General features: G+C 37.3%; 10 protein-coding genes across 14 annotated transcripts; 7 read left to right on the top strand and 3 right to left on the bottom strand.

The window, feature by feature from the left end:
* Nucleotides 1-658: 658 nt before the first annotated feature.
* LOC137966401 (uncharacterized) lies at nucleotides 659-7,193 on the bottom strand. Its single transcript, XM_068812995.1, has 4 exons — nucleotides 6,747-7,193; nucleotides 2,683-3,445; nucleotides 1,484-1,933; nucleotides 659-1,363 (listed from the first exon to the last, which is right to left on the bottom strand). The coding sequence occupies exons 2-4, from the start codon at nucleotides 3,383-3,385 to the stop codon at nucleotides 1,185-1,187; spliced, it is 1,332 nt and encodes a 443-aa protein (XP_068669096.1). The 5' UTR covers nucleotides 3,386-3,445; nucleotides 6,747-7,193; the 3' UTR covers nucleotides 659-1,184.
* Nucleotides 7,194-11,655: 4,462 nt separating this feature from the next.
* Nucleotides 11,656-13,684, top strand: LOC137966126 (root phototropism protein 2-like). Its single transcript, XM_068812642.1, has 3 exons — nucleotides 11,656-11,704; nucleotides 11,815-12,973; nucleotides 13,070-13,684. The coding sequence occupies exons 1-3, from the start codon at nucleotides 11,685-11,687 to the stop codon at nucleotides 13,544-13,546; spliced, it is 1,656 nt and encodes a 551-aa protein (XP_068668743.1). The 5' UTR covers nucleotides 11,656-11,684; the 3' UTR covers nucleotides 13,547-13,684.
* A 3,702-nt stretch (nucleotides 13,685-17,386) lies between these two features.
* LOC137965831 (uncharacterized) lies at nucleotides 17,387-45,216 on the bottom strand. Its single transcript, XM_068812193.1, has 29 exons — nucleotides 44,978-45,216; nucleotides 44,083-44,331; nucleotides 43,894-43,988; nucleotides 42,790-42,889; nucleotides 42,305-42,409; nucleotides 41,994-42,156; nucleotides 41,627-41,747; nucleotides 41,440-41,502; nucleotides 41,211-41,291; nucleotides 40,991-41,085; nucleotides 40,740-40,890; nucleotides 39,082-39,168; nucleotides 33,328-33,447; nucleotides 33,126-33,257; nucleotides 32,953-33,050; nucleotides 32,730-32,853; nucleotides 32,527-32,634; nucleotides 32,144-32,285; nucleotides 31,526-31,636; nucleotides 31,367-31,442; nucleotides 31,194-31,278; nucleotides 21,954-22,136; nucleotides 21,764-21,874; nucleotides 21,368-21,535; nucleotides 21,130-21,288; nucleotides 20,378-20,611; nucleotides 20,029-20,199; nucleotides 18,435-18,556; nucleotides 17,387-18,326 (listed from the first exon to the last, which is right to left on the bottom strand). Exons 2-29 carry the CDS (start codon nucleotides 44,240-44,242, stop codon nucleotides 17,771-17,773), a joined length of 3,921 nt encoding a protein of 1,306 aa, XP_068668294.1. The 5' UTR covers nucleotides 44,243-44,331; nucleotides 44,978-45,216; the 3' UTR covers nucleotides 17,387-17,770.
* Nucleotides 45,217-45,515: 299 nt separating this feature from the next.
* LOC137965849 (transmembrane emp24 domain-containing protein p24delta9-like) lies at nucleotides 45,516-49,097 on the top strand. The gene is made up of 5 exons (XM_068812217.1): nucleotides 45,516-45,707; nucleotides 46,678-46,943; nucleotides 47,274-47,483; nucleotides 48,541-48,617; nucleotides 48,720-49,097. Exons 2-5 carry the CDS (start codon nucleotides 46,734-46,736, stop codon nucleotides 48,862-48,864), a joined length of 642 nt encoding a protein of 213 aa, XP_068668318.1. The 5' UTR covers nucleotides 45,516-45,707; nucleotides 46,678-46,733; the 3' UTR covers nucleotides 48,865-49,097.
* Nucleotides 49,098-49,767: 670 nt separating this feature from the next.
* On the top strand, nucleotides 49,768-58,895 carry LOC137965531 (phospholipid-transporting ATPase 1-like). Of its 2 annotated transcripts, none has more exons than XR_011116090.1 (8): nucleotides 49,768-52,815; nucleotides 53,170-53,509; nucleotides 53,624-54,443; nucleotides 54,950-55,073; nucleotides 55,330-55,549; nucleotides 55,724-56,182; nucleotides 56,270-56,586; nucleotides 58,390-58,895. XR_011116090.1 is itself a non-coding variant. In XM_068811794.1 (8 exons), exons 1-7 carry the CDS (start codon nucleotides 51,075-51,077, stop codon nucleotides 56,472-56,474), a joined length of 3,909 nt encoding a protein of 1,302 aa, XP_068667895.1. In that variant the 5' UTR covers nucleotides 49,768-51,074; the 3' UTR covers nucleotides 56,475-56,477; nucleotides 58,390-58,895. The 2 variants fall into 2 exon arrangements, 1 of the variants encoding a protein (XP_068667895.1); XM_068811794.1 differs by having other exon boundaries at nucleotides 56,270-56,477.
* A 4,957-nt stretch (nucleotides 58,896-63,852) lies between these two features.
* LOC137966543 (uncharacterized) lies at nucleotides 63,853-68,568 on the bottom strand. The gene is made up of 5 exons (XM_068813205.1): nucleotides 67,979-68,568; nucleotides 66,450-67,383; nucleotides 65,674-65,769; nucleotides 65,202-65,338; nucleotides 63,853-64,531 (listed from the first exon to the last, which is right to left on the bottom strand). Exons 1-5 carry the CDS (start codon nucleotides 68,215-68,217, stop codon nucleotides 64,363-64,365), a joined length of 1,575 nt encoding a protein of 524 aa, XP_068669306.1. The 5' UTR covers nucleotides 68,218-68,568; the 3' UTR covers nucleotides 63,853-64,362.
* An 8,645-nt stretch (nucleotides 68,569-77,213) lies between these two features.
* Nucleotides 77,214-79,543, top strand: LOC137965537 (protein neprosin-like). Of its 2 annotated transcripts, none has more exons than XM_068811802.1 (8): nucleotides 77,214-77,311; nucleotides 77,501-77,672; nucleotides 77,761-77,847; nucleotides 77,948-78,163; nucleotides 78,252-78,419; nucleotides 78,516-78,569; nucleotides 78,659-78,799; nucleotides 78,889-79,543. In XM_068811802.1, exons 2-8 carry the CDS (start codon nucleotides 77,532-77,534, stop codon nucleotides 79,309-79,311), a joined length of 1,230 nt encoding a protein of 409 aa, XP_068667903.1. In that variant the 5' UTR covers nucleotides 77,214-77,311; nucleotides 77,501-77,531; the 3' UTR covers nucleotides 79,312-79,543. The 2 variants fall into 2 exon arrangements, with proteins under 2 accessions (XP_068667903.1, XP_068667902.1); XM_068811801.1 differs by having other exon boundaries at nucleotides 77,298-77,346.
* A 10,503-nt stretch (nucleotides 79,544-90,046) lies between these two features.
* Nucleotides 90,047-92,391, top strand: LOC137965564 (protein neprosin-like). 2 transcript variants are annotated; one of them, XM_068811831.1, is made up of 8 exons: nucleotides 90,047-90,147; nucleotides 90,350-90,521; nucleotides 90,610-90,696; nucleotides 90,796-91,011; nucleotides 91,100-91,267; nucleotides 91,364-91,417; nucleotides 91,507-91,647; nucleotides 91,737-92,391. In XM_068811831.1, exons 2-8 carry the CDS (start codon nucleotides 90,381-90,383, stop codon nucleotides 92,157-92,159), a joined length of 1,230 nt encoding a protein of 409 aa, XP_068667932.1. In that variant the 5' UTR covers nucleotides 90,047-90,147; nucleotides 90,350-90,380; the 3' UTR covers nucleotides 92,160-92,391. The 2 variants fall into 2 exon arrangements, with proteins under 2 accessions (XP_068667932.1, XP_068667931.1); XM_068811830.1 differs by having other exon boundaries at nucleotides 90,145-90,182.
* Nucleotides 92,392-110,042: 17,651 nt separating this feature from the next.
* Nucleotides 110,043-112,316, top strand: LOC137965643 (protein neprosin-like). Of its 2 annotated transcripts, none has more exons than XM_068811923.1 (8): nucleotides 110,043-110,142; nucleotides 110,345-110,516; nucleotides 110,605-110,691; nucleotides 110,791-111,006; nucleotides 111,095-111,262; nucleotides 111,359-111,412; nucleotides 111,502-111,642; nucleotides 111,732-112,316. In XM_068811923.1, exons 2-8 carry the CDS (start codon nucleotides 110,376-110,378, stop codon nucleotides 112,152-112,154), a joined length of 1,230 nt encoding a protein of 409 aa, XP_068668024.1. In that variant the 5' UTR covers nucleotides 110,043-110,142; nucleotides 110,345-110,375; the 3' UTR covers nucleotides 112,155-112,316. The 2 variants fall into 2 exon arrangements, with proteins under 2 accessions (XP_068668024.1, XP_068668023.1); XM_068811922.1 differs by lacking the exon at nucleotides 110,043-110,142 and adding an exon at nucleotides 110,143-110,177.
* Nucleotides 112,317-113,866: 1,550 nt separating this feature from the next.
* LOC137966268 (uncharacterized mitochondrial protein AtMg00810-like) lies at nucleotides 113,867-114,340 on the top strand. The gene has a single exon (XM_068812844.1). It carries the CDS (start codon nucleotides 113,867-113,869, stop codon nucleotides 114,338-114,340), a length of 474 nt encoding a protein of 157 aa, XP_068668945.1.
* Nucleotides 114,341-121,190: the final 6,850 nt, after the last annotated feature.

The following is a 121,190-nucleotide window of genomic DNA, read 5'->3' as shown; positions in this document are numbered from 1 at the left end:
GGGCCTGCATAGGAGAAGAGGAGGTCACCCTTTTCATTGTGGATAACACCATCGAACCCTACTGGACTAGGTAAGCCGAGAGCACTTCCATCAAAATTGAGCTTTAAATGCCCGAGAGGAGGAGGGACTCATATAGCCATAGTTGGGGGGCAAGGGAGCAGAGATAGCCTAGTGATAGATTGCCAGTTACCCCTGAAGTTTGAACCACTGAGATTTCTGAATTTTTTTTTATTCAAGTGCCAGACAGAGACTTGGCTAGAGATTTGCTCAGTCATAACCTCAATAGAGGAGGTTTTGAATTTGAATTTTCCCTTATTACGTTCTATCCAGAGAGCCCAGATTATATGACCAATACAGTAAGATATAATTATTTTACCTAGCTTTGGGAGAATTGAGTTGATGAGTGAGAGTTTTACCTAGCTTTGGGAGTCCTGATCTGACTTTGTTAATTATATTTGAAAATTTTGGAAGCGCTAATAATAATCCAGGTAAATGGATCAAGCTGCCAACCCTTCTTTGAAAGGAGGTTGTACAAAAACGTGTATACCTTCTCTTGTTTAAATGTAGTCCAACATAATTAACATTCTCCCCTTTTCTTGTTTTTAAAGTTTAACTCGTATACGAGAAATACTAGCAGAATTACAGAAAAAGTGAGCTCTGAAAAAACTGAAATGAGATTCCCACTTTGCTCAAATGTAGTCTCCATTATAGATTACAAAGTCCAAGGACTCGGAAGAACAAAACTTCCCCATTCCAAACACCTGTTTGCAGTTGAATCCAACTCTATTGTGAAGACCAACATTTACAACAGTCATATTGAATCTTAAAAGAAACGTTCATAAAGATTTGAAAGAGTAGATCTGGGTATTCAACCAGATTCCCACTTCCAAGTATGGAGAACTGTAATCAGTAACTTTGAAGAAACAGTGTCAAGCTCATTAAACTAACAGCTCTTGGAGTTGGGCTGTGCTGACATAAGAAGAAATGAGCAAAGATTATTAACAACAAGAAACAGATTTTATGGTAATCTTCGAATGGCACATTCTAATTATAGGCTGTGAATGAAGAGCACAGTGGTTTACTTCAGCAGCTTTAGCTCCTAATGCCCCTATTTTCCTGTGATGAGTGATACAGGGTGTTGTTAATAGGCATACAGGTTCCTTTATTCTATCACAGGTCAGAAGCTATTTGTTTGAAGCATCATCGTTGCTCTCAGGGAGGACTAGGGCATCACTCTCTGTGCTATTTGATGGTAGATATGACCACACAAGAGCTGAGGAGCCTAGTGCAATTGTCAGGCCAATTGCACTCCACAGCCACATTCGCCTTCTTTTCCTTTTATGCCTTTGCCTCCTTGCAATCTCTGGTAAGTGGCCGAAGTAAAAGGAGGAATTAGATTTATAAAAACAAAAGGCTCAATGCACTGTTCTATATCTATTGGAAGACAATAAAGAAACAGAAAACAGATGTGACATAATCTCACCAACAGCTTCTTGGTTTCTCTGAGACATCTCACGATTCACAGCTTCGTAATAGCGTAACCGGTCTGACAAACGATTTATCTCAAAGTTCTTGGAAGTAATTTGAGAATCCATCTCAAGTTCAACCTCAGCCCGAGAAGATGCCCTCCCAACAGAGTTGGCCACCCACCGTGCAACGACAACTTGTTGGGACAGGTCTTCTGCCGGATTAATAGTACCAGACTCTTCTTCAGCTTTTACTCCAGAGACAATGGTTTCAGCAGGAGGCAACGTTAGCCCAATATGTGACAAGTGCTGGCCAATCTTCTGCCACTGCCTCTTCAGGTTAATGAGTGCTTCTTCAGCTTCCTTACGCTTCTCAATTTCCATCATCAGATTAATCCTTATATCATGCAGTTCAGATTGAGCAGCATTGCATCGAGCCGAGTAAAAAGCACCTCCCTTTGAGAGTCCTACAGTAAAAGGTAAGAATTTACAAAACACTGAGACTTGTAGATAGATTCTTTCAATCAAACAAATTGACAGAACTCCAGCACAGGAATAATATGGAAAAGCAAGAAGGGCACTTCTATTCAACATCTGTAGCACCAGGTGAAGAGACATCTTGTGCAGGTCAGCACCTGTTAGTAAGCAAATGCGAGTTATCTAGGTGTCTGATAAAAATTTTACACCTTATGGAAAATTCCAAGATATAGCTCCCCATAGGTACAAGAGTGGACCCATTACTCACTAGTTCTGCAAGTACTATCTGCCCTAATAATCTAGGTCATGCTAACTTAGTGTCCATGGCTGCTTCAGGCAATTAATGCTGCAAAAACTGAATCAGTGCTAATAGTCAGCAGCCTGGTCAATTCTTGTAATGTAGGATTATTGACACAACACTCTAAAACAAACATGGTTTCTTGCCTCGGATTTTGGAAGCCAATTCACACTATCTACGACTATGACAAAAATATATAAATAAATAAATCATATAACACCTAATCTTTTCTACTTGGGTGCTTTGTTCAAGTTGCAATGTTTGTTATCAGTGTTGCATTTTTACGTCAAACTTTTGCAAAACGAGCATGCACAAGTTAATGCTTATTGAAGATTATTTTCTGGCTAAATACACATACAAATAATCTATGAGTAAGAACAGCTCCTAATAGATAGAGAACATAAAAAGGAAATTTGTAGCAATCAATGACAATGGAAATACCTTCATAGGCATCACCATGTTCCCCAGAAAGCATAAGGTGCTTCCATGAGTGTTCAATACCACCATTGTCCTCTGTATCTGCGTTGCTATGAACACTTATCGACTCCTGAGTGTCAAAGAAATCTTCACATTCAAATTCTTTATCAGAATCAACAGTCAATGGCTTTGCAGAGCTGTCAGCAACAAATATCTCGTCCAAACCATTGCTTTCAAGTTTTCTATCCACTAAACCATTTAGAGAAAGGTCATCATGCAGGCTGGATACTGAGGCAGTGCCAGGGACATCTTCAACCACATCTTGAAGAATGTCATCTCCCCCAACTACAATGTCCAAAATCTTCTTTTCTTCCTGACATTGAGATGGGACAACCTCATCCTTAACTCCATTGTCCAAAACCTTCCTTTCTTCATGAGATTGAGATGGGGCAAAATCATTCAGAGAAGCACTTCGAAGAAGACGTGGCCCACGCCTCTTATGATCAATAATATATGGTGATGGAGGGAATGATGTTGGAGAATCAGGAAGTGGGGTTACCTCAGGAGTTGTATACAGTTTTGGTGATATATAACCATGTCGAGGTTTCCTTTCATCTGATGATCTTACTTGCTCCAGCTTTGGAGTTGGGACGAGGGGTTTCATGGAGCTTTTCTGACCCCCCGGTTCCAATAATCTGTCGAATGAAATAGCTGTAAATGTTGGCATTCTTTTATGTTAGAGGTTGAACTCCCAGCTCATATAGCATCCATTTGTACCAGCAAATACCTGGAACAACGATCAGAGTTTTGTAAAAGGTGCAAAAATTTAAATCTCAAAAACAACTAAATGTAGCTAAAGCAAACCATACAATCAATTTTTCCAGGAAAAACAAACTCCAAGACAACAAATAGAAGTCTAAGAAAAGGTCTTTGTTGAATTTTTTTGCTTAGGTCTTTAGCACAAAATTCTGGCTCAACAAAGATGAGTTAACTTAAAACCTCATTTTCTGTCTATTACTTGAAAGTTAATAACAGCCAAACAAAATTAGGAGCTCAACATCTACTAAATCCAAGGGATAGGAACCACAACTAACCAGACTGATTACAAACCATTCAGAACTTCCTCTTTGAAAACTAAGATTATCCAAATAAAAACCTCACAAAGTCATAGATACCCAAAAAGTGAATGCAAAAAATAGACTGGGGATTCATTGTTCGTATGATAAAAAGGAACAAGACATGAAACTCTGCACGAAAATTCCATGTTTAGGGTCATAGTATTTTCCTATTTTATGCATTTTTCTTTTGTTCTTTCATGCATGCATTTCCAAGTTGTAAGGGGAAAGTGAAGTAGGGGAAACGGATCATTGTGGGTTAAGTCGATGCAAGGGGAGAATGGCATCTATGTAAGGGGGTTTTATATCATTCAACCTCTTTTTATTTGGCAAATAAAAAGAGCACGAGCTCTAGAGGAGGCAGCAAATTTCCAGCAACTCAAAGTTTTGTTTCAGAAATAGGGAGACATGTGCCTTCTCAATGTAGCACAGCAATCCTTTTCACTCTCTCATGTTCTCTTATTTTTCCACTTTTCCTCTCTTCCTCTTTAATTTTCTGAGCATGTATCATTTGGTGTCAAAGCCAATGACGTTCCCTGGGCGTGCCAGTAGAATTTTTGCATGGGAAACAGAGGTGCCTATCACCTGTTCAAAGAAAACCAATAAGACTTAAGCATGGGCAAACTCCGGTGTTAGCGGCTAATATGGTAATCACACTTAAATTCAAAGATCAATGATTTGAATCAGTCTCTAGAAGTGAAGCTTACAGATTTACAATTTTTATTTAAGGAGCTAGTCTCAAGGCATGGGACGGAGTCTCATGGGTCTCCGTCAATCGGCCAGATCTAAATCGTAGCCCTCCATTGGAAGTAGTACCCGAATTATGAGGTTAGATTGTCCCAAGTATGTGGATTATGATGAATAGACTGCTTGGGTGAAAAACGCTGAGCAATTCTTCCATTACCACAATATAAGGGAGAGTCAGAAAGTGAATTTGGCAATTTTCTACTTGGAGCAAGATTTTTATAGTGGTATTATAGCCATAAGGAAGAGAACAGAGAGGCAAATTGAGCTGAGTTTATGGGGGCTTTCTATGCATGTTTTAGTCCCAAAAAGCACAAAAATTTGCATTGTGTTGCATAAGGATATTCGTGTAGGTCAGCTTTTTTGACCCCAAAACAATGGTGAAGATCACCTGGTTGGATAATGTGCAGAAAGAGAAGCTCAAGATTCTCTAGAGTTTGGGTCAGACTTCCAAGCAAACACGACTACTGGCGACAACTCCAAACACAAGGAGGCATCCCCAATGATAGCACCATGCTCAAACAGAAAAAGCAGGGACTAAACCTTTCCAAAAACTCACTCGAGAAAAAATGGACAGCTGGTATACCTGAGGTTTATGCTTCAATTGTGACGAGAAATTCGCACCAAGGCATCGGTGTAAGCAATTTCAGTTGCTTCTTTTTGAAGAACCCAACAAGACCATAAGTGGGGATGAGATAAGAGGACCATGCCAAACTGTCGGAAGCATTCTCTTGGCTCCATTAACACAATGGCTGGACATTTTAATCCATGCACCATGAAGTTAAAGGGGGCCATTATAAACAATAAAGTCATGGCTTTGCTAGACAACTGTAGCACCCATGATCTCCTCAGCAGCAAAGAGGCCAAATGACTTGACTTTTTTCAAACAAAGGTTTCTACTTTTCGTACTATAATTGGCAATGGGAAATATCTCTAATGTTTGTCCAAGTGCAGGGAAGTACCTATTTCTGTCCAGGGTACTGATTGGGTGGAATTTTACAAACTCCTTCAAGTTTGACAAAGACAACCAGGTTGTTCAGTGGAAGATTGCAGGGGTGCCTGAAACTGGGTCTAATCAAGTCACTTTCTAGAGGTTCCATTTCAGAGGGGGGACTTCCCCCTCTCCCAGTTTCTAGTCATGTTGTATGAGTTGACAGATGCACCCACTACTTTCCAAAGTATGATGAATTCTGTTTTCCAGCCTTACAACAATTTGCTCTTGTGTTTTAGGTTGACATTCTTCTTTACAATAAAAATATGAACCTTCCGAAGATCTCTATGTGATACTGAAGGTTTTATGGCAGCATCACCTTTTCTTGAACAGATCCAAATGCACCTTCAATTCTACTGAAGTGGCGTACTTAGGGCTTATTACCGATGCCCAGACGAGTTTTGGCAAATCCACAAAAGCCAGCTGCCATGTCATCTTGACCTATTCCATCCACTATTAATTAGTTGTTCTAGGGGTGACAGCCTATTATAGGTGGTTTATCAAATATTATGGGTAGATCAAGGCCACTCATAGATTTCCTTAAATCAGCAAAAAATATCTCTAAATATTAAATCTTAAATAAAATCCATGCCTCAAATCAGCACTCTATACATGCGTTGACAAGAAAATAAATTAGTTTTGAAAAATTAAGGCAGAGAAACAAAACATGAACTTAAAAGCTGTCTCTTATCTTTTTTCCTTTCCATACCACCTCTGAATGCATCATCTAGTTTTTGTTTTCTTGGAATCATCCAGTTCGATGCAATAAAAGGTCATCACATGCTACAAGACCTCAATAAATTGAAAACCCCCGACCCTTGATCAATTCCCAGAGGCTATAAACCTCCTAAGCTGTTGAAGTTGAATAAGTCCAATACCATAGAAGACCAAAAGCAAACATAGCAATTCCATGAACTGATAGTTTATCTAAATAACAAATACGAAGAGGTGAAATTGCCTATTCCAGAAGAAATCCCAGAATCAAAGATCCCAGAGAACCCTCTTGCAATAAATATTCCAAAGGTAAAGGTTTTCTATAAGGATCCCAGAACGCGAGAGACCAAATGAACACATGTTCGATAACTTGTGACCTTGTTCACAGAAAAGTTTCCTGTCTGTTTCCGGATAATCAAAGTCGACCCCAAGCGTCCTTTATTACAGAGATTTTGCAGCAGATGGAAAAGTCCAAACAAATATCAACCAAAACCAAATGAAAAACGGAGCAAACAAATATTTACCTCCTTTAGAGATCCCTAGCTCTGCAAGAAGGAAGAGTATTGAAAACTTAAGAAATTCCTCCCCCTCAGTCAAGCCTTCTGGGTTTGATTACCGCATCCATGACGAGAAAACAGAGCTTGAGAGCAAAGCTTAACGAACAGCCGAGGTTGTTTGTCTGTATTCAACGGCTTTTCTGGGCCGCAGTTTCCGTGTCCATGGAGCTAGAAATAATAAAATAAAATAAACTTGCCAGGCTTACGTGCGGAGAAGAAGCACTCGTTTGTCGTTCCGAAGCCTTCCACTATTCCACCCTTGTATTATTCAGATTCCGGGGAAGAAATTAAAAAAAAAAAACTCAGATAGTAAGACTGCAAAGAAATAAATAACAAACTAGATGAGAAAAAGTGGGGGAAAGAGGGGAGAGATGATTAAACAAAAAAAAATGTTGAAATAGGGAGAAACAGAGATTTGTCCACGGAAACAACTGTGATGGGGAGCTTCTTCTCGGTTTCCCTTTCGTATGTTCCTATTTTGTTCTTGCAAATTGGGAAATGAACGCACAATTTTTTTAAATTCCATCTACACCCTCTCATCTCTTTTTTTTTATATTTAAAATAATGTTTGTTATGTAATTTTCTTATAATATAAGGGTATTCATGTAATATTAATTAATAAACTTTTAACCGGTTGGATTTTAAGGTTAACCACCTCCCTAAACCAACATGAACCCAATTCACTACCAACCCTCTCTTTCTTTTCCATTTTTTAGCAAAGTTCCTAGATCTCCATTTAAAATAAAAAAATAAAGAAAAAAATAAAAAATATATACGCGAAATTCATCGTACTATAGTATTTTAGGTAATCGGATAATCAGATATAGAATAAGTTTTATCCATTTATGTTATGTTTAACAAAAGGTAAACGGATTGTCACATAATTTTACTCAAATACGTATACGTGTAAGATGTTTTATTTCATATCAATTTATAAACGGATGGATAAATTGATAGAACGAATAATCGAGTAAAATTGAAATCCAATATGGCTGTGAACAGATAAGAATGGGTGAATTTTGCTATGTTACCCTTCATTTTTACATATCATATACCTAAAAATCTGATACATATTAGGTCATACTGGGAGACAGATTAGGTATCGAAAGGATGGTTACATTTTTATATTGGGTATTTTTTTTAACCCAGAAAATTATTAAAATAATTAAATAATTAATAAATTAATAAAAAATATTTTTCACCATTTTATACTAAAGTGTTATTATAAAAATCTTTTTATCATTTGATTTTTATATCATATACATAAAGTATATGAAATAGTATTTTTCTATTGATAGAAACATGTTAAACTATTGGGTCCAAAAGAGGGTTGGATCAAGTAATGGTGTGGAACTCACCTTATATTTTCTTAGGAGTCTCTCAACTTGCCTTAAGTAGAACTTTTGAACTTAAGAAAACCGACTTAAACTCCGATAACTCTGACCTAAATTTCACCAAAACTGAGTCAAATCCTGAATCCCAGTCACTTGACCATGCTTAAATATTTTTAAAATCAAGATTAAAAAATAAATATTCTCTTATGATAAGAGAGAGAGAGAAAAAACAATGGAAGCATCCTTCTGCAATCGTTTTAGCAAGGGAGAAGGAGAGAGTGGCAGTTTCCTTCTTCAATCGTTTTAAACAGAAGGAAATGCAATTTCATTGACGTGGAGACGATGGATGGATCTCGTTGCTGGGATTTTTTCGTCCACTCGTTTTGACTTGTATATTCCCAGACAGACATGACAGATACCAGAGAGCATTCATGGCAAGACGTTTGCTCACCTCCTTGTCTCCCCTTGTCTCGACTCAGTCACTCTCTCTCATACTCTCATCAAGTTCTTTCTGGCAATGAAAAGGTTACAGAGAATCAAATTCAAGGTCCTGTCCATTCATCTGGATTTGACCATCGTTTCACACCCATGGATTAGAGGAGTTTTCCGGTAGAGATGTTTTCGCAGAGAATCTTCAAAGAAACTTATATCATTCTGGTTGATTTTCAGGGAGGAGATGGAAGTTCATACCTCACATCCCGTGTTGCACGTCCGACATGGATGTGGAAGACGACATTTCTTCCAGTTGTATTCTTTCTGGAACTGAAAACGTTTTGTCTGAAAAGCTTTCAGAGCTCGTGGGCAGTGACAAGACTGGTACAGTCCAAGGTTTCTGAATAGCTGGTACAGAGAAGAAAGTCTGAAATGATGGCAGCAACCGGGCTTGCCCACCAGAGACGGTGCCTGCTCCGGGATTGTCTCGCCTGAGAACACCGGCTGTGATCAATCTTAAACAATTTCTTCAACTAGCAAATGTACCATAAATTCACTGAGAAAATACTTCTTATAATAAATACTCGATTTTCCTATTGTTAATTAGGAAGAAGGTGACCCAACTACACCATCAAAGTTGTTCCTCTAGTGGAGCCCTCAGTTTTTAATCAAGATAGTGGTCCTTCCTCTATCCATTGAATCCGATAATTAGGGTGAATTAATGTTTGTTTGACAACTTCGATTAACCCCTCAATGTGGCCATCCGATTAACCTAACATGAAGACCAATTCGATAAACCCCTGTTCGATTAACCTAACATGAAGACCAATTCGATAAACCCCTCGTTCGATTAACCTAACATGAAGGCCAATTCGATAAACCCCTCGATGTGGCCACTGAGCCAATTGCATATATGGTATTTTGATTATTTAAATTATTTTTCATTTGGTAAAATTATGTCACATAAAATGGTAACATATATGAGCTTATATTCAATATATTTAACATAAAGTTTAGCTTATACAACTAATAAAATTGAATCTCACTTGCGTCTCATGTTACCACCGTTCCTCACTTTACAATAACATTATTTAATAGGACGGCGTATCTTTGTAAGACTCCACGTGTAATAAAATGATTGGAAAATATTTAAAATAGCGGGCCCATTCACGTTATCCTATCATCAGGAGCGTTGTCGGAGAGATCTAAAGGCGTGACATTTCATAGATGACGCGGCGCGGCATCCACCAATATCCGAGTTACGTGGCATTTCCAGCCACATGTTTTTCTAGGAATAAATAAACGGTCAAGATTTTTTTAACGTCACGTCGGTTGGCCTATTTTGGAGTCGGTCCAAGCCGAGTCGGAGTGGGACAGCCGGCTCGATTATTCAAAAGATATAATTTTAAATAGAAGCATCCACTTCTCATTCAAGAAAACCTCATAAAATAATAAATAATTTTTATGTAAATTTATTATAAAAATTTTGAATTAAGTATATTCAATTTTTTTAATTATTTTTAAAATAGAAAAAACTTTATTAAATTGACATAAATCCGATAGAGTCGGTTTTTTTATTGAACTAATCCTCCAATTTATCATCTAATTATCATTAAAAAAACCCTTCAAGAGAACTCAATATTTTTTATTTTTTTTATTTTTCTTGTTTTCTTCAAGTTTTGTGATCTTGTATTATCCACAATGAAACTGATAAAATTCAATTATATAAATCTCTCCTATAAAGAAACAATAGAGAAGCTTCACAAAATTTAAGAGGCTAGGGTAGAAAGGAAAAAAAGGAATTTTTTTTGTGGAAGGAGGGTTTTTGGTTTTTTTATAAAATTGGCATAGTCTCTCTATCTCTATCTCTATCTGATTTGATTGATTCTTGGAACATTAAATATATTGTCTCTTCTTGGAACATTAAATACATTTGCCCCCTCCCACATCTGATTTCATAAAAAATTTATATTCATAGAACCATTGTCTTAGTCCAAGTTAAAAGTTGAAGCCTTAGAAGAAGATTTGTGCTAAACAAATTCAATCATAGTAAAAAAAATATATATGTTTAACAATTATTTTTTTATTCGATTAGTTGTTAGATCAGATATAACACTTTTCGAATTTTAGAGTGTTTATAAACGTTTGAAATTTTTTTTTTAAAGTTTCGATTGTTCAAGAACTGGATATTTGATTATGATGCTATAAGATAAATATCGAAATTTTGATAGCGTCTAAACTTAAGGGTGTGTTTATGCCAATAAGAAATATAGAAAAAAAATGTCACTGAAAAATTATTCATCGACTAGGCCATTTGTTGAAATTGAAAATTTTTCATTTGATTCTTTTGACCTTTAAGAAATGTTAAAAAATATAGGAAAATGAGTTTTCTATTGCTCTAATCGGAGACTATAGCAAAAATTAAACTGAGAAGCCCTAAATTAATTTATAAAAAAAATAATTATTCCAATATATTTATAAACACCATAACTAATTTAATTTATATTATTTCCTATGGTAGCACAAATACAAGAAAACGAGTCAAAGAGAATTATTTTTTTCCAATAAAAAAATTCAATAAGAGAATTAGTCAAAGAGAAAATAATTTTTCTGTCATTTTGTTTCCCTATGACAACGTAAATGGTCGAATAGGGTATTGAAAAAAATTAAAATTAAATTAATTTTTTTTTTAAAATTTAAGAGTCCAATAGAGGAAAAGTATAAGGTATTTTAACGGTAGAATTATTTTTTAAGCTCATTCTGATCGGATTAGCGAAGTGCATCGATTTATTCAAATTTTATTATTTTATATCATATTAATATTTTTGTCACATATGAAAGCAAAAATTTATATGGTCATATTTAAAATTACTAAATGACCTTAATAATATTTTAAAAATAAAAAATAAAAAGTCTTCAGTCCATGTCCCAAAGTCGAGTGCTCTAATGGAGCTAGCCGGGGAGAGCGCGAGCGCGCCAACCTTGGAAACCAATTTATACAGATCGGGTAAATAACGAACGGTGCATCGTATTATTTCTTTAAATGGTTAAAAAATAGTTTCTATTTAAGTAGAAACTAACGTTCCAGTGATCTGAAAGTCTCTTCTCAATGACGCCCAGCAGCAGAATCACCGCCGCCATGGGGAGAACCGGCCAGTGGTACTACTACACCCCTCCTTAATTCCCTCTTCTCCTTCTTCTCCACAATTCCCATCTTTTTGTTTTTTTGTTTTTTGACTGACATGGTGGTGTTGGGTGTTACATTGCAGGGTGTTCTCGAACGAGATCCCGACAGACGTGGTGGTCGAGGTGGGGGAGGCGAACTTCTCCCTCCACAAGTTTATGCTGATAGCCAAAAGTGGGTATGTCAGGAAGCTCGCCATGGAATCTGATGTCAACAGGATTTGTCTGTCGGAGATCCACGGCGGGCCCGAGGCGTTCGAGAAGGCGGCCAAGTTCTGCTACGGCGTCAACTTCGAGATCACCGTCCATAACGTGGCGCCGCTCCGGTGCGCTGCCGAGTACTTGGAGATGACCGAGGATTACTGCGAGGGTAATTTGGCGGAGCGTGCGGAGGATTTTTTTACCTGCGCGGCGCTGACGAACTTCTCCGGCGCGCTCGCGGTGCTGAAGTCGTGCGAGGGGCTTGGGGGGGTGGCGGAGGAGTTGAAGATCGTGCAGCGGTGCGTCGACGTTCTGGGGCTTAAAATATGCAATGAGGCGAATTTTCCGAGCCGGTCGCCGGTGGACTGGTGGGCGGCGGAGCTATGCGTGCTGCAGATCTCGGCGTTTCACAAGATCATTACAGCGATGAAACTCAGAGGGGCGAAGACGCAGACGATCGCCTCCGCGGTGATCACCTACGCAGAAAAGTCGTTGCCGGACCTCGTCCGGGACCAGTCCGGCAGGGGCGTCGTCACCTCGTCCTCCCCTGCCGACGGAGCCGTCCGCAAAGCTCAACGCAACCTCCTCGAGTCCATCGTCTCCCTCCTCCCGGCCGAAAAGGCCGCCCTCCCCATCGGCTTCCTCTGCTGCCTCCTCCGCGCCGCCATCTTCCTCAACGCCTCCGTGGCCTGCAAGAACGATCTGGAGAAAAGGGTGGCCGCCATTCTCGAGCACGTCATGGTGGGCGACCTCCTGGTCCTCTCTTTCACCTACGACGGCGAACGGCTGTTCGACCTCGACAGCGTGAGGAGGATCATCGCGGGGTTCGTGGAGAGGGAAAAGAACGCTGGAGTCTTCGGCGTCACCAACACGGCTTCCCTAGCCTTGCAAAGGGTCGCCAAAACCGTCGACGCCTACCTGGCCGAGATCGCCACCGACGGCGACCTCAGCATCTCCAAGTTCACCGGGATCGCCAACCTGGTCCCCAAAGCCGCCAGGAAAGTGGAAGACGATCTCTACCGGGCCATAGATATCTACCTCAAGGTAAAAAAATCTTACGGATCTTAACTGTGCTTATTACTTCGTCAAGAAGAACTTCCAATACTGAAACAGTTTGTATTTCCTGGGATTAAACGACAGGCACACACAGGACTGGACGAGATCGAGAGGGAGAAGGTCTGCAGCGTCATGGACCCGTTGAAGCTCTCGCACGAAGCCCGCCTCCACGCCTCCCAGAACAAGCGGCTCCCCGTTCAGATCGTCCTCCACGCCCTCTACTACGACCAGCTGAACCTCCGCAGCGGCGGTGCTGGCGACGACCAGCTCGACTCTTCGAAGGCCATCATAACCCGGCATCAAAACCAGCCAGACTCGTCCCTGATCAAGGAGAACGAAAATCTGAGGTTAGAGTTGACCAGAATGAAGCTGTTCATATCTGATCTTAAGAGAAACCAAGGACCCTCCACGAAGGCCCCCAAGAGATCCACCTTCCTCTCCTCCATGTCCAAGACACTGGGGAAGCTCAATCCCTTCCGCCATGGCTCCAAGGACACGTCGAACATTGAAGAATCTGTGGAGGTGGCCAAGCCAAGGAGGAGGAGGTTCTCCATTTCTTAGGAACTGTAGAAAGGATTTGTGAATACTGAATAGTTTTCTTCCATAGGAGGGAATGCTGGAGTGAGGGATTTGTATCATTTTGAAGTAGATTGGTGTGAACAAATTTTTATTTTTGATGTGTGAAATTTTGTTATTTCTTGTTCATGTGTTCTTATATATGTATTAAGCAAAAATCAATCAAATTTAAACTAATTTTCAATAATAGTTTTCCAAATCAAGCAAGTCGGTTTAGATTTTTGACTAGGCGAGTTGAATCGTAGGAAGTGACTTGACTCTTCTATTTCGACCAAATCTCTTCTTTCTCATTCTCCCTCTAATTATCGAACTGGCGAATCTTGATTCGACTCAAATTAATTGGCAATATAAGTTTCCAAGTTGGTTTAGATTTTCGACTTGGTGAGTTGAGTTGAGTTGAAGGAATTGACTCAACTCTTCTATTTCGACCAAATCGCTTTCGACTCACTTTGCGTCTAACTATCGAATTAGCGAATCTTGATTAGAATCAAATTAATTGGCAATATAAGTATCCAAGTCAGTTTAGATTTTCAAATGGGTGAGTCGAGTTATAGGAAATGACTCAACTCTTCTATTTCAAGCAATTCTCTTCCGAGTCACTCTGCATCTAACTATCGAACTGGTGAATCTTGATTCGACTCAAATTAATTGGCAATACAAGTATCCAACTTCTCAACCATCAAAATTGACTATTTTTATGTTTTTTTTTTCAGCTTTTTTTATGCTTGGATGTGGTGGATTGAGTGGGACATGTAATGAAAAGAGCCAATTTTTGTTTTGGTGAAGTTGTGGTACAAGACAAATGAGTTAGTAGTCTTTAGGATATGGATATTGGAATGTTTCATGTTTGGGATAAGGTTTAGGATATTGGAATGTTTAAGATAATGTAGAAATCAAAACAATTCATATCAAGGGAAAAATAATACTCTCTTAAATTGTAAACCCTCTTATTCAATACCCAGAAACGATTTGATTTTAATTAATTGCTATTTGTGTTTAATGCATGGGATGTTACATTGATTAGAGTCCAAAAAGCAAATATCCTTTGTCCATAGGATTTCTCATCATTGAAGACTGTTTTTGGAGTCAATTAGGATTTCGTCTTGCTCTTTTGCTGTGGGCATCCTTCTCTACAGCTTCAGTTATTGGAGTGGGTGTCAAATTTCCCAAAACTTGAACCCATCCTCGAACTCTAACCCTAAAACCGAACCTTAAAAACCTGAAAAAATTTTGAAATATCAAACCCAAACTCAATCACCATCCCTATAAACCCAATTTAAACCCAACCCATCCCGGCCTGACCCACTTAAACCCGACCCATCTTCGTTTCATCTCCGTAAATCCAACCTATCCTTACCCCATTTTATAAGCTCATCTCATCCCTACAGTAGGGGTGGCTTCGAACCGAGCCAGCTCGGGAGCGGCTCGAGTTTGGCTTGGTTTCGGTTTGGTTCGATTCATTATCTTTCGAACTCGAGCCGAGCTCGACCGAAGCCAAGTTCGGTTCATCGGCTCACGAGCTGGCTTGAGGTGAGTCGGGATCGGTATCGGGAGCAGAAGCGTGAGCGAGAGTGAGGGGGGGAAATTTTTTCCTCCCCTCGTCACCGCCGAGCCCCTCCCATTGGCTGTTGTCGTCGCCTCTATCGCCGTCGACAACTACTCGCCGCCTCTATCGCTGTCGACAACTACTCGCCGGCCGCCTTTGTGGCTGTCCGTTCGATTTCTTCCTCTCCTCGTCGTCGCCTCTGTTTCCATCACTGCCGCTTCCGTCGCAGCCAGTCGTCATCCCCGACGACATGTCCTCCCCGGCGCCGTAACCCCCTTCCCTCCGCATCGTCTCGGTAGAAAACTAGAACCAGTAAGTTCAAGGGAGAAATTAGGGGAGAAATTATCTTCCCCCTCCCTCGCGCGAAGATGATTTCGCACGTGCGAGATCATAAAGTAAAAAAAAAGAAAAAACTTTTTCCTTTAAACTCTCATTCGTCATACCTTTTGAACAAATTAAAAGTACATTTTATAGAAATAAGTTTCGATGAGCTATTAGTATCTCATGTTTTTTTTAAATATTTTTTTAATTGAAAATTCTTATTAAAAAATCATAGATCTAAGTAAGATTTTCTTGCCAAGATGAGGCAAAAAACTGTATAGAATTTTTGAATAAGTATTTAACAGTTGATGCTGTTATACTTTTAACATGAAGCAATTTTCATTGTAATTTTGTGTTTGACATTTTATTTGATTAAAAATGTATTGATAAGTATAATAATATATTAGATTGATTATTAGTTTTTATTTATTTCCCTAGAAGAGGCAATAAGAGGTCCATTTAACTTTCCTAAGAAAATTTAAAATATTTCTTGTAATTTTCTAATAAGTCACTAATAGTAATAGGATTTTATTTAAAGGATTTATAGTTTTTACTTGGGTGATTGTAAATCGATATTGATATTTCATTTAATTGTGTTGTATTTGATTATTATATGGAGTTTATTCATAATGTTATGCAGTGTATGGAGTGTTTAGACATTTTTATGGAGTGTATGGAGTGTATAAACAATTTCATGGAGTGTTTATGGAATGTATGGACAATTTTATGGAGTGTTTATGCAGGTATTATATATATAAATTATGCCCAATTTTAAGTAGAGGTTATGCCGAATTTTATATAGGTATTATAAACATAGATTATGCTCAATTTTAAGTAGAGGTCATGCCCAATCTTATACATGTATTATATATATAGGTTATGCCCAATTTTATGTAGAGGTCAAACCCAATTTTATGTAAAATGTATACATAATTTTATATACAATTTATTTTATATATATTTTTTGAAAAATTTTAAATGTATGTTGAAGTTTGAGCTCTGCTCGAACTTGATTAAAATTTTTGGGCTCGAGTTCGATAACAATTTTAGGCTCGAGATGAGGTTCGGCTCGAAGCTCAGCTCGAAATATTATATCAAACTCAACTTGAACATAGGCAGGTTCAGGCTCGGCCCAACTCGATGTCACCCCTACCTACAGGTCATCTTTGGAGAAGACCGTTCTTGATCTAAAACCCAAACTCGAAATCGGAACCCAAAAATTTTTAGTAAGTAAGCTCAGGTTCCCCATGAAACCCATTCGAAATTAGTTACTATCTTATATAATTAAGAATAAAGTAAAATTATTTATAATTAAATATATAAATTAAAATGATTACTTTTATAATATCCAAATAGTTAATCAAAATATTATTTTTGAAATATCTAAATTTTCGCTCTTAAATTTAAATTTAATTATAATATTAAAAACCTTAAATTATATAAATAAAACATTATTTTATTAATAAAATTACTCTAATAGATTCAACTTTTATAAGATATTTTTATTTAACTTTTCTATTAATAATCCAAGACAGATTTTGACTTGTCTTAATTAATAAATAATTTAAAATAAATTCAGATGATTTATTAATTAAATATAAAAATAAAATGATGAAATAAATACTTACTTTTATAATATCCAAATGATTAACCAAAGTTGTTACTTTTGCAATATCTAAATTCTTACTCTTAAATTAGTAACTAAATATAATATTAAAATTATAAATTTATATAAATAAAAATTTATTTTGTTATATAAATTAACTCTGATAGATTTAAATTTTATAAGATAATCTCTTTTAAATTTTCTATTAATAAACCAAGATAATTTTATTTAAATATTCTTTTAATAAACTAAAAAGTTAAATCCATCAGTCATGCCATGACCATGCCCTTAACCTCTTTACAATTGACATAAAACAAGAACAAGACCAATTACCACAAGAAAAATCCATAAATAAGATCTTTCATATAACATGCAATCTCTGCTTCATCGATCTCATAATGTAGTTTTCAAAAATTCCTGGCTTTTGTGTCTCTGAGCTCTCTGTAATTAGGTCACAACAGTAACAAAGAAGACATGCATGAGAATAAATAGAATTACACACAAGGAACTAGAACAGGTTGACCCGCTTGGCATCAAACCTAGAAAAATCAATGGCCCCAATGTCTCTAAACAATAGTTTAAAAATTAAAATTTCTGACAAGATAGAAAAATATGCTTAGGGGCAGAACCTACATGAACAGGAATCAACTTTACAAATCTAATTAGCACAAAATAACACTCACAGCAGCTGAAGAAAATCAGTAATTCATAACAATATATGTTCAAGAAAATAGGGTCAATGAGATTGAAGTACAGTAAGATAGAAAGGGTGCCCTGTACACGTCCCTGAGGACTGCCAGATCGAGTTTTCAGCAGATACTCGGTCCTCAGGGAGTTGAAGACTCCAGCTCAAATTATAACTGGATAGATCGTAAGTCCCAGCAGAGAACACAATGATCTGAAGAGGGACCTTTATGTCAGAAAAGGAGCTCAAAGTAAGCTTGGTCGAACTTGAAGCACACCACATGAAAGGAGAAACTGTTTTGGGTAAAGGTGGAGCTGTTTTGGCTGATCGTGTCCCTTGTGAAGCAGAGACGATCTTTGAGTCATTCTCTAAAGATATATCATGCCACCCTACCGTTTGGGTTGCTCCTGAGGAAGAAGATTCATTTAATGCTTGACCCAAATTGTCAGGCCAGTCATCCGTAGTGTTGATCTTGACAGTGGCAACCATGTCTGAGCAATTTTGAATGGTTATATAAAGTTTGACCTCACAGAAAGAAGAAAAGAAGTTGTGATGAAGAATCTGGGGTCCATCCACTTGCCACCATATTGGGCTAGAGGTAGCAATGCTGGAGAGTATAACAAAACCATAAAAGAACATCAGAATAAGTTGAAGAAAATTAAAGCCCATAAATAACCATGAAGCAAAATGAAGAACTGTCTTTTATAAGACTTGCCTGCAATGGCATGCATGATGAGAAAACAATCGCCTCAAATAAGGTACATCCCTTGTGTCACTGCTAGATTTATTTTCCAGTAGCTCCGAAATTAAGATAAAATCAACTGTTCTGTTGTGATCCTGAGTCATATGCACGGACAGAAGCTTGATTTGAAGCTCTTCAATACAGTTTAAAATCAAACAGAAAATGGAGAGAGAACATTTACAACAAGTCTTAATTTCTAAAAATAGCAGATCAGTTTGTCTTTTTTCTTTTTCTGAAATGTTGATTACACACATACACTACATCCCATAACCCAATACCTCACACTGGAATCCCACCATGTGTCCATTGAACCAAAGTAGCAGGATTTCTTTTTTCTTTTTTGAAACAGAGTAGCACGTTCTGTTCAATATAATATAAATAAAAAATGAGCTCTGTGGAATAGGATAATTTTATCAGTGATCATACCCAAAAAAGTCTGGCCAAATTCTGTACTCGCTTTCAATATTAGTTTAAGATTTGACTTAACGCAGAAAGTAGAGAATGATAAGCTCTTTGTTAGTGAAAACAATAGGATAATTGCATATCATCTATACATGCCACTTAGCGAAAAGGTTGAATCAAGTAAAATCATTCTGTTTCCCGTCACGGTAGCATTCGATCTTTTCGGCAACTTCACTACGACCTTAGTGAATAAAAAGTAGCGAACATATCTAAGGAAAACCATTTTCAATAACTAACTCCTAATAAAGTTGCCAAAACAGATCAAGTTCTTAGAAATGGCCAGTAAAATGGACTCCTGTAAATATCTCAAAGCCCACTATTGAACAATTGCAGAATCATCTTTAAATCCAAAACCTGCAACCAGATTCGTTTGCTGCTTTCCAGAATGTGAGGAGAAGAGAGAAAAAACTTGCTAATAACTGAAATGAGATAAAATGACATAAACTAATCTACTCTCACATTTTTTTGTTAAAGAGTAGGTATGAAAGAGTCTTACTTGACCCCCACAACAAGAACTCTCATAAGAACCAGAATTAATATGGTGGAGTCTAAGAACAATCTCATGGGAAGGAGGTCTCACAGAAGAGGTTCAGTTAAAGATGTTTGAGTTATACTAGTATTTTATTCATGTTCAGTTATTTAGTTACTTTAGGACTTATATTTCAGAGTTATATTTTGGGTGTAACTGAGACATGGGTAGTTTAATTGTAGTTTGATTCTACTTCTTTCTTCCACAACAAATAGACATTCATTGTACTCAGTTACAATCAAGTCAATGAATTCTTTCTCTTCTCCAGAAATTCAACATCTTTATTTGAAGTATTTTACTTTCTTTCCCTGTCTTTTTGTCTTCATGTTGGGCTCTCACTTTTTCACTCTCTCTTCCTTTCTTTTCTCCCTTTCTTTTTCTGTTTCTGTTTAACCATACACCAAACTTCCATGATAACCATAATATATGTTCCAGTACTTAAACAACATCTGTAAGTCCCATTATTTGTGAACGTTACAGAATTCATATAAACCCACCTGGTCAGTCTTCAGTGGTCATAAACAGCATCTAAAAGATTAGTCACTAGCGGAAAATTAGTGATTCAAATTAACCCACCTGATCATTCTTCAGTTGCAATCGTTCATGATGGTGAAAATCCAACAAAGGTGAAGCAAATACATCAAGCAATGGATCGTGGCTTTCCTCAAAACCCAGATTTACATCACTTCCTAGGAGGTTACCAGAGGAAGTCGTCTTGCCTTCCAAACTCGAGAACTTCCTAGAATCCTGATATAAGATTACAGAAGCAAACAAAAAAGGTTTCTCATTGTTTTTATTGCAGAATAAATGATAAATAAAGCAAAATACATACAGAATAAAACTCTTTGTTCCGGCTTCAGACCCATATGTGCATTCATAATCTGCTTTCTGTTCAATAATGGGGACCAAGGAGTCAGTTACATACCATAAGCTTAAAGAAGCAGGATAATCCTTGACCAGCTAGCAGCAATTTTGATGGACAGACAGAAATATATGGTGGCAACAACGAGATCTTCCAATCATGCCCAACAGCAGACAACTGACGAAGTGAGAAACTCTCCGAAGTGGTCCTATTGATAATATCCATGCGCACAAGGAACTCCTGCAACCTTGACTGACAAGGAGAGATATGGAAAGACACCTCTAATGATGGCAATACCTAGAAACAAAGACAGATCCTCATCAGCCTAAAAATAGCATCTCTGATGTATTGGTAGATATAAAAATACTAACCAATCTAAAAGAATCATTTTTATCAGCACAAATAGCCAACCACATTTCCAACAACAACAACCAATTGAAAAATGTGACAAAAATTGGTGAGCAGGCAATGAAACTCACAAGATATATGCTCTCAAGAGGTTATATTGAATAACAAAACCATACCATAGAATCAAACAAAGTTCGTAGATTCTGGATGATTACGGCAGGCATGAACACATTTAACCATGTGACAAGAGAAGCCCTCAGGATTAGCTACCATCTGAAGATTTTGACTCATAATGAACATGATAAAGATATACAAGCAGAAAAATGGGATCTGGGTAGAAGGGTTAGAGAGGCTTTTAGTTTACATAGTGGAGTACTTGCCTGGTATACTTTTCGATAACCCTAAGTTCTAACAAATCCCCCTAAGCATAGGCTACATAAATACTGTCACCATATTTGTAGCTTTACCTCAAATTCATAGGACATGCGCAGTGTACGATAGTTCATTTCATTGGAACAGTTCTCTACTTCATAATATACTGAGATGTACAACGAAATCCTTCCAGACACTCCAGAATGCATCCAAAGAGGCCACGAAAAAGTAGTTCCCCCTTGAATTACGGTACTCTGAGGAAAAAAAAAAACCATTGAAACATCCAAATAAACAGTATCTCTAATTAACTTCCTCCAAATGATCCCAACCAACCTCCGGAAACACAACTAAAGATCCACTAGACTTTTTCACATCAGTAGTCTGCACATCACTGTGTTCATGATTTATCTGCTTTTCAAGACAGCCAGGAAAATCCACATCCATGTCTTCAAGACTGCCTGGAATTAAAATTGCTGGATGGCTCACTTTCATTTTCAGATTCTGCAAGAATGTCAAACTATTCAAATAAACACTCTGTTTTGCAGATAAACTGTCAAAATTGACAGAATGCTTCCTCTAAAAAGGACGTGGATAAAGATTTAAAACACAAAAACCAGAAGAAAAAAAATTCTGATAAGTAGATTATTTCACTATCCACTATTTAGACAAAATCATGTGCAAACATAAAAGTTTATCTCAGTAGAGAATTTTAGAACTCCATGTTAGTACCTTTATAGGAGACTCTGATGGGTTTCGTAACTCCAAAACCAACCGGCACAAATTCCCAGCATAAGCTTTCACAGGTAGCTGATGGATGCAACCCTCTAGCTTGGGTAATGTCTGAACATGTTAACAAGATGTATGATTATTTACACACAAACTACGGAAGTAAAAATGACAAGCAAGGCTGTCTAAACACCTTAATCACAACAAACTTCAGGTTCTGTTTTGAAGAAAGCTTTGACTTCCTTCTTTTCACTAGCTTTTTCTTAGGTATATCAGCATCAAAGTTACGGTAACCAATAATGTGACCAGCCAGTGTCCACCTGACACCAACTATTTTTAGAAAACCTTCAACTTTTGGGGTAACACTTAACTGTACCTGAAAAGCAGAAAGGTCACAAAGAAATTTTATACAACTGATAAATCAGATGTTTAGCTGACAATAAAGGAGTAACTTTAGTGACCCATACACAGTCCAAATATACATTTTAAGAAAAATCAAATATACATATAAAATAAGAAAACACAAAAAAAAAACAAAAAAATCATCCAGTGATTCAATCATGAATAGGAAGGAATTTAACAGATTAACAAGTATATATTTCCCCACATGAAGTTAAAAGTAGAGATCCAATCACTAGAACCAAAATAAGGTGTTGGAACCTCACCCCAATTCAAGAACAGAAGATACTGCCTTCCCACTCACAAGCTTTATTTAGAGCTAACAATAGACAAAAAATAAGCAGTAAAAGAATGTCAAAATCAGCTTCTACAACATCCTCGAGGTCCAAAGAATTCCCAGACCACCAAATCATCTCTTTACTCACCATAATCTATTTAACAGATACACATAATACAAAGAGAAAGTGTGTAAGGAGAAAGAGGCAATAGAAAATTGATGCGAGAGCCTAAGAGATGGGAAGACATTATTTATCATCCATTCAACCCCAAATACAAATACAACACCCACCAAGTCATTGTCTACCAACATTTACACAACATGTTACAAAAAAATTCCCTACTGATCTGCTTTACAATATCACAGAATTTGAAAGTGATAGCTTCTGAAGGTACTCCAATTTCTAGGATGTTCTACCTAGTTCTATGCACTTCCCCATGGCTTGCCGTGTATTCTAATCCAAAGTGGAGCTTTTGCAGTTTAATCAATGCTGGCGGACTCTTCCTACTTTTCTAGACTCTGGATTGTCCACAAGCAGGGAACTCAAAACTTGTCACCACTGATAGTTCACTCAGTTACTTGAAATCTCATATATGAACAGATTACAAACCCCAAAAGATAAATGATTTTGTGGAGTTGTTCATCATATAGCTGCACAACACAGGAAACTTCATAATGGTGATTAATTTGGACAAGAAATTCCCACTTAAAGGTCACATCCATCAGAACATCAAGCAAGTAACAAATTACTGACACTATGTCGCTGAATAAGAAGTTCTGGGGTTGTAGCCCTAGCCTCACTCAGAGCTTTTAACTGTATACCTCTTCCTTGACTAACTTGTAGTATTTCAATGCAGATGGTGACAACTTTTTTACAAAGGCTGATATTTTATGCTGCACGCCTTATAATTCTAAACAGCCTTATCATTCCTAAACAGCCTTATCATTCCTGGATCTATTGTGCTCTTCCTTAAAAAGGAAATCAGTTGGGCCAAAACTGGCAGCCAGTTTCATGCTGCTCAAGGAAATAACATTTCTTAAGGCTTGAAATCAATCCTCTAGTCAAAAGAGTGTTCTTTCCTGCTCCATTGAGAAATGGGATGTATTCTTTTATAGCTATAGTAAAGAATTTCCACCAAAGCACAAGTGCTTATTGTGGAGTGAAGCTAGAGTTCAATAAATTATGATAGACTTCCCTAGGCTAACATACGAAAGCAGCGGATTTAAAAATAACCATCTCAAATGACAAAGGTACATCCAAATTATCATACTGTTGTTAAAACAGTGAGAATTATATTAACAGAGATGAAATATAGGGAGCTCAGAGAACAAAGAAAAGAATACATCTAAAGCTCAAAGAAAAAGAAATGGAAAAAGTTCCCCACAGCAAGGTACTGCTGAGAGACCATATTCCTACACCAGGAATCAACTAAACAATTTTATTTTTTATGAAATGAGATTTTATTAAGAGAACAAAAAGGAGTTAACTCCTAACAACAAGAGATTGCAAGGAGGCACCTTACTTGGCTAAAACATCAGCTACAAAATTTGCTGAACTCGGAATGAGAAACTAAAAACAGTCAAATAAATTGACAATATCCAAAATTTCAAAAAAGGCGTCCCAATGGCGCCACAGAGGCGCAAAGGAATTCTCACACCAACCAATCACCACCTTGGAGTTTCCCTCAATCAAGATGGGCCATGAGCAATGATCGCGGAAAACACGAAGCCCATTAAGTAGGCTTTGAAGCTCGACTGTCGTGGAGTCTGCAATACCGAGAGGGCCAGAGAAGGAGACGATCTGGTTCCCAAGAGAATCATGAATCACGCCGCCAAAACCCGTTAAGCCAAGGTTACCGAAAGAAGATCCGTCAAAGTTCAACTTAAGGACACCAACAGGCGGTGGGGTCCACTCAGAAATAACTGGAGGCTTCGAAGAAGTGTGGAGCTGAGCAAGATACCTCAAATTATTTTTTATGGAAGATCCCGAGAAGGGGGCAAAAGCCTTTCGAGAGTGAAGCCAAGTAGCAATATTGCCTGAGATGGTTTCAATGACTCTATCTTGAGTGCTGAACTTGGCATTGAATTCTCTTGTTATTAATTTTATTCTTTCAGTTTTTTCTTTAGGACTTATCAGTTTCTTTAATAATTAGGACCTATCTTGGTGAGTTGGGTAAAGAATTATGCATGTTTTCTAGGTATGACTGTTGAGCTTTCCATGGGCTGCAAATTTCTGTGTCTATTTATGAAATAGAACCACTTTAGCTTATAATTTAGTGGCTCCCAAGTTTTCTGTTACGTGCTTGTAGTTGTCTCTCTAGGAGTTTTTTTGAGATGGCCTATAATAACAGCATATTTACACTTTTAAATGTGCGAAACAATGCAAGCAAAGGTATGAAAAAATGAGAAACTCATAAAAGTAGATGATTAAGTATCATGCAATGGTAATACTGAAAGGAATAAAGAATGGTGATTAAATATCATGCAATGGTACTATTGGAAAGAATAACGAATGATGACTAAATATCACAACATGGTACTGTTGAGAGGGACAAAAAACTCTGGGTAGCCAAAGGTTACATTGAGACGTATGGAGTAGATGTATTTGATGCCAAGTTCAGCACTCAAGATAGAGTCATTCTTTTCAATAGTACCATTAACATGATATTTAGTCATATATACCCATCTTTTGGCAACTATAGCAACCACAGAAGGTGGATCACAAATGTCCGAGTCCCTCCTGTAACAAATGCTTCATTTCCTTGACCATTGGTTGTTTCCATTTTGGGGTTTCGGGAAGGAGGGAAAGAATCAACTAAACAATTAGCCTTCCAAGGGTGTAAATCCCAGAGATCTTCAAGGATTATGTAAGTCCTCAATCAGCTAAAAGTTCAGAAGGAAGCACCTGGGAGGAGCCATCTTCCCTGATATCCAGATGAACATAACTGCCAAGTCGTTATCCCCAGTCCCTTACCGCCAGAAGGGGCTAAAAGAAAGCCCAAAGTTCTGCCTCCATGGCCACACTGACCAAAATGGACAGCGTCTAACCTATCTTACTTGAAAGAAGCAACTATAATTAAAGCCTTATGAAAAGGTAAAAAATGTAATTATCTTGGATCTAGCCATCCTACCAGCAAAGGTGACTCAACAAATATTGCAGGAAAGTTTACAATGTTCTTGATCCTTGGAAACTCTCAGATAGTGGAAGCAATAACTATCCATAAGCCTTCGACCATTTCTCTCATTTTTGTCAAGTTTTTTAAAGCAGGAAGCAGATAGAAAACAAGTGGAAGAATTATAAACTAACTGGTCAGCAGTTTCTATCTACTCTAATTTTCTTATACTTTTTTCTTCTTACATTATCTTCTCTCTCTCTCCAAGAAAATGTTTAGATCGTTCAGAAAAGAGAAGTGATTTTGACAGTGAAAACAAAATTATAACAGAGGATTAAAGTTTCCATATTGCCAAACGGTCCAAGCATGCACTGGAGCAAGTTTGACAATGCTAAGACCTAACAAAGCTTACCTGCTATGGTATCTAGGCAGGAATTATCCTGTCTCAGATACCTATGTACAGGTTAAGTAACACCCAGAACACATATGAGAATGATAGGATTTTCTTTTTTTTATTATTTTTTCCTACTTTAATTAAGATGAAAGCACTATATTAATGTTACAACCTCATATTACCACACACATAAAGTTGCTAACATTTCCTACTAGGAATAAATTACGCCCAAGGTAACCCTGAAGTTTAACAAAATAAATATAAAAAAGTGTCAAAATATCAGTTCAGGGTATTTTGGTCATTTCTTATATTATGTTTTTAATTACATAATGTCTGTTAGCTAGGCAATGTCTTCATATGCCTATGGTATTCTAGGAGATATGCAAGTTTTATGTCTTGAGGGGCATTTTTGTCTTTTATGTAAAAATACTTAAACCCAGATTAAAAGAAGAGAGGCATCCTTTTCCAGGCATGCCTTTCAAGGCAGCTGCTGCTGCTTCTCTCCAAGGCTTTCTTCTCCTTATTTCTCATATTTTCACATCCAAATCTCTAATTTTTCATGGTATCAGAGTAGTAAAGCATTTCTTGGAAAAATTTCTTCCAGTTTTTTGTAGTTCTTCTCTTCATCTTCAGCAAACCCTTCGGAGGATCTTCCCAGATTTCTGGACTAGTTAGGTAAAAACTTCATTTTTCCCTTGTTTTGCTTGTCATAGCCTCTTGGCTCATGGCTACTATTGAAAGATTATTGAGGTTTAGAGTCATTTAATGATCCCAATTTGAGGAATTTCTTCGATACTGTCTGTGCGCACCCTCTTCCTTGCTTGTGTCATCATCAATTTTGCATGTGTCACCCAAATTTCATACAATTGAGTTGTTTATTTTTCAATTCATGGTCTTGATTGCTGAGATTGAATGTTATATATGGAAATTGTTTGGGACTACTGTTGGATTGCCCTAATTAATTCCACTGTGGGGCCCATTTGATTGTGCAAGCATAGAATTTTGGGGAAAAGTTTCTAATTGATTAGTTGATGCATTGATACACTGAATTGTGGTAGTTTGTGCTGTTTAATGGCTGAATCCAGCACACAAGTTGTTATTTAGAGGACTAATGAGGGCTCGAATGTGAAATTTTCTCAGCCTATTCAGATAGCTACGATCCGGTTGAATGGAATGAATTATGTCAGTTGGTCATGATCAATATTGAGGTATTTGAGGGCTAGAAGGATGGCCAAATACATAACAGATGATCCCCATATACCTATTAATGAGGATTGGGTGGCAATTTAGTGATGACCTGGTTGGTCAACAATATGGAATCACGATTTAGTGATCAAATTATGAGTTGTAGTACTGCTAAGGCCATGTAGACTGCAATAATATCTATTCTGTCTTAGGAAAGTAACTTGTCAATAATCTATGAGTTGTATGTGAGATACTTTAACATGAAACATGGTTGTAGATCAGTGACAGATTACTTCACTGAGATGAGAGGTGTCCTTCAGGAAATCAATACATTCCACCTGTTCATTGTGAATGTTGAAGACCTCCGTAAAATGGAAAATCAGATTCAAGTGGCCTAGTTTTTAGATGGTTTGGGCTTTGAATATGATGTCATTCGAGTTCAGTTGTTGGCCAATGAGGATATGACCACCTCTAGAGCAGGCTTTTAATATGGTTCTACGGGCTGAAGGTGCAGTAGTGAGTAAAAATGACTCAAGTGAAAATATTTCAGATGCCGCTACCCTTAACCTCCAACCTTTTACAAGAAGACTTGATGGTTAGTTTCATGGTGATAATGATAGAGGTAGAAGTCGCTCCTTCTCCACCTATGGCCGTGGCCGGAATGAAAGGGGGGATCGAAAATGTGTTCATTGTGGTAGGTCAAACCATATTTCTAAAAAATGTTGGAAGAAATTTGATAAACCTACCTGGGCCAACTCTATAGTCACAAAAAAAGATGACTCTTCTCACACTGGCTCTTATGAAAAAATTCAACAATTAATACAACGACTAGTTAGTTTATTGCATCATCTACTACTTCTCCTACTGTAGACACTCATCTTTCATCCTCGGCCAATGATACAAGGGCGAGTACAAGTATGACTGTATTGAATGTGTCCCACTCTTCGTCCTGAATAATTGATTCAGAAACCTCTACCCACATGTCAGGTATGTCTTCCTTGTTTCAGTCCATTAATCCGTCTTCTTCATATCATAGAGTTACTTTGGCTGAGGGATTCACCTCTCCCATTCAGAGGGAGGGTACTATTCACACTACCCTACAAATATCTTAGACTTTGTTCTCTTTGTTCGCAAGTATCCAATTAATCTCTTGTTTGTAAGTCACATTATTAAATATTTAAATTGTTTCGTAACTTTTTATCCTACTACCTATGTTTTCAAAAACTTGCAAACAAGGAAGACGATTGGTTCCATACATGAGAAGGGAGGACTCTACAAATTGGATGATGTATCTGTTTCTCAAGCTTCTACTGTAGATTCATCCTACTTATGGCATCTAAGCTTGGGACATTTGTCATCAGTTAAGTTGTGTCAGTTTTTTCCTTCATTTCCAGCAGATATCTCCTTTAATTACGAGTCTTGTCAGCTGGTAAAGCATCATTGGTCCAATTTACTGGTTAGTTCTAGTCGTAGCTCAATCCATTTGGTTCAAGTATTTTGGGTCGTTTATTGATGATTTTAGTCGAGTAACTTGGGTATATCTCTTACGGGAGAAATCCAAAGTCAATGATGTATGCCTGAATATTTTTAGTAAAATAAAAAATCAATTTGGTGCTTGTGTTTATGTGATTCATACTGATAATGGGTTGAAATATCTTAATCATAAGTTTTCAACTTTTTGTCTCCCATGGTATTACCCTTCAGACATCTTGTCTTTATACCCCTCAATAAAATGGGGTGGTTGAACGTAAAAACAGACATCTTCTTGAGGTTACTCGGATATTGTTATTACACGAACTTTCCTAAGTTGTTGTGGGGGATGTTGTTTTAACTTCTTGTTTCTTAATTAATCACATGCTCTCCTCTGTTTTGAATGGTCAAGTTCCTTTTTCATTTTTTTTAAAACCGCATTGTAAACTATTTGATGTGGTACCTCGTGTGTTTGGTTGTACTTGCTTTGTTCACATATTTAAAGTTTCAGTTCAAAAGTTGTCACCTTGGTCAGTCAAATGTGCCTTTCTAGGGTACAAATGCTATGACTATGTTCGGCAGAAGACATATGTGTTAGTTGATGTGATCTACTTTGAGCATACTCCGTATTTTGATTTCTCTAGTGAGATTCCGATTTCTTTTGCACTTTCTTCAGATAGTCCAATTCCAGTTGTTGTTTGGATGTTCCAGCTCCATCAGGTTCCTCTCCGCCTCTTCGTGTCTACAGCCATCGCTCTCGTGATCTTACAGTGCCTCCAACAGATAACCCTACAGAGCTACCTTCTCATGCTCAACAATCTTCTCTTTGCCTATAGGTTCTGTTCTGTCAAATTTGGACTTGCCTATGAGTCTGTGTATAGGTAAAGGTCTTTCACTTCCCATCCTATTTCTAAATATGTTTCTCTTGACTTTTTGTCCCTTTCCTTTAAATCATTTGCTATGTCCTTGTCTACTTCTACTATACCCAGTTCAGGGCAGGATGCTTTGTGGTTTCTAGAGTGAAAACGAGCTATGGATGATGACATGAGTGTTTTGATGTCTTGGAGAATTTGGTGTCTACGTGATCCTTCAGTAGGGACCACTATTGTGGGGCGTCATTGGGTTTATACCATAAAATATAATGTTGATAGATCTATTGAATGACACAAGGACCAACGGGTAACAAAGGGGTACACACAAACTTTTAGTAGTGATGTGTTTGAAACATTCTCTCCTATGGGCCGACTTACATCGGTACATATCTTAGTCTCAGTAACAGTTAAAAAAGGTCGGCCTCTTTTTCAATTTGATGTGAAAAATCCACTCTTATATGGAGATTTACATGAAGAAGTTTTTATGGAACAACCTCCCGGGTATGTTGCTTAGGGGGAGACAGGAAATGTATGTAAGCTACAGAAGGCCATTTATGGACTTAAACAGAGTCCCTAGTGTGGTTTGAGAAATTTAACATTGTAATAATGCAATGTGGGTTCTACGGAGCCATGTGATCATTCTATGTTCATACTCGAGAGGAAGATTGTTGTAGTTATTTTGGTGGTTTATGTAGATGATTTTGTATTGTCTAGGGATGATCTTAAAGGCATTACCGAAGTTAAACAATACTTGGCCACACCTGGAAAAGGTTTGTTGTATACTCATAATGGATAGATTGATGTATTTGGATATTCTGATGCTGATTATGCTGAGTATAAGATGGACAAACGGTCTACATCAGACTACTTTTGTTTTGTTGGAGGTAACCTGGTAAGTTGGAAAAGTAAAAAATAGATGGTTGTGACTAGATCTAATTCAAAGGCTGAATATCGCACAATTGTTCATACAGTTAGTGAGTTTATGTGGATTAAGTTTGTTCTTTTTTAGTTTGGTTTCCAATTACTAGGTCCTATGGTCATGAAATGAAGTGTGATAATCAAGCTGCCATCTTTATTGCAAGCAACCTTGTATTCCACAAGAGAACTAAACATATAGAGGTTAATTGTCATTTTATTAGAGATACAGTTTTGCAAGGAAAGGTGGTAACTCCATATGTGAAATCTTCAGACCAATTGGGAGATGTGTTTACCAAGCCATTAGAAAGACGTGAACATGTATCTTTCTGTGACAAGCTAGGGTTATTTGATATATACTCTCTAGCTTGACGGGGAGTGTCAAAATATCAGTTTTGGGATATTTTGGTTATTTCCTATATGATTTTTTATCTTATATGATGCAGGTTAGGTAGGCAATGTCTTCATATGCCTATGGTTCAAGTTTAATTCATTTTAGAGAAGTGTTCCAGGAGATATGTAAGTTTGTCTTGAGAGGCATTTTTATCTTTTATGTAAAACTCACTTAAATCCAAATTAAAAGAAGAGGGGAAGTCTTTTTTAGGCACACACTCCAAGGCAGCTGCTGCTGCTTCTCTCCAAGGCTTTCTTCTCCTTATTTCTCATCTTTTCTCATCTAAATCTCTGATTTTTCAAAAAAAAAAACTGAAATAAGTTTTAAAAAATTTTTTAGAACCACATCCAAGCATCAGCAACCAAGTGTGGAAGCATAATAACTTTCAATAAGTTCATTCATTGGAAGACTTACCACACGAGTCTCGCCATCTTGTAGTGTGAAATTCAACTCTGATAGAACAAACGAAGAAACATTACTGTCTAGCTCCCTCCTTTCACTAGAGATTGTTGGTACAAGCACTTTAGAAGGTCAGTCAAACAAAATATACTAAAAAAACACATTGGTTAAAGTAATAAGTTTAATACCTATTGTTGAGTTTCAAAATGTCATTAAAGCTAGATTCCAATGCATGTTCCTCTGTAGAATTGGTGGGCCAGTCATCTGACAGAACAGGACATCATAATTGAAACTATTAGATGTTCTAAAAGAAAAGAAATAGGAAGTCTGAAAATTATGGAGTTTACCATATCCTGCTTCCTCAGATCTTGGAGACAGCTCACACACAAGAGAAACACCAGAGATAGAAATCGAGGTTTGAAGAGGGTTTCTCATTTCAATATTAACTTTAATAGCTTCTGAAGGATACAAGAAGAAAAACTTTAGATACAGCTTCGAACATTAACATAACAATTGATCTTTCCACAAAGTAACTTAAGGTATAGAAATCAGATCACGAAGTTCACGTGATAACATGATGAAGTTCAAATGATGGAGTGATATGTAACACCTTTTCTATTACATTCACTCCCAGTAAAATCTTTGTTATGTTTCACAGGTAACATTTCTTTGTCCACTCTACAGCCCCTTCCACAATAAATTCCTCCTCTCCTTTCACTATTTCCCTCTTCAAAAATAAACTTCAAGTATCCCAGATTTTCATATTTTTAAATATTTTAAAGGTTTTTATACTAAATTGAGCGCAGGTATCACAAGCAGTTGAATAAAATGACTCAGGAACTGGCCAAAAAGAATGCATTATCAAATGGTAGGCTAGGTAGCTCATTCACATGAACATCATATCATAAGAGCTGAAGCCAAGATGTGATATCAACTCATTATATGAATAGTTTCTGAAAATGTACCTCCTGCTACACAAATAGAGAAATCCTTAAATTTCTTCAGAGACGGCCTTGACTGTGATTCCAGCCAGTTAGTCCGGATGATTGATATGGATGGAAGCATTTCATCCTCCAATGACTGCCACAAGCTTTCTTTCACATGAACCTGACTTCAAAAAAAGTGACATCATATCTGAATGCAAGGCAATCCAAAACAACAAACCTAAATGGACCCATCTTTTAAAGAATTTATTGGACTCTGTAAAAATTATGCAATGATTTGCGTGAGGAATCCATGTACAGCAAACCCCTCAATAAGTAGAAATATAGTGAAAATGATTTATTTCGATAAAAAAAAGGGGAAATATAGTGAAAACAGATAGCACATCAGAGATTATCAAACTTACAGAAGCAGATGATGCATATGTTCGATGATCTTCAAATATGACATTTATGGAACGCATAGCGATGACAGGCAACTGAAGTCTGAATACCTCATAATTTTTCCCCAGATTCTGCACTTATCCATAAAAAGTTAAACAGCTTGTCAAAAGACTAAAATGGCTCAATAAAATGAGTAAATATGCAAGAGCATTCAAGTTAACATTACCTGAACAACATGCAGAAAGTTCCCAAGGAACAGTTCTTGTGTAGAGAGTGGCTGATGAGAACAAGATAAAATTTCCAGCATATGTTGCATAGCAACTTCAAATAGTCCAAGAAGAGAAAACCACCTGAATCCAATTAATAATAGATTGAAATAATTAGAAGAGCTGGAAGTACAAGCAAACAAGATTAAGCAACCTTAGAAGGTTACTTTTATGGTAACTCACTTTCCAATATTAAAATGAACATGGTCATTGATATAGCTCCAAAAACTTCCTCTGTACACAGAAAGGGCACCTCTGTATGTCCGTATAGCGTGCATTCTCTGCAAAACAGAATAGACAATTCAGTGTTGGTAATGATATCAATTTATCTCTCCCATTTGAGTTAAGAAAAGTACCTGCTCAGATATTTCATAACGATTACCCGCTAGAACAAGATGAAATCCATATTTTCGCAACATCGGTGGATTGGCATACAAGTAGCAATACGATGACTGCTCAAGCATTACAGCAGCATGTAGTGGAGGTTCCTGAGGAAAGAGAAAATGTCAAAAGATAAACACAACTATTACTTTCTTTTACGTTCACTCTAGAGCATACCTCATTGGAAATGCGGAAATAAACACCAGCAGCGTCTTTAAATTGGCCCCAAGCCTTGAGCATTTCAACCCACCAAAGACCACATTTAGTAGCATTTCTTTGACCAGAGAGTCCAATTCTCTGCACAAGTTTCCAAATGTTATGACTTAATTTTTACCTTTCAAATTTATATACCATCTAAACTGGCAAAACTTTCAGAGCCTGTAATCTTGTACCAATGAGGCACCACCATGGTTCACTGTATAACTGATATGAAGCACATGTGTGGCAACACATCAGATTTTAAAAAAATGAACAGCCCATACCAACCAACCAAGGACACTTCACAGCATGATACAGCACTGCAGCAGCCACCCATTTCAAGCAATTTTCTTTCTTTTTTTTTGGGAAAGACAACGCTTATTAAAGACAGAGAAATAGTAGAAAGCCCCCAAAAGAGAGAAAACCAAGGCTATAGGAGCCAAATCTAACTCAACAGGTACACATTAACAGCAAGGCATTGATGAGAATTGGCCACTTTAGCAATCTGATCAGCAGAAGGAAGTTTGCCAAAAGAGCATTGGAGACCAAGAGATAGAAAGCAAGGCCACATGTCAGGAATCTGCATGAGAGGTTGATCAGATCTCCAAGGGGAGCAGGAATCGCCTTTTGTCCGAGAAATAATCACCAAAAATTCTCCTTCAGAAAATAGAGGTATACAAAACTTTTACTTCTAAAGAATGAGACCATGAAGGGGATGGTGACCTTCCGCAGAAATGGAATCTGCTTCACCCAAAGAACCAGAATATGACAGGAGGATTCAGCTATCATGATGAATGACGCCAAACCCGGCCATCCAGGGTTGCCATGAGTGCTACCACAAAATTTCAGCTTTAAGGAACCATGGGGAGGGGAGGTCCTGGCAATCGCTTCACAGGCTAGAGAGAATGACCAGCGGCAATAGATCATCAATTCTCACAGATGATTGATCAGCTTGGTAAACTGGCAAAGCTCAAAACAAGAAGAGCCCAAAGGAAGATCAAGTCCATAGTTTTCTCAAATACACCACCAAAGAGCAAGATTTATTTACCTAAGGCTGTGTGGTCTGATGGTATTCTCTTTACAACCAGGAGCGTCAGGTCGCGACTTCGAATCACGCCACGCCCTCTCAAAAAAAAAGAGCAAGATTTACGGTGATTTAGGCCTTTGGCTCAATGGTCACATTGGGGGATTTCTAGTCTGAGGTCTTGGGTTCAAGTCTCACCAAGGGTATGCGTGTGTAACTGATATTCAAAAAAAAAAAGTGAGAGAGCAGATTTGGGTGAAAAAGAGCTCAATTCTTTCACGCCAAAGGCTCAACGGAATGGCCACCAAAGTGATCCAATCAAGCTTGGGGATCAGCAAGGAAAATCTGCCAGGAGCAGATAAAAAAGAGTAACCAGATCTCTTGGATCATCTTGGGGTGCAAGATCCTTTTCAAAGCTAGACCTCCAGGATAAGCTTTTCTGCCCCTTCCCTTATTCAGCAGATTGGTGTCACTTCCCGCTAAAGGCAGAGAGAGATGGGAACCCTCATCCCTGGATTCCTCCCACTCAAAGACAGGATCACAGCCCAACTCCGGCCAGAAGCTCAACCCAAACCAACCAAGAAAGAAGCTCCAGACAGCAAAAACAAAGGAGCAAAGGAGAAGACAGTAGTCAGTTGTCTTCTCCTCAATCATGAAGGACAGGGGATGACAAGCGTATTGGACTGCAGATCGTCCCTGTAAGTGTTACATGCAGCGCTCCTCAAAGCTCCAGAAAATATTTCTCCTCTTCATCCCTAGTTTGGAAATTCATTAGCATTTATAGGGTAAAGCTATTCACTTGGAGGGTGTTCAAGGGGAGGGATCTTACCCGTGATCAGTTATAAAAAAGGGGGTTCAGGCCTGGTAATCACATGTACGAGTTCAGAAATGATGCCAAGCAAACAAATTTTACCTTGAAAATCATGGAAGTAAAGGCCATCAAGAGAAAAGGTAAGGTTGCTGGCACAACTTATCTTCTAAGGTTTCTGCTTAAATGCAAAAATAAATAAATTCAAGTTCCAACCAGTCACTGAGCAGTCCACATCTACAGGGAGTCTAGATAGATCAGGGAATGAATCAGCAATGGTGCAGTCCCTCACCAACAATCCTTCCATAAGTTTACCTTGGAACCATAACCTTTTCAGAAACAACTACCTTCAATGAAGTTAGATTTGAGCTTGTAAATACTTTTTCAAAGAGGGAAAGCTCTATAAAGAGAAGATGATCATAAGACCACCAAGAATCATTCTCCAAAACATATTTGCTTGTGCTGATTGTGTGCTCTTAAGCCAAAGTAACTTACTGCACTTGTAGACTGCTTTTCTCCCCCAATGGGCATGGGTGGATAAAAGCAAAGTCACAGTTTCCCACCTCAGAAATGGGTTGGCTTTCTATGGGGTTATAACCATGGTTTTCCAACACACTGAATCAACCCAGATTTTTTAAAGGGAGCGGGTCAGGTCAGGTAAACAGACTCGGCCTTTCTGTTTTGGGCAAGTTCCCCCCCCCCCCCCCCCCCCCCCCTAATTTGTGGACTCAGGACAAGCCAACATGTCCTAGGTTTATAAAAACCCACCAATAGTAGGTAGTTATTTTGAGATAGAAGTCGGCCCAACTCAACATGTTATGATAGTAGAATTGATGGGCCTCCACCAATAGTTGTGCTTCCACTAAAAAAATATTCACAGTTTAGGAGCCACAAAGGGGGGGTTAGTCCACAATGAAGTGGAATGAATTCCCTCCGCATTACCTAGGTCATCACAAATAAGGCGTTAGTGTAAAAAGACTTGAATTGAAGTAAGATTACACCATTTCATCTGCCCAGGCAAAAACGGAGGAAAGTTGATTCCTACCTTTTTTCCGAATCATTCACTTACCATGAGCGACGGCGTCGTTTCTTCCCCCCACCCCCCCCCACCCCCCCCCCGAAACGAAAAAATCCCTCTCATTTCCTCTTCTCCTCTCCTCTCGCTCGGTCTTCGTCTCCCGACCATTTTTTTTCGCCCCATTTCTTCCACTCGTCTTCGCTCTCTCTGCTTTCTTCGTTCGTCCCAACTTCATTCATCTCGTCTCTCTCGCTGTGCAATACCTAGGGTTTTTGCCATCGACATCAGCGATTTGCGGGATTTTAGGGTTCTTACCGAGTCTATGATGCTTCGGAGAACGAATTGGGACATGAACCTCGTCGGCGCAGAGCAACGGAGGGACATTTGTTGCCGTGAGGTCAATCTTCACGCTGTAACAAAATTTTGCGGCGATTTCGAAGGTCTCGGAGCCGCCGGGAAATCCAAAATCGAAGGTGTCGGAGTCGCAGGGCTCTTTGACGATGACGACGATGACTTATTTTTTTTCACTTTTTTAAATTTTATTCTAATAACACGTAATTAGTATATTGATTTATAATAAACTTTAATCATGAATTAGTTTAATTATAATAAACTTTAAACCACTGGATTTACATTTTGTGTTAATATATTATTAATTAATAATACGTAAATAAATATATTATGTTATTGATAACTTAATATATTTATTTATTTATTATGTATTTTTTATTTTTTATTAAAATAGTGGGTTTTAATGTTAAAAAATATCTTATGTCATTAAAAAATAATTTATTTATTTATTATATTCGTTTATGTTATTTTTAAAATTTTATTTATTTTAAATAATTTATTCTAGTCACACATAATTAGTATATTAATTTATAATAAACTGTAATCATTAATTGGTTTAATTATCCAAATTTTTATAATTAATTAAACCATTAGGTTTATTTATTATATTATCTTATGTTATTTTTTAATTTTTTATTAATTTTATATAATCTATTCTAGTCACACGTAATTATTATTTTAATTTATAATAAATTATAATCATTAAGTAATATAATAGAATTTTTCATTAATTAAGATATTAATATATTGTAGACTACACGTAAAATCACTTATAAGTGTAGTAATCACGTTTATTTTGGTTAATTATATGTTTAGGTATATGTTCTATTTAGTATATTATAAAAGGTTACTAATTCTCTTCTTTATATCATACTTTTCATTTGGGGGCACTAACACTGGAATTTGTTTTCCAGCCACTTGAACTCGTCTATACTAACACCCAAACATGAGTTGAAGTGGAAACAATCTATCTCACTTCAATTCAATTTTCCACTTCATTTCTACTTCATTGTGGACTAACCCCCCCAAAGAGGACCCACACATGAGGAGGTGTTGAGAATAGTCCCATATTGATAGAACAATAAGTCACAACCTTGCATAAAAACTTGGCTTGGCTTCCTCACTCTAGGCTTAAGCTTTAAGCTTTTGATTTAGATGTGTTTATTCATGATATTGGAGCTAGGTTCAAACATAGTTTGTGTCCCATCTATATGATTTTGTGTATTAGGCCCATCTATCTTGTTGGGTGTTGGCTTGAGCCTAATTCCATCTCAAATGACTAACCAAGTTAGGAAGTCTATTTCCCTTTAACACTCCCCTTCACATGTAGGCCTTCTTGTGTGGCTCTACATGCGGACAATTTGGGTGGAGGCACATGTATGAGCACCTGCTCTAGTACCATGTGAAGTTAGGTCCAGAGCTCATCCCAAAATGACTAGTGACTTTGGACGCCTATTGTTCAACCTCATAATTCATTAACTTTTCTTTTTCATTTTTCAATGTAGGATTTTTTCCAACTCAACACTCCCCCTCGCGTCCAGGTTTTACACATAGCGAAAATAAGATATGGACACAAACCCTGAATGGAGCGCACAGACTCCAACTTCATGGAGTCCACAACACAATACGAATAACTTGACGAGCACAAATTGGGCCTCGGCCCACACGCACAACCTGCTCTAATACCACTGTTGGGTGTTGGATTGAGCCAGGTTCGATCTCAAAACGACTAGCCAAGTTAGGAAGTCTATTTCCTTTTAACATATCTATCTATTCTATCACACCTAAATAAAAGCGGGGTATTAGCATAAGTAAAGTCTCAAATTTAAAATTGGTATTCTATTGAATTATAAGTCTGGGAAATTATGCCTCCTAAGTGACTAGTTACTTTAGGATGGAACCAGGCCCAACTTACCATCACTCACATAAACTCTTAGGCAAACATCAACTTGCATTTGACAAGGTGAACACTAAAGCAATCCAACATCCCTTTCCAAAGGAATATCCTCTCAAGGGCCTCAATTTTTGCAGCTGCACTAGTCAATCATTGATGGAAAGTGAAGAAGTTAATAAGACGGTCGAGATGGCAATCACTATTAAACTAAGGACTGTAATACAACCTGCCATGAAGCTTGGCTCTCCAAGGGAGACCTTTTTCTGAAGTCTTTCAAAATATGGGGTTCAAATAGCTTTATTTGGCAGCTAAATAAGGAAGGCCTGAGTAGGAAGATGGAAGTTGGGAAGTGGTGTAACTAAGAACTTCAGCTATTTTGGAAAGAGCATCATCAACGAGATTTAAGTCAAAGACGGATTATTTTTTCTTTACCAGAAATGATTTCATAGAATCTTAAAAAAAAATTAAGCCATTATTTAGATTTTGAACAAGATGCCACTACCAAGAAGCAGAACTTACAAAGCACATGGAATATGATTCTGTAGAATTTGACCAATAATGGTTTCATAGAATTTGAACAAAAATTGTTGTTTAAAGTAGAACTTGAATGACCTTGCTAGTAAGAAGCAGGAACTTACCAAGTATGTAGAGAAGGCATTTTCCATAGAATACTCAGCATCCTTTCTTGACTGGTCCAACATAAAGTAACAAAGCCCAATCATTTCCTGCATATAAAGAAAATGTATCATCGATAGAGTACAAAAGATAAACAAATTATGCATTTCTGTATGTGGATAGCATGTTCTCATTATAGTACAGAATCTATGGAAGCACATGAAAACCATTTTATAGCAGTTGTCATGAAGCAAAACTAGAATACCTAAGTGAAAGGACAATATTTTTTGCATTAACTTTCAGAAAATTTTATCAACAGAATAATTTCCCTACAAAAAGGAAGGTGCAAAACCCTTGAACTAAGAATCAAGTTCAGAATATATATCAATTCTAGCTTTTTTGGCCTGAAACAATTCATGCAGTAGCATTTCACACAACGCAATTTGCATCACATCTGCTCACTCTTCCAACATACAACAAACTAGAGCATAGGAAAAAAAGAAGAAGAAGACTGAAAGCTGTTTCTGACCTCAGAAGTTCAATAAATATATGTCCAACCCTCATAAGAGGGATTAGCTGCGTGGCCAGAAAAAGTGAAGGGGCATAAAGATTGTTTATATGTTTTTTCTCCTGTTATTTTCTGTTCAAGTGTATTGAAGAGTCTCTCCAAGTTTTGCCACAATCCCTCTTAATATTGTCATCTTCACCAGCCTCAAAATGCAATTTATTATTTTTTCATATTCAAATAAATAATAAATGTTTTATTTTCACTCCCGACATTAACTAATGCATTCATGTCTCATGACCTTAAGAAGTAGATTAGTCACTTCAAGTGAGAAAGTCAGGCGCCAAATGTCTTTCTTGTGGTTCTGCCATTGAGATCACTTAGGATAGATGCTGTCAAACCCCAAGTCAAAGGGTCAAACTTAAAAAATATATTCAGCTCACAACTTTTCGAAAAAATATATATTCAGCTCATAATTGTGAGAAAATGATTCTGGACATTGTATGGTCAATCACAGCCAAATATATTTTAAGGTGAAAAAAATCCAACAAAAGGTTTAGAAACCCTGACTAAGAAACCGAGATGGATCACTTTTTCCAAGTCCAGAGGCTGGACTCAAGGCGAATTGAGGAGGACTCATAGGAAATAAAAAGGATTAGTCCAACATCCTGATTCGACTTGCCCCCCTCCTAAATTCAGGTCAACCAGGCGAGTTGCTTAGCATGTCCTGAGATGAAAACATTGAACCTCCCCCCAACCCACCCAACCATCACCACCACAACTACAACAACAACAAAAGAACCCATAATGTGTTTTTTAAAGGGTTATTTGTATTATATTTGCAGTACAATTAAGAAATTTCTATGATATAACTAGACCTCAAGGCACAAAAAAATTAAGACACTAGCTTTATTAAAAAACTACTGCCTTAAGCATTCTATAAACATAACCTAGAATATAAAACATTGTTAGAAACCAAGCAAATATGACCAAGTAACAGGCTGAGGATAAATGGAACATGAAGTTAAAGAACTACTATATGAATTAAAAATATGAATAAAACCCAGAGGAAATTTTATAAGGGAGTGGCATTCTGCCATGAGGAAGTTTTACACCATAATGCTAAGAAGACCCAACAACAATGGAAATATGATTAGACTGAGAAATGTGGGCGACCTGTACACCTGCATAATGCTTCCAAGCTTTGTCAAGTTTGTAATCGGTAGAAAGCAATCTATAATTTGACAATGCAAGCTCATAATCCCGTAACATGAAAGCATAATCACCCAAAACTCTTATCTGTGACTCAATGGAGCTAAAAGTGTACCTTCAAATACGAACAACTAATTAGATGCAAAAAATAACAATAATAAAAGAACAGTATTGAAATAACATTCAAATGAGATAAAGTTCAAAGACCAATTTACATAGGTCCATTAGGAGCATCTGGAGTATCTTCTTTCCCTTTTCTCCACCACAAGTTTTTTATTTGATTTCTAAAGCCCTTCCTTGTTGCAGAAACCTAAGAAGTCAACATGTGCATTTTTTAAAATGAGAGCAAAAGACACAGAGTAATGAACTTGAGCTTTGAAAGTATTACTAATCAGAGCCCAAACACCAAACCAATTAACAAGTTCAAACATTTACCTGCTGATTGAGCATCCTTACTTTTTGCTCCATGTAAGGAATAACATGTTTGGAAGCTAGATCTTGCATGAGATCCTTTAACTATTTCACAAAAGTATATTTTGGTTAATTATCCGAATATTTTAAGGAAAGTGACAAGGGAAATTTTCAGGTGAAAGGAAAAAAAGAGGACTTGTGCTAAAAAATGAAGTACAAAGATCTGAAACTGACAAGGTCTTAAAGTCATTACCTCATTGAGATCGTTAATATCAAGAAAATGACCAACATTTGGACCTAATGAAGCATCAGATATCTGCGACAAGAGAAAACAAATTTGGATGCATAGATGTAACTCAATCGCTTCATCTCTATACTAAAACATGTGAAAAGAGGTATAACTCTCTTCATAAATATTTGTGCCCTGACAATCAACTTACATAGGGAAGCCAAGGATTGCTCTCTCTTTCGTTGACCCCACCTTCAGCAGAGTTAAAGCACAATAATCTACAGTCACTAGACCCAAATGTATTCCTCATTTCCATAAAAATATCATTGGCCCTTCAAACAAACAGATGAAGTTCAAATAATAATGACTACAAGGTTCAACAGTAATTACAGAATTAGAAATTAAAAATAGGAAAGAAATATATAAATAAACAAATAAAGACGAACACATATGAGTGTTTGAATAATCCACGGGCATATATGATAACTTTGTTGACGTATATGTGTAATCATCATACCTACCACAATTATGAAAAGTTTTAGTCTGAAGTTTGTTATGTAGAAGGATAGAAATAATACTTCTCTGATGGGCCATCTTGATTGTCATGCACAAGCAAATAATACTTTAGAATCTTTGGATCCATTGCACCATCATTCAGAAGAGAGGGTAGCTGGTTTGTGTTAAAGAGATCAACAAATTTGTTTAGAGGTTGCACATCCTTTGATGATACCACAAGTAGACCTGCCACACCAACCAGACACTATGAAATGACAAATAGCACCACATGCAGATATACTAACATCACAATTCCTACAACAACTAACAAAGTAGTCATGAAATATCCACAAAAAAAGTCAATTAATATACATAAAAAAGAAGTTACTCTTACATGCAATGGGATGATCAAAGGTTTCATGTTCTGAAAAGGATATGGTATGTATCAACTCTTTATTGAAGATCTGAAACCATGATGGAAAAGATCGAGATTCAGCCACTGCATTAAAGAAAAAAAAGACAAATAGATATCATTTATCAGTCTATGGGCAATTAAAATAGTTCATGGGACTTGCTCAGTTGCATCCACCAGCATAGGTTCAAACTTCTAAATGCAATGGACAGTATTGTTGAACCTCAAAAAACATAGGCATGCTAAAATAGAGGTGCAACTGAAAGCAGGTATATAAGATAGAAACAGCTGAGGGCCTATAAATTTTTTGCCACTATAGCACCCTTGGATCAGTAAAAAATCCTGAACACTAATCTGCCTTTTAAAAAAAATTATATGATTGTTTGAATATCAAGTGGCTGTTGGCATACAATCATTTAAGCACAAAGATAAGCCAAAGCACATAAGAATATCAGAGCAGATCTTACTCTTAAGTACTATTTCGAGTTCAGGTGCACCAGAACAAAGTTCAGTAAGAGGCTCCTCATTTGCACGACTAACCACTTGCTTCAAATGTTCTTCAGCAACCTGAAACAAAAAAAAACAAAGAGATCCGATAGAATGACAACCAAAAGCAGACAGAAACAAGAAAAAACATGATTAAAGAAAATACTCACATCAAGGAGAAGTTACGACAGAATTATACATCAGAACTGATGATAAAACCAGGTTCTAGTTGCATTGAGAACTCCAACATGGAATACTCTCTAAGAATTGGGTAAAAGGAAATATAACACACCAAAAGCAAATGAAACAAGAAAGAGCAATGATCAAAGCAAATATTCACATCAGGGAGAAGTTATGGGACAAATATATATCAGAACTGACAAAAAAACCAGGTTCCAGTGTTATTGCATTGAGAAATTTCCAAAATGGAACACTCTCTAGGACTAGGGTAAAAGGAAAAAACAATGAAGGAAGCACATTGCGCTAGCTAAAGCAGATAATTGACTCAACAAAATGTGCAGCAACTGAAATTTAAAATTGCATGTTCAATCTCATCTTACCCCCCACAAATTTAATAGCAGTACCATAAGTATCTCACCGTTAGCTTCGGTCCAATGGCCACATTGAGGTCACATTGAGGTGTTTCTACAGTTGCAGAGGTCACATAACGTGAGAAGTGCTAATGGGTTGGCAGATGCTCTTGCCAGGATGGGTGTTACCCTTTCTGGCCTAGTGGAGAGTTCTACCTATCCAATTGACACTGGATGATATTTGGTTGCATTTTATAAGCTATGGCTTCAATTTTGATATTCTTTTGGTTTTGACCTTCTTCTTAATGGCCATTTCACCATTGACCATTCTGTAACACATATTCTCTCTTCCTTTCTCTTTCAATGAAATTCTCATTATTTTTTTGAAGAAACAAAAAAGTGTTTCTTATCATGAACTCTTGGATTCAAGTTTCACAGGTATCCGGTGTATCTACAGGATGTATACGTAATGGTCTTTTTGAATAAGGATGTATATGTAATGTAACTATTTTTCAAAAAGATAAAAAATAAAAAATAAATGCTTAAAAAGTGTACCTCCGCATTTGGCTGTCGTATGTCCGAAGCATAGGAAAGCCGTAATTTAAACATCTGCAGCCTGTAAGGTTGATCACTTGCTGTTCGAACAGGAACTGAACAAGAAAAAGGGAAAACAGATAAACTCAAGCTGCTCAAATAAAACTGATAATTTAAAAAAAAAAAACTACAGTAGAAGAAAATTGTCACCATCAATCCTGTTAAAGAGGCAAAATGGTTGCAGCATCTGGACAAAGCTTAGACCATTCTTTTGGCAAGCTTCTTCCACGAGTGATGTTCGGAGCACCATGATCACAGGGGTTATTTCTTCTAACAATGTCCTCCCCAGGAAGGTTTTAGCTGGATCCATCTTATTTAGACACCAAAATCAATTGCTTCGTTTAGTTAGCAGCACCTCTATTAAGTGCTGATCATGGTCAATGTATCTAGCCACTAAACCTGACAAAACAAAAAGAACAGTTCAGACTATTATCAGTATGATACGACTAAAAGAGGAACCATTTTAAATGTGTTAGTGTAATCAAATCTGTGTGCACATATCAGGCAAATGCGTGCATCAAACTCGAACTCTTAATCAGTGGGTTACCTGTTAGATGGGTAACAAGCGAAAATAGCCACAATTATGCAATTTACACTCATCCGTAAGAAGATTTATCTGCTAAACCTACTCCGAACTCCCTATGTCCTCCATATTCAGTTCTACGACAAGATTAGAAGCAGCTGACACGGATAACAATTTTGTGATAAATGAGACAGATGACAATGCTGGTATTTTATATTAAAGCCAAAGAAAGCTTCAAGAGGAAAATATCGGCTTACAAAAACAAATTCATCATGAGACAGACCTTGATCATCCTAGTCTTCAATATAGTCCGCCATTTCTAAACCATCAGGGTTTTCATCTTAATTCAAATCAAAGTAATGCATATATCACAAAAAATCCCTTACCAGAAAATCTTATAAGACCAGTGACTTCATTGGCAGATCTGACAACCGCCCGACAATTTGTAAAAATAAATAAAAGACAAACTTTAAAAAAAATAAAAAAACAACAACAACAACAACATTGGGAGAGGGAGAAGACCTGGATCCGCACGATTCTTCTTCTTTTCTTTATCTCACGCTGCTCTGATTCCACCTCGGTCTTGCAAGCAGGTCCTTTTTCGTACTTCTTCAAATAAACCCGCCCCAAAGTATATTTCCTGGACACGTACTAAGCCTCGGGTGAGCAGCACTTCACCTCTGCGCGCCGGTTCGGCTTGGATAGATGTACCAGACGACTTGCCGCAGAATCAGAATCCTCGGAATCTCATTACTGGAATTGGTAATTTCTTTCAATTACTCCTCCCACGGCTGCAAGCATGTGAGTGAAAGCCATCCAATCCAAAATTAATAAGTGCAAGGGTTCAAACAAAATTACCCTTAAAAAGTGGTATTCTAAACCTTACCAACATTATGGCCTTACAATAGGGTTTAACCAAATGCTCCAAACCTAGACACCCCTGTTCTTATAACATTGCCCACTACCTGGATAACCAAATTACAAAACAAACCCTACCTCGAATCAGAAGAGAAGATGAGGTCAGTTTAGTCATTTAACCATGGCTTCCGAGTCTCTGACTTCTCTTAGAAACGAAAGAGAATGACTTCGTGCAATTGCGCTCGAGGCCTATCAGAAGTCGAAAGTCGGAACCCCACTCTGCAGATTTGCTTACCCCCGCCGGTTGTTGAGCTAGCATTGCGTACTCCCTCTACCCTTATCCCTGAAAATAATCGGGGATTTCTGAGGACTTCTATAGATCGATTTATCGCAGGTTGGTATCTATATACCGAGGGCTTGTGTTGTGAAAAACCAGTATTTGGAGTTGTTATTTGATCTGTTTTTCTCTAGATGTTCTATAATCTTGCGGCGATCTATTGAATCTGGGGATCATGTAATTTAAATTTTCCTGGTCTTGACTAATTATCAAATGGAGAGGAAGTTCGTGTGAGAAATTTGCTATTTGGTTTCGAATTCAAAAGAGTTCTGTTTTTTTGGTTGTGGCGATAGTGAAATACCTGGTGTAATCTTACAATGTTTTGGTGGTGTATGGTGTTTTTTTTTTTTGTTGAATCTGTTTTATTGTTATATGACCTATTTTCTCTTCCATATGACCAATTCAGATAACTTAATCTGGATCTGCATGAGGTTTTCTCTAATCAGAACTATAGGTCGCGTTGGCTACTATTCGGTTATATATTTTATTGCTCTCTCGTAATTCGACTTGCTCAGCTTCAGTGAAAATTGGTCCTCGATGTCCGGAGAGTCAAAACCTATTTTTTCTGCTCTATTGCTGTTATGGGTAAAATTATTCTTAAAACCTTGCAATGTTCTTATTGTTTTAGATAGGTGCGCGAGAGCTGGTAATGGGCACCAATGTAAAGGAAAGCCGGAAAAGAGAAATTTAAAATAATGAAACTGAAGGCCTATGAGGACGCATTAACGGTTTACCAAGTAAAGGCTAGTGTTTGCTTGTATATTCGAAATATTCTGCTCTTAGTGTTACGTTATTTGTTTAGGGACGACATTTAGCAATTTGAATAGTCTCTGTAGGAGAAAGATGTTGGTGCTAAGAACATTTACAGCATTTTTCCCCTGCATTTCACTTCACTTCATCAAACAAATCTGATTAAATGTAGTTCTCCCATAAACCTTGGATGGTAGGTTGTACAATACCTTCTGAATGACATATCTTTGGAAGTTATTGTTTATCTTCTAATGTCCAACTTTCTTTTGTCTTGCAGATCCTATAATTAAAAGAAGAAGTTAATGAAAAGCAAGTTTTCATCCCAAAATTCTGATGATGGGTAGTTCTGCGTTTAGTACTGGCTTTGTGATTCTGTGTCTTCTATCAACATCTGTACTTTCCCTCCGATTTGATCTTCAATCAGGGCACACCAAATGTATCGCAGAAGACATAAAGATTAATTCGATGTCGGTCGGGAAATATAATGTTGTTGTTCCCTCTGAGGGGCATCCTCCTCCTGATTCTCACCAAATCACATCTCGTGTAAGATGACTCTCATACACTTATCCCTGTTTGATGTAAATGATGTGTTTCTTTCTGACACTGTTTTCTTCCACTGTTTATTGAATGTTTTTCTTTGTCACTCTCAAAGTTTTGCCTATGTCTAAAAAATTAGCCTTATTAAATTGTTAAGTGAGACAGCATTATTGAAGTGATAGTTATTTTTTTGAAATGCGGTGTATAAACTATTAAAAGAGAGAGTGTGCATTATTGAGGTGATAGTAAGACTGCCTTAGATTACTTTTATTTCTTTATGCTTCTGTCATTGTAAATTCACGGATCACCTATGGGATTTTGCACATGGGATTTCAGGTTACATCGCCATATGGGAACAGCATCCATTATGCTGATAATGTTGAGTCGGGGAATTTTGCTTTTACTTCAACGGAGGCTGGTGACTACCTGGCTTGTTTCTGGGCACCTGAGCACAAGCCAGTAGCAACAATAACGGTGGAATTTGATTGGAAGACTGGAGTTGCTGCGAAAGATTGGTCAAATGTTGCCAAGAAAGGGCAAGTTGATGTAAGTGGTTTTACCTTGATTTATTATTTCCTTTTTTTTTTTGGCCATCTTGATGCTCTTATTTGCTTGGTACATGCGCAAATCCTATGTATTACTTCCCTTTCTATCCCTGCCTCAAGTGTAAGAATAAAAGACAAAATGTAGGTCTTTTGGATGTATTGTATGGCCATTTATTGAATGGATGACATTAGTTATAAAACTGTAAAGATTGAAAGACACCTGTTTGGGCAAACACAAGAAAAAATGTTAAATGTGGTTCCCTTAGAGTTGGTTATGCTAGAGTGAAATGAAGATCTCTCCAATGTTTTCTGAGCTTGCATATTAGTCTTGCATTTACTGAACTTGCTCTGTATGCTCTTCACTTCATAGGTATTGCTAGTGTTAAATATCAGTGTCATTGTGCAGGCAAATCAAAACTTTGATTATTCCTTTACTTTCATGCATGTTATTTACTGAAGATGCTGAAGCTTCTGTTTGAGGCATAATCTTCCATGTAACCCATGATTGAGTTCTATTTTGTGAGTTTAATTTTAGGAAGGTTTTGACAGATTTGTGGAAACTGATGGTACAAGCCTTAATCAGGCGTTTCCATTTACAACCATAGCTGTAGGTTTGTGGGTCAGGTGTTTGTCTTGATGGCGACATGGGGGGTTTTCTAGTATGAGGTCTTGGGTTCTAGCCCTCACCAGGGGTATTGGATGTATGAAGTGTGATGTCAACATTTAAAAAAAAAGGCTGAAAGGTTTCAATCCCTTTTCTAAAGTAAAAGATATTGCTATCTAGTTTCTAGTTACGACATCTGCTGCAACCAGGCGATATATACTGAGTGTGAGGCGGTGTTATGTTTTATGTTGGGTGATATATGAACTAAATTTTTTGGACTTGCTCTCATATTTAGAAGATCGATGGCATATATTTCTTGCCTGTTATTTTGTGTTAAATATGTAACACTGAAATTTCCTGAGTTTTATGGATGTCAGTGGTGCTTGCTTGTGGTATTCATTGTTATTACCAGCCAGTTCTAAGTCATGATCTGTTCATGTTGATCCTCCTCTAGGTAATGGAGCTGGAGCTCAGAAAGCTAGAAGACACTATTAAATCTATCCACGAAGAGATGTTTTATCTTCGCGAGAGGTACGCTTTATGAAATCTTTTCATCTCCCAAGTTGCACCAACTAACTTGGTCATAATATGATAAACTAACTGTCATATTTATGTTTGTTTGATCTATTTCAGGGAGGAGGAAATGCAGGATCTGAACAGAACCACTAATACTAGAATGGCTGTTTTAACCGGTCTTTCGTTCTTTATCTGCTTGTCGGTAGCAGGCTTGCAGCTATGGCACTTGAAGACCTTTTTTGAGAGGAAAAAGATTCTGTAACTTCAGTTGTGTTTATGTGAGATACAGTAGCCCATTTCCTCTATTGTAGTTTTGAAAACTAACATACATATACTCTCTTAAATTATTCTGCATTGAGGGGATGTTTCCATAGATTGGCAGGGACAGTGAAACCAGGTTTTGCCAAGATGGGGCATGTGGGGTTAATACTGTTTAGGTGCATAAACTTGTAGTCGAGCCTGACATTAACAGATAAAATAATTTTCTTCCAGGAAGGTTTGACATACTTCATGCACAAATGCTAGACATATCTGCTCTCAAAACAATGTTAATGGAAGTAAATATATTTTATTCCAATGTGGGATCAATAGGCTCATATTTTTTTGGCTTCAATAGAGAGGATAAGCCATTGGACATGATAATTCATTATACTTCTATGTCAATATCCACGGATTTCACTCTATGATGATAGCTATTTTCATGTTCAGTGACTTCTCTTTGGCATGTAATTATTTTGGTGACTCCACTTAAGATTAGGTCACTCTTTTCTTAGTTAATCGTCTCTTGGGAATCAAATTTGAGAGAGTGTTTGCTCTGGTATTGTTTTAATTATATTAAAACATAAAAAAGGGATGAATAAAAGGAAAAAAAGACAAAAAATGTGTCATATTCTAAGCAAATGAGACTTAACCCTAATACCTTTGATTAGGTTTCATTAGCATATAACAGTGATGATCTAAACAGGTAATAATCAAATAAGTAAGAGCTATTTGTTACTCATTTAAATTAGATCTAAGGCAACGACCTAGGACTAAGTAATAGTTATAGCTGTCTAAACCCCGTGGGGCCCTGCTGTGGGCCCACCTCCTCCGTACGTACTCGTACACTGAAAAGTGAGTAGAAAACCACTACAAAAAACGGAGCCGATAACGGAGCCACCGGCCAGCCTCAAACAAGGCAACAAGATTCGTGTTCCGCCACTCGAAAAGTGACGTCCCCTCCCTCCCTCTCCTTTGCGGTGCTCTCTGTCTCATCTCTCAGAAGGAAGTGCAAAACACCCAACCCATTTTTTTTTTAGTTCTTTCTTTACTTTCTTCCTTTCTTAATCGCCCGAAACTCCCGATCCGTGTCCCGTCAGCTGCTGATTTCTGACGGAAGTCACAGGTGTTTGTCAGATCTCTTCTGGGGATACCTTCATTGGGTAAGTCATTAGATCTGTTGTGCTCAAGGGGTTCGAGAATTGTGGACGAGGGTCTCTTCTTTGCGCTTTAATTTCCGTGTTTGGTGCGTTGAAGGACATTGAAAGTAATATCGGAATTCGGGCAAATGTGGGGGAGATTTGTCTGTTTATGTAGCTTGCTGTAGAGGGTTTCTGAGATCGGCGGAATAGCTGTACTTCGTGTGGGGAAGAATTGGGGGAAGGTGTTTGATTGGCGTTCTTTTTTGCTGTTTTTTGTGTTGTTTTTCTGTAGAGCTTTATCAGGGAGAGGAGCGGCAGAAAAGGGGTGTTTTACATAGTTTTCTTGGCTGTTTTATGTTGAATTGAAGAGAGCAGCCTGTGGACGGATTATCATCCAGAAATTGGAGCTGTGAATTTGGCGATCACTGTCGGCATTGGTGGAAGATCTCTGATTAACGTTGGGAATCTGGTGTTTCTTGCTTTGCCTTTTTTGGGTTTACTCAGCATCCTAAGTTTATTGTCAAGAGGATGACGAGAAGTGGTGTAAATGTGCTGCTTGAGCTGGTTGGTGACTTCTGATATTTTTCAGTCTTTATGGTTATTTAAATTCAATCCGGCAAGATAATGCATCCGGGAGACAATATTTTGGCTTTAATTGGTTGAATTTTGGTGATTTTGGCCCCGATAAGTCGCTGAAATTTTCAGATCCAGGGTCTCGGCTTCTGTAACTTAATTTTTTGCATTTTATCTAGCGAAGTTTATAGGCTCTTGCCAGTGTATAATCAAAGTTACCCGTTTCCTTACCTTTCTTAGCAAAGGTTTGTACCCTAAAAGATGTGCCAAATGGAAAGATGTTTTTGAGTGAAATAGCTGTAAGTGGAATCCTGGTATCCAAATGGACTGCTTCATCATTTCTCACGTGACGAAGCTTGAGTTCCTCCGGCTGATTTGTTTTGGTCGGGAACAGGAAGAGAAGAAACTTTACAGTGGATTTCCAATTTCTGGGACAGGCTTATAGGAGTGTTTGACGTTTCTACCTGTTCTTTGACATGTGTTGGTTCAAAGACTATTTATGACTTCCGACCGACCACTGCTGAGCTCATCAGACCCTCCATCTCTCACGCCACAGACGAACTTGGGCTCCTTTAATTGTCTCTGTGCAACAGCATCCTTTGACTCTTCTAATTTTGAGGATGCTCAGAGTCATACTGCAGAGTTACAGGAGGATGATACAGTGTCAGATGCAAATAATGATCTGGATACTGTAGAAGATTCTGGCTCTGTCTCCACCAAAGGAGTTTACTCGTCCGAATCCCAGTCGATTCAAAAGTTTCTGCTGGGATGCCCACCACAAGATGGGAGACAACTTGTGTCCTGGGGTCTAATGGAGCTACAGGAGAATTCAACAACGTTTCAAATGCCTGGCCTCAATTCAGTGGGGCTAGAGAAGGTCAACAAGTCTCAACGGGTCCGTCACAGAAGTGTTCAATTTGAAGATGTTTTTTCTCATGGTGATAATCCTAGATTGATCTATGTCAATGACCCAAAGCGTACCAATGACAAGTACGAGTTCTCCGGGAATGAGATCCGTACCAGCAAATACACCTTGATTACATTCCTGCCCAAGAATCTTTTCATCCAATTCCATCGAGTTGCTTACTTGTACTTCTTAGCCATTGCAGCTCTTAACCAGCTCCCACCACTTGCAGTCTTTGGAAGAACTGTTTCTCTTTTTCCGCTCCTTTTTGTGCTTTTTGTCACAGCAATTAAGGATGGATATGAAGATTGGCGCAGGCACAGATCAGACAGAAACGAGAACAACCGTGAGGCTCTGGTGTTTCAGTCAGGTCAATTCCTGCGGAAGAGGTGGAAAAAAATTCAGGTTGGTGAGGTTTTGAAGATCTGTAGCAATGAAACAATTCCATGTGACATGGTTTTGTTGGGAACAAGTGATCCAAGTGGGATATCTTATATTCAGACGATGAATTTGGATGGTGAATCCAATCTGAAGACGAGATACGCTCGGCAGGAAACGGCATCCACAGTTTTCAAAGGCGGGAATATTTCTGGTCTTATAAGGTGTGAGCAACCAAATAGAAATATATATGAATTTACTGCTAACATGGAGTTTAATGGTCATAAGGTTCCTCTTAGCCAATCAAACATCATTCTTCGAGGATGCCAGCTAAAGAACACAGAGTGGGTTGTTGGAGTGGTTGTTTATGCAGGCCAGGAAACAAAAGCCATGTTGAATAGTGCTGTCTCCCCAGCCAAAAGAAGCAGATTGGAAGGCTACATGAATCGAGAAACCCTTTGGTTGTCGGTCTTTCTACTTGTCATGTGTGCAGTGGTGGCCCTTGGGATGGGGTTATGGCTTCATCGGCATATGAATAAGCTTGATACCTTGCCATATTACCGGAGGCGGTACTTCTCAGATGGGCCCGATAATGGGAAGACCTACAAGTACTATGGGTTTGTGATGGAGATTTTTTTCTCATTTCTGAGTTCCATAATTGTTTTCCAGATCATGATACCCATATCGTTATATATTACCATGGAATTAGTTCGATTGGGACAGTCATACTTCATGATTGAGGATTCAGAAATGTATGACAGTAGTTCTGACTCAAGGTTTCAGTGCAGATCCTTGAATATCAATGAGGATTTAGGTCAGATACGGTATATATTTTCAGATAAGACAGGAACACTTACTGAGAACAAGATGGAGTTTCGCACAGCCAGTGTATATGGGAAGAACTACAGAGGTTCGGCACAATCAGGAGGCCATCCACTGCAGGAGATACAAATTGCAGGCAAGGCCATTTTTATTTGTTTTTTGGTTTTTGTTTCAAGCATACTGATGTTGTATGTCAGCCCAATCGGGCACCTTTTAGTTTGACAAAGTTAGATTCTCTTTAAATCTGAAAATAATGTTTTTGATTTACTTGAAGAGAATACAGACAAAAATTAAGGAATTTTCAGAATACCTTAAATTGAGGGCCAAAAGGTATTCACAAACCATTCATCATGCAATTTCCTATATGATTTCTTTTCTGTCATTAACAGGGATGAGTGGATTCTGTAGATCTAACAATTGTATGGTCCCAGATATCAATATATTTGATATTTTCATTTTTCAAAAATAAATCTTTGACCTTTTCCTGTAGGTTTGGCTGAAAATCTAAGAAAGAAATCCAGGTCAGAAATTAATGTTGACCCCGAGCTTTTGCATTTGCTGCATAAAGATTTAGCTGGTGGTGAGAGACTGGCAGCTCACGATTTTTTTCTCACTTTAGCGGCATGTAACACTGTAATCCCAATAGTTACACATTGCCAATCTTTTAGTTCTATGGGCTATGAGTTGCATGAGAATGTAGAAGCAATTGATTATCAGGGGGAATCTCCTGATGAGCAGGCCTTGGTCGCTGCTGCTTCTGCTTATGGGTACACTCTTATTGAGCGTACATCTGGGCATATTGTGGTTGATGTCCATGGTGAGAAAATAAGGTAACTTTTAACTCCTGGTACAATTTCTTATTCTTCTTTTTCTTCTTAAAATCAAACCCCTTCCTGAACTTTAATGTTGTTGACTTCATAACTTGATTGGTCATTTACTTGCAGGTTGGATTTGATGGGTTTACATGAGTTTGATAGTGTGCGCAAGAGAATGTCTGTTGTAATTAGATTTCCCGATAATTCTGTAAAGGTTTTGGTTAAGGGTGCTGATAGTTCTATGCTCAGTATTTTGTCAAAAACATCTGATGCCCTTGGCATCCCAGAGTGTCCCTTCAATCTAAGACATGTGACTGAGAACCATTTGACAGAATACTCTTCTGAAGGTTTACGAACTCTTGTTCTTGCAGCAAAGAACCTTACTGATGAAGAACTTGAAGAGTGGCAGATCACATATGAAGAAGCGAGCACCTCATTATCTGAGAGGTCGGCAAAGCTCCGTCAGACTGCAGCTCTTATTGAGTCTAACTTAAATCTCCTTGGGGCTACTGGAATTGAGGATAAATTGCAAGATGGTGTGCCTGAAACCATTGAATCTCTCCGGCAGGCAGGAATTAAGGTGTGGGTCCTCACTGGAGATAAGCAAGAGACTGCCATCTCAATAGGCCTCTCATGCAAACTGCTGACGCCTAATATGCAGCAGATTGTTATAAATGGTAACTCGGAGGATGAGTGCAGAAATCTTTTGGCTAATGCTAAGACCAAGTATGGAAAAACATCAGTTGACACAAAATTGAAGAAGAATCTTGATAAGGATTATTCCGAGGGCCACAGTTCCTTGAAGGTTTCCAATGGGTTGGGACCTGAAATTGGTTTGCAAGACATAAATTTTTTAAAAGGAAAAGCATATGCAGCAAATGTTCCACTTGCACTTATTATTGATGGCAATAGTCTCGTCTACATCTTGGAGAAAGACCTGGAGCAAGAGGCATGTATTTGGTGATTACCTAGGATTCACAATGTCTTAAAAAATTTATCCCCAGTCTCAATTCTGATATTCTGCCCTGTTTTGGTTGTTGTGTTAACTTGGTGGATCTTGGTAAAAAAATGTTTGATACTGTTATTTGGCTATCACGACAACTGCTCAGCAATAATGCAGGGCAAAATACTCACATTTGTATATATGGGCTGAGTTTTAAATCCTCACCTGAGGAAATAATAGTTTCAATAGCTTATGCTGTTTTTGTGATGACATGTTACTGTCCATATCTCATACCATTTTTAAAAAATCATATTACTTGCCTATTATTGTTATTTAAATTACCAATACAATGAAGGCGGACTTTGGTACTTTATATTGCAGCAATATTGGTTTGGCTGCTGTATCGAATTTTTTGGGATGCATGAATTCTGTAACTTGCATAGGCTCTGGCTCTGATGCATATTTAATTAGATTTTAAGTTTCACTAATGTAAAATTTTGTGCTGTTTTCAGCTTTTTGATTTGGCTACCTCCTGTATGGTTGTTCTCTGTTGTCGTGTTGCTCCTCTTCAAAAAGCTGGTATTGTTGATCTTATTAAGAGCAGGATAAATGATATGACACTAGCAATTGGTGATGGTAAGCTGCTTGACAGTTTCTTTGCTCTGCATTTATTCACATGTTGTTTATGAGCCTGGTGTTTTGTTATTTTCTTATTGCAATTTGAGCCTAATAACTCTATTTTTAATTGGATGCTTCCCAAATACTGTTTGTTGGAAAGGATGTTATAAAAATTCCATGTCAATCCATTGTTTCTTTGCATTTATGTGTGGATGCTTTATGCTTCTCTTATTCTTCTTTGGGTTCCATATGGTTAATATTTTTCTTTTGACAGGGGCAAATGATGTTTCAATGATCCAAATGGCGGATGTTGGTGTTGGTATATGTGGTCAGGAGGGTCGCCAAGCTGTAATGGCTTCAGATTTTGCTATGGGGCAGTTTCGGTTCTTGAAAAAGTTACTTCTTGTGCATGGTCACTGGAACTATCGGCGTATAGGCTATTTGGTTTTGTATAATTTCTACAGGAATGCAGTATTTGTTTTGATGCTATTCTGGTAACAATCTCCTGTCTTGCTCTTGTTTATGCAACTCTTTATTACAATTTTTACACTTTTTTAATTCTTTTCATGTAGAGAGGCTGCAACTGTATTAAAATTTAAATTAGAATCTGAGGAATATTTTTCGTAGTTTACTTGATTTAGTTTATTCTCTCTCTTCTTCTCTTGCAGGTACATATTATGCACAGCTTTTTCCACAACCTCTGCTTTGACAGATTGGAGCAGTGTGCTGTATTCTGTTATTTACACTTCTGTCCCTACGGTTGTGGTGGGTGTAATGGATAAGGATTTGAGCCACAGGACACTCCTCCAGTACCCAAAGCTTTATGGTGCGGGGCATAGACAAGAGAGTTACAACTTCAATCTATTCTGGATTACAATGATTGATACTCTCTGGCAAAGTCTTGTCCTCTTCTATATACCTCTTTTCACTTACCAAGAAAGTGAAATTGACATCTGGAGTATGGGTAGTCTGTGGACAATTTCTGTTGTGATACTTGTGAATTTTCACCTGGCCATGGATGTCCAGCAGTGGGTGTTGATCACTCATCTTGCAACATGGGGGTCAATTCTCATCACGTACATCTGTATGGTGGCTTTAGATTCCATACAAATCTTTCCCAATTACTGGTTAGTTTCTTTGTTTACATTTTATTTTTACTGACATTACGCACATGTTTTGCAGTATTTTATTTCTTTTATTTTCTTCATTGGCAGGACAATTTATCATATGGTTGTCTCAGAGACCTATTGGTTGACCATTGCACTTATAATGGTTGTGGCACTGCTTCCTCGCTTTCTTTTCAAAATTGTACAACAAATATTTTGGCCCTCAGATGTTCAGATAGCAAGAGAAGCTGAAATACTACTGAAGTTTCCAGAGCATTTGGAGTTAACGCCTGATCAAAATTCTTCCGGTTAACATGTATATTGCTTTCCTGTAGAGAAACCCATTTTTTATTTGGTTTTTCAGGAGTCATCTCTCCACTACTCACATAACGCATCTTTGAAGCTTTGATGGTTGCACATCCAAGGTAAGTTTATTGTTCCTTTTCTATCAATCCTACTTTCAGTGGGATCTAAGTAACATAATTTCCCATTAATAAATATTTAGAAGGATTTTACTCTAACAATAGGCAATTAGAGGTGGCATAGGCCTTTGACTCAGTGGTCACATCAGGGGGGGGGTTGGGTTTGAAGTGTGAGGTCTTGACTTCTCATGGGCATAAGGGGTCTGTGTGTATTGAACGTTGAAAAAGAAAAGGCAATTATAGTCGTAAGGTTTATTTTTTCTAACCATTCAGTTGAACTTTTTGGAGAAGCCTGTGACTACTAAGGCCTAGGCGCATATTTTGGAGGAGATCCAGCTACATTTCTTACTGTGCAATTCATAGCAAGTGCACTGCAGATTAAATTTGCATGTAATATGGTGGTCCGTTCTACTGCACATTACACCCTGGTTGGTTAGGTTAAACCAATGTCGTATTAACTGCATTAATTTGCTAGGTCATCAAGAGTCTAACTGGTACCAGGCTGCAACCTGACTGGTTGGGTTATCACACTGTCTAGTTTAAGAACTGTGGTCAGTTGTTTTTGAACTAGTCTTGGTTTTGCTAGGTCATCAAGAGTCTCACCTGGTACAGGCTGGCCATCAACTCAAGTCTTCATGGACCTCGTTATTTATCTTTGGACATAAAAGAAAGCTTCTTGTTTGAATGAAACATAAAAAGTACATAGTTACACTTTCTCTTTGTTGAAATATTAACTTATGTTGTACTTGGTTTATGTCTTAAGTCTCTTCCTTTAGCTCATGAAAACAGTGAAAAAATAGAAGAATGATATGTAGGTGGAAAGTAGCTTTTATTATTTTTATTTTTTTGGGTGAAACCTAATTCATGTTAATCAAGGTGTGGTTGTTGGTCCCTGGTAGGTTGTGCTGGTTGTTTTATGCTTAATTTCAATAGCAGACTAGCATTGGAGCAACATTTCACACTTAATTCTTGTATTTTTGAATTGGATTTTCAGGTCCTCTTTCCTGTTGTTTCCTTCATCTAGGTACTAATTGAGCCCTGGGTATTCCTTCATACCAAGGAAATCTTAAATTCTATATTTTGGATGGTTGTGTCTTAGCGAATAGTGTAAAAGGTGTAGATGGTACCCTCTTGTCTATAGTAACCAGTGCTGAAGTTACAACCAGAATCTATTGGCTGTATGACTAAGTGTGAGCAAGTCTTATCATTTGCATTTGGTTGTTGTTTACTGTCTATTTGTCTCCCATTCGCGCTCAATACAGAATTACATAGTTTGACCTGTCATACCCTTAATCTACAGCACTAATCCATTCGTTCATTTACAGACACACGATCATGCCCTTTTGACTTCCAGTCTCTCAATGTCTCACCTTTTTGTCTCATCCCAGTTGCAGTAGTTTCTGCCTTCTGTTACTCTTTCATGTGTGTTTTTACCTTATAGCCTCAGACTTTCTGCAAGTGATTTTTTGGGTTCTCAGCAGATCCCTTGTTGATAGGAATAACTCAATATATGAATTCTTTCCCCAGAAAAGAAGACTTACAGAGTATCACTCAAACAGGAAACTGGTGTTTAGTTGGATGCCTTTTAGATTTATAATCAAAGTATTTTTCTATTGCTCATAAGGGTTGATGAGGGTTAACCAATGGTGGTTTAAAATGTTTTAATTTTGTTTTTGCTCTCTACTTCTCCCATTCTTGAGGAAATAATAGCTGCCAAAATAAAATGCATAATTTTTAACTGGGACAATTGGTTGTCAGCTCAGGTTTTATTTACTAAAATCTGATAAAGTTTTCTTTATTCATCAGGTGAGTCACGCTTGCATCAAGTTGCATGGTGCGATGCAACCAGTGGCACTGAAGAAGACAAAATAGTTGATGCATACAATTGCAACATCTTCTCGAGGGGAGTAAACAGCATACAAGCCAAAGCATAGTGCAGGATTGTCATGGAGCAGATAGACATCAAGCTTGATTGCTAAGGCTGTATAGTTAGAATGAATGTAATTGTCCTATAAACATATTGTAACACGACAGTTTTACACTAAGTTTAGCAAGAGGAACATATGAGAAAAATAACAAAACCGGGGAAAAGGAAAACGAAGAGAAAGAAAAAAAAAAAAGGAAAATACTAGTTTGTGCAAAGTCCCACAGCTTCAATGCTTTCCTTGTTTTTCGATTGAGCACTTGAGCGAGAGAAAATGTACAGCTTCTCTTGGCAGGATCTTTGATGCTTGAGTGAGCTGGTGGAGTCGATACCATTATGCAGACTTTCATAGACAACACAGGCATTGTTGTCTTTTAGTTGGTAAGTGTCTTATCTCAGGAATTACTGAATTTTCCGATATCAAATATTTCTTCCCCCAGTGCTTGTGCTCCTGGACCATGCATGTGGGGGTGGCAGCAGAGAACAATCTTTTGGTCTAGTTGGTTGTACATTATAAGGTTGCTGCAGGGACAATTACCCAGAGGGGAATGCTAGAGGAACTCATAGGGCTTTTCTGGACAACTAGTCAGTAACCTGCTCGTGAGCCTGTGTTCTAGAAACTGAATCAACCCGTCAACCCATTCACTTGTCTAATATGATCTCATTGCCACATTCGGACTAGCAGTTAAGTGTGTGGTTAATTAGTTTACTGGACTGATTAGGAGAGAATGAATTTTCAGTTGAATCTTGACCGAGACAGCTGGGTTTCTATGAAAAAATTGTTTTGACTAGTAGAGCTATCTTACGGTTCGACTCTATTGGATGACCTGTCTAGAGCATGGAGTTGTGAAATCGAGGTTGGATTGGTTTTCCCAAGCCTAGAAGCTGAAATCAGGGGACTGTAGAAAATACAAAGAGAGTCTCACTCGACCCTCTTTGCCCCTTACAAATCTAGGTTGACCCGTCTGAGAATTAGGTTGATCACCTTACCATGGTGATGGAAACTGGAATACCGAAGGCTTACCTGTGATGTTGCCCAGAACCAGTTGAACTTCGAGGGTCTAGCACATCTAATTCTCCTATTGTCCCCTTCTCTCCCGCTTCTCCTTCAGTCTCTCTCCTTTATTTCCATTCAACCTGTTGTTTTTTTTTTTTTTTTTTTGAGGGAAGTGTGTGAATTTTTTTTCAAATAGAGAAGAGATACAACCTAGCGAGATGAGTCATCGTTTATAATAAGGTGTTAGAGGGAAGAACCCCTTTTTGCATGATAGTCCTCCAAATGATTGGTAGATTTGGGGGTGTAGGTCCATATATAATTTTGACAAAAAGTTATATTACATATTTCAAAATAAGTATCCCAGTGTTATCACGGTGGGCAAATTTTCTTCACACACCAATCAATGACAACCTTAGAGACCATGCTTCATTTGTTGGGTGGTGAGGTTTTCTTTGGGGGGGGGAGTTGAGGCCGTGACGAATAATCCTTTGAGACAATGGGTCCAAATGAGGGTGTCCAAAATGTGATCTTGAATTTTAACCTTTGCGAAGTAAAGTGAGTAGGTTGGAGACCAATAGGGCTTTTGAGTTTGCAAGGGCTTTGGGAAGATTGAGGTTCCATTCTCCAGAGTCAGACCATACGTTCGAGATGGGGCCAAAACTTTTGTCTAGAGGCTTATCACCCAACCACTAGTCTAACCAAAATTTTGTGAGATGTACATTCCCTGGATAGCATTTGACTGTCCTACAACAAGTAAGGAGCATGAGGAAAATTTTCCTCCAAATAAGAGACATGCGATAGCGCTGGCCGTTATCGGTCCACCATCCATTCAATATATTAGCTTTGGCAGTAACAAGGGCCCTCTAGATCAAGTTTGGTGATGTGTTGAATAGCCAAATCCACTTCATGAGGTAGGTTGAGTTGGTCTTGGCAGTGTCTTTGATACCGAGTCTGTCGTATAGCATAGGTTGACACACATCGGCCCACTTGACAAGGTGATATTTTCTCTCCCCTTTGACCCCACCCCAAAGAAATCTCCTTTCGAGGGTACGGATGAGGCAGGCCAGGGTACAGGCGGGAAAGTTGAGGATATAGGCATGATCATCGAGGGAGATTTGAATTTTGAAATGAGACTTGGGACATGTGGTTGGGTGGACTTTGTCTGGAGGGTGACCTGGCTAGGGGGTCCGTAATGAACGAGAGGTCGATTTTGTCAGAGTTAGGTGGTTTCGATCCACCTGGGTTAAGTTCCGTCCACCCCTGGTCCACTGATGGGTTAGGTACTTGGCTTTTCGCACTTAACATACCGGTCTTTTGGGTTGTATTGACTAGGCGTTTGACATGGTATCAGAGCTAGGCACGCCACGTTCCGCCTTCGAATCCCGTGAGAGGCGGTAGAGAATGGGCGGGGTGGGTGTCAGAGTAGTTTCGTCCACTCTTGTGAGCGGTGACTTTCCGCACTTAACAGACTAGTCTTTTAGGTTGTATTGGCCAACCTCTTGACATGGTATCAGAGTTGGACACCACGTTCTGCGTTCGAATCCCGACAGAAGCGATAGGGAATGGGAATGGTGGGTGTCAGAGCTAGGTGGTTCCGAACCACCTGGGTTAGGTTCTGTCCACCCCTGGTCCACTGATGGGTTAGGTACTTGGCTTTGCTGCACTTAACAGACCGATCTTTTGGGTTGTATTGGTTAAGCGTTTGACAGATTTGACTCAGCAAGAGCTGAGGTAGGATTGGGGGCCTGAGTTGGGGTCGACTCAAAGTGAGCCAGGAGTAGGTCATTGCAATTGTTTCTGAGTTGGAACTGTTGATCCTCAGTTCAGAGGATGTCGTCGAAGACGCTAGTAATGCTGATCGTGGTATGTCGGCACCGTAGTTCAGTGGGAATACCCCGAGCGACCACCCACCCACTGAGAAGTTCGTGAGTTCAAGGGACCAATCAACCATCCGCTCGAAAGGGGACCCTATTTCGTTCCAATATGACATTCTGTTAATAAGAAATCATGTAGTTAGAACTGTATCACCCCATCATCTGAAGAAACATTGTGTGTGAAACTTCCAAAAGATAACGATTTTTTTTTTCAGCTACCCCATTTTATTGGGAAGTGAATACACATGAAGACTATGAATAATTCCATAATTTTGGTAGAAACCAATCAAACTTGTGGTTTATAAACTCTCAGTCGTTGTTAGTATAAAGAACTCGAAAAGATGCATTAGAATAGGGTCTTTATGTCATATTGAAAAATTTTTTGGAATACATCAAATATTTCAGACCTTACCCATAGGAGATACATTCAAGTATATCTATGTAAAGGAAATAAATTACTTGTGAACAAAGAACAAAGATACTAAACACAAGAAATGATCCCCACTCATATAAGTGGACAATTCTGGATAAACTTGTGCTTCTTATTTTGCTCAAGGGAAATATAGTCTGATGATGCTTGTCTAGTTGGCATGAGTTACATTGAAAAGATAATTTGGAAGCAAAATGGAGAAATAGCTGAATTAACTTTGTTGGAGATGAATGTCCTAACCTTAATTGCCTCTGGAGTGGTGAGGCTATAGTATAAAGAACATGTAATGAAGGTTGTGAATGTCCCTCTAGATGATATAGCCCGCCTCTCTAATGCATGAAACCAATCACATGTACGGAACCGATCATCTTCTTCATTGTGAGATCCTAAAATACACAACAAGATAGATAAAATGTTATGAAACAATTTATATACTTAGTGAATTGACTTATTGGTAACTAGTTAAGTGGAAATTTAGGAACAAATAACATTGACAGTGGTGACAAAAAAAGAAGCTAGAACAAGTGTAGCCATTCCATGAACTGATGACATTGGCCCATTAACAAGAGTGACATACTTAACATCAAATGATTCCTTTCAGTTAGAAAAAAAGGGGAGGTGTACCTGATAGGCTCCTGAGTCTAGAACCCAGGTAAACACACATGTAGAGCTAACGTACCTGAAATGGCTAAAGTGACAGTGGGAGGTGGAGGCTAAGCTACGAATGTTGTAATAGGAGTAATAACTAGTTGTGCCATGTGTTGAACTAGATGTTGCATCTCATTAGGTGTACGTGACACAAAATTCACAACGGGTCTAATTGTTGTTTCAACATTTTCATGGACAAGAGAATTTGCCCAGGCTGGCTTTCCAAACTTTCTCCAACATTTGTCAGAGAAATGATTTGACCAGCCGCAATGAATGCACTTCCTTACAGGTCCACTGTCACCCCAATCTTTGCCTCTGCCTATACTAAATCCACCATGTCCTCTGACTTACTTTGAGTTGCCTAAGATATGAAGGGCAGATATATCAACATGTTTAGTCTTTCTATTCCCTCTAGATATAAGTGTATTTTCAGCTCGCATGATTCTATTAAACGTAGTAAATAGTGATGGATATCATTCGAGGCCAGTAACTATGCTCTAACTGCATCAAAGTCCTGTCCCAAACCATCTAGGAATTTTACTACGTGTAGCTGTCCCTTTTGTTTTCTCAACTCCCTTTCATCAGTAATAAAGGGGTGGAAAATGCTTATCTCTTGCATGACTCCAAGCAGCTCACTATAGTAGTCAGTAACTGATCGATCACCCTACTTGAGACTAAAAAATCTAGCATACAACTCATATACGCGAGATAAATTGCTCTCATGAGCATACAACCCTTCTAGAGATACCTACATTGAGGGTTATTTTGATTCCGTAATTTGGAATTATTACTGTTAATTAGTTAGGTCATGACCTGATTGTTATCTGGTTCTCAGTTATCATTTAGGGGAATTGGAGGGTCATCTCCAATGAATTTTGACTTTCTTTTGGCCTTGAGGTAAATCCAAATGAACTTTGACCAACTAAGGTTGTTCTTTCCATTTAACTTCTCTCTGAAGTAATCAAAGATTGAATATTGTCCCTTTGAGGTTCCATGTTCCTTGAGGGGGTGATAACTTCACGAGAATTAGCCATATAAACCAAGAGTATCAATTATAGACAACCACGATTTAACACAAATCAATAGCCTGCGTAGGCACTATGGCCCCTACTTCTTAGAAAAATTAAGGTTTGCACAACTTAAGTACCTATTTACCCAAAATCCTCAAAACCCTCAAGTTTGATGGCAATACTACAGAAATTCCACAAAAAATCTCAAGAACAAGGCTGACATCACCGAACCCAGTTATGTTGTAGGCAAGCCGAACCTTGTAATGGGTTGTGCACGGGGCATATGGAAAAGATCCCAAAACAATAACCCCTCCATGCATTAACTACTCATTAGACTGTTCTAGTATCAAGGAGGTATAGATAGGGTAAAAACTACCAAACTACCTTTCACATTATTTTTTAACATTAATAAAATACAAATCTTTCAGACAAGGAAAAAACAAGAGTGAGATGCAACAGTTACTGAGTGTTCCTTCCACTAGACAACAAAGCACATAGCTTTGGGACATACATTTTGGGATCTACAGAGTCTACAACAAATTCATATCTGCATGATGAATAACCAGCAGGCTTTACGGTTCAGAAATTACATTTATGTCAGTGAAATGACATGTGAGAAATCTTTCAAGTCTAACAGCAAAGTGAACAGGCAATGGGGTAACTACACCTTGCACATCATTGTGGATGTGTTACAATTTACAGAGCTATGAGACTTCATGGAGATTTTGATTCTTTCCTGCCAAGCAAATCGGGAAAAAACGTCTTGCAGAATGCAGGTATGGAGGACTAGAAGTTGGTTTTCCTCATCTTGCCTGCTCTGTAGTTTCTTTCCTTCATTAAGTTCCTTAGTTGGACGAGATGTCATAGATCCTGGTAATCCAGATGAGTTCATCTATTCACTCTCGCTTGTCCTCCTCCAGGTCTTCTCCAAGTCCAAACACATGATCTGCCTTCCTTTCCTTCCTTTCCAACTTGCTCACCATATCAGTTGGCTTTGTGACACTGGTGGTCAATGCGACGGCCTCTTCATCAAAGTCATCTCCTGTTTCTTCAGAATAGGCATACCTGCAGGGACAAGCGAGCCATCACAGTTATCGACTATAACTTAGAGAAGCTTGGAAGGCTCTTTGGGGACTATCGTCGTGATCCACAACAGGACTGCACTGAATGGAGACAGGCAAGCCATTATAACTACTAAGAGTAATTGGCTCTTGAAGGAGGCAGTGTGTGGCAACCTTTATTATTCAAGATCAACTGAAATGTGCAGTTACTGGGCAACTCAGTTCTGAAATTGTGGTCACCATTTCAAGTGGCAAGGAAAGAAAATATAGCAGAATTTTTACATGATAGAAACTACTCAACCAGCCAGGGCAGGATGGAATTTCTTGGTCAAATCCAGTGAGTGAGAACCAGGAAGAGCTCATGATACATAAGATATGTTCAAATATATAAAGAAAAAGTAAGCCTATAGTTTTGCTGAGGTCTTCCTTCCCACGTCCAATATTTTGCTAAATTATCATTTTTTGTTCTCTATAGATGTTCACTATTCAAAATACTTAAGAAACTATGATTAATCACCAATTGCTGGCACATTAGACTCCAATATCATACTGTTATTTAGCTATGACCTTCACTAGGCTGAAAACCAGTAACCTGTTACACAATGCAACAGCAGCAATAGCAAAAATAAAGACTATTGATCAATAAGCAAAGAACCAAACATTCCACAACATACCTGGTTGGATTTTGGGATGGGGCCCAGAAGACGCAGATCACTACAAGCAGCAAGTATGCAAGCACAGACCAGAAGGCTGAAATAATCCATGCTCTTTGCCACATCTCACTCAAGGGGTCGGATGCGTTGAAGTATAACTGCATTGTCACACACTCATGAAGCTTAAATCAAAATCATCCAGTACATATTGAATTATAAATATAAAAATTCTTTCTCAAGTTTTACTTTTAAGCTGATAACAATATAAAGGTTTTCTGTTTAAGCTTCATTCAACTCCTTCTCTCAACTTGAAATTTAACCATTGCAAAGATGATTTCAACAGTTAGTTCACATTCCCCAGTTGGAGTTAAAGAGGAACAATTTGCATTAACAGAGTATGCATTTATATAATTTTGGTTTAGAATTTTCAAAGAGAAAAATAGGCCATCGGAGCCAATCAAATAAATGATACAGCAAGGATGAAAAAGAGAACCTCATAACCAATCCAAGCAACAGATAACAGTACAGATACTGCTAGGGCATTGGTGAATTTCCGGTATAGCTCAAGTTTGGCCATGGCTTTTCTCAACTGAACAAAAGTGCACAGAATCATATCAGTGATATAGGTTCAAACAAACAATATGTGAGTGGATAAAATAAATCTAATTAGATAAACTGCAGCTTAACATTCTGTGACAAAAAAATCTTTAAGTACAATAAACTACATATTCTTAATTTCTTTGCATTATGAGAAGAAAGGCAACAAATGCAATCACAGAGTAAGAAATGTCATAACATAAGCCTTCGAGGTAAAATGGTAACAGGAAGTCTAGGAAACCTGTCCCCACCTTGTCCCTGTTATGGGGTTTTCACATACAGCCTGTCCCCTGGCCAGCAATAAGCAATGGACTTCCAGGAAGGTTCCTCTTTAACCTTCCCTGGTTCTATCCCCACTGACATAGATATTGAGGATAGTGAGGAAACAATTGTTTTTCAGTAATAAATTGCCTACTCAAATGCTTAATAAGCTTAATGCACAACTATTCCAATAAAGTACAATGTTAAACCGGAAGGATTACTACTATGATAGACAACATTTTACACCATAAGAACTTTCCAAGCATGTTGCCAGCTAGACGTTTTTTTTTTTGAATGTTGGTTGTCCCGGAGAATAATTGGAGATTTCAAAAACTAATTCACTGAAACAATCTGAAAAAAAATTAAGAAAATATTAAAGCAAGAAGGGAAAAACTGAAGTAGATACCATACCTGCAACTTCTCAAGTGTCTTTGATAGTGATGAAACTATCCAGAGTATAAAACATGCATCCAAAATAGCAACAGCAAGCACCAGAAAGAGCTTTGATTTCCCAGAAAAGTCATTGATATTACCCAAATGTTCGACAAGCTCCAAAGCTTCTAAAGCGATGAAATATACAAGGCCAAGAAGGGCTACTTTAGAAGTCAAACCACCCAATGTGGGTCTCACTACTCCATATCCCATTGAAGCCACCAATAGGAGAAGACGGGAGACAGTCTTCTTGACAGCAGTGAAAGTTACAGCGCATATGGTAATGCCCATGGGTCTACTTCCAGTTGAATTGAAATTGGCATATTCATAATACCAAAAAGCCATTTCACACATCCCTAATGCAATTACCGTTGTAATGTGATAGTGCAGCTGCAGTATGTCTTTCCAAAACCGCACAAACTGCAGAAACCATCCAAGCCCAAGTATAAGATATGCAAAAGACATGAAGCCATAGAATGTCATTAAGGGGGTCATCTTCCCAGGCAGATAACCTTCTGGGTTTCTCCAAACAGTTCTTCCAGTGATAATTGTATCCTTGAGTTGTGGGTCACAAAACATGAAGTACAGGTAGTACATTCCAGTACGATTTATTTCAACATTTTGAGGTATCATCTTCACTACTTCATCTGTTCCCTCAAAAAAAGTCTGTATGCGTTTTGGTGAATCATTGTTGTCTGGATTAGAACGAATAATTACCTCCCCCACCTTACAGGACCCTGCTTTTGCAAGTTCTGGAGTGCAGCATATATCGTCAGAATTAAAATAATTACCACCAATCTTATCCCTGTCTTTAATTTCAACTATTATGGCTTCCACTAATCCAGTCCTCTGTTGCATGAGATGGTGCTTAGAGCCCGACTCATTTGTCCTCCGGAAGGTAACGGATTCAAACCTGAAGCAGTGTTTAGAGGCTCCATTTGGAACTCAGATATCCAGAGAAACCAGTAAAACTTCAAAAACGAGACCTCACCTTGCAATTCTTAATAAATTGAGCATGATATTGAAAAATTCAATCTATAAATATAAAAATCAACTTTTTCTGCTTATTATCTTTACATAATTCTTGTGAGATGAAGGAATCAACCACTAGCACCCATTATAACAGATTACCATACTTGTGTTAAAAATGGCTTCCCTTTCAGAAAAATACCGTAAATAACATTTTTCAGTGTCACTGGAAAATCATTCATTACCACTAACAAAGTAACCAATGCAGCTTATCTCAGAAACCAACACTATTTGTTCTTGCCATCATTTCATCCAAATCGTGCCCACAAAGCTAAAAATCTAACAAAAACAAAGTTCTTTAAAATTTTTAATACTAGCCACCTAGCGGAACCTAGAATCGATTTCCATAGGGAATTCTCTCAAAACATCAGAGTAAACAGCAAATTCGATTCTTCGTCTTCAATCCACCAAAAGAAAAAAAAAAGTTAGGAAAACAGAATCCGAAACAGGCAGTAAGACACCAAGCATTGAAATCTCACCAAATATAAGACTTCCCATTATCAAACTTCCCGTCCGTAGGCTTGATCTCGTGGTTCTTGGACGCATACAGACCTTCACTGCCGCCATGGAAGAAGAACGAGTTGACCTTGGGGATGAAAGCTTCGTTCCTGTACTCGTGGATCGATGCATCCACATGGGTACACGGATTGCAGAGCAGAAAAACAAACCCCAACAGGATGAGATCTGACGGAAGTCTTAGAAGATATTTGCAGCGCATATTTTTGTTCACCCCCTTTTTGCTCGTCTTTTTCCTTTCTCTTGAATTATTTTTCTGAGGTAGCGAATTAGGAAGGAGAAATAAGCACCTGCCTACGGAGGGGCGATTCAATGACGTAACTGGCAAGCTCCAACCACAGTCTCCGATCTCGCAAACAGAACTGTCAAAGGCTGGGGTTACGCATCGGATTCAATCCAGACATTGAAATTTTAGATTTTTTTAATCTATTTTGGGATCTCAGATATGCTCTGTGAAGATCATCTTTATGCATCTATACTATTTTTCATTGAGATCTTCACTACTCTACAAAGGGTGAATGTCAAATTCTAATTTAGTGTTGGTTGGCAACTCAATTACTCTTATTGTCCAAAGTAAGGCTAATGAGAGTGTAAACCTGGTTTGCCTATATGAGAGTGTAACCCTAAGCATCTACAAATCTAAGATTTCATATTTAATCTAAAACTTTCTCTAATTATCTTCTAATCCATTCCTCTAATATTAGAGTAGTCCCAATCCATTCCTATTGCACTAGGCATATTTAATCTCAAACTTCTCAAACTGCAAGGGTTTAAATTTTTTATTTCAATTGAGGCCAGAGATGAATAACATTCAAGATTCAATTATTTGACATTTAACCTAAATCCTTGGATAGTGATAACCTTGCTTTATTTCACATGTCGTAGCACATTCTAAATCAATCTAATTTATTTAGGCTAAGTGGTGAAAATAAACAAATATCTTGGATAAAAAATATCAGATTGATTTGTACCAAAGTAACAAACCATGAATCCTTGGGTAACTAATTTGACTCACGGAGAGTCACCCAAGGCTATTTTTATCGGATTGATTATAAGAATTCCTAATTAAAGACCACATTCAATCACTAATATAATAAGGTAGGCAATATTTAATATCCAAGAGTGACTTGCTATGCTCTCTAAACACTCCAAAAGATAAGATGCATAATCCTTTCTTAAATTTGAATTATCATTTGAAGCAATGAGAAAGTAGGGAATGCATCAACATATGAACATGGAAAGATACTCAGGAATTCATATCTATGTCTTACTGAGTAGGCCTTATCCCCTTGAGGGTACTTGTTCTAGTTATGCATAAGTGGATTCATATGAATCTTATGTAGTGATTAAGATAGACATTAATTTCTAAATATGAATTTCAAATGTCTATATTGATAAAAGTCAACTACTTGAGCTATGACCACTCAATTCACAAGAAGTATGGATCAAGGCTAATCACATTACTACGTGATATGCACAACCTTACTTAAGAGCAACTAATTTTATTTCAACATATATTAAATAGATTTAGATTGGGTTGGGAAGTACTATAATCTTTAATTGAAATGTCATTGGTTAATGATTTAAGCCAATCGTCACTAACGTTCTAGTTTATATAGGATATTGATTTTCATAGAAACTTCAGGTCTACATAATATAGTTAAGGATCGGTATACGAGGTTAAATGATGAAATTGTCATTGAATCAATCTTCAAAACCAAGTCTCATCTAAAAATCTTTGAATGAACATGAATATCAATTATAGACTTCTATTTGCATAATTCATGTCCAACAATCTACTAAGATGATTTTAATTTTGTATATCGGTTAGTTTAGAGATGGCACTCCTTGCTTGAAGATCAAGTGACCTTAGGTACCCAAATTTATTTGGGTCTCATTGTCTCAATATTTGAAGACAAATTTAGGCTTCCATTGGGAATCCAAATTTACTTCATCCTATTTGGCTTTTATATTCTAGCTAAACACTCAAATGCATAATGGCCAATGGTTCCACATTTGTAACACACATCATTAGGTTACTTTGTAACCTTTATCACATTTATCCTATGAAAACTACTATATTTTCTTTCCATTATAGTCTCATGAACCTTAGCTCTAAGTCATGCTTTTCTCACATTAATCCAAAGGAGTGACTTTTTTCTGAAGTTAATGTCTCTAAAGCAAATGATAAGGCGAAGGTTTTTCTTTCAACTGCCTATTTGTTAGATTTCAGTAATTGGTTTTCTCCTTGAAGCTCTAAAACCTTGGCACACAGGATGCCACTCTCATTTCTCAACTCATGAATATTTCTTGAATGAAATTCATGTTTTTCACATTTTGAGGTGAGTATTTCATTTTATTTTTTAAGCTCTTCTAGCTTGCATGAATAATCAACTTTCAAGGATTCTGTTTCTTTTCAAATTTTCAAAAGATACCTTCTTAACTCCTTATTTTTTGTTTTTTCCTTCAAAGTGAGGATATGGATTCATCTAGTTGTCTCGTAAGTTCTTCCTTGCTCAATTCCTCGTAACAATCACTCTTTGAAGTATCATATTTATCTGAAATGATGTTTTCAACTAGGCACAACTGCTTATAATCTTCAATGCCTATAATATCTCTATGTGTAGTGTAATTGGAATGTGAAGAGCCACATTCAATATTCCTAGAAAAATTAGATTCTAGATCATCCCATAAATCCTTAATTGATTTACAAGATGAAAAGAATCTAGCATTTCATCACTTAAGGAACTAGGTATAAGTTCTATAGCCTTAGCATTGCCATCAACTTTGCAATATCTAAGTCATCCCAATCACATACTTGTTTAGGAATAGACTTTTCTTTTATGTTTTGGGATGGGATAACAAGAATGATTGTTTCCCATAACTCAAATTCAATGGATTGTAAGAAAAATTCCATTTTAATTTTTTACAATTGGTATTGTGAACTATCAAGCATGGATATAGAAAAGGGGTTATGATCCTAGTGGAAAAGAGTTAAAATTTTATGTTCGTTCTACTAAAATTACATAATAAAAATAACCAAATATTATAAAATAAATATTAGAAAATAATATCCTAAATATTAAAATGTTAGTTCTGGCACCTTGATAAAATAATTAAATTAAAAGTAGAAGGCTAAAACAACCAAAACAATTTAACAAGGTCTTTGTATGGACCCCTGTAGCCACAAATGAGAGAGAGAGAGAGAGAGAGAGAGAGGAGGGGTGTTGAATTTTACACTAAATTGTGAACTTTGAATTCAAATCCAAAATGTGGGATCAAATTTCATTAATTTTGGTTGTTAAAGCCAATCAATTTCTTGATTGGTATTTAATTGCAAAATTTACTTATTAATTATGTTGTATTCTCCTTACTCAACTATGGTTGGGTAGGTATATTTTTATTACCACATTTTTTTAGTGTTGTTGATGGTAGTGCAAATTGTTAGTAGTGATTGTGGTTATGACATTGATTATCATACTATTTCGGTAGTTTATTTTATAAAATATGCTTATTGCACACAACATTGTGTAATAATTCTAACTTCTATAGGTTAGTCTCAAGCAAAATTTCATCTTGATTGATCACTAGATGATGAACCTCTTATTGATGGATTTGGCATGACCTTTTTTATTAAACATCCTATTCCATGAGCGGGGCAATGTCATCATCATCTACTATAAGATAGTCAATGATGTTACGTTCGATAAATCTACCAATTTAATTTTAGATGATCTTTCAATCTTGAGGAAAAGGATATTTACTTGAACTTAATTTGGGTTTCCCTTGATTGAAACATGTTTCTATCGCCAACTATAAGGTTGTCTTCAAAGTTATAAAGCTTCTAATTTAAATTGTATATCATGATTACAATCTAAAGGAATAAGGTAGTCTCCTATGGGAATGTTGATGTAATCTTTATAATAGTTACTATGAGAAGATCTTTTGTGCCTTCTCATGGTTCACTTAATATGGTGCTATGGTGTTAGTAACAAAATAGATCCTCAGTGAAAAAAGAGAGACACCATTTTGTTATTAGTTACATCAAGTTACACCAACCACAAAGCAACATGTAGGTGTCCTTGATGATTGGTACAATAGGTAGTCGGGGGCATGGGAATCTCATTCCAAGTAAAAGCTTTGCATTGTCCAACATTAATAGTACTAAGAGTCCCCTTCCTAGTAAAAGATTTACAATATGTCCAACGTTAATGGCGCAATAGGATGTAATTACTTGGGAAGGTATTTATTTTGTCGATTATACTTTACTACACCAACCAAGAGGGAGAAAAATTATCTTGGGGCATTTGTACCGTCATGGTTATTGTAATATGTTGCTATTGAGATAGAAGTTTGAATAAGCACAAAATTCATTGAGTATCGTCAAATATCTAGATGAATTGGTTAAATTTCTAAGTTTCATTGTAAATCGACCACATTAGTCAATAAACTTAAGTAGTTGAGTTTGGGGCCACCTCTTTGTTTCGATGCTTCATACCTTTATTAGAGTATGGACAATCTGTTTTCTTCAAAATGTTCTTATCATAATGGTCATGTCATTTGTCCCGGATGATTGACCTGTATATCTTTTAGACATGTGACTAAAATCTATTTATGATATAAAGATCAAGTAGTCCTACCATGCTGAAGTTTAGTATTTATTAGGGGTGGCTTCAAACGAGCCAGCTCACAAGCGGCTCGAGTTCGGCTCGGTTTGATTCAGTATACCCGAATCTTTAGCCGAGTTTGAGATTTTGGTTGGTTCGTTCACATAATCTTGAGAGGTACAAGTCATAAATACTATTAGATAATCTTGAGAGGTACAAGTCATAAATACTATTAGATTTTACTTTCACTTAATAATTTACTGAAGATACATTTTCTTACTTCAATAACATATAGTAGTGGAACTTATAGTTTTTCTTTTGAGGGTCTTATCTTTCATATGTGATTTAAGTAGTTGAGTTTGGGGCCACCTCTTTGTTTCGATGCTTCATACCTTTATTAGAGTATGGACAATCTGTTTTCTTCAAAATGTTCTTATCATAATGGTCATGTCATTTGTCCCGGATAATTGACCTGTATATCTTTTAGACATGTAACTAAAATCTATTTATGATATAAAGATCAAGTAGTCCTACCATGCTGAAGTTTAGTATTTATTAGTGGTGGCTTCGAACCGAGCCGACTCACAAGCGGCTCGAGTTCGGCTCTGTTCGATTCAGTATACCCGAATCTTTAGCCGAGTTTGAGATTTGGGTCGGTTCGTTCACACAATCTTGAGAGGTACAAGTCATAACGACTATTAGATTTGACTTTCACTTAATAATTTATTGAAGATACATTTTCTTACTTCAATAACATATAATAGTGGAACTTATAGTTTTTCTTTTGAGGGTCTTATCTTTCATGTGTGATTTAAATAGTTGAGTTTGGGGCCACCTCTTTGTTTCGATGCTTCATACCTTTATTACAGTATAGACAATCTGTTTTCTTCAAAATGTTCTTATCATAATGGTCATGTCATTTGTTCCGGATAATTGACCTGTATATCTTTTAGACATGTGACTAAAATCTATTTATGATATAAAGATCAAGTAGTCCTACTAAGCTGAAATTTAGTATTTATTAGGGGTGGCTTCGAACCGAGCCGGCTCACAAGCAGTTCGAGTTCGGCTCGTTTCGATTCAGTATACCCGAATCTTTAGCCGAGTTTGAGATTTGGGTTGGTTCGTTCACACAATCTTGAGAGGTACAAGTCATAAAGACTATTAGATTTTACTTTCACTTAATAATTTACTGAAGATGCATTTTCTTACTTCAATAACATATAGTAGTGGAACTTATAGTTTTTCTTTTGAGGGTCTTATCTTTAATATTTGATTTAAGTAGTTGAGTTTGGGGCCACCTCTTTGTTTCAATGCTTCATACCTTTATTAGAGTATGGACAATCTGTTTTCTTCAAAATGTTCTTATCATAATGGTCATGTCATTTGTCCCAGATGATTGACCTGTATATCTTTTAGACATGTGACTAAAATCTATTTATGATATAAAGATCAAGTAGTCCTACCATGCTAAAGTTTAGTATTTATTAGGGGTGGCTTCGAACCGAGCCGACTCACAAGCGGCTGGAGTTCGGCTCGGTTCGATTCAGTATACCTGAATCTTTAGTCGAGTTTGAGATTTGGGTCGGTTCGTTTAAATTAACGAGCCGAGCTTGATCGAATCAAGGTTCGGCTCAACAGCTCGGCAGTCGACTCATTAATTTAACGAGCGGCATGGGATTCAGGACCAGGGAGTGGGATCGGAGCGCCGAGCGGAGCGGGAGTGAGAGCGAGGGGGGAAAATTTCTTCCTCCCCTTGTCACCGCCGAGCCCCTCTGACCGCTGCTGTGGCTGTCGACAACTGCCTCGCCGATTCTACCTTTCTGTCGCCGCTGATTCTGCCCCCCCCCCCCCCCCCCCCCCCCCCCTGTGCGAAAGGTTTATTTCTCCCCCGTGCGAAGATGATTATTTGGCACGTGCGGCTTTTGCTCGTGCGATTTCGCATGTGTGAGATCATAAAGTGAAATAAAAAACTTTTTCTTAAACTCTCCTTATGGCTCTTGAAGAAATTGAAAAATACATTTTAGTAAAAATAAGTTTCTAGGGACTATTAGTGTCTCATGTTTTTTGTAAGCATTTTTTTAATTGAAAATTCTTATTAAAAAATCATATAATTTTTCAAGTAAGATTTTCCTGCCAAGTTGAGCTAGAAAACTATATAGAAATTTTTTGAATAAGTATTTGTCATTTGGTGTTGTAATACTTTTAGCATGAGGTAATTTTCATAGCAATTTTGTGTTTGAAAATTTATTTGATTAAAAAATTATCGATATATATAGTAATATATTAGATTGATTATTAATTTTTATTTATTTCCCTAAAATTTAACTTTCCTAAGAAAGTTTTAAAATATTTCTTGTAATTTTCTAATAAGTCACTAATAGTAATAGGATTTTATTTAAAGGTTTTTTTTTTGGAAATATGTATCATAGAAAAAACATTTATAGTTTTTCCTATAATATAAATTTTCAACTAGGGATACTAAGGAGGCCATAGTAAATTTATGGCCAGATTCAAAAATTAGAAAACAAGTTAAACAACATTTGGAGTAAAAAAAATTAATATTGGCGCTTTCTAATCCATTATTGAAATTCAATCCTGAACCTCCCCTATCATTCTTTTTTTTAAACTGTATGCATAATTTTATATATAATTTATGTGACATATATTTTATATAGAGTATTAAATGTAGGTTAAGTTCAAACTCAACTAGAGCTCGAGCTTGAACTCGGTTAAAATTATTAGGCTTGAGTTCGATTACAATTTTAGGTTCGAGCCTAGGGTTGGCCGAGCTCGAGTTCAAAATATTTAAATGAAGCTCGACTTGAACAAGGTTCAGACTCAGCTGGATTCGATGTCACCGTTATGCCCAATTTTAAGTAGAAGCCATTCCCAATTTTATGTATAAAATGTATGTATAATTTTATATTCAATTTATTTGACATGTATTTTTTGAAAAATTTTAAATGAATGTTGATGCTCGAGCTCGGCTTGAACTCAGTTAAAATTATAGGCTCGAGCTTGATAAAAATTTTAGGCTTGAACCTACGCTCGGCTCGAACATAGGTAGGTTCGGGCTCGGCTCGGTTTGATGCCACCCCTACTCGTAGCTCTTAAAGAAATTGAAAATACATTTTAGTAGAAATAAGTTTCTAGGGACTATTAGTGTCTCATTTTTTTGTCAACATTTTTCTAATTAAAAAATCTTATTAAAAAAATCTTATAATTTTCTAAGTAAGATTTTCTTGCCAAGATGGGCTAGAAAACTGTATAAATTTTTTTGAATAAGTATTTGACAGTTGATACTGTAATACTTTTAGCATGTGGCAATTTTCATAGCAATTTTGTGTTTGACATTTTATTTGATTAAAAATTTATCGATATATATATATATATATATATATATATAGTAATATATTAGATTGATTATTAATTTTTATTTATTTCCCTAAAAGAGGCAATAAGAAGGTCCATTTAACTTTCCTAAGAAAATTTTAAAATATTTCTTGTAATTTTCTAATAAGTCACTAATAGTAAGTTTTTTTTGGAAATATATATCATAGGAAAAACATTTCTAGTTTTCCCTAGAATATAAATTTTCAACTAGGGGCACTAAGGAGGCCATAATAAAATTATGGCCAGATTCAAAAATTACAAAATAAGTTAGACAACATTTGGAGTAAAAAAGATTAATATTGGTGCGTTCTAATCTATTATTGAAATTCAATCCCGAACCTCCCCTATCATTCTTTTTTTAAAATGTATGCATAATTTTATATATAATTTATTTGACATATATTTTATATAGAGTATTAAATGTAGGTTAAGCTCGAACTCAGCTAGAGCTCGAGCTCGAGCTCGGTTAAAATTATTAGGCTCGAGTTCGATTACAATTTTAGGTTCGAGGTTAGGGTCGGTTGAGCTCGAGTTCAAAATATTTAAATCAAACTCGGCTTGAACAAGGTTCAGACTCAGTTGGAGTCATTGTCACTCTTATGCCCAATTTTAAGTAGATTCCCAATTTTATGTAAAATGTATGCATAATTTTCTATACAATTTATTTGACATATATTTTTTAAAAAGTTTTAAATGAATGTTGAAGCTTCGGTTCGGCTCGAACTCGGTTAAAATTATTAGGCTCAAGCTCGATAACAATTTTAGGCTCGAGCTTGAGCTCCTGTTCGAAATATTTAGATAAAGCTACCGGGGACCACCCAGCTCCCTAGATGGTTCGAATAGATACTAAACTGTACAAGCCAAAGTTTTTTTTTTTTTTTTTTACAGTCCATGAATTTTCTCTGCTTCTTTGCATCGAGTTAAATCTTGCATCAATTATTGGGAAAGAGAAAGCCACCTAACTCCATTCTTGGTGAAGGTACAATAATGTTGGGATCATTCAAATTTTTTTAGCCACGTCTCATGGTTATCAATTCCTGTGGGAAAGGTGAGTAGATGGCTCATACTCCATTCTTGGTGAAGCTCTACAGAGTAACAAAGTGTCACGTTGCCTCAATTATTTCAGTCACAGTCATAAGGCTATCTTTTGTATGTGGAGTGGATACAATGTCAAAATGCTATTTTTCATTTTTTTACAGAACAAAAGTTGATAATATCAGCTTGGATCCCCTATAAATAGACCACTCAACGAGTTGAAACCATGTAGAAGAAACCCATTCGGGTGAGTTTCAGGTGGTCTTCTCCTCTATGTTGCTTTTGTTTCTCAGGTTTCTTTAGTTAGATTTCCTTTACATGTTTTTGTTTTCAGGAAGCAAACTCAATAGAACTGCCTCTCTTTGGACTTGTGCTGGTTTCTTTTGTTGGATTTAGACTTCAATCTCTAGCTGATAAATGAATTTATGTATGTTGCTCAAATTATAGGGAAAGAACTCCATTTGAGGTATTGACAAACATGGCAACTTCGATGTTACTTTTGCTCATTGCTTCAATCATCTTTTGCTGTGAGGCCAGAGTGCTTCCATCTTCAGAAGAATACCTAGAGATGAAGAGGTACCTCTCCTTCATAAACAGGCCAGGTCTTAAAACTATTAAGGTACAACTTTTAAGAATTCTATGATAATACTTTTGCAAAGATCAGTTGAAATTAAGGTGTTAAAGGATGTCATCTATCCTGAAAATAGAATGAGCATGGCGAAGTGTTCGATTGCGTCGAGATCTTCAAGCAACCGGCATTTGATCATACTTTGTTGTGGAATCACACAATCCAGGTAGGTCCATTTCCATCTTTCTATTGACATATTCAATTTGGGATATAGCTGATATTCTCTCCTATATTTGAGAGATTTGAAAATGGGAGTTATGGTGCAGATGGTGCCTAGTTTTGTGCAAAACAAAGAAAAGAGAGACCCATCCTACATTGCAATGGAGACTGGGTTCCGTGATGGAGGTTGCCCTCTTGGAACAGTGCCTCTCAGAAGGTTCCAAATGGAGGATTTATTAAGAGCTGGCTCTGTCTCTAATTTCATTAAAAAGCAGCAACAGTGGGGCGAAGATAACAGACTTTCAGTGTCTGCATTTCATGAGGTAAAAGATGGTGAAACAACTAGGTTTCTATGCCTTTTATTTCTGTTCTCTCCTGTTTTGACATCTAAGCAACTACTATTTGTTTCAGTATGCTGTGACAAGAATGACAGGAGGTACATATTACGGGACATCAGTGACTCTCAATGTTTGGAATCCACGAGTGAATACACTAAACAAAGAGGTTTTCAGTCTTGCCCAGTTGTGGGTAACAAGCGGGCCTTACACGGATATAAACACCATTGAAGTTGGATGGCAGGTAATTCCTCGCCATCAGGATTTATGAAAATCTTTGTGATGTTAAATTTGTTTTTCCTCCACCAAGCTAAACGGACTCATTTGATGAACTAATTAGGTTTACCCAGTTCTGTATGGGAATTCTGCTACTCGCTTGTTCATTTACTGGACGGTAAGTTTTGAGAAAATAAACATTTGCTTTCATCTTTTGGAATGACCCAAATTTCTTTAGATAGTCATGCTTGTTTCTGAAAATGTCAGAATGATGGTTATAAAACGGGATGCTACAATTTGAGATGCTCTGGATTTGTTCAAGTGGACACAACCTATACGCCTGAAATGACCCTACCAACATCTATTACCAACGGCACCCAAGTAGAAATAAAACTCAAAGTGACTAAGGTAAGACCAGATTCTTCATGGTTTAAGCGCTCAATGATGTGCTTGATTCTTAAGTTCTAACCTTTGTGATGCTGTCCACTTACTCTCAGGATGATAGCACTGGATACTGGTGGTTGAGTTATGAACAGGGTTCTTCTGGTGAAGTATGGATTGGATACTGGCCTGGTTCTCTCTTCACCCATTTAGCTAAAAGTGCAGATAGGATCGATTGGGGAGGGGAGACAGCAGGCACACCAGGTTACTCCTACCCACCAATGGGTAGTGGCAAATTACCTAGTGCTGGATATAAGTTTGCAGCTTATGCAAGAAATATTCAGTATTTTAACGACCAAAACGCGATTGAGGATGTGCCAAGCCAACTTACAACAGATGAAACTAAGAAATCTTGCTACCAGCTTGAAGATGGTGGGAATGATGTAGGCAACTTTGGCAGACACTTCTACTTTGGGGGGCCTGGTGGCAGTGTATGCAATGCAATTGTTACGGACTCCACTCGGGCATTCGATATCTAATGCGTGAAATAGGTTAATGCATAGCTTGCATAGCTTGATGCAGTTAGAAACTACGGTTTAGTGTTGTTCTGTATTGTTAGTGGGTTGCACTTGCTTGTGGGTACTGGTGTCTGTCTATGGTCTCCTGTAGGATAAGTCACGTCCAGTATTTTCAAATGGTGATCTCTCCTTGTACTAAACACAGGTGTTGAAATAAATGGGGGGCTTGTTCCTATCGTTTTTCGTTTCATAACATGTGCCATGGTTTTTCGTTTCATAGCTACGGTAGATGCAGGAAGTACATTATTTACTAATGAATAGATTCAAAATGATGCATAGAGGTGACATCGTTTATTGATAGGGAATTTGATTAAAATAACTAATTTAAATAAAATATTTATGAAAATAATCAACTCTCAAACTTAATTTTAAAAATACTCAACTTTGACGGGTCAACAGCCCAAGTGCAAAGTCCAACACGACATGTCAATATTGATCGCTATGTGTCGCCATGTCATCATGCCATTCCGCCAACTAATGAAACTTCGACCACGTCATCTGCCACCCCATCAAATTGCCATGTCATCATCCACATAGTCTAACATGTCATCATTTGGGCCATGTCAGCCCTCTCTTGACCCTCTGATTTCACTTTCACTCGCTCTCTCTTGATGCTCCTCTCGACGACGCTTGCTTCCATTTCGATACTTCCGAGCTCCGATGCCTTTTCACATATATAATTATTTGCTTTACGTACCTTCATATATGTTTTGCTGGGTTATGCATGTACTGGCATATTTAATTTGATTACATATTTCAACACATTTATAGACCATTAATAATTTTTAATTTTATTCACCTAAATAATATTTTCAAATAGTTAAATATCTTATATCGGTAAAACCAATTTACGAGTAAATTGTGAAGACACAAGCTCACCGGCCACCTTAAGACAAAGAAATAATTCTTTACCATGTAAGATAATTTACAAGAAATACCACCTAGAAGATTTCGTACAAGGGACCTATTACGAGTTATGCTGAGTTGCTGAAGTTTAGTTGCGTTGAGTTGTTGAGTTATCGAGTTGCTAAATTGTATTGCTGAGTTGTAATGAGTTACTGTTGACTTGTATTGTGAGTTATGTTAGCGAGTTAGCCATGCACCGACTCATTAAATATTTGTTGTATATAAGACTTATAGTAGCTTCTGTAAGTCATTCTGTTTTTTCTGTAAATCAAACTCTGTTTTCCACAATAACAGAGGAGCTTGGTCTCCCAATTTGATATAAAAAATCCAGAGCAATTTTATCATGGTATCAGAGCTAGACGAGATCTCGTATTCTGTTCGTCAAATGGATTCTTCGAATCCGTACTATCTTCATCACGACGGCAATCCGGGGAATGTTCTCGTTACTCAACTTCTCACCGGCGAAAATTTCAACACCTGGCGTCGCTCGATGATAATGGCATTAACTGCCAAGAACAAAGTATGTTTCGTTGACGGATCTCTTCTGTCTCCATCTGAAACATCCTCTATGTTTCATTTTTGGACTTGTTGCAACAATATGATGCCCATGTGGATTTTGAATTCACTTTCACGGGAGATAGCTGCCAACGTCATTTACGCTGATTCAGCTCATGCGATGTGGTCCGAACTCAATGAGGGATTTTCTCAAGACCTCACATTTATCAATTGCAGAAGTCCATTGCATCTCTCCTTCAAGATGATCTTTCCGTAAGTTCTTATTTTACAAAAATGAAAGGTCTTTGGGATGAATTGATGAATTACCGTCCATTACCTATTTGTTCCCTTGGCGCATTGAGGTTGTTGATGGAAATGCAACAACAAGACTATGTCATGCGATTTTTAATGGGACTAAATGAATCATTTTCGCACATTAGAGGTCAGATCCTTCTTAATGATCCATTGCCTTCCATTAACAAAGTATATTCTCTGATTATTCAAGAATAACGTCAACGGGAAATTGGAACTGTAATGTTACCTGCTATACCTGCTACTGCTGTTGTTGCTGCTACTGCTGCTGCTGCAACTGTTGATGCTCAACCTGTTCATCAGAACAAGTCTAACAATCGTAAACCTATCTGCTCTCATTGTTCCATACCAGGACATATAGTGGAGAAATGTTTTAAATTGCATGGATATCCTCCAGGATATAAGTATAAAGGCAGGTCTTCCAATTCTTCTAACTCTTCCAATTTTTCTGCTAATCATTTTGTGTCTGCTAACAATGTTGCAGCAGAATCATCATCTAGTCCTTCATTACCTCTAACTCCAGAGCAATGTCAACAATTGTTGGCTTTGCTCAATACTCAATGCTCAAATTCTTCGTCACACAATGCTAATATGGTAACATCTCCACTTGAGTATTTATCTGGTAAGTTTGATTCTGCATCTTCACAATCTGTTTTTTTGTTTTACACTGTTAAATCTAGGTTAACTCATAGTGATGAATGGATCATTGACACTGGTGCCATGGATCATATGGTTCATTCTACATCTTTTTTTTGATTCATATAAGCTTATTCATAATTCATTTGTCAAATTGCCAAATGGTTTATCTGCACCAGTTACACATATTGGATCCATTCATTTGTTTCTTCAACTCACATTATACAATGTCTTGTGTGTTCCTTCCTTCAACTTTAATCTAATTTCTTTTAGCAAGCTTACTCATTCTTCATCATGTTGTATCACATTCTTTCATGATTTTTGTTTTCTTCAGGACCTCATCCAATGGAGTATGATTGGGAAGGGTAAAACTTGTGTAGGACTTTATATACTGCAAAAACCAGATCCACCTGTGACCTCTCATAAAATTGTGGTTTTCTAATTCTGTTTCTGGTTTTAATTCCAGATTTTCTGTTTTTGACATTTGGCATAAGAGATTGGGTCATCCATCTCCATCTCGAATGAAATTGTTATCATCTTTTGTTCCACAAATTGTTGTTTCTAATTCAATGGTTTGTGATATATGTCCTCTTGCTAAACACAAGAGATTACCTTTTCTTTTACAAAGTCAAACAAAAACCTGTTGTCCTTTTGAACTCATACATTGTGATATATGGGGACCATTTCAATCTTCTTCCTTGGATAGTTTTAAATACTTTTTAACAATAGTTGATGATTATACTCGTAGTACTTGGGTTTACTTGTTGAAATCAAAATCTGATGCTCGGGTTCTTCTACAACATTTCATAGTTCTGGTTGACACTCAATTTATACTAAAATCAAGTCTGTGAGAACTGATAATTGTAGTGAATTTTCCATGCCTTCGTTCTTTGCTAGCAAAGGTATAATTCATCAACTCTCTTGTGTAGCAAATCCTCAACAAAATTCAGTTGTAGAAAGGAAACATCAGCACATTTTAAATGTGGCTCAAGCTCTCATGTTTCAATCTCATTTACCATTGCATTTTTGGTCTGATTTAATTCTTACTGCTATTGATTTGATAAATAGAATTCCTTCTCCATATTTGCAACGTAAAATTCCTCATGAGTTGATTTTAATTAAGCCTCATGTTTATGATCATTTGAAGGTTTTTGGATCCTTGTGTTATGCTTCAACTTTATCACATAACAGATCCAAGTTTGCTCCTAAAGCTCGTAGATGTATATTTCTTGGATATACTCTTGCCATTAAGGGTTACAAATTATATGATCTTGATGATCATATTTCTTTCGTTTCCCGAGATGTAACATTTCATGAACATGTCTTTCCTTTTAAATCACTATCTCAGAATTTGAATTCATCTACTCCAGTTGTTCTTCCTAAACCATTGGTTGATTTTTTTTCTCAGCATTCTGATATTGCATCTCCTTCAATTGATCATTCATCTCATATAACTCTTGAATCTTAACCTTATTCTCAAAATCAGCATTCACATATGATTTCTGACACATATCACACATTACCTGTTTCTAACCCCTCTTAGAAGATCTTCTTAGGCTCACAAGTTACCTGGATATCTGCTTGATTTTCATTGTCATATGGCTTCTTCAACAACTTTACCTCCAACATCCTCTAATACGATGGCTGGTTCTAAAATAGGTACTTTGTATCCTCTTTCCAATGTTGTTTTTTATTCTCGTCTTACATCTAAACACACAACATTTGTTGTTGCCCTTTCAACCATTTTTTAGCCTAAAACATTCACTCAAGCTGTCAAAATTCCTCATTGGAGGACTGCCATGGCTAAAGAAATTACAGCCTTGGAAACAAACAAAACATGGGTTTTAATAACTCTTCCACATGATAAGGCTACAATTGGTTGCAAATGGGTATATATGGTGAAAATTCGTTCTGATGGGACACTTGAAAGGTATAAGGCTCGGTTAGTTGCTAAGGGGTTTACACAAAAAGAAGGTATTGATTATTTTGATACATTTTGTCCTGTTGCTAAGATGGTGACCGTTAAATGTATTCTTTCCATTGCTGCTATTAAAGGTTGGCATGTAATTCAATTAGATGTCAACAATGTCTTTCTTCATGGGGATTTGCTTGAGGTAGTGTATATGGATTTAACTCCAATTATACCAAATCGAAGCTTTCAATGAGACGAATCCAACTCCACCAAAATAATCCCAATCGGACGTTCGACGAGCTGCCACTAGCAACCAAAATGTTGCTGCTAGGAATTGAGTCAACTCACCGAGTTGAGCCAAACCAGGCGAGTTGGAACCGGGTCGAGTGAAAATCGGATGAGTATGATGGTGGGAATCTGTCGTTTACTAAATTTTGACAGATCCAAAAGTAAGTAATTGGGACATGGGTCGAGAGCAACCCGAAAATCCAGTCGTGGAGAAAAGTGTCTTCTCTCTGGTTTTTCAGAACCAGAAACCACCGCTACAGGAAAACGAATTTATCTTCCACCGATTCTATTGAAGAGAAGCCAATGGAAGCGTCGTTTGACAGAAGAAAAGCTCTAATACCACTGTGTTGAAAAAATGATCACTCCACTCTCTCTTATTTGTCTCTCTCTATCCCTCTATCCTTGTCTTCTCTCTGTATTTTCTCACGCAGAAATGGGAAGAAGAAGAACAACTACTTAACTTATATCTCTCTGTATTCTTTTCTTTCTTCTTATTGTTTTACATAGCTTACAGAGGTATTTATAGATATCAAGGGTGCATAATCACCACATAAACCTCTCATACTTGGCAAATTAATTGCCACACACGTTGTTGTTTCTCCAAAGTTTTTGCCAACACAACAAGCTTATCTCTTTTTTATCAAGAAACCTTCTTGAGTTGCCAACTCATCTCTTGATCAAAAAGGTTTATTTAGTTGGGCTTGGTTTAGATTTTTATGGATCAAGTTTATAATCCAACAAAGAATTCCCATACAGAACTGGGTAAACCTAAATAGTTCAACAAATGAGTATGTTTAGCTTGGTGGAGGAAAAACAAATTTAACATCACAAAGATTTTCATAAATCCTAATGGCGAGGAATTACCTGCCATCCAACTTCAATGGTGTTTATTTCATTATAAGACCCGCTTGTAATCCACAACTGGGCAAGACTGAAAACCTCTCAATGTAGTGTATTAGGTTGTGGATTCAAAACATTGAGAGTCACTGATGTCCCATAGTATGTACCACCTCTCATTCTTGCCACAACATACTGAAATAAATAGTAGTTGCTTAGATGTCAGAATAGGAGATAACAGAAAGAAAAAGGCCTAGAAACCTAGTTGTTTCACCATCTTTGACCTCATGAAATGAAAACTGTGAAAGTCTGTTATCCTCGCCCCATTGTTGCTGTTTTTTAATGAAATTAGAGACAGAGCCAGCTCTTAATAAATCCTCCATTTGGAACCTTCAGAGTGGCACTGTTCCAAGAGGGTAACCTCCATCACAATACCCAGTCTTCATTGCAATGTAGGATGGGTCTCTCTTCTCTTTGTTTTTCACAAAACTAGACTCCATCTGCACCATAACGCCAATTTTCAGATCTCTCAAATATAGGAGAGAGTAGTAGCTATATCCCAAATTGAATATGTCAATAGAAAAATGGAAATGCACCTACTTGGATTGTGTGATTCTGCAACAAACAATAATCAAATGTCGATTGCTTGAAGATCTCGACGCAATCGAACACTTCGCCATGCTCATTCTATTTTTAGGATAGATGACATCACTTGGCCTGTTTATGAAGGCGAGACGCCTCTTCATCTTTAGATATTCTTCTGAAGATGGAAGCACTCTGGCCTCACAACAAAAGATGATTGAAGCAATGAGCAAAAGTAACATTGAAGTTTCCATGTGTGTCAATACCTCAAATGGAGTTCTTTCCCTATAATTTGGGCAACATTTATAAGGCATTTATCAGCTAGAGATTGAAGTCTAAATCCAACAAAATAAACCATCACAACTTCAAAGAGAGGCAGTTCTATTGAGTTTGCTTCCTGAAAACAAAAACATGTACAGGAAGTCTAACTAAAGAAACCTGAGAACCAAAAGCAACAAATAGGAGAAGATCACCCGAATGGGTTTCTTCTTCATGGTTTCAACTAGTTGAGTGGTCTGTTTATAGGGGATCCAAGCAGGTACTATCACTAGTGCTTCTCTACTATTGAATTGTAAAAAACTTGGATCAATTTAAGAAAGTTTCATTTCTCAAAATACCCCCAAGTATTCCAATTCCTATTGTCACCATTGGGTGGCATATTTCTTATATATATTGGAGGTAAAGGAGAACGAGTGCTTCTAGATGAGGGGCAAGTTCAACGAAGTGATGTGAGCCCTTCAATGAGGATGATAGTGATCAGACAACCATACAGTGAAGATGATTGTGATTAGAATTTCTTTTTTTTTTTGTTTTTTTGTTTTTTGTTGGAGGGTTACAAAGCCCACTTCTAGGAGGAATTTGATATCTTACAAGCAATGCCTAATAAGGGTCTTGTAGGTTTATATGAGAGAGGTAAAGTTACTACTAGGGTTTGCTAGTCATTTTGAGGTTTTTTAACCTCATCACAGATTTAATTTGGAAATGTAATTAAAATCTATCAAGACTTTTGTTCTTGTCCGGTTACATTAGCTTTGTTTTTTCCCCTATTTCAATGTAAATACTGAACTTCAGGTCGATCATAAATAGATGTTAGTCACATGTCTAAGAAATATACAGGTCAATCATCCAGGACATGACCATTATGATAAGAGCAATTTGAAGACAACAGGTTGTCCATACTCTAATAAAGGTGTGAAGCATCGAGAGAAAGAGGTGGCCACAAACTTGACTACATTGATGAAAATATGTCATTTGTCGGGATATATAAAATAAAGTTCTTGGTACTTTCGAAAAGTAAGGGAGTAAAAAAAGAATGATTCTAACTCTGTTTGAACTAATTGATCAAGTAAACTAACATGTCAAGAATTTATATCATTTCACCTACTTTTGTCCTTAGCATCTAATCCCTTAGTTTAGGAGTGTAATTAAAATTTTAAATTAAAAAAATAAAAATATTATATATTATGGGAGGAGTGCACTTTTGGTTCAAGTTCAAGTCCATATGATTATATGGTTCATTCACTTGGACCCATTAGTGTTGTACCTTTCACCGGGTTCAAGTGAATGAACCAAATTATTCACTTGAACGGGCTCAAGAGTAAAGCGGGTTCCAAAAACATTTCTCCCAATGCTCCTCATTCTCCCAAAATTTCTCATCCCTATCGATATTGTCTCCCTTCTCCCTCTCCTACTCCCTTCTCCCTCTTGCACTCGGTCTCCCTCTTCCTTCTCCCTCTCGCTCTCGGCCTCCGATCTCACTCTCTGATATCCCTCTCACACAGTAATTTTTTTCCAATTAAGCTTTTGGACTTTACGAATTCATGGCATCCATATCTTGACATTCTTTTACTATTTAAAGCACCTCTTGCACTATTTATCTCTGAGCTTTTTGCTTTGTTGTGTTACTTGTTATATATGTTAATAATATACAAGGAGACCTAACTGTATTTAAACTATATATTCTTGTGTCTATCTCTATCTTATTATTGAGTTCAATTGGTCAAGATGTACATAACTTTGTCTACTCCAGGGGTCTTTGGCATATTAGGTTCATGTGACATTGTTTGCCCTTATAAGTGTGATTAATAATATGATCTCTTGATTTTTCCCCCCTCAAAACTTGTGTATTTTATGTGAGGCCTTCTTTTCTTTATTTTGATCAGTATGATATTTTTATTATTTTCTTAAGGACATCTGAGCAATAATATCCTGATGGATAAGAAACATGTCATGATTGAGGTCTTAGGGTTTGTGGCTGAACTGATTCTTTCTTGACTTGAGATAAGCTGATTATCTTCTATTTTTTAAAGGCAACTACTTTTTAGTGTCCAGAAATTTTGAAATGTCTACAATGACAATGGACTTTATCACCTTGTCGTAAACATTAATTATATCACCTTCATTGATTAAGGGGCAAACCCTTTCTTTTGCTTTTGGCATAATAGTATAATTAGAGTATCCAAAGAATAAGACTAATGTAAAGTTTTGCCACTCCACATGCCCCATGAACTAGAACCTCCTTTTTGATTTGTTGCTTTGGAGCCTCACTTGTTCTCCTCTTCTTTATTAGTAAAATTTCTCGGTATTAAAAAAAAAGACATATGGGGGTTGGAAGTGGAATCTTTACCACCCTTTTTGTGCGAGAATGATCAAAATCTGTTTAGGCCTTTTAAAAAATAAAAAATTGAAAAAAAAACCTGTTCAGATCAATTTTATCTAAACATCAAGGTTATGGATTCAACCACCTCTTTGAAGCCTTCTTGTTCTTTCTAGCTAGATAACATATGATAAAATATGTTCAGATCAATTTTATCAATAAAAAAATATATTTATTTATTAATTTATTAAATTAGTTATTTAAGAGTAGTAATTAAATTATTGTTAAGTTACCATTTGATCAATTATTTTTGTTTAATTATTCCATTTTTATAATTAATTAAACAAATAATTTTTTAATTTTATGAAAATATATTATTTATCAATACTACATAAAAATCTATCATGTGTTATTAATAAAATAATATATTATATTCATTTTTATTACCGTATTAAATTAGTGATTTAAGAGTGGTAGTTAAAATATTGTTAAAGTAAGCATTTGATCACTTTTTTTTTGTTAATTATTTCACTTTTATGTTAAAATATATCTTATGTTATTAATAAAGTAGTGTATTTATTTATTATATTCATTTATGATATTTTGTACTTGAGAGGTACAAGTCATAAAGACTATTAGATTTTACTTTCACTTAATAATTTACTAAAAATACATTTTCTTACTTCAATAACATATAGTAGTGGAGGTTATAATTTTTCTCTTATTTTTCATATGTGATTTAAGTAGTTGAGTTTGGGGCCACCTCTTTGTTTCGATGCTTCGTACCTTTATTGGAGTATGGACAATTTGTTGTCTTCAAAATGTTCTTATCATAATGGTCATGTCCTTTGTCCTAGATGATTGACCTGTATATCTTTTAGACATGTGACTAAAATTTATTTATGATATAAAGATCAAGTAGCCCTACCATGCTGAAGTTCAGTATTTATATTTAAATAGGGAAAAAAGATAGTTGTTGTCAATGGACAAGAACAGAAGTCTTGATAGATTTAATTGCATTTCAAAATTAAATCTGTGAATAAATTCTAGATTTTGAGTGATGAGGTTAAAAAAATTCAAAATGACTAGCACACCCTAGTAGTACCTTTACCTCCCTCAATAAATCTACGAGACCTTTATTAGGCATAGCTTGTGAGATATCAAGCAACAATGGTAATTCCTCCTAGAAGTGGGTTTTGTAACCCCCCCCCCCCCCCCCCCCCCCCCCCCCTCCCTCCAACAAAAAAGAAAAAGAAAAGAAAATCCAATCACTATCATCTTCTCTGGAGGGCTGTCTGATCACTATCGTCTTCACTGGACGTGACAACAGGAACTGGAACACGTGGGCATTTTGAGAAATGAAACCGTCTTAAACTGGTCCAAGTTTTTTTACAATTGTCCAAGGCTCAACTTGACGGCAGTTGTTCTAGTTGAATTTAATATTTTGTCGCTTCAGACATTATTAGTTTTTGTAGATATGCGGATAACCTTCTGTAAGTGATCTAGAACCTGGTATTTTCATGTAAAAATGCTGATTGCCAGCCTTGTTAATGGACGTGTAGATCACTATCATACAGATAAGCAGATTTTGTGGTGTCAGAAATGGAATCCTTGGTTACTTCATACCCTGTAAAAATCACAGTTACTTTGTAATCCTGCAGGAGTCTTGCGCCGGGGTGAGTTTCAGACTTAGAGAAACCAAATGGAAAGGAACATGCCGTGCTTGTCTTTTTATTATCATAAAGAAATATGTTGGGTGAAGCCAGTGCAAGTCATATTCAGTACCAGGGAGGCAGGGACCACCCAGCTCCCTTGATGGTTCGAACAGATACTGAACTGTACAAGCCAAAGCTTTTTTTTTTTTTACAGCCCATGAATTTTCTCTGCTTCTTTACATCGAGTTAAATCTTGCATCAATTATTGGGAAAGAGAAAGCCACCTAACTATTATGAATGAGAAAGTACAATAATGTTGGGATCACTCAAATTTTTTTAGCCACGTCTCATGGTGAAGCTGCAGCACTCTGCAGTGTAACAAGGTGTCACGTTGTCTCAATTATTTCTGTCACAGTCATAAGCCTATCTTTTGAGTATGGAGTAGATACAATGTCAAAATGCTTGTATTTTTCATTTTTTACAGAACAAAAGTTGATAGTATCAGCTTGGATCCCCTATAAATAGACCACTCAACGAGTTGAAACCATGTAGAAGAAACCCATTCGGGTGAGCTTCAGGTGGTCTTCTCCTCTATGTTGCTTTTGTTTCTCAGGTTTCTTTAGTTAGATTTCCTTTACATGTTTTTGTTTTCAGGAAGCAAACTCAATAGAACTGCCTCTCTTTGGAGTTGTGCTGGTTTATTTTGTTGAATTTTGTTGGATTTTGCTGGCTTCAATCTCTAGCTGATAAATGGATTTATGAATGTTGCTCAAATTATAGGGAAAGAACTCCATTTGAGGTATTGACAAACATGGCAACTTCGATGTTACTTTTGCTCATTGCTTCAATCATCTTTTGCTGTGAGGCCAGAGTGCTTCCATCTTCAGAAGAATACCTAGAGATGAAGAGGTACCTCGCCTTCATAAACAGGCCAGGTCTTAAAACTATTAAGGTACAACTTTTAAGAATTCTACGATAATACTTTTGCAAAGATCAGTTGAAATTAAGGTGCTAAAGGATGTCATCTATCCTGAAAATAGAATGAGCATGGCGAAGTGTTCGATTGCGTCGAGATCTTCAAGCAACCGGCATTTGATCATACTTTGTTGTGGAATCACACAATCCAGGTAGGTCCATTTCCATCTTTCTATTGACATATACGATTTGGAATATAGCCGCTATTCTCTCCTATATTTGAGAGATTTGAAATGGGAGTCATGGTGCAGATGGAGCCTAGTTTTGTGCTAAACAAAGAAAAGAGAGACCCATCCTACATTGCAATGGAGACTGGGTTCCGTGATGGAGGCTGCCCTCTTGGAACAGTACCTCTCAGAAGGTTCCAAATGGAGGATTTATTAAGAGCTGGCTCTGTCTCTAATTTCATTAAAAAGCAGCAACAGTGGGGCGAAGATAACAGACTTTCAGTGTCTGCATTTCATGAGGTAAAAGATGGTGAAACAACTAGGTTTCTATGCCTTTTCTTTCTGTTCTCTCCTGTTTTGACATCTAAGCAACTACTATTTGTTTCAGTATGCTGTGACAAGAATGACAGGAGGTACATACTACGGGACATCAGTGACTCTCAATGTTTGGAATCCACGAGTGAATACACTAAACAAAGAGGTTTTCAGTCTTGCCCAGTTGTGGGTAACAAGCGGGCCTTATACGGATGTAAACACCATTGAAGTTGGATGGCAGGTAATTCCTCGCCATCAGGATTTATGAAAATCTTTGTGATGTTAAATTTGTTTTTCCTCCACCAAGCTAAACGGACTCATTTGATGAACTAATTAGGTTTACCCAGTTCTGTATGGGAATTCTGCTACTCGCTTGTTCATTTACTGGACGGTAAGTTTTGAGAAAATAAACATTTGCTTTCATCTTTTGGATTGACCCAAATTTCTTTAGATAGTCATGCTTGTTTCTAAAAATGTCAGAATAATGGTTATAAAACGGGATGCTACAATTTGAGATGCTCTGGATTTGTTCAAGTGGACACAACCTATACGCCTGAAATGACCCTACCAACATCTATTACCAACGGCAACCAAGTAGAAATAAAACTCAAAGTGACTAAGGTAAGACCAGATTCTTCATGGTTTAAGCGCTCAATGATGTGCTTGATTCATAAGTTCTAACCTTTGTGATGCTGTCCATTTACACTCAGGATGATAGCACTGGAAACTGGTGGTTGAGTTATGAACAGGGTTCTTCTGGTGAAGTATGGGTTGGATACTGGCCTGGTTCTCTCTTCACCCATTTAGCTAAAAGTGCAGATACGATCGTGTGGGGAGGAGAGACAGCAGGCATACCAGGTTACTCCTACCCACCAATGGGTAGTGGCAAATTACCAAGTGCTGGATATAAGTTTGCAGCTTATGCAAGAAATATTCAGTATTTTAACGACCAAAACGCGATTGAGGATGTGCCAAGCCAACTTATAAAGCAAGAAACTAAGAAATCTTGCTACCTGCTAGAAGATGGTGGGAATGATGTAGGCAACTTTGGCAGACACTTCTACTTTGGGGGGCCTGGCGGCAGTGTATGCAATGCAATTGTTACGGACTCCACTCGGGCATTCGATATCTAATGCGTGAAATAGGTTAATGCATAGCTTGCATAGCTTGATGCAGTTAGAAACTACGGTTTAGTGTTGTTCTGTATTGTGAGTGGGTTGCACTTGCTTGTGGGTACTGGTGTCTGTCTATGGTCTCCTGTAGGATAAGTGACGTCCAGTATTTTCAAATGGTGATCTCTCCTTGTACTAAACACAGGTTTTGAAATAAATGGGGGGCTTGTTCCTATCGTTTTTCGTTTCATAACATGTGCCATGGTTTTTCGTTTCATAGCTAAGGTAGATGCAGGAAGTACATTATTTACTAATGAATAGATTCAAAATGATGCATAGAGGTGACATCGTTTATTGATAGGGAATTTGATTAAAATAACTAATTTAAATAAAATATTTAAGAAAATAATCAACTCTCAAACTTAATTTTAAAAATACTCAACTTTGACGGGTCAACAGCCCAAGTGCAAAGTCCAACACGACATGTCAATATTGATCGCTATGTGTCGCCATGTCATCATGCCATTCCGCCAACTAATGAAACTTCGACCACGTCATCTGCCACCCCATCAAATTGCCATGTCATCATCCACATAGTCTAACATGTCATCATTTGGGCCATGTCAGCCCTCTCTTGACCCTCTGATTTCACTTTCACTCGCTCTCTCTTGATGCTCCTCTCTCGACGCTTGCTTCCCTTTCGATACTTCCGAGCTTCGATGCCTTTTAACATATATAATTATTTGCTTTACGTACCTTCATATATGTTTTGCTGGATTATGCATGTACTGGCATATTTAATTTGATTACATATTTCAACACATTTATAGACCCTTAATTATTTTTAATTTTATTCACCTAAATAATATTTTCAAATAGTTAAATATCTTATATCGGTAAAACCAATTTACGAGTAAATTGTGAAGACACAAGCTCACCGGCCACCTTAAGACAAAGAAAGAATTCTTTACCATGCAGGATAATTTACAAAAAATACCACCTAGAAGATTTCGTACAAGGGACCTATTACGAGTTATGCTGAGTTGCTGAAGTTTAGTTGCGTTGAGTTGTTGAGTTACTGAGTTGCTAAATTGTATTGCTGAGTTGTAATGAGTTACTGCTGACTTGTATTGTGTGTTAAGTTAGCGAGTTAGCCATGCACCGACTCATTTAATATTTGTTGTATATAAGACTTATATTTGTAAGTCATTCTGTTTTTTCTGTAAATCAAACTCTGTTTTCCACAATAACAGAGGAGCTTGGTCTCCCAATTTGATATAAAAATTCCAGAGCTATTTTATCATGGTATCAGAGCTAGACGAGATCTCGTCTTCCGTTCGTCAAATGGATTCTTCAAATCCATATTATCTTCATCACGACGACAATCCGGGGAATGTTCTCGTTACTCAACTTCTCACCGGCGAAAATTTCAACACCTGGCGTCGCTCGATGATAATGGCGTTAACTGCCAAGAACAAAGTATGTTTCGTTGACGGATCTCTTCTGTCTCCATCTGAAACATCCTCTATGTTTCATTTTTGGACTTGTTGCAACAATATGATGCTCTTGTGGATTTTGAATTCACTTTCACGGGAGATAGCTGCCAGCGTCATTTACGCTGATTCAGCTCATGCGATGTGGTCCGAACTCAATGAGAGATTTTCTCAAGACCTCACATTTATCAATTGCAGAAGTCCATTGCATCTCTCCTTCAAGATGATCTTTCCGTAAGTTCTTATTTTACAAAAATGAAAGGTCTTTGGGATGAATTGATGAATTACCGTCCATTACCTGTTTGTTCCCTTGGCACATTGAGGTCGTTGATGGAAATGCAACAACGAGACTATGTCATGCGATTTTTAATGGGACTAAATGAATCATTTTCGCACATTAGAGGTCAGATCCTTCTTAATGATCCATTGCCTTCCATTAACGAAGTATATTCTCTGATTATTTAAGAATAACGTCAACGGGAAATTGGAACTGTAATGTTACCTGCTATACCTGCTGCTGTTGCTGCTGCTGCAACTGTTGATGCTCAACCTGTTCGTCAGAACAAGTCTAACAATCGTAAACCTATCTGCTCTCATTGTTCCATACCAGGACATATAGTGGAGAAATGTTTTAAATTGCATGGATATCCTCCAGGATATAAGTATAAAGGCAGGTCTTCCAATTCTTCTAACTCTTCCAATTTTTCTGCTAATCATTCTGCGTCTACAAACAATGTTGCAGCAGAATCATCATCTAGTCCTTCATTACCTCTAACTCCAGAGCAATATCAACAATTGTTGGCTTTGCTCAATACTCAATCCTCAAATTCTTCGTCACACAATGCTAATATGGTAACATCTCCACTTGAACATTTATCTGGTAAGTTTGATTCTGCATCTTCACAGTCTGTTTTTTCATTTAACACTGTTAAATCTAGGTTAACTCATAGTGATGAATGGATCATTGACACTGGTGCCACAGATCATATGGTTCATTCTATATCTTTTTTTTATTCATATAAGCCTATTCATAATTCATTTGTCAAATTGCCAAATGGTTTCTCTGCACCAGTTACACATATTGGATCCATTCATTTGTTTCTTCAACTCACATTATACAATGTTTTGTGTTTTCCTTCCTTCAACTTTAATCTAATTTCTTTTAGCAAGCTTACTCAATCTTCATCATGTTGTATCACATTCTTTCATGATTTTTGTTTTCTTCATGACCTCATCCAATGGAGTATGATTGGGATGGGTAAAACTTGTGTAAATTTTATATACTGCAAAAACCAGATCCACCTGTGACCTCTCATAAAATTGTGGTTTCTAATTCTGTTTTTGGTTTTAATTCCAGATTTTCTGTTTTTGACATTTGGCATAAGAGATTGGGTCATCCATCTCCATCTCGAATGAAATTGTTATCATCTTTTGTTCCACAAATTGTTGTTTCTAATTCAAATGTTTGTGATATATGTCCTCTTGCTAAACACAAGAGATTACCTTTTCTTTTACAAAGTCAAACAAAAACCTGCTGTCCTTTTGAACTCATACATTGTGATATATGGGGACCATTTCAATCTTCTTCCTTGGATGGTTTTAAATACTTTTTAACAATATTTGATGATTATACTCGTAGTACTTGGGTTTACTTGTTGAAATCAAAATCTGATGCTCGGGTTCTTCTATAACATTTCATAGTTCTAGTTGAAACTCAATTTATACTAAAATCAAGTCTGTGAGAACTGATAATGGTAATGAATTTGCCATGCCTTCGTTCTTTGCTAGCAAAGGTATAATTCATCAACTCTCTTGTGTAGCAAATCCTCAACAAAATTCAGTTGTAGAAAGGAAACATCAGCACATTTTAAATGTGGCTCGAGCACTCATGTTTCAATCTCATTTACCATTGCATTTTTGGTCTGATTTAATTCTTACTGCTGCTGATTTGATAAATAGAATTCCTTCTCCATATTTGCAACGTAAAAGTCCTCATGAGTTGAATTTCAATAAACCTCTTGTTTATGATCATTTGAAGGTTTTTGGATCTTTGTGTTATGCTTCAACTTTATCACATAACAGATCCAAGTTTGCTCCTAGAGCTCGTAGATGTATATTTCTTGGATATCCTCTTGCCATTAAGGGTTACAAATTATATGATCTTGATGATCATATTTCTTTCGTTTCCCGAGATGTAACATTTCATGAACATGTCTTTCCTTTTAAATCACTATCTTAGAATTTGAATTCATCTACTCCAGTTGTTCTTCCTAAACCATTGGTTGATTTTTTTCTCAACATTCTAATATTGCATCTCCTTCAATTGATCATTCATCTCATATAACTCTTGAATCTTAACCTTATTCTCAAAATCAGCATTCACATATGATTTCTGACACATATCACACATTACCTGTTTCTAACCCCTCTTAGAAGATCTTCTCGGGCTCACAAGTTACCTGGATATCTGCATGATTTTCATTGTCATATGGCTTCTTCAACAACTTTACTTCCAACATCCTCTAATACGATGGCTGGTTCTAAAATAGGTACTTTGTATCATCTTTCCAATGTTGTTTCTTATTCTCGTCTTACATCTAAACACACAACCTTTGTTGTTGCCCTTTCAACCATTTTTGAGCCTAAAACAGTCACTCAAGCTGTCAAAATTCCTCATTGGAGGATTGCCATGGCTGAAGAAATTACAGCCTTGGAAACAAACAAAACGTGGGTTTTAACAACTCTTCCACATAATAAGGCTACAATTGGTTGCAAATGGGTATATAAGGTGAAACTTCGTTCTGATGGGACACTTGAAAGGTATACGGCTCGGTTAGCTACTAAGGGGTTTACACAAAAGGAAGATATTGATTATTTTGATACATTTTGTCCTGTTGCTAAGATGGTGACCGTTAAATGTCTTCTTTCCATTGCTGCTATTAAAGGTTGGCATGTAATTCAATTAGATGTCAACAATGTCTTTCTTCATGGGGATTTGCTTGAGGAAGTGTATATGGATTTACTCCGGGTTTCGGTGATAAAGGTGATAAAAGAGTATGTCGGTTAACTTAGTCTTTGTATGTCTTAAAGCAAGCTTCACGCCAATGGTTTGAAAATTTTTCTTTAACCATAGTTTCTCTCGGTGTTCAACATTCTAAAGTTCATTATTCTCTTTTTACCAAAATTCAAGGATCCAGTTTCATGGTTTTATTAATATATGTTGATGATATATTGATAGCCAACAATGATATGGCATTTGTAGACACCTTCAAAGTTTTTCTTCATCAGCAGTTCAAGCTTAAAGATCTTGGACCCTTGAAGTATTTTTTGGGCCTTGAAGTGGCACGTAATCAATTTGGTATATCCCTCTTCTAGCAAAAATATGCCTTGGATCTTTTGTCTAACACTGGTTTTCTAGCTTCTAAACCTGCCAAAACACCTATGGAACAACATCTTAAGCTTTCAAAATCTGAAGGTACTCTTCATGAGAATCCTAAGCTTTATTGACGATTAGTTGGGAGGTTGCTTTATTTGACTATTACTAGACCAGATTTAACTTTTGTTGTGCATCAACTAAGTCAATTCATGGTTGCTCCTCGGATGCCTCATCTCCAAGCAGCTCATCGAGTGTTGCAGTATATTAAGAATTCCCCTAGACAAGGTCTTCATTTTTCGTCTTCCTCCACACTTAACTTGACTACCTTTACAGATTCTGATTGGGCTGGTTGTCCGGATACTCGGCGGCCTATCACTGGTTTTTGTATATTTCTTGGCAGCTCGCTTATTTCCTGAAAACCAAATAAGCAAACTGTGGTTTCTAGATCCTCGCTTGAGGCTGAATATCGGGCTCTTGAAAACACTGTTGCTGAATTGCTTTAGCTCATTTCCTTGCTAAAGGATTTTCATATTTCTCATACTCATCTTGTGGCTGTTTATTGTGATAACAAATCTACTGTTCACATTGCCACTAATCCAGTGTTTCAAGAGCATATAAAACACATTGAGATTGATTGTCATTTTGTGCTTGACTGAGTTCAAGATGGGTCTATTAAGCTCTTCAACATCAACGCTTCTCGTCAATTTGCTGATTTTTTTACTAAACCACTTGGCTTGCCATTGTTCTTTGCTTTTATTTCCAAGCTTGGCAATCTTGACATTCATGCACCAAATTGAGGAGGGGGTATTACGAGTTATGCTGAGTTGCTGAAGTTCAGTTAAGTTGAGTTGTTGAGTTACCGAGTTGCTAAATTGTATTGCTGAGTTGTAATGAGTTACTGCTGAGTTGCATTGTGTGTTAAGTTAGAGAGTTAGCCGTGCGCCGACTCATTTAATATTTGTTCCTGTATATAAGACTTACAGTAGCTTCTGTAATTCATTCTATTTTTTCTGTAAAACAAACTCTGTTTTCCGCAATAATAGAGGAGCATGGTCTCTCAATTTGATATACAAATTCCAGAGCAATTTTATCGCATCAAGACTTCTCATGAAACCTATAGCTGGCTAGGTAATAAAAACTCATTCATCATTTGATATCAGTCCTATTCTGGTTAGTTCATATTTATTTTTCATATAGATGTCTCTTGGAGAGTCTGAGAGACTGATTTGAGTGACTCGTAGCAAGAGGAAAGCAAATCCCCGGAAATCCATTAGCTCCAAGGTTTTCCCCTCCTTACTTTTTCTTGGTTCTTAGGTTCATAAGCTTCTCCAGTAATCCAGAATGTTTGCTCTCGGCCATGGGAAGCAATCTGAATTAACCTAAAAAACAGCTATATAGCTTAGTTTCTTCTTCTCTGTCTCTCTCTGGTTTATATTTACTTAGCGCAGGGACAAGCAAATTTGAACTCGGTGCATGCAGTTAGAACCTGACGTGGGAGGAGCAGAAGCGAGAAGAGAGCTACAATCTGACACATCCACGAAGACAGGAAATCCAGATAGAGTCTGCCCTTCGGTTACAGTTCCACTTAGAAGGATCCAAATGCAAGATCTGTTAAGAACATAAATAGAAGAAACCCTCCTCCCTTGTTTTATTTTCCTTTTGTTTCCAAGAAATCATCACACAGACTCTTGCGTGTGGTTTACTAAATTTCAGAACAATAGCCATGTCCGCAGATGCCACAATACGGAATGCCCAGGTTTTGTGGTCACAGGCAAAAGGATAAAGCCTGGGATGGCTCTAGCTTTCTCAGATTATATTGGAGTCCAAGCAAACATAAGGCTCTCGGTTTATTGGGTACTTACGCCTTCTATTGCTTCTTCGTCTTCTTCATCACCCATCTCTCATCTCATCACTACTGTTCCAACTAACAAGCAGTTTCATTTTGTTGCTTACAACACAGAAATTGACAACTCTAGATTGGATCTTGACTTATGAGGACAAACCAGGCCGTCTCTTTATCCGCTTAAAAAAATTCAAAGTGGATTGAGTGGGGAGGAGAGGTTACAGGCAGGGGTAGCGGCCATTTCCCAAGTGCAGTATATGGAAGATAGGCTTATGTGAAGAACATCGTATATAATGACAGTACCTTCCATGAACATGATATCCCATCCAATGGCTCAACAAAATTTAAACTTACTCAAAGGCATCCAAACTGTTTCTGGGTTATGAATGGAGGGAACCAAAGTGGAGGATTTTTGATGCATGAATCCTCTCAAGCCTTGGACGGATTTTCTTGTTGTAGCCTATGTACGTTGCAACAGTTCTTCTAGTTGCAGTCTGTAATCAGTCTTGCTTGAAGTACTCGATCGCTTCCTAGTTATTCTAATAAAATTCCCTATCAATAAACTAGATATCACTTCTCTGCATCATTTTGAATCTATTCATCAGTAAATAATGTACTTCCTGCATCTATCATAGCTATGAAACGAAAAACCATGGCACTTGTACAAGGAGAGATCACCTTTTGAAAGCACTGGACGTGACTTATCCTACAGAAGACCATAGACAGAGAACATGCAAGGTATGTATTAACCTATTTCACGCATTCGATATCGAATGCCCGAGGGGAGTCCGTAACAATTGCATTGCAAACACTGCCACCAGGCCCCCCAAAGTAGAAGTATCTGCCAAAGTTGCCTACATCATTCCCACCATCTCCAAGCTGGTATCAAGATTTCTTACTTTCATATTTTATAAGTTTGCTTGGCACATCCACATTCGCGTTTTTGTTGTTAAAATACTGAAGATGTCTTGCGTAAGCTGCAAACTTATATCCAACACTTGGTAATTTGCCACTACCCATTGATGGGTAGGATAAACCTGGTGTGCCTGTTGTCTCTCCTCCCCACTAGATCCTGTCCCCCTCCTAAACTTGATCTTGTGACTCCAAGTAGGTTCCTTAATTTTGTGAAGTCTTCGCTTGTTAGTGGCTTGGTAAAAATATTGGCAATTTGATCTTGTGACTTCACATATTCAACTTACACATCCTTTCTGAGTCAAATTGCATGACAAACGCATGAGGTAGCCGCAACATATTCTGTTTCACAAGTGGACAATGTGACAATCGTTGTTTCTTTAACATCCACGTGAAGGTAGTATCTCCCATGAAAAATATGAATCCAGTAGTACTCCTACGATTATCTATGTCTCCACCCAAATTTTTATCACTATATCCAATAAGCTTGTAATTATTAAAAACTGAATAGAACAAGCCTAAGTTAATAGTACCTTTCAGATAGCGAAGAATTCTCTTTGCGCTTTGAAATGGGTGGTTGTTGGAGATTCCTTGTAGTGGCTGACCAATCCAACTGCATAAAGGATATCAGGCCTTGTGTAGGTTAAGTAGTGTAGACTTCCTACTAAGCTTTTGAAGAATGTTGGATCTACGTGTTCACCTTCTTCTTGGTTGGACATCTTGACCCCGTATTCCATTGGTGTGTTTGTTGGCTTGCAATTCTCCAACTTAAACTTTTTTTGGATCTTTTGCATAGCCTTCGTATGAATTGAAAAATTCCATCTTCTTGTTGCTTAACTTTGATGCCAAGATAGTATGCCATGAACAAAAATATCTGTCATCTTTGAATTCTTTGGCCATTGCCTTCTTGAAGTCACTAAACAAGTTTGGATTATTACCTGTAAAGATCAAGTCATCCACTTATAGACACACGATCAAAACATCTTCCTTTTTTATCTTAATATAGAAGGCGTGTTCGTATGGACATTTGGTAAAGCTGTTCTCTTGGAAGTACTTGTCAATCCAGCTGTTCCATGCCCTTGGTGCTTGTTTTAACCCATAAAGAACCTTCTTTAGCTTCAAGACTTTCTCTTCATTTTCCTTCTCTTTATAACCTAAAGGTTGCTCGATGTACACTTCTTCTTTGAGGACTCCATTTAGGAATGCAAACTTTACATCCATTTGATGAACTTTCCATTTGTTTTGAGCTGCAAGAGAAATTATTTGTCTTATAGTTTCTAAACGGACAATAGGAGTAAATACCTCAACATAGTCAATGCTCTTTGGCTGTATCCTTTTGCAACTAGTCTTGCCTTGTGTTTTTTGATCTCTCCCTTGACATTTCTCTTTGTCTTGTACACCCATTTGACACCAATGGCTACGTGCCTTTTTGGAAGTGAAACAAGTTCCCAAGTGTTATTCTTCTCAATGACCTCGATTTCTTCATCCATTGCATCTCTCCACTTCTTCTCTTGTGCAGCTTCTTTAAAATTTACTAGTTCACAATAAGCAAAGAGGCAAAAAAGTGTGAGATTACTTGATTACTCGGTTTGTTCATATATTTCTTGGAGACTTCGTGTCCGTGGCGCAACTCTTTCTGTTTGATTCCCACTTGAATATGATGAAGGTGACTCATCTCTGTGGGTAGTTGATGTTGGCGAAGTAGGTGGCTGTTGTTGAGTTTCTCCATGTTGTTCAATTGATGTTGGCTCATCATCAAATGGAGGGCAGAAATTGAAGTCATCTATATGAGATTCATAATCCCATAGTCCTTCTTCTTACTGTTCGGATTGTATAACTTGTAACCTTTCGAATTTGCGTTATAGCCAATGAAGATAAAACTCGCGCTTTTATTATCAAACTTGGTTCTTCTTTCTTCCGGTACATGAGCATGGGCTATGCTTCCAAAGACTCTCAAGTGGGAGATGCCAGGGTTTCTTCCACTCCATGCTTCTTGTGGTGTTTTTTTCCAAACACTTCTTGTTGGAGATCAGTTGGACAAATATACCGTACACGCCACTGCCTCGGCCCAAAACTCGGATAATTTATTTTTTTAAAGCATACTCCGAGCTATATTGAGGATAGTTTAGTTCTTTCTTTTTGCCACTTCGTTTTGCTGGGGGGATCTAGGAACTGTCATTGGTCGATGCATTCCATTTGCTTCGCAGAACTCTTGAAATTCCCTGGAAGTAAATTCTCCTCAGTCAGATCTCATGCCTTTGATCTTTCTATCACTTTCTTTTTCCAATGCAGTTTTAAATTTCTTGAAGAATTCAAAGACTTTTGATTTCTGTTTCAAGAAATATACCCATGTTTTCCTAGAAAAATCATCAATGAAGAGAAGGAAATAGTTGTTTTTTCCTAGAGAGCTTGACTTGATTGGGCTGCATATATCGGTATGGATTAGTTCAAGTGGCTTCTTGGCTCTTGAATCTGACCTTTTTGGAAAACTTTTTTTCTGAATTGTTTCCCTAGTAAACATCATTCGTATAGTTGGTTAGGGTGATTGATGCAAGGTAAGCCTTTCACCATTTCTTTCTTGGACAATAGCTTCAATCCTTCAAAATTGAGATGCCCAAATCGAAGATGCCATAGCCACGATGCGTCTTTATAACAAGCCTGTAAACGATTTGCAACATCGTTTTAAATATTCAAAGGAAATATTCAATTATTTGACATTTTCACCTTGGCAATTAAATCTCCTTTGTCATCTCTTATAAAAATCCTATAATTTTTCGTGTGAATATCATAGCCTTTTTCTAAGAGTTGACCCAAACTCAAGATATTGTTTTTAATATTAGGCACATAGTAGACATTTGAATTAATTAATGATTACCATCTTTTGCATGAATAAGAATGTTACCTTTTTCTTGAACTGCCATTGTGGAATCATTTTCCAAAGAGACATTGCCACTTACTGATTCATTGAGTTCTACCAATAGGCTTCTTCTTCGATACATATGGTTGTTTGCACCTGTGTCAAGATACCCGGTATTCTCTTGGCCTTCATTACTATTTCTATAAGCTTTCTTTTTCCTCATTCTTTGTTTCAGCATAATTGGTCTTTTCATTGATCTTGTTCTTGGGAGTTCTACATTCTAAAGTATAATGGCCAAACTTCTGACAATTATAACATTGAACATGAGATTTTTCGTACGTGGAGTTCATGTTTCCTTTTCCACGACCCCTTGTTGAGCTTTCCCTTTTCACGTAGCTGATATTGGAATTGTTATTGTAATTCCAACCTCATCCATGATCGCGACCTCTACCTTGACCACGTTGGTTTCTTGCATAGCCTTGTTCTTCTTCCTTTTCTTTGATTTGCGTTTTGAGAAGTTGTTCGGAGATATCTTGCTTCTTTTTGTGTTTTTCTTCATAGGCTTGCAATGATCCTTAGAGTTGCTCGATCGTCATTTCTTCCAAGTCTTTATTTTCTTCAATAATCACGATGATGTGCTCAAATTTAGGATCCAATGAATGGAGTATCTTCTCTATTATTCTCACATCTTCTAACTTTTCACCATTTCTTTTCAATTGGTTAGAAACAACTGCTACTCTTGAGAAATAATCTGAAATAGACTCAGATGCTTTCATATGTAATGATTCAAATTAACCTCTTAATGTTTGGAGACGTACCTTCTTTTCCTTTTCAACTCCTTTGTAAGAGGTTTGCAACGTCTCCCATGCTTCTCTGGCAGAGGTTGCACTCAAAATCTTTTCAAAGCCATCATCATCTAATGCTTGATAGATGAGGTAGAGAACGTTCTTGTCTCTCTTTCTTGAATCCTTTAAAATTATCTTTTGATCTTGTGTAAGAACATCTTCTCTTTTTGGCTCGCTAAAGACTTTTTCAATGATATCCCAAACATTGTGTGCTCCAAGAAGAGCCTTCATCTTGATACTCCAGTTGTCGTAATTATTGTTGTTGAGTGTCGAAACTTGGAAGGATGCCACACTATTTGCCATATTACTCAATATAGAAAACTTTTGGAAATTTGTTTCGAAGTTAATACTATACCAAATCGAAGCTTTCAATGAGACAAATCCAACTCCACCAAAATAATCCCAATCGGACGTTCGACGAGCTGCCACTAGCAACCAAAATATTGCTGCTAGGAATTGAGTCAACTCACCGAGTTGAGCCAAACCAGGCGAGTTGGAACCCGGTCGAATGAAAATCGGATGAGTATGATGGTGGGAATCTGTCGTTTAATAAATTTTGACAGATCCAAAAGTAAGTAATCGGGACATGGGTCGAGAGCAACCCGAAAATCCAGTAGTGAAGAAAAGTGTCTTCTCTCTGGTTTTTCAGAACCAGAAACCACCGTTGCAAGAAAACGAATTTATCTTCCACCGATTCTACTGAAGAGAAGCCAACGGAAGCGTCGTTTGACAGAAGAAAAGCTCTAATACCACTGTGTCGAAAAAATGATCACTCCTTCACTCTCTCTTCTTTGTCTCTCTCTATCCTTGTCTTCTCTCTGTATTTTCTCACGCATAAATGGGAAGAAGAAGAACAACTACTTAACTTATATCTCTCTGTATTCTTTTCTTTCTTCTTATTGTTTTACATAGCTTACAGAGGTATTTATAGACATCAAGGGTGCATAATCACCACATAAACCTCTCATACTTGGCAAATTAATTGCCACACACGTTGTTGTTTCTCCAAAGTTTTTGCCAGCACAACAAGCTTATCTCTTTTTTATCAAGAAACCTTCTTGAGTTGCCAACTCATCTCTTGATCAAAAAGGTTTATTTAGTTGGGCTTGGGTTAGATTTATATGGATCAAGTTTATAATCCAACAAAGAATTCCCATACAGAACTGGGTAAACCTAAATAGTTCAACAAATGAGTATGTTTAGCTTGGTGGAGGAAAAACAAATTTAACATCACAAAGATTTTCATAAATCCTAATGGCGAGGAATTACCTGCCATCCAACTTCAATGGTGTTTATTTCATTATAAGACCCGCTTGTAATCCACAACTGGGCAAGACTGAAAATCTCTCAGTGTAGTGTATTGGGTTGTGGATTCAAAACATTGAGTTTCACTGATGTCCCATAGTATGTACCTCCTCTCATTCTTGCCACAACATACTGAAATAAATAGTAGTTGCTTAGATGTCAGAATAGGAGATAACAAAAAGAAAAGGCCTAGAAACCTAGTTGTTTCACCATCTTTGACCTCATGAAATGCAAACTGTGAAAGTCTGTTATCCTCGCCCCATTGTTGCTGTTTTTTAATGAAATTAGAGACAGAGCCAGCTCTTAATAAATCCTCCATTTGGAACCTTCAGAGTGGCACTGTTCCAAGAGGGTAACCTCCATCACGATACCCAGTCTTCATTGCAATGTAGGATGGGTCTCTCTTCTCTTTGTTTTGCACAAAACTAGACTCCATCTGCACCATAACTCCCATTTTCAGATCTCTCAAATATAGGAGAGAGTAGTAGCTATATCCCAAATTGAATATGTCAATAGAAAAATGGAAATGCACCTACTTGGATTGTGTGATTCTGCAACAAACAATAATCAAATGCCGATTGCTTGAAGATCTCGACGCAATCGAACACTTCACCATGCTCATTCTATTTTTAGGATAGATGACATCACCTGGCCTGTTTATGAAGGTGAGACACCTTCTTCATCTTTAGATATTCTTCTGAAGATGGAAGCACTTTGGCCTCACAACAAAAGATGATTGAAGCAATGAGCAAAAGTAACATTGAAGTTGCCATGTGTGTCAATACCTCAAATTGAGTTCTTTCCCTATAATTTGGGCAACATTTATAAGCCATTTATCAGCTAGAGATTGAAGTCTAAATCCAACAAAAGAAACCATCACAACTTCAAAGAGAGGCAGTTCTATTGAGTTTGCTTCCTGAAAACAAAAACATGTACAGGAAGTCTAACTAAAGAAACCTGAGAACCAAAAGCAACAAATAGGAGAAGATCACTCGAATGGGTTTCTTCTTCATGGTTTCAACTAGTTGAGTGGTCTGTTTATAGGGGATCCAAGCAGGTACTATCACTAGTGCTTCTCTACTATTGAATTGTAAAAAACTTGGATCAATTTAAGAAAGTTTCATTTCTCAAAATACCCCCAAGTATTCCAATTCCTATTGTCACCATTGGGTGGCATATTTCTTATATATATTGGAGGTAAAGGAGAACGAGTGCTTCAAGATGAGGGGCAAGTTCAGCGAAGTGATGTGAGCCCTTCAATGAAGATGATAGTGATCAGACAACCATCCAGTGAAGATGATTGTGATTAGAATTTCTTTTCTTTTTTGTTTTTCTGTTTTTTGTTGGAGGGTTACAAAGCCCATTTCTAGGAGGAATTTGATATCTTACAAGCAATGCCTAATAAGGGTCTTGTAGGTTTATATGAGAGAGGTAAAGTTACTACTAGGGTTTGCTAGTCATTTTGAGGTTTTTTAACCTCATCACAGATTTAATTTGGAAATGTAATTAAAATCTATCAAGACTTTTGTTCTTGTCTAGTTACATTAGCTTTGTTTTTTCCCCTATTTCAATATAAATACTGAACTTCAGGTCGATCATAAATAGATGTTAGTCACATGTCTAAGAAATATACAGGTCAATCATCCAGGACATGACCATTATGATAAGAGCAATTTGAAGACAACAGGTTGTCCATACTCTAATAAAGGTGTGAAGCATCGAGAGAAAGAGGTGGCCCCAAACTTGACTACATTGATGAAAATATGTCATTTGTCGGGATATATAAAATAAAGTTCTTGGTACTTTTGAAAAGTAAGGGAGTAAAAAAAGAATGATTCTAACTCTGTTTGAACTAATTGATCAAGTAAACTAACATGTCAAGAATTTATATCATTTCACCTACTTTTGTCCTTAGCATCTAATCCCTTAGTTTAGGAGTGTAATTAAAATTTTAAATTAAAAAAATCAAAATATTATATATTATGGGGGGAGTGCACTTTTGGTTCAAGTTCAAGTCCATTTGATTATATGGTTCATTCACTTGGACCCATTAGTGTTGTACCTTTCACTGGGTTCAAGTGAATGAACCAAATTATTCACTTGAACGGGCTCTAGAGTAAAGCGGGTGAATTAGGATTCCAACATAAATCGTGGTTCTCTACTTGAACTCATCGGGTTCAAAAAACATTTCTCCCAACGCTGCTCATTCTCCCAAAATTTCTCATCCCTGTCGATATTGTCTCCCTTCTCCCTCTCCTACTCCCTTCTCCCTCTTGCACTCGGTCTCCCTCTTCCTTCTCCCTCTCGCTCTCGGCCTCCGATCTCACTCTCTGATATCCCTCTCACACTTTAATTTTTTCCAATTAAGCTTTTGGACTTTACGAATTCATGGCATCCATGTCTTGACATTCTTTTACTATTTAAAGCACCTCTTGCACTATTTATCTCTGAGCTTTTTGCTTTGTTGTGTTACTTGTTATATATGTTAATCATATACAAGGAAACCTAACTGTATTTAAACTATATATTCTTGTGTCTATCTCTATCTTATTATTGAGTTCAATTGGTCAAGATGTACATAACTTTGTCTACTCTAGGGGTCTTTGGCATATTAGGTTCATGTGACATTGTTTGCCCTTAGAAGTGTGATTAATAATATGATCTCTTGATTTTTCCCCCTCAAAACTTGTGTATTTTATGTGAAGACTTCTTTTCTTTATTTTGATCAGTATGATATTTTTGTTATTTTCTTAAGGACATATGAGGAGTAATATCCTGATGGATAAGAAACATGTCATGATTGAGGTCTTAGGGTTTGTGGCTGAACTGATTCTTTCTTGACTTGAGATAAGCTGATTATCTTCTCTTTTTTAAAGGAAACTACTTTTTAGTGTCCAGAAATTTTGAAATGTCTACAATGACAATGGACTTTATCACCTTGCCGTAAACATTAATTATATCACCTTCATTGATTAAGGGGCAAGCCCTTTCTTTTGCTTTTGGCATAATAGTATAATTAGTATCCAAAGAATAAGATTAATGTAAAGTTTTGCCACTCCACATGCCCCATGAACTTGAACCTCCTTTTTGATTTGTTGCTTTGGAGCCTCACTTGTTCTCCTCTTCTTTATTAGTAAAATTTCTCGGTATTAAAAAAAAGACATATGGGGGTTGGAAGTGGAATCTTTACCACCCTTTTTGTGCGAGAATGATCAAAATCTGTTTAGGCCTTTTAAAAAATAAAAAATTGAAAAAAAAAACTGTTCAGATCAATTTTATCTAAACATCAAGGTTATGGATTCAACCACCTCTTTGAAGCCTTCTTGTTCTTTCTAGCTAGATAACATATGATAAAATATGTTCAGATCAATTTTATCAATAAAAAAATTTATTTATTTATTAATTTATTAAATTAGTTATTTAAGAGTAGTAATTAAATTATTGTTAAGTTACCATTTGATCAATTATTTTTGTTTAATTATTCCATTTTTATAATTAATTAAACAAATAATTTTTTAATTTTATGAAAATATATTATTTATCAATACTACATAAAAATCTATCATGTGTTATTAATAAAATATTATATTATATTCATTTTTATTACCGTATTAAATTAGTGATTTAAGAGTGGTAGTTAAAATATTGTTAAAGTAAGCATTTGATCAATTTTTTTTTTGTTAATTATTTCACTTTTATGTTAAAATATATCTTATGTTATTAATAAAGTAGTGTATTTATTTATTATATTCATTTATGATATTTTGTACTTGAGAGGTACAAGTCATAAAGACTATTAGATTTTACTTTCACTTAATAATTTACTAAAAATACATTTTCTTACTTCAATAACATATAGTAGTGGAGGTTATAATTTTTCTCTTATTTTTCATATGTGATTTAAGTAGTTGAGTTTGGGGCCACCTCTTTGTTTCGATGCTTCGTACCTTTATTGGAGTATGGACAATTTGTTGTCTTCAAAATGTTCTTATCATAATGGTCATGTCCTTTGTCCTAGATGATTGACCTGTATATCTTTTAGACATGTGACTAAAATTTATTTATGATATAAAGATCCAAGTAGCCCTACCATGCTGAAGTTCAGTATTTATATTTAAATAGGGAAAAAAGATAGTTGTTGTCAATGGACAAGAACAGAAGTCTTGATAGATTTAATTGCATTTCAAAATTAAATCTGTGAATAAATTCTAGATTTTGAGTGATGAGGTTAAAAAAATTCAAAATGACTAGCACACCCTAGTAGTACCTTTACCTCCCTCAATAAATCTACGAGACCTTTATTAGGCATAGCTTGTGAGATATGAAGCAACAATGGTAATTCCTCCTAGAAGTGGGTTTTGTAACCACCCCACCCTCCAACAAAAAAGAAAAAGAAAAGAAAATCCAATCACTATCATCTTCTCTGGAGGGCTTTCTGATCACTATCGTCTTCACTCGACGTGATAACAGGAACTGGAACACGTGGGCATTTTGAGAAATGAAACTGTCTTAAACTGGTCCAAGTTTTTTTACAATTGTCCAAGGCTCAACTTGACGGCAGTTGTTCTAGTTGAATTTAATATTTTGTCGCTTCAGACATTATTAGTTTTTGTAGATATGCGGATAACCTTCTGTAAGTGATCTAGAACCTGGTATTTTCATGTAAAAATGCTGATTGCCAGCCTTGTTAATGGACGTGTAGATCACTATCATACAGATAAGCAGATTTTGTGGTGTCAGAAATGGAATCCTTGGTTACTTCATACCCTGTAAAAATCACAGTTACTTTGTAATCCTGCAGGAGTCTTGCGCCGGGGTGAGTTTCAGACTTAGAGAAACCAAATGGAAAGGAACATGCCGTGCTTGTCTTTTTATTATCATAAAGAAATATGTTGGGTGAAGCCAGTGCAAGTCATATTCAGTACCAGGGAGGCAGGGACCACCCAGCTCCCTTGATGGTTCGAACAGATACTGAACTGTACAAGCCAAAGCTTTTTTTTTTTTTACAGCCCATGAATTTTCTCTGCTTCTTTACATCGAGTTAAATCTTGCATCAATTATTGGGAAAGAGAAAGCCACCTAACTATTATGAATGAGAAAGTACAATAATGTTGGGATCACTCAAATTTTTTTAGCCACGTCTCATGGTGAAGCTGCAGCACTCTGCAGTGTAACAAGGTGTCACGTTGTCTCAATTATTTCTGTCACAGTCATAAGCCTATCTTTTGAGTATGGAGTAGATACAATGTCAAAATGCTTGTATTTTTCATTTTTTACAGAACAAAAGTTGATAGTATCAGCTTGGATCCCCTATAAATAGACCACTCAACGAGTTGAAACCATGTAGAAGAAACCCATTCGGGTGAGCTTCAGGTGGTCTTCTCCTCTATGTTGCTTTTGTTTCTCAGGTTTCTTTAGTTAGATTTCCTTTACATGTTTTTGTTTTCAGGAAGCAAACTCAATAGAACTGCCTCTCTTTGGAGTTGTGCTGGTTTATTTTGTTGAATTTTGTTGGATTTTGCTGGCTTCAATCTCTAGCTGATAAATGGATTTATGAATGTTGCTCAAATTATAGGGAAAGAACTCCATTTGAGGTATTGACAAACATGGCAACTTCGATGTTACTTTTGCTCATTGCTTCAATCATCTTTTGCTGTGAGGCCAGAGTGCTTCCATCTTCAGAAGAATACCTAGAGATGAAGAGGTACCTCGCCTTCATAAACAGGCCAGGTCTTAAAACTATTAAGGTACAACTTTTAAGAATTCTACGATAATACTTTTGCAAAGATCAGTTGAAATTAAGGTGCTAAAGGATGTCATCTATCCTGAAAATAGAATGAGCATGGGGAAGTGTTCGATTGCGTCGAGATCTTCAAGCAACCGGCATTTGATCATACTTTGTTGTGGAATCACACAATCCAGGTAGGTCCATTTCCATCTTTCTATTGACATATACGATTTGGAATATAGCCGCTATTCTCTCCTATATTTGAGAGATTTGAAATGGGAGTCATGGTGCAGATGGAGCCTAGTTTTGTGCTAAACAAAGAAAAGAGAGACCCATCCTACATTGCAATGGAGACTGGGTTCCGTGATGGAGGCTGCCCTCTTGGAACAGTACCTCTCAGAAGGTTCCAAATGGAGGATTTATTAAGAGCTGGCTCTGTCTCTAATTTCATTAAAAAGCAGCAACAGTGGGGCGAAGATAACAGACTTTCAGTGTCTGCATTTCATGAGGTAAAAGATGGTGAAACAACTAGGTTTCTATGCCTTTTCTTTCTGTTCTCTCCTGTTTTGACATCTAAGCAACTACTATTTGTTTCAGTATGCTGTGACAAGAATGACAGGAGGTACATACTACGGGACATCAGTGACTCTCAATGTTTGGAATCCACGAGTGAATACACTAAACAAAGAGGTTTTCAGTCTTGCCCAGTTGTGGGTAACAAGCGGGCCTTATACGGATGTAAACACCATTGAAGTTGGATGGCAGGTAATTCCTCGCCATCAGGATTTATGAAAATCTTTGTGATGTTAAATTTGTTTTTCCTCCACCAAGCTAAACGGACTCATTTGATGAACTAATTAGGTTTACCCAGTTCTGTATGGGAATTCTGCTACTCGCTTGTTCATTTACTGGACGGTAAGTTTTGAGAAAATAAACATTTGCTTTCATCTTTTGGAATGACCCAAATTTCTTTAGATAGTCATGCTTGTTTCTGAAAATGTCAGAATGATGGTTATAAAACGGGATGCTACAATTTGAGGTGCTCTGGATTTGTTCAAGTGGACACAACCTATACGCCTGAAATGACCCTACCAACATCTATTACCAACGGCAACCAAGTAGAAATAAAACTCAAAGTGACTAAGGTAAGACCAGATTCTTCATGGTTTAAGCGCTCAATGATGTGCTTGATTCTTAAGTTCTAACCTTTGTGATGCTGTCCACTTACTCTCAGGATGATAGCACTGGAAACTGGTGGTTGAGTTATGAACAGGGTTCTTCTGGTGAAGTATGGGTTGGATACTGGCCTGGTTCTCTCTTCACCCATTTAGCTAAAAGTGCAGATAGGGTCGATTGGGGAGGAGAGACAACAGGCACACCAGGTTACTCCTACCCACCAATGGGTAGTGGCAAATTACCTAGTGCTGGATATAAGTTTGCAGCTTATGCAAGAAATATTCAGTATTTTAACGACCAAAACGCGATTGAGGATGTGCCAAGCCAACTTACAACAGATGAAACTAAGAAATCTTGCTACCAGCTTGAAGATGGTGGGAATGATGTAGGCAACTTTGGCAGACACTTCTATTTTGGGGGGCCTGGTGGCAGTGTATGCAATGCAATTGTTACGGACTCCACTCGGGCATTCGATATCTAATGCTTGAAAAAGTTGTTTCTGTATTGTGAGGGGTTGCACTTGCTTGTGGGTACTGGTCTCTGTCTATGGTCTCCTGTAGGATAAGTCACGTCCAGTGTTTTCAAAAGGTGATCTCTCCTTGTACTTAACACTGGTGTTGAAATAAATGGGTGCTTGTTCCTATGGTTTTTCGTTTCATAGCTATGGTAGATGCAGGAAGTACATTATTTACTAATGAATAGATTCAAAATGATGCATAGAGGTTATATCTAGTTTATTGATAGGGAATTTTATTAAAATAACTAATTTCAACAAAATATTTGTGAAAATAACGAACTCTCAACTTGGACGGGTCAACAGCCCAAGTGCAAAGTCCAACACGACATGTCAATATTGATCGCTATGTGTTGCCATGTCATCATGCCACGCCGCCAACTAATGAAACTTCTACCACGTCATCTGCCACCCCATCAACTTGTCATGTCATCATCCACATAGTCTAACATGTCAGTATTTGGGCCATGTCAGCCCTCTTTTGACCCTCTGATTTCACTTTTACTCACTCTCTCTCGACACTCCTCTCGCCGACGCTTGCTTCCCTTTCGATACTTCAGAGCTTCGATGGCTTTTAACGTATATGATTATTTGCTTTACGTACCTTCATATATGCTTTGTTGCATCGAAGAATTCATGGTTGTGGGTTATGCATGTACTGGCATATTTAATTTGATTACATATTTCACATTTTTAAACCCTTCATTATTTTTAATTTTATTCACCTAAATAATATTTTCAAATAGTTAAATATCTAATATCGGTAAAACTAGTTGACGAGTAAATTGTGAAGATAAGACAAAGAAAGAATTCTTTACCATGCAAGATCGTTTACAAGAAATACCCCCTAGAAGATTTCGTACAAGGGACCCGCATCAAGACTTCTCATGAAACCTATAGCTGGCTAGGTAATAAAAACTCATTCATCATTTCATATCAGTCCTATTCTGGTTATTTCGTATTTATTTTTCATATAGATGTCCCATGGAGAGTCTGAGAGATTGATTTGTAGCAAGAGGAAAGCAAATCCCAGGAAATCCATTAGGTCCAAGGTTTTCCCCTCCTTGTTCTTAGCTCTTAGGTTCAGAAGCTTCTCTAGTAATCTAGAATTTTTGCTCTCAGCCATGGGAAGCAATTTGAATTAACCTAAAAAACAACTATATAGCTTAGTTTCTTCTTCTGTGTCTCTCTCTGGTTTATATTTACTTAGCGCTGGGACAAGCAAATTTGAACTTGGTGCATGCAGTTAGAACCTGAAGTGGGAGGAGCAGAAGCGAGAAGAGAGCTACAATCTGACACAACGACGAAGACAGGAAATCCAGATAGAGTCTGCCCTCCGGTTACAATTCCACTTAGAAGTATCCAAATGCAAGAGCTGTTAAGAACATAAATAGAAGAAACCGAGAACTCTCTTCCTCTACAAGTTTGTATCGGGTATTGTCGTTCTTTTGGTTTATGTGGATGATATTATAAATATTGGCACTGACTGTGGTTTGATTAATTAGGTTCAACAGCTGTTGCATGCCACTTTTCTTATGAAAGATCTTGGCCAGCTCACCTACTTCTTAGGACTGGAAGTACATCATCGGGCCAATGGTATTTTCTTAAACTAGCATAAGTATATTCAAGATATTATTACCTTGACTGATTTGGGGAACACTTCTTTGGTTGATACTCCTATGGAGGTAAATGTCGAATACAAGAAAGATGAAGGGGACCTTCTAACTTACCCTACTCTCTATCGGCGCCTGGTTGGGAGTCTCATCTACTTGACCACTACCCGCCCCGATATCTCATATGCAGTTCATCTGGTCAGTCAGTTTATGTCCTCTCCTCGGCATCTCCATATTGCTGTAGTTCGACACATCATCCACTATCTTCGAGGGTCTCCTACTCGTGGGTTATTCTTTTCTATAAGCTCATCCCTTCAACTTGTTGCTTATAGTGATGCTGATTGGGCTGGGTGTTCGGATACACGTCGATCTACTACGGGTTGGTGTATGTTTTTAGGTGATGCTTTAATTTCTTGGAGATGTAAGAAACAAGATCATGTTTCTAAATCCTCTACTGAGGCCGAGTATCGTGCCATGTCTACTGCTTGTTCTGAGATTGTATGGCTATGTGGTCTTTTTGCGGAGCTTGAGTTTTCTTAGACTACTTCTACCCCTCTTCATGCTGATAACACTAGTGCTATTCACATTGCCACTAATCCTATTTTCCATGAACGTACCAAGCACATTGAGGTTGATTGTCATTCTATTCAAGATACTTTGGAGTATCGAGTGATATCTCTTCCTTACATCTCTTCAGATCTCCAAGTGGCCGATATCTTCACCAAAGCAATGACTCGACAACGACATCAATTTTTGGTTGGCAAATTGTTGTTGGTTGACTTACCAGCATCCATTTGAGGGGGGATGTTATCGTGTGTATATATATATATATATATATATGTGTGTGTAAGGGGAGGGGCATAATTGTAATTTCTGAGGGTTATAACCCTTACGGGTTGGGTTACCTAATCGGGACCTCTCTCTCTCTCTCTCTCTCTCGGAATATCAAAACAGAGCTTAAACTCAGAAAGACTGAGATAAAATAACATTGACAACTCTTGCATGTAGTTCATTAAATTTCAGAACAATAGCCATGTTCGCGGAAGCTACAATACGGAATGCCCAAGTTTTGTGGGGTCATAGGCAAAAGGATAACGCCTGGGATGGCTCTTGCTTCCTTAGACTATAATGGAGTCCAAGCAAAAAACATAAGGCTCTCGATTTATCGGGTACGTACGCCTTCTATTGCTTCTTCGTCTTCTTCATCACCCATCTCTCATCTCATCACTACTGTTCCAACTTACAAGCAGTTTCGTTTTGCTGCTTACTACTCAGAAATTCACAACTTTGGATTGGATCTTGACTTATGAGGACACTTTGGGTAAAAACCAGGCCATCTCTTTACCCACTTAAAAAATTCAAAGAGGATTGAGTGGGGAGGAGAGGTTACAGGCAGGGGTAGCAGCCATTTCCCAAGTGCAGTATATGGAAGATCGGCTTATGTGAAGAACATTGTATATAATGACAGTACCTTCCATGACCATGATATCCCATCCAATGGCTCAACAAATTTTAAACTTACATCCAAACTGTTACTGGGTTATGGACGGAGGGAACCAAAGTGGAGGATTTGTGATGCATGAATCCTCTCAAGCCTAGGACGGATTTTCTTGTTGTAGCTTATGTACGTCGTAACAGTTCTTCTAGTTGCAGTATGTAATCAGTCTTGCTTGCTGTACTCGATCGCGTCCTAGTTATTTTAATAAAACTCCCTATCAATAAACTAGATATCACCTATCTGCATTATTTTGAATCTATTCGTTGCATGCCACCGAGGCACGCCACTGGTATTTCTTCTTCTTCAGGTATTTTTTCCCATGACCTTCGGTTTAATCCGAGGTCTGATTTAATTTCGGGAAGAAGAAGAAGAGCTCACACATGTGATCTTCACACGTGTGATTTCCACATGTGTGGAAAAGGAAAAAAAATCCAGTTTTTCACTCGCGAATGAAACATATAGCTTTGGATTATCACTTCATTCGAGAACACGTTCAGAGTGGTGCTCTTCTGATGACTCATGTATCATCTACTGATCAATTAGCAGATGCTCTTACTAAATTGCTTCCCTGAACATGATTTCTCCTATTGAAGACCAAGATTGGAATCTCCTCTCGGAGCTTCATCTTACGGGGGCATGATAGAGATAAAGAAGATAAGGATAAGAGAAGTTGAAATTGTCTCAACTTGTCTATAGTCATGTACATTTGTAACTCTACAATCATGTAACTATAAATAACTGTATCAATGAAAGTAATGCATCGGGAAATTATTCTTTTATCTAATTCTATACTTCCTGCATCTACCATAGCTATGAAACGAAAAACCATGGCACTTGTACAAGGAGAGATCACCTTTTGAAAGCACTGGATGTGACTTATCCTACAGAAAGACCATAGACGGAGAACATGCAAGCTATGCATTAACCTATTTCACACATTAGTTGCCCGAGGGGAGTCCGTAACAATTGCATTGCAAACACTGCCACAAGGTCCCCCAAAGTAGAAGTATCTGCCAAAGTTGCCTACATCATTCCCACCATCTCCAAGAAGGTACCAAGATTTCTTACTTTCATATTTTATAAGTTTGCTTGGCACATCCACAATCGCGTTTTTGTTGTTAAAATACTGAATATTTCTTGCGTAAGCTGCAAACTTATATCTAGCACTTGGTAATTTGCCACTACCCATTGGTGGGTAGGAGTAACCTGGTGTGCTTGTTGTCTCTCCTCCCCAATCGATCCTATCTGCACTTTTAGCTAAATGGGTGAATAGAGAACCAGGCCAATATCCAACCCATACTTCACTAGAAGAACCCTGTTCATAACTCAACCACCAGTTCCCAGTGCTATCATCCTGAGAGTAAGTGGACAGCATCACAAAGGTTAGAACTTAAGAATCAAGCACATCATTGAGCGCTTAAACCATGAAGAATTTGGTCTTACCTTAGATGAAAGCAACTGTTTATTATCAAAACTCTCTCTTCTTTGTCTCTCTCTATCCTTGCTCCTCTCTCTGTATTTTCTCACGCAGAAACTGGAAGAAGAAGAACAACTACCTTACTTATATCTCTCTGTATTCTTTTCTTTCTTCTTATTGTTTTACATAGCTTATAGAGGTATTTATAGACATCAAGGGTGAATAATCACCACATAAACCTCTCATACTTGGCAAATTAATTGCCACACACGTTGTTGTTTCTCCAATGTTCTTACAAGCACAACGATCCCATCACCCCCCCCCCCCCCCCCCCCCCCCTTCTCTAAAAGTGATCTTGTGACTCCAAGTAGGTTGCTTAATTTTGTGAAGTCTTCGCTTGTCAGTGGCTTGGTAAAAATATTGACGATTTAATCTTGGGACTTCACATATTCAACTTGCGCATCCTTTTCTTGTGATGCACTCCCTTATATAGTGGTAGTGAATATCGATGTGCTTGCTTCGATCATGAAATAATGGATTCTTTGCTAAGGCAATGCCTAACTTGTTGTCGACATAGATTCTGGTTGGCTCTTCTTGTGTCAAGCATATCTCTTTCAATAAGTTTCTGAGTCAAATTGCATGACAAACGCATAAGGTAGCCGCAACATATTCTGCCTCACAAGTGGACAATGTAAACAATCTGTTGTTTCTTTGACATCCACGTGAGGTAGTATCTCCCATGAAAAATACGAATTCAGGAGTACTCCTTCGATTATCTATGCCTCCACCCCAATTTCTATCACTATATCCAATAAGCTTGTAATTATTAGAAACTGAATAAAACAAACCTAAGTCAATAGTACCTTTCAGATAGCGAAAAATTCTCTTTGCGGCTTTGAAATGGGTGGTTGTTGGAGATTTCAAGTAGCGGTTGACCAATCCAACTGCATAAAAAATATCAGGCATTGTGTAGGTTAGGTAGCGTAGACTTCCCACTAAAATTTTGAAGAATGTTGGATCTACGTTTTTTCCTTCTTCATGTTTGGATATCTTGACTCCATTGGCGTGTTTGTTGGCTTGCAATTCTCCATCTTGTACTTTTTCAGGATCTCTTTTGCATAGCCTTCCTACGAAATGAAAATCCCATCTTCTTGTTGCTTAACTTCGATGCCAAGATAGTATGCCATGAGCCCAATATTTGTCATCTCGAATTCTTTGGCCATTGCCTTCTTGAAGTCACTAAACAAGTTTGGATTATTACCTGTAAATATCAAGTCATCCACGTATAGACACATGGTCAGAACATCTTCCTTTTTTATCTTAATATAGAGAGCGTGCTCGTATGGACATTTGGTAAAGCCGTTCTCTTGGAAGCACTTGTCAATCCGGCTGTTCCATGCCCTTGGTGTTTGTTTTAATCCATAAAGAACCTTCTTTAGCTTCAAGACTTTATCTTCATTTCCCTTCTCTTTATAACCTAAAGGTTGCTCATTGTAGACATCTTCTTCGAATACTTCATTTAGGAATGCAAACTTTACATACATTTGATGAATTTTCCATTTGTTTTGAGGTGCAAGAGAAATTATTAGTCTTATAGTTTCTAAACAGGCAACAGGAGAAATTACCTCAACATAGTCAATGCTCTTTGGTTGTATCCTTTTGCAACTAGTCTTGCCTTGTGTTTTTTTATATCTCCCTTGGCATTTCTCTTTGTCTTGTACACCCGTTTGACACCAACGGTTCCGTGCCTTTTTGGAAGTGAAACAAGTTCCCAAGTGTTGTTCTTCTCAATGACCTTGATTTCTTCATCTATTGCATCTCTCCACTTCTTCTCTTGTGCAACTTCTTGAAAACTTACTAGTTCACAATCAGCAAAGAGGCAGAAAAGTGTGAGGTTACCTGATTGCTCGATTTCTTCATATATTTCTTGGAGACTTCGTGTCCCCACGCACAACTCTTTCTATTTGATTCCCACTTGAATATGACGATGGTGACTCATCTATGTGGGTAGTTGATGTTGGCGAAGTAGGTGGCTATTGTTGAGCTTCTCCAGGTTGTTCAATTGATGTTGGCGAATCATCAAATGGAGGGGAGAAATTGAAGTCATCTATATGAGATCCAAAATCCCATAGTCCTTCTTCTTACAGTCCGGATTGTACAACTTGTAGCCTTTCGAATTTGCGTTATATCCAATGAAGATAAAACTCTCACTTTTATTATCAAGTTTGGTTCTTCTTTCATCCTATACATGGACATCGGCTATGCTTCCAAAGACTCTCAAGTGGGAGATGTCAGGGTTTCTTCCACTCCATGCTTCTTGTAGTGTTTTTCCCCAAACACTTCTTTTTGGAGATCAGTTGGACAAATAGACCCCACAAATCACTGTTTCGCTCAAAACTCCTTGGATAATTTCTTGCTTTTAAGCATACTCCGAGTTATATTGAGGATAGTTCAGTTCTTTCTTTCTTCCACTCCATTTTACTGGGGTGTGTGTGTGTGTGTGTGCGTGGCGGGGGGGGGGGGGGATGATCTATGAACTGTCATTGGTCGACGAATTCTATTTGCTTCGCAAAACTCTTGAAATTCCCTGGAAGTAAATTCTCCTCCTTGGTCAGATCTCATGGCCTTGATCTTTCTACCACTTTCTTTTTCCACTGCAGCTTTAAATTTCTTGAAGACTACAAAGACTTTTGATTTCTGTTTCAAGAAATATACCCATGTTTTCCTAGAAAAATCATCAATGAAGAGAAAGAAATAGTTGTTTTTTCCTAGAGAGCTTGGCTTGATTGGCCCGCATATATCGGTATGGATTAGTTCGAGTGGCTTCTTGGCTCTTTAATCTGACCTTTTTGGAAAGCTTTTTTTTTAATTACGTCCCTAGTAAACGTCCTTCGCGCAGTTGGTCAGGGTAATTGATGCAAGGTAAGCCTCTCATCATTTCTTTCTTGTACAATAACTTCAATCCTTCAAAATTGAGATGCCCAAATCGAAGATGCCATAGCCACGATGCGTCTTTATAACAAGACTGTAGACTATTTGGAACATCGTTTTTAATATTCAAAGGAAACATTCTATTCTTTGACATTTGCACCTTGGCGATTAAATCTCCTTTGTCATCTCTTATAAAAAGCCTATAATTTTTCATGTGAATATCATAACCTTTTTCTAAAATTTGACCCAAACTCAAGATATTATTTTTCATATTAGGAACATAGTAGACATTTGAAATTAATTGATGACTACCATCTTTTGCATGAATAAGAATGTTACATTTTCCTTGACCTGCCATTGTGGAATCATTTTCCAAAGAGACATTGCCACTTACTAATTCATTGAATTCTACGAACATGCTTCTTCTTCCACAGATATGGTTGCTTGCACCTGTGTCAAGATACCAGGTGTTCGCTTGGCCTTCATTACTATTTCTATATGCTAATAAGAACGTTTCTTTTTCCTCGGTCTTTGTTTCAGCATAATTGGTCTTTTCATCGATCCCCTTCTTGGAAGTTCTACATTTTGAAGCATAATGGCCAAACTTCTAACAATTATAACATTGAACATGAGATTTTTCGTACCTAGAGTTCATGTTTCCTTTTCCACGACCCCTTGTTGAGCTTTCCCTTTTCTCGTAGCTGTTGTTGAAATTGTTATTGTAATTCCAACCTCGTCCATGACCACGACCTCTACCTTGACCACGTTGGTTTCTTGCATAGCCTTGTTCTTCTTCCTTTTCGTTGATTTGCGTTTTGAGAAGTTGTTCGGAGATATCTAGCTTTTTTGTGTTTTTCTTCATAGGCTTGCAATTATCCTTGGAGTTGCTCGATCATCATTTCTTCCAAGTCTTTAGTTTCTTCAATTGTGATGATGATGTGCTCAAATTAAGGATCCAATGAACGGAGTATCTTCTCTATTATTTTCACATCTTCTAACTTTTTACCATTCTTTTCAATTGGTTAGAAACAACTGCTACTCTTGAGAAATAATATGAAATAGACTCAGATGCTTTCATATGTGAGGATTCAAATTCACCTCTTAATGTTTGGAGACGTACCTTCTTCACCTTTTCAACTCCTTTGTAAGAGGTTTGCAACTTCTCCATGCTGCTCTGGCAGAGGTTGCACTCGAAATCTTTTCAAAACCATTATTGAATCTTTCAAAACTGTCTTTTGATCTTGTGTAAGAGCATCTTCTCTTTCTGGCTAGCTAAAGACTTTTGCAATGATATCCCAAACATTGTGTGCTCCAAGAAGAGCCTTCATCTTGATACTCCAGTTGTCGTAATTATTGTTGTTGAGTGTCGGAACTTGGAACGATGCCCCACTATTTGCCATATTACTCAATATATAAAACTTTGGAAATTTGTTTCAAAGTTAATACTTACCAAATCGAAGATTTCGATGAGACGAATCCAACTCAACCAAAATAATCCCTATCGAACGTTCGACGAGCTGCCACGAGCCACCAAAATGTTACTG

Source organism: Aristolochia californica, unplaced genomic scaffold (assembly GCF_029961685.1).
Source record: "Aristolochia californica isolate CCGP_79_NKW_82.1479 unplaced genomic scaffold, dmAriCali1.0.hap1 SCAF_5, whole genome shotgun sequence".
NCBI classification, from domain to species: Eukaryota; Viridiplantae; Streptophyta; class Magnoliopsida; order Piperales; family Aristolochiaceae; genus Aristolochia; species Aristolochia californica.
The sequence above is the reverse complement of the archived record's forward strand: the minus strand, read 5'-3'. Positions and strand labels throughout refer to the sequence as shown.

Bases quoted from the DNA above. Each gene is read 5' to 3' on its own strand.
- LOC137966268 (XM_068812844.1), top strand. From the start codon at position 113,867: ATGGAGGTAAATGTCGAATACAAGAAAGATGAAGGGGACCTTCTAACT.
- LOC137966126 (XM_068812642.1), top strand. From the start codon at position 11,685: ATGGGGAGAACCGGCCAGTG. The intron at 11,705-11,814 runs GTACTACTACAC...GTTACATTGCAG, and splicing joins ATGGGGAGAACCGGCCAGTG to GGTGTTCTCGAACGAGATCC. The intron at 12,974-13,069 runs GTAAAAAAATCT...ATTAAACGACAG, and splicing joins CCATAGATATCTACCTCAAG to GCACACACAGGACTGGACGA.
- LOC137965849 (XM_068812217.1), top strand. From the start codon at position 46,734: ATGATGGGTAGTTCTGCGTTTAGTACTGGCTTTGTGATTCTGTGTCTT. The intron at 46,944-47,273 runs GTAAGATGACTC...ATGGGATTTCAG, and splicing joins CTCACCAAATCACATCTCGT to GTTACATCGCCATATGGGAA. The intron at 48,618-48,719 runs GTACGCTTTATG...GATCTATTTCAG, and splicing joins ATGTTTTATCTTCGCGAGAG to GGAGGAGGAAATGCAGGATC.
- LOC137966543 (XM_068813205.1), bottom strand. From the start codon at position 68,217: ATGCGCTGCAAATATCTTCTAAGACTTCCGTCAGATCTCATCCTGTTG. The intron at 65,770-66,449 runs GTATGGTATCTA...ACTTTTGTTCAG, and splicing joins AGACACTTGAGAAGTTGCAG to TTGAGAAAAGCCATGGCCAA. The intron at 64,532-65,201 runs GTATGTTGTGGA...TTGTCCCTGCAG, and splicing joins CCATCCCAAAATCCAACCAG to GTATGCCTATTCTGAAGAAA.
- LOC137965531 (XM_068811794.1), top strand. From the start codon at position 51,075: ATGACTTCCGACCGACCACTGCTGAGCTCATCAGACCCTCCATCTCTC. The intron at 52,816-53,169 runs GCAAGGCCATTT...CTTTTCCTGTAG, and splicing joins GCAGGAGATACAAATTGCAG to GTTTGGCTGAAAATCTAAGA. The intron at 56,183-56,269 runs GTTAGTTTCTTT...CTTCATTGGCAG, and splicing joins CAAATCTTTCCCAATTACTG to GACAATTTATCATATGGTTG.
- LOC137965831 (XM_068812193.1), bottom strand. From the start codon at position 44,242: ATGGATCCAGCTAAAACCTTCCTGGGGAGGACATTGTTAGAAGAAATA. The intron at 41,292-41,439 runs GTAATGACTTTA...TTTGTGAAATAG, and splicing joins ATATTAACGATCTCAATGAG to TTAAAGGATCTCATGCAAGA. The intron at 33,448-39,081 runs GTAAGTTCCTGC...AAACTTGTGCAG, and splicing joins ATGCCTTCTCTACATACTTG to AGAATTGGACTCTCTGGTCA.
- LOC137965564 (XM_068811830.1), top strand. From the start codon at position 90,163: ATGTTGCTTTTGTTTCTCAG. The intron at 90,697-90,795 runs GTAGGTCCATTT...GTCATGGTGCAG, and splicing joins TGTGGAATCACACAATCCAG to ATGGAGCCTAGTTTTGTGCT. The intron at 91,418-91,506 runs GTAAGTTTTGAG...TAAAAATGTCAG, and splicing joins GCTTGTTCATTTACTGGACG to AATAATGGTTATAAAACGGG.
- LOC137966401 (XM_068812995.1), bottom strand. From the start codon at position 3,385: ATGCCAACATTTACAGCTATTTCATTCGACAGATTATTGGAACCGGGG. The intron at 1,934-2,682 runs GTATTTCCATTG...CTTTTACTGTAG, and splicing joins ACATGGTGATGCCTATGAAG to GACTCTCAAAGGGAGGTGCT. The intron at 1,364-1,483 runs GTGAGATTATGT...GCCACTTACCAG, and splicing joins GAGAAACCAAGAAGCTGTTG to AGATTGCAAGGAGGCAAAGG.
- LOC137965643 (XM_068811922.1), top strand. From the start codon at position 110,158: ATGTTGCTTTTGTTTCTCAG. The intron at 110,517-110,604 runs GTACAACTTTTA...TCCTGAAAATAG, and splicing joins CAGGTCTTAAAACTATTAAG to AATGAGCATGGGGAAGTGTT. The intron at 110,692-110,790 runs GTAGGTCCATTT...GTCATGGTGCAG, and splicing joins TGTGGAATCACACAATCCAG to ATGGAGCCTAGTTTTGTGCT.
- LOC137965537 (XM_068811801.1), top strand. From the start codon at position 77,327: ATGTTGCTTTTGTTTCTCAG. The intron at 77,848-77,947 runs GTAGGTCCATTT...GTTATGGTGCAG, and splicing joins TGTGGAATCACACAATCCAG to ATGGTGCCTAGTTTTGTGCA. The intron at 78,420-78,515 runs GTAATTCCTCGC...TGAACTAATTAG, and splicing joins CCATTGAAGTTGGATGGCAG to GTTTACCCAGTTCTGTATGG.